The 140,472-nt window shown below is 46.1% G+C and overlaps 4 protein-coding genes, 2 long non-coding RNA genes and 1 pseudogene across 7 annotated transcripts in view; 6 read left to right on the top strand and 1 right to left on the bottom strand.

The window, feature by feature from the left end:
• The window catches only part of LOC128816765 (uncharacterized), a 6,572-nt gene extending 5,490 nt beyond the window's left edge, over nt 1-1,082 (top strand). Inside the window, exon 4 of the long non-coding RNA XR_008440006.1 lies at nt 1,004-1,082. This is a non-coding gene — a long non-coding RNA (uncharacterized LOC128816765). The remainder of the gene's footprint in view (nt 1-1,003) is intronic.
• Nucleotides 1,083-4,778: 3,696 nt separating this feature from the next.
• On the top strand, nt 4,779-41,151 carry ABCA5 (ATP binding cassette subfamily A member 5). The gene is made up of 37 exons (XM_053994663.1): nt 4,779-4,828; nt 7,907-8,065; nt 9,199-9,296; nt 11,482-11,711; nt 12,816-12,957; nt 13,638-13,826; nt 14,210-14,357; nt 15,730-15,898; nt 16,939-16,997; nt 17,480-17,590; nt 18,670-18,845; nt 19,208-19,327; nt 20,096-20,234; nt 20,346-20,436; nt 21,093-21,232; nt 22,708-22,827; nt 24,981-25,182; nt 25,433-25,602; nt 26,603-26,736; nt 27,624-27,761; nt 28,420-28,533; nt 29,321-29,491; nt 30,927-31,040; nt 31,286-31,423; nt 32,187-32,261; nt 32,745-32,836; nt 33,255-33,381; nt 33,476-33,593; nt 33,697-33,788; nt 33,946-34,121; nt 34,679-34,754; nt 34,833-34,927; nt 35,710-35,829; nt 36,004-36,153; nt 37,068-37,147; nt 37,358-37,413; nt 38,183-41,151. The coding sequence occupies exons 1-37, from the start codon at nt 4,795-4,797 to the stop codon at nt 38,288-38,290; spliced, it is 4,671 nt and encodes a 1,556-aa protein (XP_053850638.1). The 5' UTR covers nt 4,779-4,794; the 3' UTR covers nt 38,291-41,151.
• Nucleotides 41,152-43,295: 2,144 nt separating this feature from the next.
• LOC128816764 (ATP-binding cassette sub-family A member 9-like) lies at nt 43,296-74,109 on the top strand. Its single transcript, XM_053994671.1, has 39 exons — nt 43,296-43,359; nt 46,418-46,530; nt 47,416-47,626; nt 47,842-48,000; nt 48,531-48,631; nt 49,180-49,403; nt 50,858-50,996; nt 51,455-51,640; nt 52,175-52,307; nt 52,709-52,874; nt 53,550-53,608; nt 54,568-54,678; nt 55,093-55,268; nt 55,582-55,701; nt 56,368-56,506; nt 57,069-57,159; nt 57,707-57,846; nt 58,292-58,411; nt 58,986-59,145; nt 59,386-59,552; nt 59,977-60,104; nt 60,870-61,007; nt 61,869-61,982; nt 62,484-62,654; nt 63,051-63,164; nt 63,358-63,465; nt 64,036-64,104; nt 64,657-64,748; nt 67,122-67,242; nt 67,949-68,063; nt 68,324-68,415; nt 69,189-69,352; nt 70,403-70,478; nt 70,978-71,072; nt 72,430-72,549; nt 73,176-73,316; nt 73,484-73,563; nt 73,656-73,711; nt 73,837-74,109. The coding sequence occupies exons 1-39, from the start codon at nt 43,341-43,343 to the stop codon at nt 73,924-73,926; spliced, it is 4,818 nt and encodes a 1,605-aa protein (XP_053850646.1). The 5' UTR covers nt 43,296-43,340; the 3' UTR covers nt 73,927-74,109.
• A 2,071-nt stretch (nt 74,110-76,180) lies between these two features.
• LOC128816819 (ATP-binding cassette sub-family A member 10-like) lies at nt 76,181-101,877 on the top strand. Of its 2 annotated transcripts, XM_053994745.1 has the most exons (39): nt 76,181-76,253; nt 78,342-78,451; nt 78,859-79,075; nt 79,506-79,664; nt 79,879-79,979; nt 80,199-80,425; nt 80,889-81,027; nt 81,387-81,572; nt 82,506-82,653; nt 83,110-83,281; nt 83,808-83,866; nt 84,272-84,382; nt 85,216-85,391; nt 85,674-85,793; nt 86,648-86,786; nt 86,913-87,003; nt 87,305-87,444; nt 88,028-88,147; nt 88,281-88,476; nt 89,977-90,143; nt 90,844-90,971; nt 91,337-91,474; nt 91,967-92,080; nt 92,423-92,593; nt 92,943-93,053; nt 93,683-93,802; nt 95,090-95,158; nt 95,541-95,632; nt 96,093-96,213; nt 96,526-96,643; nt 97,115-97,206; nt 98,093-98,265; nt 98,791-98,866; nt 99,110-99,204; nt 99,921-100,040; nt 100,203-100,343; nt 100,589-100,668; nt 100,749-100,804; nt 101,365-101,877. In XM_053994745.1, exons 2-39 carry the CDS (start codon nt 78,350-78,352, stop codon nt 101,461-101,463), a joined length of 4,884 nt encoding a protein of 1,627 aa, XP_053850720.1. In that variant the 5' UTR covers nt 76,181-76,253; nt 78,342-78,349; the 3' UTR covers nt 101,464-101,877. The 2 variants fall into 2 exon arrangements, with proteins under 2 accessions (XP_053850720.1, XP_053850721.1); XM_053994746.1 differs by lacking the exon at nt 93,683-93,802.
• A 1,995-nt stretch (nt 101,878-103,872) lies between these two features.
• On the top strand, nt 103,873-109,565 carry LOC128816842 (resuscitation-promoting factor RpfA-like). Its single transcript, XM_053994784.1, is given in 8 exon segments — nt 103,873-103,958; nt 104,308-104,429; nt 107,499-108,422; nt 108,425-108,661; nt 108,664-108,705; nt 108,708-108,838; nt 108,841-109,066; nt 109,195-109,565. Coding segments are annotated over 6 exon segments (1,065 nt in total). The 5' UTR covers nt 103,873-103,958; nt 104,308-104,429; nt 107,499-108,364.
• A 28,046-nt stretch (nt 109,566-137,611) lies between these two features.
• LOC128817024 (uncharacterized) lies at nt 137,612-138,331 on the top strand (annotated as a pseudogene).
• A 1,282-nt stretch (nt 138,332-139,613) lies between these two features.
• The window catches only part of LOC128816874 (uncharacterized), a 1,073-nt gene continuing 214 nt past the window's right edge, over nt 139,614-140,472 (bottom strand). Inside the window, exons 1-2 of the long non-coding RNA XR_008440040.1 lie at nt 140,298-140,472; nt 139,614-139,867 (exon numbers count right to left, since the gene is read on the bottom strand). The exon at nt 140,298-140,472 is cut by the window's right edge and continues 214 nt beyond it. This is a non-coding gene — a long non-coding RNA (uncharacterized LOC128816874). The remainder of the gene's footprint in view (nt 139,868-140,297) is intronic.

The raw sequence follows: 140,472 nt of genomic DNA, 5'->3' as shown, positions 1-140,472 counted from the left end.
TATATATAATAACATATTATAGTTCTATATTATATAATTATATTTATATATTATCATAATATATAATTATAATATATAAGTATATATTTATATATTATATCACTTTATTTATATATAATCATATAATATTTTTGTTATAATTTATAATAATATACATAACATTATTATTTTATATTAATTTACGTTAATAATATAAGTATTATTTATAATTTATACTATAATAATATAATATACAATTATATAATAATATAATTATATATTTTATAATTCTATATATATTGTCATATAATTATTTCATTATAATTCTATATTATAATTCTATATTATAACTATATTACTATATATAGTGATATATATCTATATATTTATAGATATATTTATAGATATATTTATATATATAGATATATATAGTATCTATATATAGTGATGTTTATATATATCTATAAATATATATTTATATCTACATGTTATAAATATATCTATCATTATATATATTTATAAATATATATTATGTTATATAGTCTATAATATTATAGTGTATATAATATATAAATATTACAATAATATACATTATATAATAATAATACATATAAAATATTTATAAATGTATTGTGTTATATATATTCTATCTATATTCTATATATGATTATATTATTATATTTATATATATTTTTGATGCTTTTCCCACTGTTTCTCCCATTCTGGCTGATCCTGATGAGTAAATAATGAATTATCTTGACCCTTTGAGTTACTGAATTATAAAATATTTCATTTTTTCCCCATCCAGGAGATGCTTTCCCTATTGATGGCTGTTCCCAATGAGTATATAATGAAATTTTTTGATCCTTTTACATACTGAATTTTGAAATATTTACCTTTTTTTCAACCAGGAGGAGCTTTCCCTGTAGTTTCTCCCATTCTGGCTGATCCCGATGAGTATCGAATGAATTTTTTTGACTCTTTAAAATACTGAATTTTGAAATATTCCTTTTTTTTCCTGCAGGAGGTGCTTTTCCCACTGTTTTTCCTCTTCTGGCTGATCCTGATGAGCATGATGCACCCTCACAGGAAATATGACGAGGTTTTTTAAAATACTCCCATTTTTTTGATATAGGAGGAGTTTTTCCCACTGTTTTTCCTCTTCTGGCTAATCCTGATGAGTATATAATGAAATTTTTTGATCCTTTTACATACTGAATTTTGAAATATTTACCTTTTTTTCAACCAGGAGGAGCTTTCCCTGTAGTTTCTCCCATTCTGGCTGATCCCAATGAGTATCGAATGAATTTTTTTGACCCTTTAAAACACTGAATTTCGAAATATTCCATTTTTTTTCCTGCAGGCGGTGCTTTTCCCACTGTTTTTCCCATTCTGGCTGATCCTGATGAGTATAGAATGAAATTTTTTGATCCTTTGACATACTGAATTTTGAAATATTATATTTTTTCGGTACTGAAGGTGCTTCTCCCTCTGTTTCTCCCATTCTGGCTGATCCTGATGAGTAAATAATGAATTATTTTGAACCTCTGAAATACTGAATTATAAAATATTTCATTTTTTTTCCATCCAGGAGATGCTTTCCCTGTTGATGGCTGATCCCGATGAGTATCGAATGAAATTTTTTTCACCCTTTAAAATACTGAATTTTGAAATATTCCATTTTTTTCCTGCAGGAGGTGCTTTTCCCACTGTTTTTCCTCTTCTGGCTGATCCAAATGAGTATATAATGACTTTTTTTGATCCTTTAAAATACTGAATTTTGAAATATTTCATTTTTTTTCCATCCAGGAGATGCTTTCCCTGTTGATGGCTGATCCCGATGAGCATCGAATGAAATTTTTTGACCCTTTAAAATACTGAATTTTGAAATATTCCATTTTTTTTCCTGCAGGAGGTGCTTTTCCCACTGTTTTTCCTCTTCTGGCTGATCCTGATGAGCATGATGCACCCTCACAGGAAATATGATTCTTTTTTTTTTATTTAATCCATTTTTTTGTGCAGGAAGTGCTTTTCCCGCTGTTTTTCCTGTTCTGGTTGATCCTAATGAGTATAGAATGAGGTTTTTTGACCCTCTGAAATATTGAAATATTCCATTGAAATATTCCATTTGGAATATTTTCTTTGACTTTCCTTTGAAATATTCCATCTTTTTCATGCAGAAGGTGCTTCTCCCTCTGTTTCTCCCATTCTGGCTGATCCCGATGAGTATCGAATGAATTTTTTTCACCCTTTAAAATTCTGAATTTCGAAATATTCCATTTTTTTTCCTGCAGGAGGTGCTTTTCCCACTGTTTTTCCCATTCTGGCTGATCCTGATGAGTATAGAATGAGGTTTTTTGACCCTTTAAAATATTTAATTTTGAAATATTCCTTTTTTTTTTCATGCAGAAGGTATTTTTCCCTATGTTTCTCCCATTCTGGCTGATCCTGATGAGTATAGAATGAAATTTTTTGATCCTTTGACATACTGAATTTTGAAATATTTCTCTTTTTTCCATCCAGGAGATGCTTTCCCTGTTGATGGCTGATCCCGATGAGCATATAATGAAATTTTTTGATCCTATAAAATACTGAATTTTGAAATATTCAATTTTTTTCCTGCAGGAGGTGCTTTTCCCACTGTTTTTCCTATTCTGGCTAATCCTGATGAGTATATAATGAAATTCTTTGATCCTTTAACATACTGAATTTTGAAATATTTACCTTTTTTTCAACCAGGAGGAGCTTTCCCTGTAGTTTCTCCCATTCTGGCTGATCCCGATGAGTATCGAATGAATTTTTTTGACTCTTTAAAATACTGAATTTCGAAATATTCCATTTTTTTTTCCTGCAGGAGGTGCTTTTCCCACTGTTTTTTCCATTCTGGCTGATCCAAATGAGTATACAATGACTTTTTTTGATCCTTTAAAATACTGAATTTTGAAATATTTCATTTTTTTTCCATCCAGGAGATGCTTTCCCTGTTGAAGGCTGATCCCGATGAGTATCGAATGAAATTTTTTTCACCCTTTAAAATACTGAATTTTGAAATATTCCATTTTTTTCCTGCAGGAGGTGCTTTTCCCACTGTTTTTCCTCTTCTGGCTGATCCTAATGAGTATATAATGACTTTTTTTGATCCTTTGACATACTGAATTTTGAAATATTTCTCTTTTTTCCATCCAGGAGATGCTTTCCCTGTTGATGCCTGATCCCGATGAGTATTGAATGAAATTTTTTGACCCTTTAAAATACTGAATTTTGAAATATTCCATTTTTTTTTCCTGCAGGAGGTGCTTTTCCCACTGTTTTTCCCATTCTGGCTGATCCTGATGAGTATAGAATGAAATTTTTTGATCCTTTAAAATACTGAATTTTGAAATATTTCATTTTTTTTCCATCCAGGAGATGCTTTCCCTGTTGATGGCTGATCCCGATGAGTATATAATGAAATTTTTTCACTCTTTAAAATACTGAATTTTGAAATATTCCATTTTTTTTCCTGCAGGAGGTGCTTTTCCCACTGTTTTTCCTCTTCTGGCTGATCCTGATGAGCATGATGCACCCTCACAGGAAATATGACGAGGTTTTTTAAAATACTCCCATTTTTTTGATATAGGAGTTTTTCCCACTGTTTTTCCTATTCTGGCTAATCCTGATGAGTATATAATGAAATTCTTTGATCCTTTAACATACTGAATTTTGAAATATTTACCTTTTTTTCAACCAGGAGGAGCTTTCCCTGTAGTTTCTCCCATTCTGGCTGATCCCGATGAGTATCGAATGAATTTTTTTGACTCTTTAAAATACTGAATTTTGAAATATTCCATTTTTTTTTCCTGCAGGAGGTGCTTTTCCCACTGTTTTTCCCATTCTGGCTGATCCAAATGAGTATACAATGACTTTTTTTGATCCTTTGACATACTGAATTTTGAAATATTTCTCTTTTTTCCATCCAGGAGATGCTTTCCCTGTTGATGCCTGATCCCGATGAGCATATAATGAAATTTTTTTCACCCTTTAAAATACTGAATTTCGAAATATTCCATTTTTTTTCCTGCAGGAGGTGCTTTTCCCACTGTTTTTCCTCTTCTGGCTGATCCTGATGAGCATGATGCACCCTCACAGGAAATACGACGAGGTGCCCAACGTGGACCTGGGCCCCCTGGACCCCTCGGTGCTGCTGAACGTTGTCATCGGCTACACCCCCCCCACAGCCCTGGCTCGGGAAATCATGAAGAAAGTGGCTTTTGATAACTTTGAGGATGGTATTCAGACCCTAAATCCTTTTGTTTCAGACCCTAAATCCTTTTTTTTTCACACCCTAAATCCCTTTTTTTTCCCCTCCTATCTCATGCTGTGACTTGTGTTGTGTTGTGGTGCTGTAACAGGAAAAATCTGTATTTTACAGAAAGGGAATGTGAAGGGGTTGGGCGTTTTTTGTTGATTTTTAGGGGTTTTTTTGGTTGGTTTTAGGGATTTTTTTTTGTTATAGGGGTTATTTTTTATTGGGTTGGGTTTTTTTTTTGCTGGTTTTAGGGTTTTTGTTGATTTTTTAGTTTTTTTTCCTGTTTTAGGGAATTTTTTTTTTGCTGGTTTTGTCTTTTTTTTGCTGGTTTTGGGGTATTTTCCCTTTTTATTAGGTTTTTTTTTCCTGGGTTTTGGGGTTTTTTGCTGGTCTTAGTTTTTTCTTTGGTTTGGGGTTTTTTTTTGTTGGTTTTAGGGTCTTTTTTTCCAATTTCAGGGGTTTATTTTTACTGGTTTGGGGTTTTTTTTGCTGGTTTTTGGCCACCCACAGCCCTGGCTCAGGAAATCATGAAGAAAGTGGCTTTTGATAACTTTGAGGATGGTATTCAGACCCTAAATCCTTTTTTTTTCACACCCTAAATCCCTTTTTTTTCCCCTCCTATCTCATGCTGTGACTTGTGTTGTGTTGTGGTGCTGTAACAGGAAAAATCTGTATTTTACAGAAAGGGAATGTGAGGATGTTGGGCGTTTTTATTGATTTTAGGGTTTTTTTGGTTGGTTTTAGGGATTTTTTTTTGTTATAGGGGTTATTTTTTATTGGGTTGGGGTTTTTTTGCTGGTTTTACGTTTTTTTGTTGATATTTTAAGGTTTTTTCCTGGTTCAGGGGATTTTTTTGCCAGTTTTGGCTTTTTTTTGCTGGTTTTGGGGTATTTTCCCTTTTTATTAGGGTTTTTTTCCTTGGTTTTGGGTTTTTTTTGCTGGTCTTAGTTTTTTCAATAGTTTGGGATTTTTTTGTTGGTTTTAGGGTCTTTTTTCTGATTTCAGGGGTTTTTTTGCTGTTTTTTTCTGGTTGTAGTTTTTTAGGGGGGGTTGAGGTTATTTTTTTCTGGTTTTAGGGGTTTTTTTGCTGGTTTTTTTTTGGTTGTAGGGGTTTTTTTGGGGGGTTGAGTTTTTTTTCTGCTTTTAAGTGTTTTTGGTGGTTTTTTTAGGTTTTTTTTGCCAGTTTTAGCATTTTTTCTTGGAATTAGGATGTTTTTTTCTGGTTTTAGGGTTTTTTTCTGCTGGAGTTAGGACTTTTTTGTTGGTTTGGTTTTTTTTTTTTGTTGCTTTTGGTGTTTTTTTGTTGCTTTTTAGGGTTTTTTTACTAGTTTTGTAGTTTTTTAGTGGTTATACAGAGTTTTGTTGCTTTGGGGTTCTTTTTGCTGGTTTGGCATTTATTGTTGGTTTTGAGGGTTTTTTTTTTACTGGTTTTGGGTTTTTTTTAGTGGTTCGGGGTTTTTTGTTGGTTTTAGTGGTTTTTTTGGTGGTTTTGGGCAGGTTTTTTTGTTGGTTTTAGTGGGTTTTTTGCTGGTTTGGGTTTTTTTTGTGTTAGTTTTGGTTTTTTTTTTACTGTTTGGGGATTTTTTTATGACATAAAATATTCTGGCACTGCCATTTCCAAGTGATTCCCATTCCTGGGGCAGCCCCAAGGAAAAAAAAGCAGCTCTGGGGCTGATTGTGCCTCTCCTGTGCCAAAAAACACCAAAATTTTAAATTATTTCAGTTGCTGATTCTCATTAATTCTTTGTCACCTCTTCTTTTGAAAGCAACTTTCCTTTTCCTTCTTCCTGTTTTTGTTTTTTTTAATGTTTGGTTTGGTTTTGGGCTTTTTTTTCCTGGTTTTTTTTTTCTTCTTATTTTGTTTTCTGCATATTTGTTTGGTTTTTCCCACTCTTTGGGTTTTTTTTCTCCACTTGTTTGGGTTTTATCCTTGTTTGTTTTTCCTGTTCCTCTGTTTATTTATATTTTTTGCTTGTTTTTTCTTCTTTGTTTGGGTTTCTTTCTCCTTTGTTTGGGTTTTTTTCTCATTTGTTTGATTTTTTTTTTGCTTGTATGTTTTTATTCTCATTTGTTTGGGGTTTTCCACTTTCTTTTTCCCATCTGTGTAGGTTTTTCCTGGTTTCTTTCTTTTTTTTTTTTTAATTTTTTTTCCCTTTTTTTCCCCCAGTGCTTTCCTGCACCTCACACACAACAAACACTTATTTCTCCAAACTTACTCTGGAACAGTTTGGGTGGGAAGGGTCTCCAAACCCAAATAAATCATTAATAATTTTTATGCCATTTCTTTAAAGTGCTGCACATTTTTATTCCAAGCAGTGGCAGGGAATTAATAAAAAACGAACAAATATATTATATTATATTATATTATATTATATTATATTATATTATATTATATTATATTATATTATATTATATTATATTATATTATATTATATTACATTACATTATATTACATTATATCCTATTATATCCTATTATATTATCCTATTATATTATATTATATTATATTATATTATATTATATTATATTATATTATATCCTATAATATTATATTACATTATATGCATTATATATTTATTATATTATATTTATTATTTCTATTCTATTTCATTAATCATATCATATTATATAGTATAATATTCTATCATATTATATTACTTTACATTATATTATATTACACTCTATTGCATATTATATTATATTATATTATATTATATTATATTATATTATATTATTATATCCTATTATATTATAACCTATCATATTATATTACATTATATGCATTATATATTTATTATATTATATTTATTATTTCTATTCTATTTCATTAATCCTATAATATTATATAGTATAATATTCTATCATATTATATTACTTTACATTATATTATATTACAGTCTATTGCATATTATATTATATTATATTATATTATATTATATTATATTATATTATCCTATAATATTATATTACATTATATGCATTATATATTCATTATATTATATTTATTATTTCTATTCTATTTCATTAATCATATAATATTATATAGTATAATATTCTATCATATTATATTACTTTACATTATATTATATTACACTCTATTGCATATTATATTATATTATATTATATTATATTATATTATATTATATTATATTATTATATCCTATCATATTATATTACATTATATGCATTATATATTTATTATATTATATTTATTATTTCTATTCTATTTCATTAATCATATAATATATAGTATAATATTCTATCATATTATATTACTTTACATTATATTATATTACAGTCTATTGCATATTATATTATATTATATTATATTATATTATATTATATCATATCATATTATATCATTATATCGTATTATATCATATTATATCATATTATATAGTAACATATTGTATTATATTATATTATATTATATTATATTATATTATCATATTCTTTTTCTATATTGTATTATCACAATATTTCTATATAATATTATTATGATATCATTTTTACATTATGTTACATCATCTTACACTAATTTTATATTCTATTTCTATAATTTTTTATATATATATATTTCAATACAATTTTATTTTCTATTTCTATTCTCTTTTCCTATTTCCATTTGAACGCTGCCAGGCCTCATCACCGAGGAGTATTTGAGTGAGGAGGAGCTGGAGGAGGCGAGTTTTCTCAAGCCCTCCAACTTCGTGGGGGTGGTGTTCAAGGGCCCCATGTCCTACCAGCTGCGCTTCCGCGACGCCGGCGCCGCGTCCTCCGTCCACACCGAGTCCCGAGGTGAGGCTGGGGGCAGGAACCTGCCAGATCACCCCATACTTTCATTTTTTTGGGGTTTTTTTTGTTGTTGTGTCTATTGGTTTGTGGGGTTGGTGGTGGTGTTATCAGGGAGTGGAGCAGCTGTAATCCTATTTTCTGGGATTTTGACATGGCATGGCCTGGCTTGGAAAGGATCCTGAAGATGATTATTCCCTATTTAATCATAAATCCAGTTATTAATACGAATCCAGAGGTAAACCTGCACGGGAATAAGATGGAAAATCATCCCATATTTTCATTTTTTGGGTTTTTTTTTTTTGTTGTGTGTATTGGTTTGTGGGGTTGGTGGTGGTATTATCAGGGAGTGGAACAGCTCTAACTCAGTTTTTTGGGATTTTGATGTGGCATGGCCTGGCTTGGAAGGGAAATTGAAGATGATTATTCCCTATTTAATCATAAATCCAGATAGTAATACGAATCCAGAGGTGAAGCTGCAGGGCAAGAACCTGCCAGATCACCCCCTATTTTCATTTTTGGGTTATTTTGTTGTGTGTATTGGTTTGTGGGGGTTGGTGGTGGTGTTATCAGGCAGTGGAGCAGCTGTAATCCTATTTTCTGGGATTTTGACATGGCATGGCCTGGCTTGGAAAGGATCCTGAAGATGATTATTCCCTATTTAATCTTAAATCCAGATAGCAATAGGAATCCAGAGGTGAAACTGCAGGGCAGGAACCTGGAAAATCACCCCATATTTTCATTTTTTTGGGTTTTTTTTTTTGTTGTGTATATTGGTTTGTGGGGGTTGGTGGTGTTATCAGGGAGTGGAGCAGCTCTAATTCTGTTTTTTGGGATTTTGACATGGCATGGCCTGGCTTGGAAAGGATCCTGAAGATGATTATTCCCTATTTAATTGTAAATCCAGATAGTCCTAATAATCCAGAGGTAAACTTGCACGGGAATAAGCTGGAAAATCACCCCATATTTTCATTTTTGGGGTTTTTTTTTGTTGTGTGTATTGGTTTGTGGGGGTTGGTGGTGGTGTTATCAGGGGGTGGGCCAGCTGTCACTGGGATTTTTTGGGATTTTGATGTGTAATTATGGCCTGGCCTGGCTTGGGTGGGCTCCTGGAGGTGACAATTCCCTGTTTTCCCCAGCCACGTGCTCCAGCCTGCGGAAGGGCTGCGAGTCCCTGACCTACTGGAGCTCGGGGTTCACAGCGCTGCAGGCCTGCATCGACGCGGCCATCATCCAGGTGAGAAACCACCCCAGAGCATCCTGCAGCATCCCAAAATATCCCACAGCATCCCAAAACATCCCACAGCATCCCACAGCATCCCAAAACATCCCAAAACATGCCAGAGCATCCCAAAATATCCCAGAGCATCCCACGGCATCCCAGAGCATCCCAGAGCATCCCAAAATATCCCACAGCATCCCAAAACATGCCAGAGCATCCCACAGCATCTCAAAATATCCCAAAACATCCCACAGCATCCCACAGCATCCCAAAACATGCCAGAGCATCCCACAGCATCCCAAAACATCCCACAGCATCCCAAAACATCCCAAAACATGCCAGAGCATCCCAAAATATCCCACAGCATCCCACAACATCCCAAAACATGCCAGAGCATCCCAAAACATCCCACAGCATCCCAGAGCATCCCAAAGCATTCCACAGCATCCCAAAACATCCCACAGCATCCCACAGCATCCCAAAACATCCCACAGCATCCCAAAATATCCCACAGCATCCCACAGCATCCCAAAACATCCCAAAACATGCCAGAGCATCCCAAAATATCCCACAGCATCCCAGAGCATCCCAGAGCATCCCAAAGCATCCCACAACATCCCAGAGCATCCCACAGCATCCCAAAACATCCCATAAAATCCCATAAAATCAGGCTTGCAACAGAAGCTGGGGGTGCTCAGCCTGGAGAAAAGGAGACTCAGGGGTGAACTTATCATCCTCCACATCTCCTGAAAGGTGGCTGTGGCCAGCTGGGGTCGGGCTCTTTCTCCAGGAACTGACAGAACCAGAGGACACAGCCTCAAGCTGCACCAAGGGAAATACATTTGGATATTTGGATATTGAAATAAATTTGGATATCAGGAGAAAGTGTTTTACAGAAAGGAGATAAAGTTCTGGAGTGGCTGCCCGGGGAGGTGGTGCAGTCCCCATCCCTGGGTGTGTTTAACAAAGCCTGGATGTGGCACTGGGTGCCAGGGTTGAGTTGAGGTGTTGGGGCTGGGCTGGACTCGATGGTCTTGGAGGTCTCTTCCAACCTGGTGATTCTGTGAATTCTGTGAAAATCCCACAATATCCCATAAAATCCCATTCTCACCCTAAGGAAGGGCAGATCCAGGGGCTGCTTGATCTGCCTGCTAATCCTGGGAGATGCTGTGTCAGATCTCAGCTGGATCTGATGAGAAGGCAGAAGTTTCCTGGTGGGTTTGGCCATGTTTTGTCCAGGGAAAACATGGGAAAATCCCATAAAATCCCACAAAATCCCATCCTCGTCCCAGAAAAGGGCAAATCCAGGGGCTGCCCAGGCTCCTTAATCTGCCTGGAGATGCTGTGTCAGATCTCAGCTGGATCTGATGAGAAGGCAGAAGTTTCCTGGTGGGTTTGGCTGTGTTTTGTCCAGGTACCACTGGGAAAATCCCATAAAATCCCACAAAATCCCATCCTCGTCCCAAGAAAGGACACATCCAGGGCTGCCTGCTAATCCTTAATCTCTCTGTTAATCCTGGGAAATGCTGTGTCAGATCCCAGCTGGGATCTGATGAGAAGGCAGAAGTTTTGGGGTGGCTTTGGCCATGTTTTTTCCAAGTACCACTGGGAAAATCCCATAAAATCCCATTCTCACCCCAAAAAAGGGCAGACCCAGGGGCTGCCCAGGCTCATTAATCTGCCTGGAGATGCTGTGTCAGATCTCAGCTGGATCTCATGAGAAGGCAGAAGTTTTGGGGCAGGTTTGGCCATGTTCTGTCCAGGACTGTTTATCCAGGATTTCCCCAATCCTGTTGGGCTGGATTATGAGGATTTTTGCCTCCATTTGCATCCCAGAGATGCTGAACATGCAGCACAACCCTCCTCAAATGCTCACCCCAAAATGCCATTCCAAGCAGGGGCTGCAGAATTTACCTTATTTTGGTGTCACTATTGCTCAGCAATTTTCCCCTATTTCCCTCCCCTCACCCTGCTCATGGTGGCAGCAAATTCCATCTTTTTAAGTGACAGAAATTCCACTTTTCCTCATTTTATCCCCAGGCATTCAGGTGTTTCCCAGTCCTGCTTTTGGCCTGGAATTTGGGGTCAGGAAGGTTTTGGGCTTTCCAAATCTCCCCCTGACAGCAAGGGTGGAGTGGTTGGGATGGGGCTGAAAAATCAGGGAAAATGTCAAAATAACTCTTCCTCCTCTTCCTTCCAGCTGAAGACAAATCATTCTGTTTGGGAACAGCTGGATCTGACCAGAGCCATGGTTATGGGAGAGGCTGCAGTGGTGGAAATTGATAATTTCCCTCGTGCAATCATTTTAATTTACCTGGTGATTGCATTCTCCCCCTTTGGGTATTATTTGGCAATTCACATCGTGGCAGAAAAGGAGAGGAAGCTGAAGGAGTTCTTGAAAATTTTGGGACTCCATGACACTGCCTTCTGGTATGTGAGTGGTTGGTGTAACCTGCTCCTCAGAAAAGGAGAAAAAATTTAAATATATGTAAAGAAAAATTATTATATTAAAAAAATATTATATTAAAAAAAATTCTATTTAACCTCTTCCATCCCACCCTCCAGTTCTTAAATTGTTTTAAGTGAAAACAACCAAAAACTGAGATATTCTCTACAATCAAGCAGAGAGTCACTTGCAGTAGCATGAAAATATGAATATTTTAATAAGTAATCTTGCTGCATTTATTCATGTAAAGCTCCACCAGATTAGAGGGATTAAACCTCATCATGTGTGATGTTTTATGGAGGTTTTTAAGCATTTTTGGCTTGCTACCTCCTTTCCTAGAAGCTCAACAGGTAACCTGCAGCCAGGCACGTAATTAAATTAATCCAACTCTAGAATGTGAACGTGCCAGAGCAGTCTCAGCAACAGGTCTTCAATTGTTTCCTCACCCTGACAAAAATTGGCCTGGGCAAGAGAATATTTCATTTTTCTCCCAAATGATGTGTTAATTTGAAATCCTTGATAGCTGAGGGGATAAAACCAGGTTTTGCTTTGCCCTTTCTGGCAGGGTTTTCACATCTGCACTGAAACAGCCACCTGGGGTGGTTGGAATTATTTTCTTTTTTTAGTTGTTTAGAGAAAATGTGTCATTTTTTTTGCTACCTGGACACAAACCACCCCTGTTTGCTGAGGTCAGAGCTGCTCTCAGACTCACAGCTCTGTTTTTCAACAGAGTAGAATTTTATTACCCTGCCCAGCGGCCTGTATTAAATTTTAAACAGAATTTCTTGAATTATTGAAACCTACGACTCTGTTACCCTCTTTTGCCTATACCAGGGAATTAATTATGCAAAAAAAATAAAGGTGAATCACCTGACTGTGCATCTCCAGCTGCCCTGGGTCTCGCTGTGTGCCAAGAACAGCCCCAGGATGTTTTATTTAGGTTTTGTTAATGCTTGGCCTTCGGTGCAGTGAGACATAGAGTTAGAAATTAATTTGAGGTAGAAGTCTGTCTGGAATATTCAAGAGTGCTGGGTTTTGCTGTTTGTGTGGCTGGGGATTCATTCATTTTTCTGCTTTTTTCTCCCTAGGCTGTCCTGGGTGCTGCTCTACGTCAGCCTGATTTTTGTCATGTCCATCCTCATGGCCGTGATCGCCACGGCCTCGTCCCTCTTCCCCCAGAGCAGTGTCTTTGTCATATTCCTCCTCTTTTTCCTCTATGGAGTCTCCTCTGTGAGTATTCCTGGCCCTGAGCAACTCAGCCATCCCATCCCTGGGGGTTTCTTGGTTTTATTCCCTTCCCACCTGATCCTGTTACCCTCTGCCAAAATATTTGTTGTTTCTGGAGGGTTGAGCAGTGCTGGCAATCTGAGCTGTCCCATCCCTTCCTTGGCTTTTCTCCTGTTTTTAGGATGTTGTACAGGTGTCACCCATCACCATGAAAAATGCTTTTTCCCTCCTGGAATATCTGAGTTTATAATCATCAAGTTTTGAATCTTCAACCCTCCACAGAACCATTCTGCAGCCCGGGTCCTCTTCAAAACATTTCCTGTTACTACAGCGTTTAAGAACCTAATAAATTGTCAGAGAATGATAAAAACCACATCATAAATGTATTTATGGATCCAATTGCTTGTCTAAGTTGATAAGAGGAGCAGTTGGACTCGATCTTGAAAGTCTTTTCCAACTGAAAATGATTCCATGAATCTGTGCTGTGGTGACTATACCAGGAAAATTATATTATATTATAAATTCTGCGACTGTCAGAGGCAGCTATGGTATTTTCCCTTAGTTTTTCTACACAATTTCTATATTATTATCATTATAATTACCTTTTTTTAAATATATCATTATTATTACTACTATTATTATTATGACAGTACTTTCCTGTCTGTTTTTCCCTCTGCCCTCAGGTTTTCTTTGCCCTGATGCTGACCCCTCTGTTTAAGAAGTCCAAGCACGTGGGGATAGTGGAGTTCCTGGCAACTCTGGTTTTTGGCTTTGTGGGCCTCAACATCGTCCTGCTGGAGGATTTCCCCAAATCCTTCGTGTGGATCCTCAGCCCTTTGTGTCAGTGCAGCTTCTTGATTGGTGTTGCACAGGTAAATCCCTGCCTGCCCCTGCAGCAGCAGCCATGCATCATTTATCAACAGCCCTTGATGGGGGTTTGAAATAGATATTTTATTTTATTCAAAAAAAGCATTTTATTCAAAGAAAAGCATTTTCCCCACCAGCAGATATTTCATTTTATTCAAAATAAAATATCTGCTGGTGGGGAAAATGCTTTTTTTTTTTAATAGCAGTTTAATATCCAGCACCGTAAAGTAGCTGTTATTCTTTGTGTCCATTTGGATCATTTCTCATTATTTTGGGGGTTTTTGCCAAGTTTTTGGCTAAGTTTTGGGGTTTGGTGTTTTTTTTTTTTTTTTTTTTTTTTTGCGCTGTGCCATTTTGCCTTTTTGGTGTGTGAGGTCTCTCCCTGCAGGTCATGCATCTGGAGGATTATGAGGATGGGGCAACATTTGCAAACATCAATGCTGGTCCTTACCCACTGTGTATCTCTCTGGTTCTCCTGGTGCTGGACAGCATCTTTTACCTGCTTGTAGCTGTCTACCTTGACCAGGTGATCCCAGGTGAGTTCCTGACAGAAACTGGGCTCTGGGAGCTCATCCTGAAATCCTGAGCCCCCCAGGTTGCTGGCATCTCCTCCCTAAATTCTCTGCAGAAAGGAGGTGATGCTGTTCTCACTCTGAATTTCACACTTCTGGCTGAAATAATTTATATTCTGTCAAAACTGTGAGGTGTGAGGAGGGGTTTTGGCCTGGCCTTAAAAAGCTTAATTTTCCCTCTTTGTGGGGGAAAAACTTCCTTTCTGAGTTAACTACAACCTCAGCCTTTCCAATTTCCTCTTGGAGGGCTGGAAATCAAAGCCTGCTCTTCCTCCTCCAGATCTCTCCCTGTGGCAGAAGAAGTTGAGCCTAAAACACAGAATAAAGTTGTTAATCTGGGGATGAAAGCCTGGTTAAGCCCCTCAGCTCTGCTCACCTCCAAGCCCTCTCTTCTCTCTCTGCCACGTTTAAGTCACTGCTCATTCAGCACTGGGGATTTCTCTGGGAGAGAAGGAGATTTGCACATTTATTTAAATGCTCAGCAAAAGTGGAGCCTGCCAGCAGAGGGGATGGGGAATTGTGGCTTAAATGGAAATTTGGCTGATGGAATTCCTCAGGAGCAGGTGTGGGCTGGCTGGGGGAGGAGCTGAAAGCCCAGAGCTGTGGTCTATATAATATTATAATATAATGTATAGTATTTCTGGTTGCTGCTGAAAGCCCAAAGCTGAGATTTGTAATATAATATGGTATGATTATGATACGATATAATTATGATATATAATATAATATAATATAATATAATATAATATAATAGTCATAATATAACAAATATAATATTATATTTTCTATGATATTTCATATGATACATCATATATATTATATGCCGTATAATACATAATATATTACATAATATGTAATATATAATATATAATATACTATATATTATATACATTAACATATATAGTATAGTATAATATACAATGCTATATAATATATATTATATAGCATATATGATATTATATATGCTATATAATATATAGTAATATAATATATATATTACAATATAGTATATAATATAGTATGTAATATAAAATATAACATAATACAACATACCATAACATATTATTATATTATATTATATTATATTATAGCATAGTATATTATAGCATAGTATATTATAGCATAGTATATTGTAGTATATTGTAGTATATTATAGTATATTGTAGTATATTATAGTATAGTATATTATAGTATAGCATAGTATAGTATATTATTATGTAATAATATAGACTATTATAGTATATTACAGAATATTATAGAATATTATCGAATATAGAATATAATACAGAATATTTGTGGCTGCTGCTCAGGAGTTGCCTTCTGTCCTGTCCCCCAGGGGAGTTTGGCCTGCGCCGCTCGCCCTTCTTCTTCATGAAACCCTCCTTTTGGTCCAAGCACAGGAAAAACTACAGCGAGCTCTACGAGAGCAGCATCAACGGCAGCTTGAGCTTCAGCGAGATTGTGGAGCCTGTGCCTTCAGAATTCCAGGGCAAGGAAGCCATCAGGTACAGCCCCTGCCCTGCCTGGGGAATTCCAATGCTTGAGAACCCCTCGTGGCTCTCCACTGCTGGGGCTCAAACAGCACATGGATTGCAGAGCCCTCCACACAGCAAATCCCCATCCTCAGGGCTGTGGAGCCAGGGAGAAATCACCTAAGGAGAGAGGCTTGGTTGTTGTAATCTTCTGCTAGGGATGGACGAGATGCACAATTATTTTTTAAGCCGTGGAAGGTGTTTTTATTATCTACAGGTTCAGTTTTATTATCTACAGGAGTCCAGTTTTAATCCTCATGTTCCCCTGAGAACATGGTGGCTGTTGTTGCATTATTCATCCACCCAGGACTCTGTCCACACCATCCCTCCACCAGGTCCAGCAGTTTCACACAGCCTTGTCATCTTTCCACGTGCAAGTTTCATTTGCTTTCATACTCATTCTCCTCCCCATTACTCACCCTCCATAATCCACTCACCGTCCTCGTTTTCAGGGTGATGAGGCTTCCAAAATCCATCCTTGATTTGGTGCCTCCAGATAAACTGGCTGTTCTTTTCATTTGGAAAAACAGCAGGTCTGGAATGAGGGTTTTTACCTCTCTTGAAAAGAAAAATACCTGCTTTCTTTTACCTGATTTTGATCAAGAGCTGTCAGGAATCACATCTTTGGAGTCCATTCTGCTATCACCTCTTTTCCATGTCACGTCTCTGGAGTCTCCTGTTGTGTTGTGCAGCTGCTGGGGAGTAGCTGTTCCCTTTGCTAGCTTGGGAAGCCTCTAGAGCATTGTTCCACCATGTGAAAGAGACTCAGATTTGAAATAATTCAGTTTACCATCACAGGAAATACCTTAGAAGGTGACCAGGAAAAGCCTTCTGATGCCAGGGTGGAGACAGGCAAAGTTCTGGGAGAACCTGTCCTGTCTCTTGACTTGTCTCCGTGGGCTTTAAACACATCTGGTGCCACTTCAGTCTGGTTGGCTTGTTGTGATTGTTGATGACTGAAAATGCCTTCAAAGGTGCTGAAATAGTTAATGCCATGACGTGTCTTCTTTCAGAATCAGCTGCGTTCAGAAAACATTCAGGAAAAAGGGGGAAACCGTGGAGGCTCTCAGAAGTAAGAACCTTTCAGCTTTTTAGCTGCTGCTGGGATGCAGAGGAGCAGTAGCTGAGTTGCTGAGTGATCTTCTGGGTTTCAGTTCAGCCTGGTTTTGGTTTTTTTTGGAGGGGTGGGGCCCTGGAGCATGAATGCCAGATGTGCTTGTGTGTGTCCTCTCTCACACAGTGGTGTCTAAAGCAGCGCCCCAAAAATGAGCCCTCCATCCCTAAGGAAAGCCTGCTGGCATCACCCCCAATTCCCAGTGCCCATCTAGTGATGTAACCTCCCCTGCCCCACCTCCCTGATGTTGTCACCTCCTTTCCCTGGGTGGCTTTGAGACGTGGCCACCCCAAAGTGGCTGTGGGACCATGCCAGGCCGGCCATGGGGTGTCCCCCAGGCAGAGTGGGAATGTGAGCATCGGGATCGAGCCTGGGGCAGGAGCTGGCTCTGGGGGCCAGGATCCCAGCCTGACACCTCCTCTCGCTGTGCCCCGGAGCAGATTTGTCCTTTGACATCTACGAGGGGCAGATCACGGCGCTGCTGGGCCACAGTGGCACCGGGAAGACGACGCTGATGAACATCCTCTGCGGGCTGTGCCCTCCCACTGACGGTGAGTGCAGGCCTGGGGCTGCCCTGCTTCAGAACCTAGCCTGAGAACCTTGGTGGTTGTTCCAGGATGCACCAAATTCCTTTGGATAAGATCTGAAAGAGCAATTCCTGTCCATGCAGGGCTGTAAAACCCTCTCTGCTGATTGCCCCTTCCAGTGGAGAGTTTCCAGCTGTCTTGGTTTGAACAGACAGGTGTCTGCTAAGGAAGGCAAGAGCCTTCCCTGAAATGGAAAATGGAAACCCGCTCCCTCTGAATTGTTATAGTTTTGAAATTAAGGGGCTCATGGGATTAGGAGTAACAGTTCTTTACTAGGAAAATTAAAATACAAATGCAATAGTACAAAAGAAAGAAAAACAAACCAGTGCCAGAGTCAGAGCAGGCCCTGGCAGGCTGTGGGTCAGGGTGGTGGCAGCAGTGCCATTCCATGGGGGCTCAGCCCTCCTGCAGTGCCAGCTCTGCTTCTGCTGGAGCAGGATCCTGGACAAGGCTGGAGTTTTCCTCTGAAGCTCCAGGGCTGCTGGAGATGGGCCTGGGCTTCCTCTGGGAATGCAGTGGGGCAGAAAGCTGCTCCTCTGGGAATGCAGTGGGCAAAGGCTGCTGTAGTGCTCCAAGCCTCAGATTGTATCCAGGTAGGAATGCTTGGCTCCTCCCCCTGGGCGGAGCATCTCCCCATGGGATGATGGAATTTCATCAGCCATGCAGGGACACTCACTGGCCCATTAACAGGAGATAATTAATAGCCCATTAACAGAAGATATCTCCTGGAGGGAGGATTATATGTGGAAGATATAAGGAAAACTGCCCAATGAACAGAAGATACCTGCCCCATGTCTGACAGATGGCAATTGAATATTTTATATTATATATAAATATATTATATTATATTATATTATATTATATTATATTATATTATATTATATTATATTATATTATATTATATTATATTATATTATATTATACTATTACAGAATATTATAGAATATTAGTGTAGCCAGCCCATGGCAGGGCTTGGAATGAGATGAGCTTTAAGGCCCACTCCAGCCCAAACCATTGCATGATTTTATGTTCATTTCTTTTAGGGTTTGTCTCAGTCTATGGGCACAGAGTGTCTGAGATCGACGAGATGCTGGAGGTGCGGCAGATCGCGGGGGTGTGCCCCCAGGCCGACATCCACTTTGACATTTTGACTGTGGAGGAGAACCTCTCCATCTTTGCTGCCATCAAGGGCATCCCTCAGAACGATTTGATACAAGAGGTAACTCACCTGGGCACAGGTGTTGTCTCACATGTACGTTTTTAACCTGTTAATCCTTGAGGGGTTTTTCCTTTTGCAGGGAAATATTCCTTCGTGGTACAGTGGACAAAGAGGTACAGGCAGATCTTTAGATAAGGATAAACATTTAATTTTTCCCAGGATTAAATGCCCATGAAATATTTTAAATCCAGGTCTAGTTATAGCCACCATTAAACTTTGTGTGTAGGTTGGGCAGTTCAGATACAGAACACACTGGGAGCCAGCAGCAGTTAATTTGAATGTTAATTGTTAACAATCTGGTTTAAAAATTTTATAGGGTTTTTTTTTTTTTTAAAGAAAAATGTGTTTCTTGTGTTTTCAAGGTGCAGAAGGTGTTGCTGGATTTGGAGATGCAGCCCATCAGGGACAATCAAGCCAAAAAATTAAGTGGGGGGCAGAAGAGGAGGCTGTCAGTGGGAGTTGCTGTTCTTGGCAACCCCAAGGTGAGAGGGGTGGAATTATTCTCAGCTTGGTGTTGCTGATCCATGGAAGGCTTCGTCTCTCTTGTCAAAACCAACTAATGTGCAAAAAATGCAGAAATTGTTCATTTGAGCACCTTTTTTTCTTCGTTTATGGTTTAATTGCAATCATTTCAATCTCTCAGCCTTTGTGCCTGAGGCTCAGGTAATGGCAGCAGCCTTGGATTTGATCTCTTTGGCAAATAAATAGTGTGGCAAGTTTTGTGTGTCATTTCTGGCAGGTAACATTTATCCCCCCAGCAGTGAAATTGTTGGATGCTTTCCTTCCAAAGCCATCCAGGAGCTGGCAGCAGGAGCAGAACCGGAGAGATCTTTTGTGTTGCAGCTCTGTAATTTCTGGCCTGTGAGGACAGGGACTGCTTTGAGATCTGTGGTTAAAAATGATGTGTGTGACACGTCCTGGGGGTTTTAAAAGCAGGTGTGTGCATTTAACCACCCCTCAGGAGAAAGAGTGAATCCATGGCTAAGTTGTGCCTCTACTACAGAATTCTGTTGGAAGCAGAATAAAGCAGGCTGTGGCATTAATTTCTTACAGGATTTTTCCACTTGTCACAAGGGGAGCTGGATGTATTCAAAGCACAGGGACAAAAGCTGCCTCGTTAGTCTGGGTTGTTTCCTATTTTGCAGGAATTAACTGGCAGGTTTCAAACAAACCCTTCTGGGTGTGCTGGGGAGGGATTGCTGAGCTCAGGGGCCGTGGCTTTGAGAAGCCCTGGTGGTTTTTGCCCCCAGGTTTTGCTGCTGGACGAGCCTACGGCGGGGATGGATCCCTGCTCCCGCCACATCGTCTGGAACCTGCTGAGGAGCAGGAAGGCCAACCGTGTGACTGTGTTCAGCACCCACTTCATGGACGAGGCTGACATCCTGGCTGGTGAGCCCTGCCCCAGCCCAGCTTCAGCCCCCAGCCCTGGACACCACTGGTGTGCATCCCAGAGCAGGGTCTGGGAGGAAATGGTCCATTTTCTGCTTCCTGACTTTCCAGATCGTAAAGCTGTGATTTCCCAAGGGATGCTGAAATGCCTCGGCTCTTCTCTTTTCCTCAAGAGCAAGTGGGGCATTGGCTACCGCCTGAGGTAATTCTGTGCCCACTTTTGTACCTCTTAGGTGCCATTATACATCCCTTTATTACTGTTTTTTGTTGGAATCTCTGAGAAAGCTCCCCCCAGAAAGTTCCTTTTATCCTTGAATTGATTCCTTGATGAAGGCTGACCTAGAGCAGAGAGTAGACAGTGCTAAAGGATAAAGCAGGGATTTATTCAAAGGATCTCCTCCATGGATCCACCTTGGGCAGCACCAGAGCCCAGCCAGGGCTGCACCCAAGATGAACCAAAATGGTCCCAAAATGCACGAGCGCTCCCGGGGGCTCTCACTGGGATCAGCTCTGCTCCATTTGCACCTTGCAGTTCATTGTCCCATTCCAGCTCCAGCCCATGCACTCCCATCCTGCTTGTTTTTCTCTCTCCAGCCCACACTGTTTGTGCTCTTGGGCCTGAGGTTTGGATCATTTGTCCTTGGTGCCCAGCTGGAGAAGGAATTGTTTTGTCTCCCTGCTCTGTGCACAGAGCTCAGCATCCCCTCGTGTGAAGCCCAGACCCACACACTGAAGCAGCACAGAATGTGAAAAATAGAAAAGCTGAAACCTGAGGCATCAGAGCAGTACAACTGAATGTTTGGTGCATGTCAGGAGCAAGCCAAGCTCTAAACCCCAGTTCCTGATGTGTTTTTCCAGCATGCACATCGATGCCTACTGCAACACAGAGGCCACCACGTCTCTGATCGGGCAGCACATCCCTGCAGCCAGCCTGATCCAGCAGGACGACGAGCAGCTCGTGTACAGCCTCCCTCTCAAGGACATGGACAAGTTTGCAGGTATTTGTGGGGCTTTGTGTTGCAGGGATCAGTGATTGCAACAGGGGATGTTTATTAAGCGTGGCTTTAGGCTGATGTTCTTGATAAAGTGTCAGTTGTGCCTTTGTGGTTTTTTATATTTATTATTATTTGGTTGGTGGGGAGTCAGGGAGGGTTTTGTCAGGTGAGTGAGGGTTTTGTCACCTCTTCCAGTGGGGTGTGAGAGTTGTGGGTGCCCAACAGCAAGGGGAGATGCCTCTGTGGTGAGGAGTCCCTTCCACCTGAGCATCCCCTGGTCCTGCAGAATCACCATCCTCTTGCAGAGGGTTCCAAAGAGCAGGGCTGGCCTGCAGCAGGAAGCAGGAAAGCCCCAAATCCCACAAAAATCCTACAAAAACCCTACAAACTCTTGTGAACTGCAAAGAGCATCGTGTGACTGCCTTGAAATTCCATGGAGAGAGGGAGCAGGGAGCAGAGGGGAGGATTTCACTAGATGGCAGCAATTACCTGAGCAGTCCTGGGCAGGGCTCCTTGCTTTCCTCCCAGAAATAACTGGAATAAATCCTGTGTCCTTTGCACCATGTGGGGAGCTAATGGAGCATTAATATTGATGCAGCTGATATTCCATAAATGTTATTTTTTTTTCCCCTATTGCATTGGAGTTAATGATTTATGAGCTTTGCAAAAAGGCTGAGATTGAATCAATTCCCCCAAACAGTTTCAGGGAGAAGCTGAGGTTGGGAACACACCTTGTCAGCTGGGACAGGAGAAATTGTGGAGGGGTGAGGAGTATTGTCAGATATCCAAGTGCTCCTCCCATTTTATACATCTGAATTTCCCTTCAGCCTCACCTTGGCTCTGAAGCTTCTTTTCTTTAAGTCCTTATTTATAGGATTGACAAAAACCCAGTAACATTTTCCACCCCAAGGTGCTGTGAAGTTCTCCCACTCTGAACCTCACGTTGGGCTTCAAGCTCTGTGCCCTGTCCAGCATCTCCTGCCTGCTTAACCTGGCCTTAAACACCTGGGAATTCTTTTTAATAGATATAGATATAGATATAGATATAGATATAGATATAGATATAGATATAGATATATGTGTATTTTTATAGACACAAAATGACTCAGTGGTTTCATTTGTAAGATCCTGTATGCCTGGGCTGGGATTTAGGTAGGATGAGCTGTCCTGGGTATGATTTTTCCAGGAGAGGTCACCTTGGACCTGCCCTGAGGAAACTTTGAGCCCAGCAGCTTCGGGATGCTGAGACAGTTTTTAGAAGCACCACAACTTCAGCAAAATCACATTTCCTGACCACAATTTCTTGCTAAAAGGAGCCTGTCCCACCTTGCTTCTCAAACCACGACCTTCTGGTTTATTTGCTATTCCCACATGGCTGATTTTCCCTCCAAGCAGGAGGGTTTGGGGGTGGGTGTGATGTGCCTGAAGTGCTCTTGGCAGGTGCTGGAGCCGAGTTTCAGAGCTGCCTCTGTCCCTAGGTTTGTTCTCTGACCTGGACACCCATTCCCACCTGGGGGTCATCACCTACGGCGTGTCCATGACCACGCTGGAGGACGTTTACCTGAAGCTGGAAGTGGAGGCAGAGATTGATCAAGCAGGTGGGAAGGAGCAGGGCTGTTCCTTGGCTCCCCTCAGCTTTGGTTTGCTCTCAGTTCCCGTGGGATTGTCACTGCCAGAAGGAGGGAGCAAGGAAAACGTCCCTCACAGGGTGCTGCTCCAGCATCTGGGCATACTTTGGTTCTCACAACCTTCCAGGCTGTTGAATTATTCAAATACAATATTCAATATTATATATTGAATATTATATATATATTATATTATATTATTATATATCATATATATTGTATATATAATATATATTATATTATATATTTAATATATTCTATATATTATATTATTTTATTTGATATACTATATATTATATATTGAATATTATATATAATATTATTATATATTCAATATTATATATTATTATATATTCAATATTATATATTCAATATACAACATTCAGTATTCAATTGCAAAATACTACTTAACTCATGAAGAAAAAGGTAAAGAAGAAGGAATAGCTTCTGCTTTAAAACTTTTATTTTGTTTTATGTATATATTACTATTTTTTAATATATATTACTATTTTTTAATATATATTACTATTTTTTATATATATTACTATATTTTTCTATTTTATATTTTATTTACTATATTTATGTTTTAAAACCACAAACTCTTAAGTTTTTTACTCTGTAATATCACATGCTTCTAATTAAACTACACACTCCTAATCTTAGTGCTATTAATTAATTTTGGAAGCCTTCTCCACGGCTTCAGGTCAAATGCAGTGTTCTCCTGGGGGTCAGAGTCTGCCAGCAGAGAAAGTCTAAAATTCTCAGCATCCAGAGCTCCAACACATGGAGACCAGGAAAAGGCAGAGAATTGTGTGGGCATTGATTCTGGAAGCATCCAGGGGAAAAGCTTTTTAGTTATTAATTTTTCATCCAGCCAGCTCACATCTGACTGCTTGGCTTTACAGTTTACTTTGCCTTTTGAAATGCCCTTTATTTTCCTAATGGAGTTTGCTTTCAAGAAATTATAAATGTGCAGGGTAAAATTAATTTTCAGCCTTTTGTGTGAAGAGTAGCTGCACTCAGGGCTGAAACAGCTCAGCTTGTCTCACTCTAAATTAACTTTCAGTCCAAAAGAAAAGATGGGACTGCTTTATATTACTCCAGAATGAGTCAGTTTTGTTGTTTTTTTTTTTTTCTTTTTGACATCAGTTTTGAATGGTTTGAGCTGTTGAAATTATTCTAGAGCTTTCTGTGTGATCCAGAATTATTACTCTGTAACTGGTATGGAAATGACTCCCTAATTAGACTGACTCACAGAGTTTCTGGGTGGGTTTAAGAGGATTTGACAGCTGAATCTGCAGGTGCTGGGTAATACAGGTGCACCCACAGGCCCAGGGTATGAAACTGGGGCAAACCTGCACCTTTTGGTGGCAGAAGTTTGAATCATCAAGTCCCAAGGGTGATTGGGACTGGGGGGGGCTGCCCAGGGAGGTGCTGGACTCTGTCCCTGGAGGTGTTGATGGAGGGGATGTGGCCCTTGGTGCCACGGTCTGCTTGGTCACAGGCTGGACTCCAGGATCTCAGAGGTCTTTCCCAGCCTTGTTGGTTCTGGGATTTAAAACACCAGGGTTTTCCAAGGAAATGCTCCTTTATTTCTGCTGTGTCAGCTTCAAATACCTGCCTTGGGTGTGGTTGGGCTGGGTCAGGGTCACTGACCTTGGGGTTAAATGGAGGGGTGGGGATGGGGATGGGATTGGGATGGGATGGGACTGGGATGGGGATGGGGATGGGGATGGGGATGGGGATGGGAATGGGAATGGGAATGGGATTGGGAGGGGGATGGGGATGGGATTGGGAGGGGGATGGGGATGGGGTTGGGTTGGGATGGGATTGGGATGGGATTGAGATGGGGATAGGATTGGGATGGAATGGGATAGGACTGGGATGGGATCTGATTGAGGTTGGGATGGGATGGGATAGGACTGGGATGGGATATGATTGAGGTTGGGATGGGATGGGATGGGATGGGATGGGATGGGATGGGATGGGATGGGATGGGATGGGTGAGGTGACTTCTACAACAGGAAGAGCACGGGGTCTCTGGCCCCTGGCTCCCCCTCCTGTCCCATTTGCACCCCCAGCTCTGTCAGAGCACCAATGCCCTGCGTTTCCCTGCCCTGTTTCAGATTACAGCGTGTTCCACTCGCAGCAAGCCCAGGAGGAGGTGGACACAAAATCCCTGGATGACATGGAGCAGAGCCTGCTGATGCTCTCCGAGGCCAAGGCACCAGCCATGAGCAACTCAGCCCTGTGGAAGAAGCAGGTTTCCACCATAGCCAAAGTGCACTTCCTCAGCCTGAAACGGGAGAGCAAATGTGTCAGAGTTATGTGAGTACTGGGGCTCCTGCTTTGTGTGGGAGTCCCAAAACCTGGCTGAATGGCACCAAGAGAAAGCACATCCTCTCCTTCATTTTTCCTCATTTAAAAAAAAGCAAGTGTGGAGCTGTAATTTCTCTTAATAAATGTTTTTTTTGGGGGGGTGAGGGAGATGTTTTGTTTTTTTTTTTAATAGCATGCACATAAAACTGGGTTGGCTTTCACTGAATTGTAACAAACCCCAACCTTTTATTTCTTTCAGGTTGTTGCTTTTCCTCATTTTCCTTGTAGTTCAGATTTTGTTGTTTTTCATACACCACATCATCAAAAATGCTGTAGCTGCTATCAAACTCTCCCCAGATTTGTACTTGCTGAAGCCTGGAGAGAACTATCACAAGTACAGGAGTCGGCTCCTGCTGCAGAACTCCACAGGTAGGGCAGCAGCTCCTGTCTCCACCTCTCTCCTTCTCCCGAGTTTTGGGGTTGGGAATGAACTTTTCCCTTGCAATTAACCCAGATGAAGAGTTTCCAAGTGCCCAGGGGTGGTAAAGTGCCAGTTTGTGCCATGGGGTTTGGTTTGGAGATCCTCCTCCCATCTCCAGGACCTTGTTCTTGCTGTGTCAGAAGATGATTGAGGTGAAAGAAGTGGCCAGAAACATTGAGACAAGTTAAAATCCTGCTGGAACACATCTGGGAAAATCCCTTTTTGTTTCAACTGAGGATGTTTTAAAAGTGCCCAGCAGGAACCCAGGCAGTAGAAACCAGCACCTGTTTGAGCTGTGCATTGATAATTCTGTGTAAAATACTCCAGGCTGCTGATGAGGAGGGATTTAAAAGACAGGGAGATGTGGCACTCAGGGACGTGGCTGGATTTCAGAATTCAGAGAATCACCAGGTTGGAAGAGACCTCCAAGACCATCGAGTCCAGCCCAGCCCCAACACCTCAACTCAACCCTGGCACCCAGTGCCACATCCAGGCTTTGTTAAACACACCCAGGGATGGGGACTGCACCACCTCCCCGGGCAGCCACTCCAGAACTTTATCTCCTTTCTGTAAAACACTTTTTCCTGATATCCAACCCTTGGTGCAGCTTGAGGCTGTGTCCTCTGGTTCTGTCAGTTCCTGGAGAAAGAGCCCGACCCCAGCTGGCCACAGCCACCTTTCAGGGACCTTCAAGGTCACCCCTGAGTCTCCTTTTCTCCAGGCTGAGCCCCCCCAGCTCCCTCAGTTGTTCCTCACAGGGTTTGTGTTCCCAGCCCCTCTCCAGCCTCGTTGCCTCCTCTGGATGTGCTCCAGCCCCTCCATGTCCTTCCCAAACTGAGGGTCCAGGTGTGCCCTCAGCAGTGCTGGGCACAGGGGAAAGATTGATTTGTTGATTATCCTGACGGTCTCTTCCAGTTTAAATGATTCCATGTTGTTTTCTCTCCGCAGAGTCGGATATCAGTGACATTGTGCACTCCCTGGGGAGCATGAACATCCTCTGGGAGATGTTCAATGACAGTGATTATGTCTCAGTGGCACCTCACAGTGCAGCTCTGAACGTGTTTGCCCTGCAGTCCAGGCAGGTAAGGCACTCACTGGCTGGGCTGTGCCCAAAGAGCAGCTGCTGGGGCTGGTTTGTGAAATTCTCACCTGAAAAGCAGCTCTGGAGTCATGGAATCAAATAATATCATATAATATTGCTTACACAAGAGGCTGCAAAGAGGAAAGAGTGGGAATATTAGCAAAATAAATCTTCTTCCATAATTATATAATTATATAATTACAATTACAGGAAGCCAATCAAACTTCCATCCCCTTTTCTTCCCCACAAGGACACAGAGAGTCAGGAGAAATATTCTGCTTCACAGGACGCCTGGCAGAGGAATTTTTTATGATTTTTTATTTATTTATGCTAACTAAATTACGGTTTGACAGAAATATAATTCCATGGGGCTCTCGTGTGTAAAGAAAAATCAGTTTGTTGGGCTGTATGTGTTCACAGTAACAGGAAGATCTGAACTTTGGGATCACATTTAATCCCCAGCAAGGGAACTGCTTTACAACGTGCCAGCTCTGGCTCTTGTCCCCGTTTTTATTCCCTGACACTGCTGCCAGCAGTGTGACAGTGCAGCTCCTGCACATCTTTGCCTGTCTGGTTTTAAACCCATTAGCAGGATCATCCCAGAGCAGCTCCTCGTGTGTTTTGTTTCCTGGGCTGTAATTGTCTGGAGTGCCATTTGCCAGAGCCTCACTGCTCCATGAAACATGCTGGGAATTTATTCCCAGGAGTTTCTTCTCTGAGAGCAGGACTGATTTCCTGAATTAGGCTGTGTGTGACAAGCACCCTGAGCAGCCCAGAGCTTCCTGCAAAGCACTTGATTATGCAAAGATTTATCCCAATGCTCAGGTTTAATTAAGGAGAGGCCTCTCAGGGCAGAGGGATTAACGCAGCACATATTTTTCTTCCTAGAATTACGTTTTCAACATCATATTCAACAGCACCATGGTGCATTCCCTGCCAGTTCTGATGAATATTGTCAGCAACCTCCTCCTGCGCAGTTTGAACGTGACTGAGAGCATCCAGATCTGGAGCAACCCCTTGATTCAGGTGAGCAGCTCCCACAAAAATCACCCTGGAACACTGGGGAGAGGGCAAAGCATCCCTGAGGTGGGAGGGGGAGGGCAGGAACACCCCACAAACCCAGGGAAAAGCTGGCTGGGGCTGTCTGCAGGGTTTAGGAGGATGTGAAAGGTGCTGGCATTTTGCTCTGCAGGTTGTGGAAGGGGAGGAAAAAGGGGCTGGGAAAGAGGATGTTGTGTCAGGAATGAAAGGTTCAGTGGGGCTTGGAGCAGCCCAGTCTGGTGGAAGGAGCTGGGGGTTGGGATGAGATGATCCCTACAGTTCTTTCCAACCCAAACCATTCCATTGTCCTGAGGATTAATTAATTAATTATGGGTTCATTCATTAATTATGGGTTTGTTGGAGGTTGCCTGCAGTTCTTGGTCTGTGCAGAGCTGGAGGGGCCTTTGGGAGAGGAGAGGACCTGCTGCAGGAGATAAATGCTCTGAAAAGTTCTTTAGTTATTATATATTCCTCATCTAAATTCTCCCAAAACTTCCACAGGTGTTTTTCTTCCTGCTGCAGCTCAGGTCATCTGGACATCCACACACTTTTCATTTTAGCATTCACAGCCGTGTTCCAGCTCCTAACATAGCTTTTTTTTTGGTCACATTCTGGCATTGAATAAATCTGATTTTTGCCCCAGGACCTTCCAGACACGATTTTCAGGCTGGAGGTCTATTTTGAAGCCGTGTTACTGGGGATCATCATCACTGGGATGCCACCCTACTTCGCCATGGACAACGCAGAAAACCACAAGGTAACACCCAGGTGTCCCTGCAGAGAGGCACAGGGAGTTAAAAACCCTGGGATTTGGGGAGAGATCCAAAGAGGGGTTTAAAACACTGCCCGGGGTGGCACTGGGGTGGAGCAGATTTGGGAGAAGCTTTTCTGTGCCAGGCCAAGCTTGGCAATAACGGCGTAACACAGGAGGGGATTCACAAAACATTGATTTTAATTAACACAGAGACTGCATTTTTAAGAAAATGCAATTACTTAAGCCAAAAAAGTGCAAGAGTAAGAGTGATCTGCTTCAACAACTAAAAGTAACAAAAGTAGAGTGAACAGAAAAAAGTTAAAGAAAGTGTAGTAGTACCCTCTGTCTTCAAGAAGAAAAAAATCTCTGTTCTGGAGACCCTCAGCCCCAGGGGAGAAGAAAATAAAGAAGACTCTTATCCCAAAAATAAAAAACTGTTAGACTCTCAGCCCCAAGAAAAGAGAAAATAAAAGAAACTGTTGTTGCAAAAATGAGAAACTGTTGTACCCTCAGCCCCAAGAGAAAAAAAAAAGATTATAGTCCCAAAATAAAAAGCTGTTGTTCTTTTAGTCCTTAGCAAAACATCCTTAAAAGAACCCTATAAACAGTTTCAGTCCATACACGGGAGTGAAAACACTATAACATTAAAAAAAAAAAAGTGTCACAATAGCAGATTTTCTCCGAGCAGTTCCCATATGTAACATAAAACCACAAAAAGTTACAACTGGTGTTTCCTGGAAGTCTATGGCACAAAAATAAACTTCCTCTGTGCTCTGTTCCCCTGCTGCAGATCAAGGCTTACACCCAGCTGAAGATTGCAGGGCTCTATCCCTCGGCTTACTGGACTGGCCAGGCTGTGGTGGACCTTCCTCTGTTCTTCTTCATCCTCATCCTGATGATTGGCAGCCTCTTCGCCTTCCACTACGGCGTTTATTTCTACGCGGGCAAGTTCCTCGCTGTGGTGAGGCTGGGCCGGGCTGAGAGCAGGGTTACCTTGTTTTCTGCAAGTCTTTTATTGATGAAGGTTCATACAGATGAAGGTTCATCCACACAAAATTCAGCTGGGATTTTTTCCCTTACCTGATTCAGCTGAATTTCCCCTCCCACACACATTTTATTTCCCTTACCCATTCAGCTGAATTTTCCCACGCAGGGAAAACGCTGCTGCAACAAAGACAGAACGTTTTTCATGGGGAAAATGGCTCCAAGCTGGGAGTTTCACTCAGGACTGGAATAAAATCAAGCAGTGCCAGGGTTGGACACAGGAGGAATGTCCCCTGGAAGGGGCTGCCTGTGGATGTGACAGCCTGGTCAGAGAGAAAGAAAGCTAAATAAGTTTTCCCAAAATTGACCTGAGATGCTTTAAAGAGCTAAAAATAAACAGTGATAACCAAATATTAAAAACAACCTACAAGAAGTGTTTTTCTAATAATCTCTTTTTCTCATAAGATTGTTTACAAATGGGTGCCTTGTTAATTAACTAGTCAAGTGAAATGTATTAATTAAAAATCAAGTCCACCTGTAGCGAACTAAGCTATAAAAGAAGAGAGAGGATGAAATAAAGTTTTTACCACTTTACCTCCTGATCCAGTCTGTCATCTCTGACCCAGCAGTAAGAGCTGCTCAGGGAGATGCTGGAGTCTCTGTCCCTGTTTAAGGAATGGCTCTTGGTGCCATGGCTGGCATGGCCACAGGCTGCACTCACATCTCAAAGCTCTTTTCCAGCCTTGTTGATCCTTAAACCAGCAGGATTTTCCAAGGGAATGCTCCTTTCTTCCTGCTGCCTCAGCCTGCTCTGTGCTGTGATTTGCTGCTGATCACAAGGGCACAGTGACACTGAGCAGAGCCCATCTCTGCAGAGAGCTGCAGATGGGATTAAGTGCAGGGCAGCACAAGACTTCATGTCTTTGATATTCAGAGCAGGCTTCCCTGTGATACTGGCTGGAACTGAGAGGAATCAGCTTTTCCCAGCTGCTTTTCCAGAGTCAATCACGTTTGGGATGTGGCTGCAGGGCTGCTTTTCTACCCTTGTTTGAATCCCTACAAAAATGCAAAATGCCATGGTGGAATTCTTCCTGTTTGCCAGAATCTTGAGGTCAGCATTTATGTGAGCCTCTGTAACAAAAAAAAAAAAAAAAAAAAAAAAAAAAAAAAAGGGAAAGAGTTTAAAGGAAGCTGAAGGAGAGGGGAATTTTTGCCTCTCCACACATTCTTTAATCTGTGTCTTTAATAATACATTCTCTATGCACCAAGGCAGCAAAACACATCAAATAAAGAGACAGAGATGAATCCAGAGTTCTGTATCACACTGAGGTAATTCCAGTTGATCCTTATGCAAAAAAAAAAAAAAAAATTCCTGCTGCACATTCCCTGAGAATCCTTTCCTGTCTCTGCAGATTTTTTGCCTGATTGGTTATGTCCCCTCAGTCGTGCTCTTCACCTACGTGGTCTCCTTCACCTTCAAAAAAGTCCAGAACACGAAGGAATTTTGGTCATTTATATTTTCAGTGGTGAGTGACTTGGCCTGGAGCTGGGATAAGTGGGAAGACTGGTGATTTCCAAAGGCACAGCAAAAAATCCCAGCTGTTTTGTTGAGCTGTGTGTCCCTAGTGCCCAGGAAATGGGAAATTTTTACTCACTGCCATATCCTGAGTGATAACAGCTTTAAGAAAAAGTGCCTTAAAATGATTAACTTATGCTTGGAGAGTCTGAAGTGGATGAAAATGGACATTTTTCCCCCTTTTCTTTGGTACAGACAGCCTTGCTCTGCACAGTAGTCACTGAAGTGTCCTTTTTCCTGGACCATTACCTGGTGACCACCATCCTGCACTATGTCTTCTCCATCTTCATTCCTATTTATCCCCTTATTGGCTGCCTGATTTGCTTTATAAAGGTAAGGGCACTCCAGGGATCCTTTCCAGAGCCCTTGGAGGTGGCTGGGCTTGGGTGGGTGTCTTTAGTGTGTCCTCTGCAGTCACTTTGCACGTGAAGATGGAGAAACATCACCTTTTTCCTGTTAAGTGAAGTAGTTTGGTTTTAAAAGGGGGAAAGCAGCAAGTTTTCCATGAAATGTCCTTTCTCTGAGAGGAGGGAGCCTACAAGAAAGATGGAGAAGGACTTTTTACAAGTGATGGAGGGACAGGACAAGGGGGAATGGCTCCAAGCTGACAGAGAGTAGGGTTAGGTTGGATTTTGGGGAATAATTCCTCCCTGTCAGGATGGGCAGGCGCTGCCCAGAGCAGCTGTGGCTGCCCCTGCATCCCTGGAAGAGTCCAAGGCCAGGCTGGACAGGGCTTGGAGCAACAGGGGGTGGAATGAGAGGGGCTTTGAGGTCCCAAACCACTCCATGATTCTGGGATATTCCAAGGAAAACCACGTGTTCCTCAGTGAGCAAAGCCAGGGCTGGGACAAGGGTACATTGGGAGTGGTGGCTTGAAAGCAGGGGCAGCTCCAGTGTTTGGATGGAGCTGATTTGGTTTTTGATTTTTTGATTTTGATTTTTTTTATTTGTTTTTTTTTTATTTTTTTTGGAGAGTCTCTGCAGAGCTCAGGAAGTGCTGGAGCACCACAGCCTGAAGGAGATGAAAGCACAGTGTAGGAAATGGGGTCTCTGCAGGTGCTGATTTACCTGACCATGCTTTTCCCTGAATTCCCAGGTCTCATGGAAAGGCAAGGGCGAGAGTCGGGGATACCACGACCCCTGGGACAGGCTGCTGGTGGCAGTTGTGGCTGTGAGCATGGCATTGCATTCTCTGTTTTTATAAATACACCTCCTGTGGCTCCTGCTGGGATGCCCTGCTGTCCCTCACCTTGATCAGGCAAGATTTGCTCTGATGCTGAGCCTGCAGCACAGGCAGAGTCAGGAAAGCTGCTGTGCCCACCAGCTCAACATCTCCTCCCCCTATGGCCTGATCAACACTGCCAGTGTTAATTCTGATTATTGTGGGGAATCCCTGCTGATGGAGCAAGAGCTCCAGAGCAGGCACAGCCCCTTCTCTGCACAAAAACCCCAAATAATTGCTTTTAAATCTAAACCCACTTTGGTTGTGCATCCTCAGAGCCGCTGAGCAGCACGTAATGATGCGTTCAATCTTCTTGGCAGCACCACCACTTGTGTGGTGGTGCAGGGCTGGAGCTTCTTGTCCCTCCTCACTGTGGTGGGGTCACCCCAGGGTCCCCAGGCTGGTGACCAGGGTGGTTTTTGTCTGCCTCAGCCCTACCTGCAGTGCGTGGTGTGGCTGTTCCTGCTGCGCTGCTTCGAGCTGAAGAACGGAGGGAGGACGGTGAGAGAAGATCCCTTCTTCAGGTGTGTCTCCTGAATGGTTTTTATCCATGGTGTTGTCCAAAAAAAAACTGGTTTTGGAGGTGACGGTGGTTAAACTGGGCTGTGAAGGGGGAGAAATAAAATATCTTTCATTATATCCCATCGGGAATTGTCACTGAAGTGCAGAAATGGGGGAGTTTATTTCCTCTCGACTTCCATCACTGCAAAATCAGGAATTTTGTAAGGGCGTTCCCTATGTAAAAATAAGGGAATTGCCATTCCCAGTGCACGGCCAGGGATGCTGCACCCCGCCAAGAGCTCAGCAGGGAGGTGACACAGTGGCAGTCCCTGAGCTCCTCCTGCTCTGGGATGAGCTGCAAATGCCTTTGAGCACCAAAGCCCTGAGCCAAGCTCAGCTGAGAGCTGAGCAGGGGCCTCGTGCTGTTTTCCTCCCTTTTAGGAAATGTTTTACCAAAGCCAAGCCCTGGAAGTTCCCAGATATGCCTCACGAGGAGAACGAGGACGAGGATGTGAAGGCAGAGAGGCTGCGAGTCAGAGAGATCCTGAGCAGCCCCAGGAGTGAGGAGGTAAAACCTTGCCTTGCCCAAATCCCCAAACTGGGAGTTTGGAGGCTCCCCCAGAGCTGCTGGGATCTGCAGCCACTTCCCTCTTCTCTGCCAGATGCCAGCCATCCTGGTCAGCAGCCTGCACAAAGAGTTTGATGAAAAGAAGGAATTTCTTCTGGGGAGAAAAATAAAGAAAGTGGCGACCAAACATGTTTCCCTCTGTGTGAAGAAAGGTTGGAGTTCAGTTGCTTGCTGTTGAGCTGGTTTTTTTATGAAAACAGCTCTTGGAAGCATTTATCTGATCTCGTGGGCAATGTTTGTGTTGTCCTTTATTAGGAGAAATCCTGGGTTTGTTGGGACCCAATGGAGCTGGGAAAAGCACATTAATTAATATGCTCGTTGGAGAGATTGAGCCAACCAGTGGGCAGGTATGTTCTGTGCCACAGTTACACAAAAAATCAACCCATATTTCAATTTTATTGTTATTACTGCAAGCACTCCTGAGGGCATTTTGCTAAAACCATGCAAAAAAGAGTTTGGGAATCTGTAATATTCTGGATTAAGGTCTGGGCACTTTCCTCGCAGGTTCTGATGGGAGATAATTCCTTTGGGCTGAGCAGTGAGGAGGATTCAGTGAAATTCGTGGGGTACTGTCCCCAGACAAATCCTCTCTGGCCAGATATCACAGTGCAGGAGCACTTTGAGATTTATGGTGCTATCAAAGGCATGAGCCAGTCTGATGTTAAAGAGGTCATCAAGCGGTGAGTAGTTCATTACAGAAATCTCTGGGGCTCAACTGAAGTTGCTTTAGCTTTTTTTATCTTCTGGCTTATTGCTGGAGGGATTTTGGCTTTTTTATTTTTTGTGGTTTTTTTTTTTTTCTCTTCTCACCTTTCCTAATGCAGTTTTTGTTTCCATTTAAGTTTGGTTTTAAGCTTGGTTGAAATTCCACGATTGTGAATTCGTAGATGAGGAGATGATGGTTAATCCACACAAAATTCAGCTGGGATTTTTCATTTTGATAGATGTTTTTTTGAAGTTATTTTTCTCAGGTTATAAAGTACTAACAGTGACCTTTGTAGAAGCTGCAGGCATGGGGAATCCTGGGCTTGGAGCTGTTTCTGTTCTCACCAAGGCTCCTCCAGGACAGGTGGCTTTGTATGGAAGCTCCAATTCTGCTTTTTGCTCTGCTTTTTTTTTTTTTTATACTTGATACACAAATATTTGTAACTGAGCTCTTCAAAAGGAGCTGGTTTTCATTCTCTGGTGAGGGGGAAGCCAAACCATCCCCCTCCCAACCTGGTCCTTCCCTCCCCAGCATCGCCAACGTGCTGGATTTAAAGGACCACCTGCAGAAGATGACAAAGAAGTTGGGAATGGGGCTGAAACGCAAGGTATGGGGGGCTCTGGGGTCACCTGGGGGGTCCCCAGCACCCTCCCTGTCCTCACCCTGCCCCTCTGCCTTCCCCCAGCTCTGCTTTGCCCTCAGCATGCTGGGCAACCCACGGGTCACGCTGCTGGACGAGCCCTCCACCGGGATGGACCCCAAAGCCAAGCAGCACATGTGGTGAGTGCTGGCCATGGCTCCAGGGGCCAGCCTGCTCTGGGGGGAGTTATCCCTGCTGAGGTATCCCTCCCTGTGAGCCACAGCCAGGGAAAAACACAGCGCCTTGGCTTGGGTTGGAAGGGACCATGAAGATCATCCAGTTCCACCCCGCTGCCGTGGGCAGGGATATCTTCCACTAAAGCAGAGTCATTCCTGCCCAATATCCCATCTAACCCTGCCCTTTGGCAGGGGGAAGCCATTCCCTGCGTCCTGTCCCTCCATCCCTGCCCCAAGTGCCTCTCCAGCTCTCCTGGAGTCCCTTTAGGCTCTGGGAGGGGCTCTGAGCTCTTCCCAGGGCTTCTCTTTGGATGAACACCCCCAACACTCAGCCTGTGTCCATAGCTGAAGGGCTCCAGCTCTTGGAGCATCTCCGTGGCCTCCTCTGGACTCGCTCCAGCAGCTCCTGCTGTGCTGGGAGCCCCAGGGCTGGACACAGGACTGCAGGTGGGGTCTCACAAGAAGGGGAGCATCAGCCCAACCTGTGTGCCAGGTGCAGCACAGCTGTGTCCTCTCCCAGGGCAGCTTGGGAATCACAGGCTTGAAGGCTGAAAGAAATCCTTAAAATAATACAAGGAATACAGATTTGATCTGTCTTTAGGAAATTCAGGTGTTAATTGTTGCCGTGGGAGCAGCATTAAACCATAAATAGAGGGCCCATGACAGCCCTCCTTTCCTACTGAGGCAGGATTTGCTGTTCCCTGCCAGATGCTTTTGTTCAGGGCTGGTCTGGTTGTGTTTTGCAGGCGGGCGATCCGAGCAGCCTTTAAGAACAAGGAGAGGGCAGCAATCCTGACCACGCACTACATGGAGGAGGCAGATGCTGTCTGTGACCGTGTGGCCATCCTGGTGTCAGGGCAGCTCAGGTACCCCCAGATCCCCCCTGGGGCAGGGGGCACAGGCAGCTGGCACCTGGGATCTATTTCTGTGAAAAAACAGACAAATTTGGTACCTTAAATTAATCCTTAGCAGCAAAAAGGATCTGTTTGAGGGTAGGCTGTTCTTGAGTACAACTTGTGTTTTCTGTCTGTAATTTATAGGTGTATAGGTACTGTCCAACACCTGAAGAGCAAGTTTGGCAGAGGATACTTTTTGGAAATGAAATTAAGGGAGGCAGCAGATGTGCAGCAGGTGGAGTATCTGCAGAGCCAGATTTTGCACATCTTCCCCAACGCCAGCCGCCAGGAAAGGTGAGGTTTGACAGATATCCAGAAAATACTGATGTGAATCAAACCCTCTGATTTCACAGCAGCTCCTTGGCACCGGGGAAGGAATGTAAATATTTACACACAGCTTTAAAAAAAATGAAGAATAAAAAAAGGAAGGGATCTGGAAGGCAGCAGAGCCCGGGCTGGCAGGGCGGGGGCCGGCAGCCCACGCAGATGTTTGGCACAGAGGAAGCAGAACTGGATTTCTGCATAGCTGTTGCCTGACAGCTTCCTCCTGGGTCAGGGCCCCCGGGAAAGGGCTGAAATCCGAGTCTCTGACTCACTGCCCTTACCTGGAAATGCCTGAGGTCTCTGGGGGTCTCAGCTCCAGGGTGGGCTGGCTGCTGTTCCACCAGCAGCTCTGAGCTTGTGCCAGAGGGTTTGGCTCGGTGGCTGGAGAGACTCCTCAAAGGGCACTGCAGGCATCCAGAGGAGTGTGATCCTTGAGGGATCATGAGTGTGATCCTTCCTCAAACGTGGGAGATGGGAAGGAGGGAGGGGAGTTCCCTGTGCAGGGCAGAGCAGCTCCCTGTGCTGCAGTCAGGGTTGCAGGAACGGCCGCGTGATGCAAACTTCCAGGACGTGCTGAGACCTCCCAGCTCAGCTGAAATCCAAAAGCTCAGGACTCTGGGAGCTCCAGGAAGCAAATCTGCCATGAGTAAGCAGAATAGAAATGATTGAATCTGAGTGGAGGAGCATGAACTTAGAGCAGTCTCGGGTGGTCTCAGCTGATGCACCTGGAGCTGCATCACTGCCCTTCTCCTGTGTGATGGTGACAGTCAGGATGCCTGCAGTAGCCTTCAGAAAAGGAGTTTAAATCCTTCCCACGGGGTATTAATATTTTTACTTGGAGTGATTTTGCTTGAAGCTAAATTTGTTTTGCTTCTTTGTTCCAGTTTTGCTTCTATCTTGGCGTATAAAATTCCTAAAGAAGACGTACAGTCACTTTCACATTCTTTTTCCAAGCTGGAGGAAGGTAATGAAGGACTTGCCATACATCACACACACAAATCCTTTTGTCTCCCATTTCTGACACTTCTGCCATGTGAATGTCACTCCTCTTTTTCTGTTCCAAATTTATTTAACTTAATTTTCTTTCATTGGTGTTTGTCCCCAACTCTGTTTCTTGGGAAATCAAGAGTAAGTGAAGTGTCCCTAAATCTGCTCTTACTGATTCTTTCACCAGTAAAACATGCCTTCAACATCGAGGACTACAGCTTTTCTCAAGCAACACTGGAACAGGTGTGTTAAATTCTGTTTTGTGAGTGTAAACCCTGCCAGGTGAAGGTGTCAGAGGGCAGGGGTAGATGGGATATTTGGAAGGAATTCCTCCTTGTGTGGGTGGGGAAAGGGCTGGGATAAAATTCCCAGAGAAGTTGTGGCTGCCCCATCCCTGGAAGTGTCCAAGGCCAGGTTGGCCAGGATGAGATCAGCTTTAAGGTCCCTTCCAACCCAGAGCATTCCATGATCCCAGAGCCCTGTGCAGGCAGCTCATCCCCCAAACTCTGCTCTCAGGCCTCTGGGGCTGCTTTGCTGATGCCTGTTGGGGCATTTTTGGGAAACTAAATTCCCTTTTTGCAAAGTGAATCACATCTGCCAGCTCTCCAGCTCCTTCTTATTCCCGTTTTTCCCTCTAAAAATAAGATACCGACTGCAGTGACTGGAAGAAAGCAAATGTGTGGTATTAGTGGAAAAGCTGCTCTGATTTATTCCAAGAACAGACATTTGCTGTTCGTAGCTGGAAGGAAGGTGAAGCTCAGACTTGTAATTGCTTATTGTGGATTAATTATTGCTGACAATTAATGTCCTTCAGTGTTGAATTTGTGCTCTTGGAAGAAAAGAGGTGGGAGGGTAGGAGTAGGAGAAAAACCTCAAAATACTAAAAATACGAAAAATGTCTTACTCAGAGATGAAGCAATACACTGAACACTCATGAGGATTTCAGCATGAGTTGTATTAGTGACCCAGGAAGCTCCTACAAGGAGGATGGTGTCTTCTCCATGTTTTCCAGGTGTTTGTGGAGCTGGCTAAAGAGCAGGAGGAGGAGGACAGCAGCTTTGGCACCCTGAACAGCAGCCTGTGGTGGGAGAGGACGCAGGAGGACCGAGTCATTTTCTGAGCTCCCCGTGCTCCTGTGGGTGCCAGCACCAATCCTCCCTCTGCTCCTGGAGCTGGGGTGGGCAAGGACAGCTGGGTTTGGCAGCCCTGAGCGTGTCCCACCGTCCTGGCCTTGGGAATAACGCCGCAGGAGCCGTGAGCATCCCCACTGCTCCTCTGGCTGACCCCAAATCCCCGCTCCCCTCGCTGCTCCCGGGCTGTGCTGGGCAGGAGGGCGCTGCCACGGCATCTCCTGGAGTTGGTGGCTGGTGCAGGAGCTCCCACCTGCCTTCCCCTGGCTCTGCTGGGCAGGAGGCTGGGCTGTCCTTCAGGAAAAGCCTGGTCTGAGCAGAGCCAGGCTCCGCTGGAGCGTCCTGCCCCGGGGCTTTGCAGGCTCTGGCCGTGCCCCTGGCTGGGCTGTGCCCGTCCTGCACACCCATCCCTGCTCCTCCAGCAGCTCAGCCATGCCTGCTTCTGCTTTGAAGATGCACCTGCTTAGAAGAGAGGGGGAAAAGCCACTGCAGAGTCCCCGTCCCACTGCAAGGAGGGTCCTGAACCGCACGGCCAGCTCGGCTTGGCGCCCCACCAGCCTGAAAATGTTCATTTGCAGATCACAAGTGGTGCTTGCTGGCACTGCCAGTCCTCTCCCCTGCAGGCTGCCAGCTGTGGGTGCCACTGGGGTTTGTCCTGCATGCTGGGGGGCATGGGGGGGTGGGCAGAGTGGATGTGGTTCTGCCCTGTCTCCATCCAGAGCAGCGTGATTCTTCCCCTGGCTGTGACAGCGTGTGTGCTGCCAGTTGCCCTCACACACAGTGCTTTGGAGTTGTTTGCATTTTCCTTGCCAGTGCATCCATGAGCTCCAGTGTTTCCCAATCCCTCGTTGTTGTGGTTGTCAGTAACACAGGGCCCATTTTGTCACCCCCTTTGTAAAACCCCAAATCAAACGGTCCCAGTTCAGAGCCTCACCCATAAGAAAGGTGCCTTTGGTTTGCATAGGAGCACTAAGAAGAGCAGAATATTTCGTCCTTTAGCCTGAAATATGACAGATGGATGTTGAAAATATATTTTTTTGTTGTTGTTTTTTCTACACAAAGCTATCATCACATTTTTTTTTTAGTTTTATAAGGGGAAATTAAAGATTGCTCCCAGTTCATTTTGCTCTGCAATGAACAGATACAGATGTGTTTCTATTGAGACACTGCCTTCATAAGTCGTATCATTTGTGTATCTTCACCTTAAAGTTAGAAAAGACCTTGGTTTTTCTTGAGAAAACTAAAAAAAAAATTGGTAAGTTTGGAGTTGTGTGTCCCAACTGTTTGTAATCATCAGGCAATAATGTGTGTGATATGTCTGATAATGGTTGATCAGTGTGTTCAGCCAAAATCTGTTTCCATCAGTTTCTTATATAGGGAAATGTGAACTCCTTATGCAGAATTGTACTTCCTCTTTTGTAACCATAGGTTTCATGGAAATGCACGACTTTGGTTTTGTAGTTAAAATTTGAGGCCAAGCCCTACAGAAAACCCTGGACATCCCAGGGAATCATAATCCTGGAAATGAGGGATTAAAAGGACAGGATTAAAGCAAACTGCAGCTCCAACACTTCCTGACAGGGGTGAAACTTCCCTGTCAGAAAAGGAAAAAAACCCCAAATTCAGATGTTATATTTATTTAGCCCCAGCCCTGCTGCTGGCTGGGAGCTCTGAGCTTTTGCCTTGGTTTGGAGCAGTTTGAGACTCAGAATTCTCTTGGCACTTTCCCTTGCAGTTGTGTACAAGTTGAGTGCATTTTTCCCAGACCCCACATTTCTTTGGTCTCTTTTTGCCAGTGGTGTTTCAGCCAAGTGTCACCTGCCCATCAATTGCACATTCTTGTCACGTGGATTTAGGGAATTAGTGTGACCTGTGAGCAGCCTTGGTGTCTGCCTTGAATTTATTCTTTCGCTTGGAGTTGATAGTCTGTAAAATAGTTCTGTGCTGTCTGTTTCAGGTATTTCCATATTTCCTCACATTTCAGATGGGAAAACTTTGGATTAGAAGCCAGATTAGCTGAGTTTGGTGCTGTTGTTTATCTTGGAGGAGCCCAGTGGATGGTGGCACTGGTTTTTGTGCAGCTACAGACAGGACAGGGAATTTGGCTCATTAAATTAATTCCCTGTTTGGGTGGGATCTTTTCGGCCTGGTGACATTATGTGTGAAAGTGGGGTAAAATTCCACCCCAAAACATCACTGTCCTCATATCAGAAGTGTTTCAAAGTGTCCTAAGACGTCTGTAACTGCCAGAATAGGAAAAAAAAAAAACAGGCAAAATTAAACCAGGAACCAGCAGATCTTTATTCCTGGCATTTGAAGCTCTTTGTTCGGCTGTTATCACCGACTTTCCAAATCCCATCCATCCAACACACACCCAGCCTGTGCTCCCAGAGATAAACTGGATTTGGGGGGATTTGGGGTAAATCCAGCCAGTTTGGCTCACCATTCCCAGGTGAGATGGTTGGAGCTGCCTTGCAGGGTTGTTGTGATGGATCCAAAGCCTGGAAAACGCCTTCACTTCGTGCTGTTGTTACAAGGTTGTGATTTTCTATGGAGAGTTTCATGTGTCTGGTTTTGTTTACATTCCCAAAAAAAAAAGTCCTTATTTAAAAGTATCTCTGTTCAGCAAGTGAGATTTATTGCACAGCCAGCATGCAGAGCTCTGGCAGCAGAAGCAGAGGGTGCCAGCCTGAAGGCGACACATTTGTGACACTCCTACTGCTGCTGGACCACATGCAGTTCCTTTTACACACTTGCCTTTCCTTCAGCACTTGGCTGTACTTGTAAAGGTGAGGATTTTCCTTTCCCAGCCGGAAGTACTCCCAAAATAAAGGTGGATTGGGTTGTTAAACTCTTGTCTTTCTGTCTGGTTTGCTGTGCTGGAAATGGAGATGGTTTTCAAAGCCTGGGCTGATTTTGGGGTGCACCAGAGTTTCAGGTGGCTGGGCTCAGGCAGAGCCCTGGCTGTTGGCATGGCCAGGCTCTGGGGCTGCAGTATTTACATATTTTAAAGCGAATTTGGGGGATTTTTGCAGTGTTGCAACACTGCGGATCCGACCGCCCGCAGTGGCGCTTTGCAGCCGGATCCGTTCAGCCCAGCTTCGGGCTCGCAGTGACCCCACGGCAGCTGCGTGCTCCTGGCATGGCACTTTGTCCATCTGCAGGGGTGAATCACCTCCAGCCACTGGAAAATTAACCCCAGTTCAAAAAAAACAATTCATTTCTGTGCTTGGAGCTGTGCCCAAGGTGAATTCGCCGGGTGGGTGCTGGCTCTGGGGTGAGGGGCAGTGGAATGGGGGAGGTTTGGCCGAAGGTGGGATGTGGAATGTGCTCTGCAGGGATGGAGGGCACTGTCTGCTCCTGGGCTGTCCTGTGGGACTGCCAGGTCCCTGGAGAGACCCTGCTGAGGAAGAGGAGGAGGTGCTCGCCTCCAGCCTCATGGGTCAGTGAAGGGTGCAGCAAAACAAAAGGGGTTTGTGCTCCCTGAGCTCCTCAGTGGAGAGGAAATAACCCCAAAGAAGTTGCATCTGAGCTGGGGGACAGTTCCCAGCAGTTCATACTCGTTTGTTTCTGATGGTGTGGAAGGGCAGTGTGCCATGGATTTTTTTTTTTTTTTTTCTTAAGCTGTAAAATTAATTCATTCCCTTATAATGCTTCTTTTAAGAGATGTCCAGAAAGTCCCTGATTTAACATGCTGAATTTCCCTTTGATAAGGGTTTCCTGGAGCTCTTGCTGTTCCTTTTTCCTCTGCTTGGCATGTCCCCCTGGAAGGGTCTGGCTCCCTTCCCAGCCCCTCTCTTCCTCCTGGCAGACACAAAGGCTGGTCCTGAGTCCCCTTCTCAGAAATCCTGTGGAGCATCTGCTTGGGGGGGATTTAATTAATGATATTTTAATATCTGCTGCTGCTCAGCGAAGCCCTGAGGGGTTGGGGTCCCACTTCAGCAGCAGGGCCAGGAGCAGGGTGGGGAACCCCAAGGGGTGCTTGGAGCAGGTGTCATTTTCCTGTGAAAAAGCCTTTTTCTGTAGCTAATGTGCAGTCAGGGCAGGGCTGGGTCCCACACTGAGTTTTGGTCAGAAAAGTGCTGTTTTTTGGTGAAGTGCACCTCAGATGGGCTTTCTGCAGTCACAAGGAGCCTTGCCCGTTGCTCCCCTGTTGCCCAACACGAAGGAATGCCAGAAAACGCTTCTGCTCCTCTCCTAAATGAGCTCATGCCTTGAAAATGAGAAAATCAGCAGCTGCAGCAGAGCCCCAGCCTTTTGTTAAGCAACAACCTTGTGGTTTGAGGCAGCTCTGCAAATCAGATGCACAATCCTCGAGCTGTGGAAGTTCCGGGACAGTCAAATTCATTTAACTCACTGAATTATCCCGTGGCCATGCACCCTCCCAGCTCGTTTGGATCCCCTGCCTTCTCTGATTTCCTCACCTCCCTGTTCTGAGTGCAGATCCACTGGAAAGATGTTTTGTTTTTAAACGCCCAACACGCTCCATCCTGCTTCCAGCTGTGCGGCAGCTGCTGGAAAAGCAATTAAAAGGAGTGGAAATTGGGAAAAAACCCCGCTCAAAACAACGGGGAAAGGAGAAAGAAGAACTAAAATCCCCTTGGAGCTGGGGTGCAGGATTTGCCTCAGCAGAGGAAGGAGCATTTGCTGAGTCAGGCTCTGGGCACGATGGGGACAAGGCAGCAGAGTTTTCCCTCTGGAGAAGCTGGGCCAGGGACAAAGTGGCTTTGCCACCTCTCGGGAGGGAAGGTTCACCCCATCCCAGGCCACCCCAACTCTGCTGCCTGCCGGGAACATCTGCAGGAGTGGAGTGAGCTCCTCCAAAGCGTGGTGTAAACATCCCCAGGCTCGGGGCCAGCTGGTTGTAGGTGCTGTTCCAAGGTTGGGTCATCGCTCCAGAAGTTTTGGGAGGGTTTGCCCGGGTGACGTCAGGCTGGAGAGGGGCATGGCCACCGGGCTGGGCCACCGAGCTGAGCCTCCCTGGGGCTGAAAAGGGACCAGGAGCCCGGACACCCCAGAGCTGGAGGAGACCTGGTCCCCATGGAAAACACACCACCAGGTAAGGAATCGCCGATTTCTCCTTTTTTCATTAATTAATTTAGAAGCAGAGTCGGAAAAAATAATTTAAAAGTGGAGATGGACAAATTCTCCATGCAGGGTTTGAGTTTTCATGAGGGGATGATGAGTTTTTCCTAATAAATGCTTTATGATGCTGAATGCATAAAAGTTGCACCTTCCAGCTCTGTTTTCTGGTGGACTATAAATTCACAACAAAATATTTTACAGGAAAAGGAGCAAAAATATTCAGCTTTTCTGGGGGTGTGTGTATTTTGGTTCTCCCCGTGGCTGCAGGTGAAGAGCTGCAGGTTGAGCACTGGGTGATGATCCCTCCCGTTGCTCTCCTCCTCCTGCCTTGCTGTCACTAAAGGCATCTAAAAATACAAAACCCCCAAATTTCACTTCTCTCTATGAGCTGAAGTGTTGAGCTTTGTTTAGGGACAGGCTTGGAGTTGTTATTTTCAAGTTGAGAGTAGGAAGAAACAACCTGTTCCAGTCTGAGCTGGAGTGGAGTCAGTGCAAATCTGTCTCAGATTTGTCAGATGCAAACAGAAAAAAACTGCAAGAACTGGCAAAGAGGAGGGGATGGAAAGAGCACCTCTGCACTCTCCACGTGCAGGGATTCATCCTTGGCTCTGGGAAAGCCAGTGGATCCTCTGGGAAGTGTGGGTTGCACCATGGATTTCTCCCTTTGAACTCAAAACTGAGAGGCTCCTGCCAGAGCTCCTGAAGAGCAGCTCAATTCTAGGAACTAAAAGCATAAACTCCAGGAATGCTTCAGGTTGGAAGGGACCTCTAAAAGTCACCCAGTCCAACCCCCTACAATGGGCAGGACACCTTCAAACAGACCTCAAAAAGTTACATTTATAGAGGAAAACAGTCTGAAGAGGTGCCAAGGAGGAATTCCCTGAGATAGTAAATAAAGGGATTATATGGGATGTGCCTTCCTGGGACGGCTTCTGGTAGAGCAGAGCTGCATGCAGGATCCAGGAAAAGTTATTGCAACACCTTGGCAGGGAGTTCCTGGAGAGCAGGAAGTTTGGATGCACTTAATGAACCCCAGGAGACATCCAGCTTTACAAGTGATGCTCTTAACTGGATTAAAGTTTCCCAAACATCATTGCCTCCAGTTTCTGATGTGTTTATTTTGCCTTCTGCATCTGAAGTTTTGAGCCTCAGGCCACACAGAGGATTCTCTCTTGGCTGTATTTTTTATCTTTTTCATTATTATCTAATAGATTAATTAGACACCTAATTTCAAGTTAATAATAGCTAATATTTATTAGGTATCTGACTGAAAGTTAAATTCCACAGCCTTTGTAGGCTGCATCACTTGTTTGAATTCCTGGCTTCATATTTGGCTCCCTGTGGTATTTGCTCCTTGCTCCACAGGCAAAAAGTAAATTAAAACTGGTAGAAACTTGGTTAAAATTTTCTAAAAAGTTTTAGATTTGCTCCATTATTTTGAAATTGTTTGTTGTGACTGTAGAGATTCCGTGCATCTTTTAAAGACCATCATGCTTTCCTTGTTATCCAAATACCACCACACTTTGTTTACTACCCAAACATCCTGGGCTGAGCTGCTGCTTTCAGTTCATGACCGAAATCCAGACCTGGGAAAAAAAAAAAAAAAAGGAAAAAAGTGACACTTCCTAGAAATCTCTTCCTATTTACCTTTAACCTTCAGTGCACGCAGCAGGGAGGAAGTGTGGGAGGAAGCTTGGGCAGGGAAAGAGAGATAAAATAAGATAAGGTAAGCCCTGTGATAACACAGAAGGTAAATTGGGATCCTGGATCCCTTGCCCCCGCAGTACACAAATATTTAATTATTCCAAAAAAACAAGCAGTGATGGGAACAGAGCAGTGGAACCCTTTATTAACTCCAGCTGCCCAATCCATGAAATCAGGAAGGCTGTCCAAGGGGAATGGAGCACTCTGCCTTTGAGGCTGCTTTGATTTCAGGCTTTTTTGAATTTGGGTTTCAGCCATTTGAAAGGATTAAAGCACAAAAACATGTTGGGAGGTTCCCTGCCCTGCTCCCCTGGGAAGGAGGTGAAACCCATCACTCTGAACTTGCTCCTGTTCTTGCTGCTGGGCCACAGGATTAAATCTGGAGCTGAAATAAAAATTCCAAAGAAATACTCCCTGCCAAGCATTTAGGAGGGTATTAAGGAGCACATGGGTGTTCTAATCCTGCCCTGCTCCAACTGCATTAAAGTTTCTTAATATTTGGGTGAAAACAGAACAAATTTGTCTCTTACCAGCCTGGTGAAGGCAGGCAGTGGCAGCCTCTATTTTAGGTTATTTTTAGCATCTGCCCAGTGTTTGTAACGTGATTCAGGGTCTGGTTCAGAACCCAGAGCACGTGAGCTGTGCTTTGCCAACAAACCACGTGTCTGAGGCCAGACACAAATTCACTTCCTGCAGTGGGACGTGGAAAGTGAGCGGTTGTCTCGTTCCACAAAGCCTCTTGGGGATGAGGAAGGATGAATCTGGGTGAGGAAGGGTGAAGTTGGATGAGGAAGGATGAATTTGGGTGAGGAAGGATGAGTCTGGATGAGGAAGGATGAATTTGGGTGAGGAAGGATGAGTCTGGGTGAGGAAGGATGAATTTGGTTGAAGAAGGATGAACCTGGATGAGAAAGGATGAACCTGGGTGAGGAAGGATGAACCTGGGTGAGGAAGGATAAATTTAAGTGAAGAAGAATTAATTTGGATGAGGAAGGATGAACCTGGGTGGAGAAGGATGAACCTGGATGAGGAAGGACGAATCTGGGTGAGAAAGGATGAATTTGGCTGAGGAAGGATGAACCTGGATGTGGAAGGATGAACCTGGATGAGGAAGGATGAATCTGTGGACGTGGAAGAGTCAGCTCAGAGTCCAGCCCAGCTCTCTGTTCCCTTGCATGATCTTGGTCTACTTCCTTTCAATCTGAGTTGTCCAAAGTTAAGGAGATAAGTTCTCCCCCTTTGACATGTTATTGGATTCCTCTGAAGTGGTATTTAACTGCCAGCGACCTGTTTTATTCTAAATTATATCATTTTCTTTCCCATCTTAGCCGGAAAAATGCAGGGGGCATCCAAGAAAGCCTCACAAATATTTCAGCAAACCTGTGCTCTCCTGTGGAAAAATATTCTTCTGGTGTGGAGGATGAAGTCAAAAAGTTTTCAGGCAAGTGTCGGTTCTTCCAAAGGGAAATCAGGATTTCTACTACAAAGTATTTTCACGTTGCATTGTTTTTGTGTGAGGGGATGTGAGAAGGCTCAGCTGTGGCTCCCTGGGAAATGTCAGCAGTTCCTTCTTCCTGTGACACTACAAATGTGCCTCGTGACAAAGCTGGCTGCTGGCTTTTGCTTGTTGATCCTGCCCTGTGCAGAGGAACACAATGTCCAATTCATGGCTCCAGTGTCAAATTATCCACAGACCTCGCTGGCTCCGGGACTAAGAAAACATGTTTTCCATCTGAAACCTTGCTGGGATTTGAAAGCCATCACACCTGTGGAACAGCTCTCCCTCGTGCACAGGGGAAAGGCCTGGAGCTGGACTGGGCAGTGGGGTCAGAGCTGGGTTGAAGGGTCCTGGAGGAGCCTCTCTGATACCTTGGAGTGGTTACCTAAAAGAGAGGCAAGATTCAGAGGATAAAAGTGGGTATTTATTGAAGGCCATCAGTAAATGCACCTTGGGCAGTCAGAAGCCTCTGAGGGGCTACACCCAAGATGAACGATGGTCACGAGTTTTTCAGACAATTATAAGCTTGATCCATTTACATATCAGGGGTTAATCCTCCAGTTACAGGTAATAAAGTCATTTACTCCAAGTTTTCCCCCACAATTCACTGTTGTTTGCATCTCCCCAGGCCTGAGGCAGTGAGGTGTCCTTGATTGCCAGGCCTGGAGAGGAATTTTTTGTCTGGATAAAACGGGAGCACAGCAGCTGTGGAGCTTTAGAGTGATACCCTAAAGCAGTGTATCTGAAAAATCTAAAAGCTAAATCCTGAGGCAGCAGCAGTTCCCTGGGGCCGCTCAGCTCTGCATTTCCCTCCTTCCTTCCCTCCAGGAATGGGCGGCCTCGGTGGTGTTCCTCTACATCCTGCACGACTCCGCAGCGCTGATCATGTACTACCCCACCCAGGAGTTCCTCTACAAACCCCTGGGGCGCCTGGACGACCCCGCCTTCAACGCCTCGGGGGTGACCCTCATGTTCACCCCTGCAACCAGCACCACCAGGAGAATAATGGCAAAAGTGGCTGCCAGCTCATCACTGAGGGGTAAAAGCTCTTAAACCCATCTTCCTGCAGTGTCTGAAGTGGATCTGACCCACCCTCATGGTAGGGAGGGGCAAGAGCATTTGTCCCACGTGATTTTTTGAGGGGAAAAAAATTGTGGTGATGCCCATTTTCATTGTTGTCTGAATAATCAGAGGTTCAGCTGTCTTTTTAATTTTTTTCCTTTTTTCGGTATTAATTATTTATTCCAATGGCAGGTGTAATAATAGAAGAGGTGGAAACTGAGGCAAAAATGGAGGAAAAAGGACTTTTGGAAGAGGAAACTATTGGTGTTATTTTTAAGGATGACTTCTCCTACACTCTCAGATTTCAAGTGGGCAGCGCAGTGTTTCCAAATGAAGCCTTTGAGCACATAGGTAACAAAATAAATGAAACCCCAGGCTTTGGTTTTGCATTAAAAACTGTTTAGCTGCATTTCTGTGCTGCTGTGCCACCCAGAGGGATGGAGGCTGCATGTGTCAAATGGCTCCAGAAAGACATGAGTTAAAATTTGAGGGTTTGTATCTGTAAAAGGAAAAAAAAAAATATCAGAGGAAAAAGCTGTAAGGACATAAATGTCACCCACAGTCAGAGAAGCCCAGAATGGTTTGGGGTGGAAGGCAGCTCAGAGATCGTCCAGTTCCTTTTTGCCCCTCTCCCTTTTGTGCCTTAACACATCAAATCATGCCTGGAAAATGAGAATTGTGTGTGCATTAATGTCCCTGGCCAGAGATTTAACACATTGAAAGATAAAAGGCTGAGTAAACCCCAATCTTGGTTTCCTCACACTGAGGTAAAACTCATTTTCAACCCCACATGTCACGCACAAGTATTGATATGCACGTGTATATGGAAATGTACTAATTAATATTGATTAATTATTTTTAAAACTTTGTTTCCCCAACAGAAACCTGCTGGGATTTTTCAGCAAAGCACTGCAAAGTTCCTCTGTACTGGTACGGGGGCTTCCTCTCTGTGCAGTCCAGCATTGATGCAGCAGTCATAGAGGTAAGTGTGCTCATGGTGGAATTTGCTGTTCTCCCCCCAGTTCTGTGTAAACTTAAAACCCAAACTGATTAAACCAAAAATAGAGAGGAAAAAAAAAAAAACCCAAACACCCAGAAAAGCACCAAGCCAGTTCATTTTTCCAGCCCTAAAAGAGTCCAAGGCCAAGCAGAACAGGGCTTGGAGCACCCTGGGATAGTGGGAGGGGTCCCTGCCCATGGCAGGGGTGGAACAAGGGCATCTTTAGGGTCCCTTCCATCCCAAACCATTCTGGGATTCTGATTTTCTGCAACTTCTTAAATAATTATATGTATATTGTGTAATTCCAAATGTAAAATCATCCTCATGGCTCGAGGCAGTGAATGGAACAAGGATTTAATAGCGTTTATTGCAAGTCAGCACAAAACAATACTAATTACTGGTTATTTGCTTGTAAACATAACCCTATTATTGACCATCGAATAATTTTAATGCTTGTAACCCCCTGCTTGTTCTGATGTCAGCTACTTCACTGCAAAAATGAAATTAACTTAATTTCTAATTTCCTTTAGATGAAAACCAACCACTCTGTGTGGAAAGAAATGAAGTCAATTACTGGAGTTCACCTGGAAACTGTGATGAAACCTCTGCTTAAACTGGATTACCTTTGGTTCATTATCTGTGCCATACTGAGCTACTCCCCATACATGCACTTTTTGTCAGTGAAAGTTCTCAAGGAGAAGAAGAAGCTGAAGATATTGATGAGAGCAATGGGCCTGCAAGATATTTCCTTCTGGTAAGGCTCAGAAATCAATGTGTAATCACAGGGATTATTTTATCAAGTGTATGGAGCAGCCTGGTCTGGTGGGAGGTAGCCCTGCCCATGGCAGGGGTGGAATTAGGGGATTTTTGAGGTGTCTAAACCATTCTGGGGTTGTCTTTGCTCTGTTTCCAAGCCTGTTGGTCTGAGGCAGGGTTTTTTTTTTGTAGTTGTTTTGTTGCTCTTCTCCTCCCCAAAGAAGAGGAGGAGGTCTCCTCGTGGAGCAGGGGTGTGTGCAGCAGGGTTTGGCTCCAGAAAATGGGTGGAACATGCAGAAAAAGCAAAGAAACAACAAATTCTGGAGAAACCCCTAAATGCTGAAGCAGAGGAGGGTTGCAGGGTCTTTCCTAACCCATCTGGGCATGAATATTTCACATCATTAGGAAAGCACATGGATAGAAGGTCCTGGCTGCAGATTCCCTGCGTCCCCTTGCTGCCATCACTGCGTCTGCAGAGATCTGGGCACGTGCCAGACCTGAATTTGTGGAAGAACTTTTTTCCTGAGCAGTAACCAAGCACTGAACAGGCTGCCTGTGGGAACCCAAGACATCCCTCTGGCTGCCCTGGCTGGCTCCAGACCCTGGCAGGGGGCTCAGGGACCTTGGCACGAAGTCAAAAACACCTGTGGCTTTGATTTTAGCCCGTGGAAAAAGCTGCCAACTCTGTGTGAGGAATTACAAACCACAAGGGTTTGAGCAGTGTGGTGGTTGAACTAACACAGGGTGAAAAAGTAGAATTTTGGGGTTTTTAGAATGGGGTTCAAGGGGACAAGGTGGAGGGATTTGGGCGTGTCCTGACCTTCTTCTCCTTCTCCTTGCCCTCCATGTCTCGCTGTGCTGGTGACACTTTTCTGTTGGTTTAAGGCACAGACACACTGTCCAACATCAATGACAGATATTGGCACGTTATTGTAACCACAGCACACGGAGTTTTTGGTATAAAATGTGAACACCGCCCTGAGGGCAGACAGAATGCCATGGCTGAGCTGCTGGACAGAGCTCAGCAGGGCAGAGAGAGAATGTTCTAGATCAGGGAAAATAAACAACCTTGTGAAGCTGACCCTGCGCATTCAGACTCCTCCTTTGGCTGCTCGGGCTGGGAAAAGAGGACTTTTACAATCTTGGGGTCACCTTGACACCCGGACCCCGAGAGCTGCCCAGAGAGGGTGCGGAGTGTCCCTCACTGGAGATACTCCAGACCCACCTCGACACATTTCTGTGCCGTGTGCTCTGGGTTGTCCCTTTTTGAGCAGAGACATCGCCCCTCCGTGTCCCTTCCACCCTGACCCTTCCTGAGCCTCTCTGATATTTGCACCTGTCCAGTCTGGAAATGGTTGAAAATCCAAAATATTTGAATTCATGCCACTTTGGCTATGTCATGGCAAGCGTTGTCATGCTCAGGGACAAAAGTAACCGTGCCTTCCCTTGTAGGTTGTCCTGGAGCTTGCTGTACACCGTGTACGTCTCCATCACAGCCGGCCTGCTGACCTGGGTCACCCTGAGTGAAGTTTTTAATCACAGGATCTTTTTGGAAGTGTATTTTTTTTATTTCTTTTACGGCATGGCATCTGTAAGTTTACATGTGTATCTTTCTATGATGCACCTTTCATTTTTTTTTTTTCCTAATTAAGATATCTGAAAGACTGCAGAGTTTTTTAGGGCTGGAATTATAGAATTATGGAATTATGAGAAATTAACAAAAATACCCTACTGTGATTTATTGTTATTTTTTACAGGCTAGATTTTAGGTTATTTTTTGTATATTTTTTTACCACTCCCATTATATTTTAGGAGATTCTGACTCAAAATCAGAGTAAAGAGAGGTGCTAAAATGAGGCTGGGAGTGATTTGTCTCTCCTTATAAACCTGCCCTAAATCTCAGAACTGTCTCCTAGACAAAGCCTTGTGCATCTGGAGGGAGCAACTGCAACCCAGCTGGGTCTCCAATTTTGCTCCTGTTTTCACGTTGTTTTATTTTTAATTGCAGCAGAAATGCATCCTGCTAACTACTGGTTTTCTCTGCTGCAGATTCACTTCACTTTCCTGCTCAGCTCGTTGCTAAAGCAGCCAAACATTTCCAGCTTTGTGGGATTTCTCCTTCACATCCTCTTTGGGGCACTGGGCTTTTTGACGTTGTTTGAAAAACTGCCACGGGCTTTGGAATGGATTTTAAACCTCTTCAGTCCTTTTGCCTTCACAGCTGGCCTTGCAACGGTATGTCCGTAATAAAACCAGTGCATCACAAAAGATCAGCCCCCAAAATTCTGCCAGAGAGCAGCAAAATCCACAATTTGCATCACCAGAACAACCCAGTCACCCCACTCGGCTCCAAAGAATCTTTAAAAAATCTAAAAAATTTGTGCTAAATCATGGCAGAGATGGTTGGACGCTCAACTGCATCACAAATTTTACTGCAACAGATTTAAATCTCTGTAAAATGAGCAGTGGGATGCGGCTGGTGGGTACCAGGGGCTGCAGGAACTGAGGGCTGGAAGTGCTGTCTTTGCAAACAGCACTCTGTAACTTCTGCATGGTCTGAAATTCAGCTTACTGAGGCATTTCTGGTGCTTGTGGTCAGAATAAACCCTGTGCCTCCTTGGAAACAGCGTCGTGGTCACGAGTGAATTGGTTTTCAGTGAAAATGGCTGTGATGACACAGCAGTAGCTCGCACAAAGTATTTCTGTCTGAAGGAAATGTTGCATCTGAATTTTGCTCTTTTTTTTTCTTTTTTTTTTTCCCTCCTCTAGATGGTAAAACTAGAAAAACATGGACCAGCATTTACCCCAGAGTTGTACCCTTTTTATAACCTGTACCTCATCCTGAGCCTCGACAGTGTCTTGTATTTCCTGCTGGCCATCTACTTCGATAAGGTTTTGCCTGGTGAGTGAAAATGTGAGGGGAAAAAAGCAAACTGCATTGCTTTTTCTTCTATAATTCCCTGCTTTGCAGAGAGAAAGTTACCAAAGGGGTGGTGGGAGGAGAGCAAACTGCAGCCCTGCAGTGGGATCCTGCTCTGACAGCCCTGACCACTGGGGTTGGGAGGTTGTTGTAGGATTTTTTTTGATGTTTTGGAACCAAAGAGGTTGTAAATGGCTGTGATTATTCCCCACCTGCATTTACAGGTATGGACAATTTAAATGGCAGAGTTTATCAATTCTTTCACTCTGCTGCAAGTTCACGTTCTGCACTACTGGGGGAGCGGTGGCTGGGCTGGGCATTTATTGGAGTTGACAGACGGAGGTTTTGGGGTTGACATTTCACCTTCTCTGCCTCTGATTCAGGCAAGTACGGGGTCCCACATCCTCCTGCCTTCTTCCTGAGACCCTCCTACTGGCTCAGGGGCAGCAGTGGGTACGTGGGGGTGAGAGCTGGCATCAGCCACGACCCCGTTCTCGGCGGTGACACCGAGCCGATGCCACCGGGCTTCGATGGCAAGGAAGCCATCAGGTAAGGAGCTCCTTTTGGTGAGAAAATTCCAGCTCTGCGTGGGTCGTTTGGCTCTGGAGAGCACAGCCACGCTGCACTGGTGAGTGTGAGGCTGGCAGATGGCACTGCGGATGAGATTAATGCAAATGTGTGAAAGGCAGGGGTTGTTCAGTGTTTCCTCCTGCTCCAGAGCTGGATTTGAACATTTATTGGATGTGGGGCATCCTCCAACTCCCTCTCCTGCATTTCCCTCTCAGCAGTTCTCCTTCCCCTGCATCTTCAAGCACAGAGTGTGCTGCAGAAAATGCTGCACTCTGCATCCTTGCAGGGCTGGGTGGGCTCGTGGCTGGTGCTGCCTTCTGGTTGTTACCAGAAAGCCAACAGAGATCTGCCATTATAACAGCTAGGTCATCACTCCTAATTAAATATCCACATTTATATCCTCCTCCTTCACTCACTAAAAGTTCCTCGAGTTTGGCATTGAAACCTTTTAAACAGCTTTTAGAAAAGCACAGGTCCCAATCCTGCTTTAAAGGCACCAGACATGAATTACATCAAGTGATTCCTTCTGCAGGACCAGTTGGAGGAGGAGGTTGGGAAATACTCCCCCAAAAGTTTACAAAGTTTAATTTGAGGCAGGGGAAACAGCCCCAAATTGTGATTCAATAAGTAAATATCTTGCTTACTTTTCTTTAGACTGAACAATATTAAAAAAATATACAAGAAGAACAACAAGAGCACCGAAGCTTTAAAGGGTAAGGAGAGGCTTTGTCATTTTTTTATTCGTTTTTCACTAGATAAGAACCCAAAATGTTTGGAAATGTACTGGCTGTACTGAATTCTGCCTCTGGGCCTGTTAAATTATATTGTGCAATGGTTATTTCTGCTGGGGTAAATTACTGGCAAATTTCTACCAGGCCATTATCTCCCTGTTCCCTCCAGGAAAATCACTGTTTATTATTTTTTACAACAGCAGAAATCTCCTTAAAAGCTCTGTTTTTGCAGTTATGAACCACTCTAGAAATCCCCTCTCAAACTTCCCTTTCAAAATGTAGACTATTTTGGGCAAACTTGGGATTTTATGGCCAAATCTGCTGTCCCTGCCTGAGCCGTGTTCTCCAAGCACTTGCCAATGCAAATATTTGACACAGCCATAGTAAAGTCATGGGGTATTTGTTAAATGCCTTTGTTTAACAAGAACTCCAAGTGAAAATATCAAAAATTAAAAATACAAAAATATTAAAAATATCAGTATGGCCTCAAAGGTCTATGTTGAGTGGAAAAAACCAAACAAACACAACCTGAACAACCCACAGAAAGACAAAGTATTTTTTTAAAAAGAGAATGAGGGGACAAAGTCTGGCTACTTTGAAATAAGTCTTGAAGTCTCACATCTTGGAAAAGCTCTGGGCTCTTCTCTTCCTGAGGGCTCTTTTTGAGCCACACTAAAATAAAATGTTATGAACCTCACAGAAAACTGAAGTCAAAATCCTTTAAATATTGAAGATAATGCATTTATTCCCTCAATTTGATCAAGACATAATTCCTTACTAAGCTTAGGCCTAAGTCCTGAAGAACCAACCTGTGCTTTTCAATCTGGTTTTGCGTCTCAGCTTCTGAAGAAATGTCACTTCTGTCACCTGTGGCAATGGCTACAGGTCCAAGTCCACTTCTCACACACTTCCCTCCTACTGTTGTCCTGTTTTTATTCCAGGTTTGTCCTTGAATATATATGAAGGCCAGATCACTGCCCTGCTGGGTCACAGTGGATCTGGGAAAACTGCTCTGTTAAATGTGCTCAGTGGATTTTCCAAGCCTTCAGCAGGTGAGATGATGGGCCTGGATGCTGAAGAGGAGGAGCTGTTGTTTTTTTCAAGTGTAAGGGGGAAATATGCAAAAAATTTCCAAGTTTTCCCTCAGTCATTTGTGCTGGGTCGTTGTCAGTGCAGATTTCTCCTTCAGCATGAGCTCCAGGGATAGTGGATCCCTCATGTGTGCACCATGGTCATTTCTCCATCTGGATGACCTGGTGCTTTCCATGAGCTGCACACCTTTAGGAAATACGGTTTTATTTGTAAGGGAGGGTTTTGCTGCTTTGAAATGTTTTTGAAAGGTATTAAATCTTTGGGCTATCCAGTTATTTTGCTTTTTTTGTTCTTTTGAATTTTTAATTTAACACTTGGGAAACATCCATGGTGCTGGAATTAATGTCAAGTGGTTCATTCACCCCTCTGTGCAGGTTCTGCAATGATCTACAACTACAATGCTTCTGAAATGTGGAATATGGAAGGAATGCAGGAAAGGGTTGGGATTTGCCCCCAGATTAATTTGCATTTTGGAGCTTTAACAGTGAAGGAAAACCTGAGAATTTTTGCTCACATCAAGGGGATTCAGTGGAAAGAAGTAGATGAAGAGGTTGGTATGTCCTTCTCAGCCACTGACTTCTCTTTTATGGCATCTTGGGCACTTTGTGCTTTATTGATAAAAGATGATCACCTGCGTCTTGTTCTGTGGAAATGAGAACAAACCTGATTTAGTGGCAAAGTGGTTTTCCAATTCTTTCTTATCCTCATGTCATGAGTTAAAACTCAGACTTGTCTTATTTATCTCCAAGCAAAGCCACTATGGGTAGGTAAGTTTGAAATCTTGAAGTTGTAATGTTTGTAGCCATTTAGGAATTCAGACCAGTGCTTTGGAAATGTGACTCTTGTCTTCTTGTGTTCCCAAGGTGCAGAAAGTTCTCGTCATGATGGACCTCACCGACGTTCAGAACGTTTGTGCTGAAGCCCTGAGTGGGGGACAAAAACGAAAATTGTCTCTTGGAATTGCAATTTTAGGGAATCCCCAGGTAGGGGCTGGTTGTGTTTATGCGCGCACAGCATGTGTTGTTTTGGGACATAGCTTTGCATTTTGACTTGGCACAGAGACTTTGCTGTGCTTTTCCCCTGCCATTCCAGGCTAAAAACTCACTTACTGGAAGGATTGGGGAATCTGGTTCCATCAGAGCCACACTTTTAATTAGAAGGGTGGTAATAGTGCAACAGGAGAAGGAGCAATAAAAACGAGCCATACTTGAGGGTGCATTCTCTTCTCTGAGCAGGACCGTCAAAAGCATGAAAACAAGAGATGCAAGTGTGGGGCTGAGCTACGTGAACACAGCTGGTGTTGTAGTTGAGACAGTCACAATACAAAGCAGCGCACTCCACTTTCAGAAGGCTTCAAACCTGTTTTTATTCCAGCATGCATGCTTTTTATACATTCTTACACAACTCATGAGTTTACATTTATTGGTCATGAGAGACAAACAAAATGCTCATTGGAACAGACAGCTGCAGGTTTCTCTTATTTATCCTTCTTTCTTTCTTGGTTTCTGTGTCAACGACCTTGATAGGAAATTCTTCCAGGGGTAAACGTGGATCCGCTTATCAAACTCCTCTCTGGCTCGCAGAAGTGGCTGTAAAACCTCTCCCACAGGCTGGGGCGTGGGGAGCTCTGACCTCGTTGTCCTTTGCAGGTGCTGCTCCTGGACGAGCCCACGGCGGGGCTGGATCCCTGCTCCAGGCACCACGTCTGGAGCCTGCTGCGGGAGCGCCGCGCCGGGCGCGTGACGCTCGTCGCCACCCAGTCTATGGAGGAGGCGGACGCTCAGGCTGGTGAGCCCAGACTGGCACCTTGGGGGTGCACACCAGGGGTTCCCAGGGCACAGCCCACGTGTGGGTCCCGCTGTGGCACGGCTGGTGCTCGCTGGACATGTTTTGTCTGACAGTGACCACCCAAGCCGAGCTGGGCAAAGGTTAAAACTGGGCTGATGCGTCCCTCCAAGGCTTTGCTCATGCTCCTCTCCAGGATAAAGCAGTCTTCTTCTGGATAAAGCACTTCCACTTTATCTGGGTTTGTCTCTGTGTCAGTAAAACTTGGTTTATTTTCCTGGATTTCACTTGCCGCTATTCCCATTTCCATATTATTCTTGTGCTGCGTGGGAAATTCTCCACAAGCCCACAAGAATGCAGAACTGAAAGAATTAACCATGATGTTAAGGAGAAAGGCATTGGTTTAAAAATGAAAAAAAAAAAAAGAAGACCTTCAGGGCTGGCCTGGCTTTAGTCCTCTCAATTTATTATTAAAAAGTCTGCTGAGTTCAGAAGGAGCAGAGTGAGGTCAGTCTGCTGCACTCTTGTAAATCCCCCTAAATCCTTTGCATTCCCTCCTCCTTAGATCGGAAAGCTTTCCTCTCCTGTGGGAGATTACAGAGTGTTGGCTCATCTCTCTACTTGAAGAGAAAGTGGGGAATTGGCTATCACTTAAGGTAAAACCTTTTGTTTTGGTCATCACTCTTCTTGTGAAAAGCTTCTCATTCTCATATTTTCTTGTAGAATCTGTGTTTTTGTAGAGTTTATCTAGACAGTAATAGAAATACTGACAATTCATTTTAGAAGACCTTTGAGGCTGCCAAAATTTCCCTGCTTTGGACAGCAAGCTGCCTTTCTTTGGAACCCAACCCTGAAAGCTCTGAGCACGCAGCTAAAATGACTTTGCAGCTGAAAGGGGACCAGAGTGAGGTGATCCGTGGTGCCAGAGTGACGTACGATGGCTTTGATGCAAAGTTCTTTTCCTTAGGAGTTTGATTCCCGAGTTCTTGGTTTAGCAGCATTGTCCAGGATCATAATTCTTAACCTCAACCATTTTGTGCATGCATGGCAGAAACAGGGGCACTGCAGAGGGCTGTAAGAATTCCCACTGAAGTTCTGCCCAGTTTTGGAGGTTTCCCTATGGAAGACTCATCACCGGCTCCGTACATGAGGCACAAATGTTTTATTTCTTATTTAACATAATAGCAATGTTTTTTTTAACAGGATGCACATAAATGACCTGTGTGACCCAGAGCTTGTGTCATCCATGGTCAGACAGTACGTCCCTGATGCTGTGCTCAAGGGGCAGAAGAGGGATGAGCTGTGTTTTAGGCTGCCTCTGGAAAACACTGACAGCTTCCCAGGTAAGAAACCGGTCCCCGTGCCTGGGTTTTAAAGGGAAACCCACTGGTGGGAAAAGCAGAAATCAAAGTTACTGTGAAGGGAATAATTATATTCCTTGGTCCATAATGTGTGGTATTAGGAAGCTGCACAAATATCAGCTTTACAGAAAGCCTCAGTGCACATACTAATATTAATAATGAAGATGAAAAAAAGAAAATCCACCAACTAATCTACAAACTAAAATCCACTGACCCTCTTCTGTTTTCAGAAACCACTAGAATTTTCCACTAGCTGCCTCTAAAGAACACAATAAATTTGTGATGACTTTCAGGTCACGGGGATTAATGACGTGAATGCTGGAACACCCAGCGTTAATTGGCTGAGTTTGTTCATTAACGCTGGCTGAGTTTGTGCTCAGCACTGGCCGTGGTGCCTGGGCTGAGTCTGGCTGTTTCTCCCGTGCAGATCTGTTCAGCCACCTCGAGAGCAGGCTCTTGCAGGGCGTTGTTAATTACGAGGTGACCAGGACAACCCTGGAGGATGTTTTCCTGAAGCTGCAGGGTGAGGAAGCCATCGATCCTGAAGGTAAAGCCTTGACTCCCTTTTGCAAGCGTGGCATCCTCAAAGTTCCATCTAAACGTGTGTTTCAACTGAGTATCTAATAAATTTCTGCTAAATGTGAATACTGATAGGCCTAGAGTGGCAGTTGTATCCCACTTGCCTTCAGTGAGGAATATCATCTTGGAGAAGCCCAAATTATTCTGTCTTGGCTTCCCAAAGGGTTTCAAGCATGAGAATTAAGGCTTGTGTTGAAAGGGTATTTATTTGTCTTTGAAGAGTTGTCCAGCCCAGACCAGGAGGTGGGAAGGGATAAAGTTTGCAGAAGGCACTTCCCAAGGCCAGTGAAGGTCTTGGATGAGCCAGTCTGAATTCACCAATATAAATTATATTCTGGATGAATGATGGCCCTTCTTCTCTGCCCTTCTAACTCTTCTCTCTCTAAAAAAAAAAAAAAAAAAAAAAAAAAGAAAGATAATTAAAAAAAAAAAATCAAAGTGTCCCTCAGTTCAGAGCAGAAGATCCTTGATGATGGTTTGGGATTAGAAGGCATCCTTGGAAGGCTCTTTGTGGGTAATGGCATTTCATGGTGAACACACAGGAGAGGGAGACTTCGAGGAGAGGGACCAGAACCTCCCGTGGTTCTCCAAGCAGGGGATCCTGGCCATGAGTGGGATGATGCTCTGGAGGCAGCAGGTGTGTGCTGTGCTGAGAATGCGCCTGCTCAGACTGAAGCATGAAGGAAAATTCTTCAGGGGCATGTAAGTACAGAAGCTCCTACCTGCCCTGCAGCCCTGGAGCAGCTCAGGGAAGGTTTAAATACTGCTGGAGATGTTTGGAAGCAGAGAATTAGGTGGGAAATGTTTCAAAGCTGCAAAAATAGAGTCTGGACTTAGCAGGAGAACTCTGGCTTGCTTAAGTTCTAAATTTCCCCATAAATCACACAATTACTTACTGGTGGATTTCCCCTGGCCTCACTTGTGGTCTGTTTTCCCATCTAGATTGCTGTTATTTGGAATATTTATCCTTCCACCACTGATGGTTTTAATGATGTTTCATATGTGGCACAACTCCAGCAGATGGGAAATCACATCTAGCCCGTATTTTCTTCCCACAAAAGAGAAAATTCAAAATAGGTCTACAAACCTCCTCATCTTCAATGACACAGGTGAGGAACAACATGTGATGCTGACTCGCTTTCTGCATCAATGTGAATTTTATTATACTTGACAGAGCAACCTTGAAAATGGCACAAATATATAAAGGAATTGTGCATTGAGAGGTGTTTTCTTTTGAGCAAAAGCAAATGCAGTTCTAGTGATGATATAGATGATATGTAAAAGAGTAATGAACCAGGCAAGTTTAAAAAAAAAAAAAGCAGTAAATAAACTAAGTTTGAAACATATATTTTGTTTAACCAGTTTAAATAAATAGAAAAGATATAGGAAGTATGTGTTTGCTTAGAATCTCAATATTTGGGGTTTTAACATAATTCTACTTTGCAAGTAGGAACTTGTTTATATGAAACTGTTTCTATTTAAAGAAAAAAATCCCTTTAATTACTCTAATTTCTGTCCTTGACTTGATTTCAGGATCAGAAATCGAGGATTTCATTGCTGCTTTGAAGACTCAAAACATAACCCCAGAAATAACACCGAAGAAAAACATCACAAGCCTTCCAGATTATAATGGAGCTATAAAAATATCCCTGGAAGGCAAGGTGAGGGATATTTTTTTTTTTCCTTCTTTCATCCTGAAGATCAACAGGACTTCCTGAGAAGTATTTAAATGAGAGAAATAAACACACCAGAAAAGGGAGAATGTTTTTTTTGGCATAACAAAGAGTTTCAGTAGTGCTGTTCACACCTGTCAGGGACATGAAGGCCTTTTGTTTCGACATTTGCCTGCATTAGGAATTGTGTGGCCAGCAGGAGCAGGGAGGTCATTCTCCCCCTGTACTCGGTGCTGGTGAGGCCACACCTCGAGGGCTGTGTCCAGCTCTGGCCCCTCAGTTTGGGAAGGACATTGAGACGCTGAGTGTGTCCAGACGAGGCAACGAGGCTGGAGAGGGGCTGGGAACACAAACCCTGTGAGGAATGTTTGAAGGAACTGGGGTTGTTTAGCCTGGAGAAGAGGAGGCTCAGAGGTGACCTCATTGCTCTCCACAACTCCCTGAAGGGAGGTGCAGACAGGTGGGGTTGGTCTCTTCCACCAGGCAGCACTGACAGAACAAGAGGTCACAGCCTCGAGCTGCATCAGGGGAGGTACAGGTTGGATATTAGGAAAAAAACAAATCACCAAAAGGATAATAAAGTACTGGAATTGCCTTCCCAGGGAGGTGGTGGAATCACCATCTCTGGATGTGTTTAAGAAAAGACTGGACATGGCACTTAGTGCTATAGTCTGGTTGAGGTGTGAGGGCACAGGTTGGACTTGGTGATCTTGGAGGTCTTCTTCCAACCTCATTATTCTGTGACATCTTCAGAGCCGCCAGTTCACGGTCATGTGCAGCCCAGAACCCGTCAACTGCTTCCCTGTGCTCGTGAACATCCTCAGCAACACCTTCCTGAGGCTCTTCAATTCCACCGCGCGCTTCCGCGTCTGGAGCGAGCTCTTCTACACGGTGAGGGCCCTGCCCTGCTGGGCCAGAATCAGCTGGGACAGCTGAAGGGATGAGGACTGCACAGCTTGGGGGGCTGGGGGAGCAGGTTCCAAGGGCTGAGGGCAGTGGTCCCACTGCTGGTGGTTCCTGGGGGTGTTTAATGATGATTTTCTCCTGCGGCGTCCAAGGGTTCTGTGGGGTTTTGGTACCGTAAGAAATTTGTGCTGTTTGGAGGGAATTGGGATTGTTCTTGGAGAAGTTTCAGGGTGGTCTAATTGTGCCCTTCCAGTCCCTGATGGAAAGATGGAGAGAGACTGTTTACAAGGGCCTGGAGTGACAGGCCAAAGGGGAATGCCTTCCCACTGAGCCAGACTGGTTTAGATTGGATGTTAGGAGGAAATTGTTCCCTGGGAGGGTGGGCAGGCCCTGGCACAGCTGCCCAGGGAAGCTGTGGCTGCCCCTGAATCCCTGGAAGTGTCCAGGGCCAGGTTGGATGGGGCTTGGAGCCACCTGGAATAGTGGAAGGTGTCCTTGTCCATGGCAGGGGTGGAATGAGATGATCTAAAAGGTCCTTTCCAGCCAGGCCATGCTGATGAGCATGGTGGGAATGCAACAGTGATCTTTGCAAACCCCACCTTTCCTCAGCAATAAAAAGTTGGTCTCCATCCTCAACAATTTACAATAATCCAAATTATTTCTGCAAATTCTAGGACACTAAATGTCATTATTATGTTCTTTTTGCCTTGTTTTCTGTTCTTAAACACCACTGACTTACCATTTGTGCTCTTGCTCACCGGTGTGTTCAACCATCTCATGAGCATCGAGCCAGCCAGATTTTCCCTGCGCAGCATCACTCATGGATGGCTGAATTTCTCCCCACAGGGAGAAAACCCAGATGTGAAGAACTACATTTTTTTCGGTTTATTCACCTACCTGCTGGTTTTGGCTGCTGGTTTGCCTCCTCTCTTTGCAATGAGCAGCGTGGAGGATTACAAGGTAAAGAACCTAAGGAGTGAATGCAATGCAAAATTGTCTGGAGAGTGCCAGTGGGGAGGCACAGGGTGCCCAGAGAAGCTGTGGCTGCCCCTGGATCCCTGGAAGTGCCCAAGGCCAGGCTGGACAGGGCTTGGAACAGCCTGGGATAGTGGAAGGTGTCCCTGCCCATGGCAGAGATGATCTTTAAGGTCCCTTCCAACCCAAATCATTCCATGATTCTGTGGTTTCTAGGTAGGATGATAGAGGAAAATCAGTCAGATTAGCACCCAAGTGCACTTCTCTGCATCCCAGGGAACCAGCTGGGGCTCACAATAATGTGGATGTTAATAAAGCTTTTGAGATCTGAATAATTTAATTCTTCTTCCTCTTAGGAATGACGTGGTTTTAAAAAGTGGTTGAATTAAGAATTGGAAAGGAGAGGGAGGGAGGAGCAAGGGAATAGAGAAGGAGCAGGAATGATGTTTTAGACTCTCCCTTTTCTCATTTTTGTCATTTTTGCAGCTCCAGGCTCGTTCCCAGCTGCGGCTTGCAGGGCTCTTCCCCTCGGCCTACTGGTGTGGGCAGGCTCTGGTGGACATCCCCTTCTTCTGGAGCCTGATATGCCTCATGTTCGGGCTCCTGGTGCTCTTCACCCGCATCTGCCCCTTGGACACCCGCGCTGTGCTGACCCTGGTGAGCTCTGGGCAAGATGGGTGAATGGGAATAACTCCCTTCCCTCATGGCACAACAGGATTTGGCTTCAGGGAAGGTACAAGTTGGATATTAGGGAAAAAAATTCACCAAAAGGATACTAAAGTACTGGAATTGTCTTCCCAGGGAGGTGGTGGAGTCACCATCTCTGGATGTGTTTAAAAAAAGACTGGACATGGCACTTGGTGCTATAGTCTGGTTGAGGTGTGAGGGCACAGGTTGGACTTGATGATCTTGGAGGTCTCTTCCAACCTCATTATTCTGTGATTCTGTGATTCTGTGATTCTGTGATTCTGTGATTTGCAATGGGCTTCTCTGGGCAGGTTGTCATATATCCACAGGCACCTCCTTGTCACTGATGTCTCTCTCTCTCCCCAGCTCATTTGCATCTTTGGTTATGGAATATCTCTTGTCCTCTTCGTTTATTTAATGGCCTTCAAATTTCGCATGGGGCGAAGCAATCGTTTCATTTGGTCTTTAACCTTCATTTTGGTAAGTGAGGAGCACCTTCACTCTGAAATATTTGATTTACACACCTTGCCACTTGGGGTTTTATTTCAAATTTGCATCAATAAATTTCAATTTATATCAATATTCAGCAGAACAACCTGAATCACCGACAAATATCCTGGTGTTTTAGCACCAATACATCAATATTGGAAATAGTTTTTCTGCTTTATTCCAGGTGAATTATGCTGCTTTTATGAACAGTGACCATCATGAAGTACTTTACTACATCTGTATGCTGATTCCTGTGTTTCCACCTGTGGGCTGGATCATGTTCTCTGGACTAGTAAGCAAAACACATCCTACTAAACTCAATAATTATCTAATGGTGCAAACTGGCAAAGCAAGAGGCACTTCCCAAATTCCCAGTCAAAAGGAGAGTGTGGGAAAAGAAAACAGAAGAGAAGTTCCAGGCTGTTAAGTGAGAGAAGAGGCCAAGATTTGACCTGTTAATATTTGGTTTGATGTTTGGGATGTTTTTGGTTTGTTTAGTCACTGAGAGCTGCTACAGTGGCTGTATTTTGGCAGCAAGGGTGGCATGGGAGGGGAAAGTGGTGGAGTGGGAAAACCAGGCAGGAGGAAGAGAGCTGGGAGAAGGCCAAAGACTTGGGAAGAGAGAAGCAGTGATCAAAAAGGTCAACTTAACCTGACTGATTTGAGGCCTCTGAATTTCTGTAGCCAAGGAAGCCACAATCCATCGAGGCAATAAGAACCAAAAACAAAAGACAAATCAAAGCTCCTTTATCCCATCCTGAAGAAAAGATAAACATCCTTACCTGCCACACTCGCTCTGACCCTGCCCTGAGACACACGGTGCTGAGGAGTTTTCTAATTGACTGATCTCCTTTTCTTCCAGAATTTCCTCGTGTACCATGATTACACCATTTTTGAGACATGGAATTACGTCTACCTGCCTGTCTTTGCAGTAAGGAGGGACTTGGAGATGGTTGCTTGGGCAGGGATGACTGTCACTGATGCAGTGGGCTTGCACTGGGCTTGTAAACTCTCCCCATAAAAAAAGGATGGGTTTTGTAGTCAAAATTTCCCATTAAGTGTTGGCAAGGGAAGCAAATTCCAAGAAATCCTGGGCTTGTGCCTGATGTGGCCCTTGGATGCTGCAAAAATGGGGCAGGGGTTTAAGTGGAGCTCACGTCGAAGGCAGAGATATTATTAATAAGCTGATCATGCCAGTGCTGCTTCTACAAAAGGATGAGAGGATCTCCCATCCCACGGGATGTCTGTTGGGGTGCAGGTGGATTATCTGGGCTAGAGCTTCTGTGAGAAATCAAGGCTTTTGCAAATAATCTGCATATCAGAGAGGAATGTCTGCAAAGCATCAGTTTAGCTCCTTGCCCCTGCAGACCTTTTCAACAGCTGAAATTAATGAGATAGGTTACTGCATCCCTTTATCATTAAAATTAACGGGGTGTGTTGTTACCTCGTCTCCACACAAACCTGATGTGTGTCTGGTTTTCAGCCGTACATCCACTGTGTGATTTTCGCTTTCCTCCTGCGCTGTTTGGAGATGAGATATGGAGAAGCAGTCCCAGGATTTGATCCCATCTTCAGGTGTGTCCCAGGGATTCCTGGTGAGCCACAGCTATCCCAGGGTGGGCTCGGAGCTGCACGGCCTCCTGACATCAGGAGGGAAAAACGTGTTATGTGAAAAATGTTTGTCAGCATGTGGGTAAAACTAGTATTTTTAATTTTATTCTATGTTCTTGAGAGGCTAAAAATTGTGATTTCAGCTTTTTTTTTTTAAGGTTCATAGCTAAGATTTCAGGACATTTCTCTACAGGGGGTATATAATAGTTCCAAATTGAAATAGAAAAAATTTAGCTCTTTTTCAAAGGTGTCAGTGATTTATTAGAGAAATATGGATATTGATCTAGTACCGATATCCAACTGTGACGGACAAAAACTCTCTAACAGTTTAAAGTTAGAAAGTGTATGTTTATTGCGGTGCCGGGCAGCGTGCAGGATAGCTTCCAAATACACACTGCACCTTTCAAATGATTACAGAGTCCTTTTATCCACACAAGGATTGAATACCCAAAATACAAATACATATTCATAATTTAGTACATCCCATTCCTCGCTTCCTATGCTAATCATTCCAAAAGCTATTAAGCATGTGTAGTTGGTTCCTTGAAATGGGTCGGTGGTCCCTTTCATGGGGAGGGGTCCCAAAATGAGGAAGTAAATGAAGTCTTCCTCATTCTGACCTTTCTACCTTTTCAATGCAAATATGAGAAATGAACCTTGGTAGAACTCCCATTCCCTGTCTTCAATCGGTTTCAGAACAGAGGAGGCCCACAACTGTCTTATGTTCCTAAAAGCTGTTTGTCAGTTTCTATATTCCTCATTATAAACCCAGCTAACTAACATTGTATTGACAAGCAATCAATTCTTAGTTAACTACTAACTTCATCAAGGCCTACTCATTTATTTTAATCAACTCTAGTAAGGCTTATCTCTAACTAAAATCTTAGCTCCTCTAAAATCCTTAAATTCCTTAAAGTTTATGTTTCATCAGTATTGCTCCAAATAGGATGGAGACTTTCCCTAAATCTTCATCAGGTTGAGGTTGTCTAAGTGCTCCCTGCTTAACTGTCACCAACAACAAGGGACCTGAGTCACATGGGAGAAGATTTATAAGAAGTATTTAATTACCAAACATTACCAAGTGTGGGGCTTAAATGCCCAAATTGGTTTGCAAACCTGCTGTGTGTATTTTAATTCTCCTTGACCAGATGATTGGCATGGCTGGAGCAGGGAACCAGTCAATAATTAAAGATGAAGGAAAAGCTAAAGCTGGCCTTTATTTTCTCAGCCGTGCCAGTGAATTTTAGCTTTTCCTCCCCAGGAATGAATACTTGAGCAAAGACCACCGGGGGAACAGCTCAGTGATCCTTGTGTGTCCCTTCCAACTCCAAGCCTCTGAGCTCCCCGAGGGCAAATAAATTTTGGGTTTCATTGGCGCTGCCAACAAAATAAATTTAAGGGATCACACTTTGCACTGCAATAAATTTAAAACGTGGCAGCACTAAAAGTGTGACCCTCAGTTAACACATTTTACTGCCCCAGAGGTTTGGGGCTTATCAAAAACACTTATCTGGCAAAATATGAGCCTGGAAGGTGCCATTTCACAGGTTTTTCTAATGTTTGTATCACCAGCTTCAACCTCAGCTGGCAAAAAAAGTATTAAATTAAAAAAAAAAATAGGGGATTTGATGCTTTGAGGCAATTTTATTTATTTCCTTCCTGCCACTGTGGTGGGTAGTTCAGGCCCCAGTCTGTGCACTGGGAGATAAATTTGAGAACTATTATACTTATTTCTAGATATAAACATGCATTTATGTCCTCTCTAATTATACTGGGAAAAAAACTTATAAATGCAAACCTTTTTTTGGAAGTGATTCTGAGTGAAAGCATCTCTCCTCCTCTGTGGGAAAAGGATTTGTAGAAAATTTAGAAAATTTTACAGAAGGCTCACATAGGCTCATATCTGTGTTTAAACTTTGAGATAAGAAATATTGACTTTGAAATGTTATAGAATAGGATAGATGTTGTTGAGAAAGAAACTGAAGTGGAAATGTGTTTTAAAAGATGGTTTTGCAAACAAGACTAGAGACTTTAGAGAAATAGAATTATGAAAGATGCATTGTAGTAGGATTCACGAGGGGTAATTTTAGATGATTAGACATGATGTTAAGACATTTATAATACAGTGTGGTCAAAGTTGATAGGTTAAGAAATGCTTATAGTGTATTGTAATTAGGAAATAGTTGGCTTCTGATTGTGATGTTGTGAATTATAACATCTGTATTGTCTCACCCTTCTCATGAGACTGAAAATGGAATAAAAGTTTTTTAAAAGGCCTCTCAGTTACCCCATCTCTGGGTCAGAAAAGGGCTTAGTCTGACACTCCTGCACTTGTAGGATCCAGCAGAGGAGAGAGGACCCCCGGCAGAACAAGGAGCAGGCTGGAGAGGAGCCCCCCGAGGTGCAGGCGGAGCGGGACAGGGTGCGGAGCGCGCTGGCCTCGCTGCAGCAGGAGGAGGTGAAGCCAAACCCAGCCCTCTGCACTGCTTTGCTTTCCATTCTCCATCTGTCCCCGCAGGCCCCCAGACGGGTAATAATTAGCATTGACTCCATGATTGCAGAAGGCTGATCAATTGCTTTATTATATCATCCTATACTATATTATACTAATTAACAAACTCACTAACCCTTCCAGCCAGTCCAATACAGCTTTGACCGAATTGGTCAATCCATCCAAACACCATCCAGTGTCCACTTAAGAAATCACCCTTTGGTAAACAAATCTCCACAACACGTTCCACATGTGCACAACAGCAGGTGCAACAAGTGGAGATAAGAATTTTTTCTTATTCTTTCTCTGATCTTCTCACAGCCTTCCCTGGGAAAATGCCTGGGACAGTCTGTGCCAGAGAGCTGCTGCCACATCCATCGTTTTCATTCTCTCATCTGCCTCTGCTTTCTTAGCTCATGCACTCAGATCTTCTGATGTGATCTCACCATCCAGCCCACGGTCACCCTGGCACCACAAGGACTTTAGCTGGCCCCATTATTTTTATTCCCATCCTGCATATTTTCCTGTTTTGGGTTTTTTTTTTTTCCCTCTGTTTCATGGCTTTTTAATGTAGAAATTTTCTCTTTTTCAAATTCTGCTTAATGGTAAGAACAGATCAGCTGTCTCATGGGGTGGGAGGAGAATTTTTATTTCCCTCTCTGTCTCTTCACAGGACTTGGTTGTTGTCAACTGTTTGCGCAAGGAATACGAAGTCAGGACTGACACTTCCATCTTTAAGAAGAAGAGGAAACTTGCTGTCAAAAATCTCTCTTTTGGTGTTAAAAAAGGTTCAAGTACTTTTCTGCACTCCCCATAATATAACTGACTAAAATCTAAAGGGAAGGCCTCATTTGGAGGCAGTATTTTTGTTAGAATTTTCTTGTGGGCATTGAGACCTGACATGCATGAGACTCCTGCATGCAAAGTTTTTATTTATGGGGATAAAACAACCCTTTCTCCTACTGTACTTTTAAATATTACATAGAATACAGGGGAGAAGTCATATTACCAAAACATATTATTAACAGTTGTTGTATATTTTTTCCAGGAGAAGTCTTAGGTCTGTTAGGACCCAACGGAGCTGGGAAAAGCACAACTCTGAACATGATTTCTGGAGGTGTAGCAGTGACTGCTGGGGAGGTAGGTGGCTTCTTGGAGCAGCTGCAGAGATGACCTTGATGCCTTTGAAAATTAAGGATGTGATAAGGCAAGCCAGCAAAATCTTCCTACAATCAGGGGATTTATGGATGTTTATGTAAAATTTATGTGTCCTGGATATTTACAGAGCTGAGAAAGTGTTGATTTATGCCAAGCATAAGTTCTAGCGTTCATCAAAGTCAGTGTTACAGATTTAAGAGTTTGAGCAACAGGAAATCTTCAGCTGGCATTGGAAACCCATTGTGAAATGTCTAAAGCCCTGTAAGAATTGTTGACATCTAAAAAAACCCAAAAATAACACTCTCCATAAACAGCCTTGCAAAACCAGGAAATTGAAAACGCATGTGAGCAGCGTTGGGCCAGTAACAATCCATCATTAATTACATGCAGAATGATTAATGGCATGTGCTGGGGGAGGGGAAATGCCATTGCTCTTACAGATTTGGGACTGAAGGTTGGAAATAGGAAAGTATTACTAGGAAAAGACTGGCTGGTGTCGGTAATATGACCCAAAATGAAAAGGCAGATGGAGCAGGATCACCCTGCTCATGGAGCCACACAGTGACCACTCACAAGTGGCTACTGACCACACAACTGCTTGCCTTGGCCAGCTGGATGGGGCTTGGGGCAACCTGGGCTGGTGGAAGATGTCCCTGCCCGTTGTAGGGGTGGGAGGGGATGAGCTCTAAGGTACCTCCCAGCCAAAGCACCCTGTGACTGTGTGACCCCACAACTGCAGAGCTGTGTCTGTGCAGGTGCTGCTCAGGGGCCGGGATGAAGCCCCCCCGTGCCCGGGGGCCCTGGGCTGGTGCCCACAGCAGGACCCGCTCTGGCCACACCTGACGGTGCTGCAGCACCTGGAGGCCTTCACTGCCATCAGGGGAATGAGGGAAGAAGATGCTGCTCTTGCCATCAGCTGGTAGGAAGCCAAAATATCTCATCTGTTGGTTCTCCCTCCCTCCAGAGGTAGGGAGCCTTCCAGCCTATCACTGTCGCCACTAGAAATGAAGGGATGGGACTATTTTCAAGCTAAGAACAATTTATTGGTCAGATAAAGATCAGTCTCAGAGGCTGTGAGATTTTACAGGAGCAAGCAGTTGGCCATAGCTCAAGAGCAGTCACAAGTTCTTCGTTACAAGGCAATATAGAACTTTTCTAACCCAATAGACAGTTGCCACAGGGTTTATTTTGCTTTTCTAACCTACCACCCTTACTTACTTCCGCTGCACTGCAGATACATTTGTCCAATGGCTTCTGTCTCACTTGCACACATCTGCTTGTGTTGCAACTTCTAAACTCCTAGCTACTCTGTTCAACCACACCCTTACATTATAAACCCTTCACCTTCTTACTAATAAAGTTTCTCACTTACTTAAGGCAAATTCTCATCTACAACTATAGAAATACAAGTTTATGATTTTTCTGCTTAATATCTGTGTATTGTATTTTTACATCAATCTAACTTTCTTCTAAGGCTGTAGATCAAATCCTTCAGTGTCTGTGGAAGTTTCTGTTTTTCTGATTCCTACACCAGCCCGATCACTCTGTGATTTTATAGGGTGGGGAACTGGCTCGTGTGGTTAAGAGACAACAACTTCAATGCCTCTCACCTTAGAGAGGTGGCTTCTCCTGATGAGCTCTGCTATTTTATACTGTTCTCAGTCCCTTGCCTATGAAGACTGTAGCCCAAGTTTACCTGGGAAAATTCAGAAAAAAAAAAATCAAACTTGTCTCAGTTCATGGCTAGTTCCATGAGTAACTCACTTCTCCCATTAGCTACACTTCCTGCCTTGAATTTCTGCAAAAATTCCTCCATTTAACATCCAAGTTAGGAGCAGAATCCCCAAGTAACCCAAGGTGATGGATATCAACCCAAACATGCCAGTGTCTGGTTCCTCAGCCCCCCCTGACCGCAGAGGTTGCACACCAAGATGGTCATTTGGGGCTTTTCCCTTTCCATTGCCCACAGCATAGGAAGGACCTTGGATCTCCTGAAGCATTTCAAGACCCCAGCAAGAAGTTTATCTGCTGGAGAAGCCAGAAAGGTACATGTTGGATTTGTCCTCCCTACTTAACCAAACCCTTCTCGCTCCTTCTTGGACGTGGTGCAGAGGAAACCTTCAGCTGAGTGGTTTCCTAGCATCATTCATTTTCATCGATACTTTTTGAATCCATCCTGACAGGATTCCCTCCCTCCTCCTCACCCTCTTTTCCCATTCCTCTGCACTGTGTGTTTAATAAGTGCTAACCACAAATTGGATTTACCATCACCTCTTCACGCCCCACCACCTACATCTGCCAGTAAATGGGATGGAAAACCACTTTCACATCTTGGGCAGGCTCAGGAGGTCTGGGGAAATCTTATTTTGAGAGATTAAAACGTTAACTGAGAACACCTGAAGTGGGATTTTTTTTTTTTTTAATCCCTGTTCCTTTTGTACTTTGCAATCAAGAGCTTCAGCTTTGAAAAATTCACAGATATTAAGGTGCACCAGTTTTGCAGGTAAATAAAGGAGCCCTGACCTGATGTTGTTCCCATTCCAGCTGTCATTCGCTCTGAGCATCCTGGGAGGCCCAGCAGTGATGCTTTGGGATGAGCCCTCCGTGAGCGTGGACCCCAAAGGACAGCGCCGCATGTGGTGAGCAGCCCTGGCCTGGCAGAAATGGGAATGTGGGACGGGTTTAACAGGATGGGCCTCACCCTCCCCATTGCAGGAACTCTTGGGCAGGCAGAGGTGACAGTGTAGATCTGTCTTTTCCCTTTTTCCTAATGCCCAGGGGATGGGGAGAGCTTGCTGAGCTCCTCACTCAGCTGGCAGCAAGCCCTGTAACATAATGGTCATTAATACACCCAAAAAATGTCCCCATAAAGGTCATTAATACACCCCAAAAAATGACCCCATAAAGGTCATTAATATACCCCAAAAAATGTCCCCATAAAGGTCATTAATACACCCCAAAGAATGACCCCATAAAGGTCATTAATACACCCAAAAAATGACCCCATAAAGGTCATTAATACACCCCAAAGAATGACCCCATAAAGGTCATTAATACACCCAAAAAAATCTCAGTAGGCACCAGCTGAATCCATGCATTTGGTACAAAAGACACAAATTCCTGTTTTCTTCAGAGCAAGAGAAAAAATTGTAGGAAGTCTTCCCTTTAATCATTCAGGGCTGGTGTTTGCTTTAGCTTTTTATTACCAGTGCAAAATTTGGAGGGATGCTGACATGACAAATTACAGCACAGCAGTGGCATCCAGGTCATCTTTAAACAAGAAAACTGAAATCTTTTAAATAGTTCTCTGCTTTTTAATAACTTCAAAAAGTTGTTTCTAGGGAGGGAGACATAGACCAGTGTTGGAGTCCTGGATGCTGAGAATTTTAAACTTTCTGTGCTGAAGGGCACAGACCCACAAGAAAATACTATATTTGACCTGAGGCCATGGAGAAGGCTTCCAAAATTGATTGATAGCAGTGGGATTATGGGTGTGTGGTTTGATTAGAAGTGTGTGATATCACAGGGTGGAAAACTTGGAGTTTAAGGTTTTAGAATATAGTAATAAATATAGAGCAAGATGGAGGTTTTAGGGTGAAGGCTGCTCCTTCTTCTTCACCTTCTTCTTCCTCCTTCTCCATGGGTTTGGGTGGTGCTTTGTAGTTGGACAGAAAAGTCCACTTTGCAGACTTCGAGTGATCAGTTATTGGGTTAAAAGTGAAAATAATTTAGGTGTCATTTCTTAATTGGACAGTTTGGCCTTAAAAGACCTTGTATAGAAAGATAGTTAGCCACTTTGTAGCTTGTTAGTAGAACAAGCTGTAGAACTTGTAATATAGATAAGAAATAATAAACATCCAGGCCTGAACACAAAATACCGTCTCTAGTGCTTCAATCCCGACCTTGGCGGAGGTAGAAAAAGAAACTGGGAACTGGCAGACCAGGAGATTTTCTGCGGCTGTTCCCAGGAAGTGACTGTGATCCCTCTGTTCCCAGGAAGATGATTGAGGCCTCCATGAAGAGCAAGGAGAGGGCAGCCATCCTCTGCACACAGTCCCTGGAGGAGGCGGCGGCGATGTGTGACCGCGTGGCCATCCTGGTGTCCGGCCGGCTCCGGTGGGCACCGCGAGCTGGGGGCTTAGTCTGGGGGTTGGGGTTAGTTTGGGGTTAGTTGCGGTTAGTTTGGGGTTAGTTTGGGTTAGTTTGGGGGTAGTTTGGGTTAGTTGGGGTTATTTGGGGTTAGTTGGGGTTAGTTTGGGGTTAGTTGCAGTTAGTTTGGGGTTAGTTTGGGGTTAGTTGCAGTTAGTTTGGGGTTAGTTTGGGTTAGTTGGGGTTAGTTGTGGTTAGTTGGGGTTAATTTGGGGTTAGCTTGGGTTAGTTGGGGTTAGTTGTGGTTAGTTGGGGTTAGTTTGGGGTTAGTTTGGGTTAGTTTGGGGTTAGTTTGGGTTAGTTGGGGTTAGTTTGGGGTTAGTTTGGGTTAGTTTGGGTTAGTTTGGGTTAGTTTGGGTTAGTTTTGGATTAGTTTGGGGTTAGTTTGGGGTTAGTTTGTTTTTTTCCAATTCTTAATCTAATGGCAAATACTGGTTTGGATGCTCCCACGTGTGTAACAATCAGTTTTGTGAGGTAGCACGGTATGAAGAGCTGATGAATAAGAGGCCGTACAGCTACTCCTCAGCTCCCCTCAAGCCATTGATTTATTTGCTGGTTATGGTGGTTTCAGCAATGTTTTCCCCGCTCTGCAGGTACATCGGTTCCCTTGAAGATCTCAAAAGTAAGTTTGGCACAAGTTACCACCTAGAACTCAAAATGACAGACGCGGGGCAAAGCGATGCTCTCCACACCGAAATCCTGAAACTCTTCCCCCACGCAGCTCGGCAGGAAAGGTCAGTGTCCATGGGCTGCCCACAGCCTGGATTTGGCTTGGGATGCTCTCTTCCTCCTACTGACCTTGCTCAGTGATTTACCTGGAGCACAGTTATCCTACAAACCCTCCCCAAACTGCAATGCTGACTCACAAATGAAAAAATCTTCTTTTTTATTACTTTTTCAGGACTTCTTCCATGCTCACCTACAAGATTCCAGCGGCAGATGCACTACCTCTGTCCAGGTCTTTCTCGCAGCTAGAAGCAGGTAAAAGGAAGCCATCAGTTAAATAAGGAAATCACTTTCAAATGGTTTATGTGGATTTGGTTTTTAAGGATGCTTTGTCCATCCCTCCGCAGCTAAACGGAATTTCAAGCTTGAGGAATACAGCTTGTCACTGAACACTTTGCACCAGGTAGGCTGATGCAGGAGCTCCAGGCTGGGAACTGCCTGTGAAAAAGGAAGAAATAACCTGTGACCAGCACAAATACAGCCAGTCCATGGCAATGATGGGGTGCTCTCCACCGTGTCCTGTTGCAGGTGTTTGTAGACCTCACCAGGGATGCAGAGGAACACGACCTGGAGGTGGCATCCAACGGGGCTGTGGAGCAGAGACCCCTTCACCCCTGAGTCTTGGAGCCACAGTGGGAAATATTCCATGTATTTCATCAGTGTCACTGGGAGCTGGGATCAGCTGCAGCCCCAGCACTCAGTGACCCACGTCACAGCACGCACAACCCTGCAGGTGTTCTGCCTCACAGAGAAAAAAAAGAGTTATTATTTTAATAAATAAAGCCTTTAACCTTTGACACATGGATGGCTGACGCTCGCCTGTGCCCAGACTGTCTCATGGAGATTTGAATTCCTGAGCCCGAGGCTGTGAGGGAGACTGTGGCTGGGAAAGGGGGCTCAGTCCTGGGGAGAACCAGGAGCAAACCCCAGGAAGGCTCTGACACCTCGCTCACCCACAGCAGGAGGACACCAGGTCTCTGCCTTGTCAGCCCTGAGAATCACCCTCTGGCTGGTGGGATGTGGCCAGCAGAGCTGCTGATTCCTGGGAGAGAGGGGCACATTTTGGCTGTATTTTGAGCCAAAAAGCTGCTCTTGCTGTGAGTTCCAGCTCAGGCCAACGTGGCCCATCTCATCCCCTCCACTGGGGCCAGGGACAGAGGAAAGGACTCAGCAGTGGCTGGATAAATGTAGTGAAAACTGGCAGCTCTGATATTGTCATCTATAAAACACAGTTATTAATTAGAGTCAAAATAAAGTGTGCTTTGACCCAAAATAGTGCTGAAGAGGGACAGCAGGCTGAGCCTTGCTTTGGGAAGAGAGGGGGGCTCCTCACCAGCACCCACCCCTCTGTGGGTCCCTGGGGGGGAATGAGGCAACTGATGGGGAGCTGGGGGCAAGCACCAGCACCCTGACCCTGTCTGAGCAGATCAGCCTCTCCTCTTGGATTACCTGCCTGCCAGGGCTAGAGTTAAAAAAGTAAATTTTAAAAAAATTAAACTAAATAAAACAGGAACTTCCTTCATTCAGGTGTTTCCCCCTGTGCCCTGTTCCTCTGTCCCCCAGCACCCTCTGGCGAAGGCTGGGGACCCACTGGAGGCCAGGGGCAGTGCCATCCCATGGGATGGACACAGCAGCACGACCCTCACCATGCCCTGAGCTGCCCTGGTTGCTGTGGATGATGCTGGGGGTGTGGGCAGGGGTGGTGCTGGGCTGGGACGCAGGCAGGGAGAATTCTGCAGGTGCTTTAGGCAGGCAGGGATGCGTGTCTGGGCACTGCAGGCAGGGATGTGGGCAAGCAGGTACCAGCAGGTGGCTGCCGTGGCTCACGGATGGGCTGCTCCTGCCAGGAGAAGTGCCCAGAGCAGCCACCCACACCCCAGAGTTCTGCTTTCCACATGGATCTCCCGACATCAGGGCTCTGCCAAGGAGGTGGGCAGGGAAGAGACTGAGATTTCACTGGCTGGCACCTGGCATCTCCCTCTCTTCATGTTAGGCTTGTTGTTTTTCCTTTTGCAAGGAGGGGAGGAGAAGATTTGGGCACCCAGGAGATGTTCTCCTGGGTTTAACTTTTTAAAGATGTTTAACTCCATCCCATGCCTTGACTTACTGCACCTCTGCTGTCTGCCTCTCTCTGACACGTCTGAATGGGATTTAAATCTTAGGATTTTTTTTTTTCCCACTCCTAAGGAAGGAAGCAAATCCAGCTGCTACACTTTTCCAAGCCCAGCCTCTGTCCCAGCTGCTCAGGCTCCCTCCCAGCCCTGGTCCCTCAGCCAGGATGAGCCTGGGGATGCTGCTGTGGGCGACCAAGGGGCAGCCACGCTCCAGAGCCTGGGCTGGAACCAAACCCATCCCCTTTAGAAGTGCAGAGTTACTCAGGAGACGTTTATTTCAGCGTTTCCAAGATGTTTTTTAGCTGGAAGAGCTGTTGCTCTCCAGGAGGCAGCACTTCTCTGCTGTTCCTGCTCTGTGGCTGATGCCATGGGAAGAGTTTGCCACCTTTTGTCCTCCCCTGCCTGAGTTGTGACATCGCTGTTGACTTCAGCCCCTCTTGCTGCACTGAGGAACACAGCAGAGTTTGTCAGAGAAAGGATTTTTGTGTGGTTTGTTGTGGGGCTTGGTTTTCTTCTCTTGGCCACCACTCAGGAATGTCCCGAGTTAAATTTTCGGACAGCGCGCTCCAGCGCCTCAACAGCGATGTGCTCTGTTTGCGTTTTCTGACACAAATAAGGCTGGAGCCCTGCCAGGGAGGAAAGGGAAGGAAGCCAGGGGGAAAAAAGAAGCCATGGTGTGAGGAATATCTTTTGCAGAAGTGCCTGAGGGGAAAAAAACGACGAAGGAGAGCTGTGAGTCTCTGGGACAGTCAGCAAGTCCAGCCCAGGGAGGTTCAGCACCTCTGCTCCTCCAGGACAAGCTCTGGGTTCCTCTCAGACCTTCCTGTTGAGGTAAGGCTGAAGCATTCTTCCTAAGCCTAAATAACAAATGTTATTTTGAAGGTATGAAAACCCCCAGTAAATTATAATGTTGTTTAAATTATAATGCTATAATGTAAATTATAATGCTCTTAATGACACTGGGTGAGGGTACAAATGCGTGGGTGGGGCATGGGGCATCTTTCTAATAGGTTGAGTCAAGCTTAGGGGTGTTTAAAGGCAATAGAGTCTTTAAAGCTTACTTTGAGATGAAATAACACACAAATGGAGCTCAGCTTATGGCAGAGGTTTATTTCCAGTGTTTCTCAGCACTACAGGGAAGCAGTAGCTTCAGCTCAGTATTTTAAATGATACAGGACGTACGAGGAGTAGATTTCTTTCCCTACCTCCAGTGTACACTAAAGTTTGAATTTAAAAGTTCTTTCCATCTTAATGCTCTAAAAAATTCCACCTGAAATACCACAGGAGCAAAGAAATCAGCTGTGCCACATTTCCCCCAGCTGCCCAAACTCTGCAGCAGCACAGGGTCAGCGGGCACTGAGGGGTGACCACACGAGGGACATGTGGGATGTCCAGGATGAGCTCCTGGTGTGCCACCTCTCCACCCCAGCTGGGATCTCCTGGAAGTGTCAGCCTGCTGAGTCTCCTCCATGGGACTCTTAGAAGAGCCTGGCACAGCTTTAGCTGTTACACAAACCCCATGGCAGAGGTGGAGATGTGCTCAGGTGACACACAACGTCCTAACCCTCACTTCTGTGGGGTGAAAAAGCAACCAAATAATAGCAAGTTTAAACCCCACAGTTTATTCAAGGAAGTCTGGAGGTTACTACACAGGCTAAACTCAAATTTTTATACACCTGGGTTTAGTGAGGCCATCAATGGGGGAAAAATCTGTTTAGAGATGATGGCAAAATCCAGGGCAAGTGTTTGCAGCCCATTTGTTGCAACTGCTTTTCCAGCATTCCAGTGCCTGCTGCCTCACCACCACTGAGATTCAGCCCCTGAGGGCTGAATAGAAATATTTGGAGGAAGATAAAGTCTGTCTTGCCTGTCAGCACCATGAGGCATTGTCCCCCAGGGGAACAGGACAATGTAAATCTTCCTTCCTTATGACAGGAAGGCTTGAAGGGATTAGGTTTGTAACAGCTCCGATTTTTCTACCTGAGAATCACTTAGAGAAGATCAGGATTTTGTTGAAAAGCAGTTTTTAGCTCCAGATGTGACAGCAGAGCAGTTTGGCCATGTGAGCACAGCTCTTTTACACTGAGGTACTGACTCTTTTTGCTCATTGGAGGTCCTCATGGATGTTTTATGGATGGTTAATAAGCACACGTCTCGTCTGCAAAAATCTGACAGGCAGCTTTATGCTTTGCTTCTTTCAGTTCCCACCACCAGCATTAACCAGGCAAAATAACCCTTGTTTTGCTTGGACCATGTCATTTTGAGGATTTTGCCCTTTCTGTTGGAGTAACACATCAGTGCATGCTCGTGGCCACTCAGTTTTCTCTCATTTTTCATTAATAACCTGCCAATGACATCTCTCCCACGCACTTCCAAGAATTTGTTCCCTCATGGCTCCGAGTTCCCTTCAGCAGATGCTGTTTTCCACAAGAGCTCAGCTTGCACCACAGCCAGAAGTTGCTCAACACTTCTTGGTGTTGAGCCTATAGCAGATTAAAATTGCAAGCAAAAGGATTTTAGGGATTTTAATTGACTATATTGTTGTTGTTTCTCGGATATGGAGCCCACCCAAGCCGATTAGGTCATGTAATGTGATAGTCCCTTTTTTATTTCATAAATAACTCCTCCCAAACTCCCCATGGTGAAGCGTGGAAGCCTGAAATTCTGATTTTTATCAGTGTTTGCTGCTGAGCTGCGATGATTGGAGTGTGTTGAGGGTGATGAGGGCTCTTGGACCCTGTGCTACGGGGGTGGTTGTGCTCAGCACACAACATCTGAGTTTCTTCAGCTCATTCTTGCTGTTAAAAGGGAGAAAAAGTTTCACTGCTCATCTGCAAGAACTGTGCAAATAAAACCAGTTGCTGCTGGTTTGGCTTTTGTTGTATTTGAAAGCAATTTTCAAAAAGAGATTATCTCTAGGTTCGAAAATGAAGGCACTCCAGAGGAATATCAGTGTAATCCAGCAAACTAAAATTCTCTTGTGGAAAAATGTCCTGATCAAGTGGAGGATGAAGATGCAGAGCTTTCAGGTAAGAACAAATTAAAAATAAAACCAAAATAGTAGCTAACTACTGAGAGTGGCCAATCCCTGCCTGCCTCTAGACACCAACTTCTTTGGGTAAAATTAGAACTTAAAGCACTTTTGAGAAGGCTGACTGGTAATGAACACTTGGAGACTTGATGGTTTTTTTTTTTTAATGGTGATATTTATGTCTGGTTTGTGACAAATGAGGGCACAGGTGGGCTCTTGGAGCAGGTGATGGGCACAATGCAGAGAATCTCTTCATCCACACCTATGAATTGGGTGTGAGCGAGTCCCTCTTATTTATATTTTAACCCCACAAAGACTGAATTGCTCTCGTTTACATTTTTAATCCCACAAAGAACCTGGTTTTATACTGCCATGAAATTCTCCTCCCTGCTCTCCCTGGTGTAGGAGTGGATTCTGTCCCTGCTCTTCCTGCCCCTGGTGTTCGTCGTGTCCTCGTCCGTGTTCATGATGAAAACCCGCTACCCCGAGGTGCCCGCCACCCACCTGGGCTACCTGGATGACCCTGCCTTCAATGCCACCGGCGTCACCGTCGCTTTCACCCCCGCCACTGCCACCACGAGGCACATCATGAGCAAGGTGGCCTCCAGCTCTGTCATGACGGGTGGGTTTTGCTTTTTAAATACTGAATTTTGTCATTATTGAACCTGTTGCGCCGTGTGCTGTGTTGTAGAGGTTCTTCGGCATCTTTGATCAGGAGATGGTTTCAAAATTCATCCTAAATCCTCCATTTTCACAAATATTTCTTCTCTAGGATTTAAACCACCTGTGAGGCCAGTGTGCTCTTCTGAAGTGGAAAGCTCTGCCTTACCTAATATTCCCTAATACTTTTAAAACACATTAAAAAGCATTTTTTTGAGGTGCATTTCTTCTCAACTGGTAAAGTCTGAAGTATTTAGAGCTGCCTCCCTAGGCAGTGAGAACTGGAAAAGGAGGAGTTGTGGTGCTGAGAATGCAGAACATTCCCTCAATGCCTGTGGATGCATTTCCACACTCACAAAATCTCATGGCAATATTTTTCTGGCACTCCACAGGTATAAAACTAGAGGAACTGGATGATGAGAGAGCCGTGGAGAAAGCCTGGATTTCAAATAGGAAAATGATAGGAGTTGTATTTAAGGACAACTTCTCCTACCACCTCAGGTTTCCTACCACCCATGTGATTATTCCCAATGAAGTCATTGGATACGTAGGTAATGCAAAATGAGAATTTCAGGGTGGTTGCCTGGTGTGGACAGGGTGGGAATAATCCACATTTGTTAAGTGATGGAATAAATTGTGGGTTTGGGGTTTTTCTCTTGTCACTGTCCTTTTGAAGAGTTTCCCACCATGCCAGTGTGTTCTTGTCTTACATTTAATCATGAAAATTAATTACTTTTCATTAGTGTGATGCCCTTTGCCTTGTAGACACCTGCTACAACTTCTCCTGGAGTATCTGTGATAGCCCAAGGTACTGGTACAAAGGCTTCCTGTCCCTGCAGTCCAGCATTGATGCTGCCATTATAGAGGTAAATCCAATTTAGGAACTGATGGAGACATCCTTTTATTTTAAATACAATACAGGAAAGGCAAACTCTGCTGTGGGAATAGCAAGGGATGGCTTTGTCAGAAAAGAAAGCTGTTTTTAAAATTTATTCCAGGGAGGATGAAGAAGAATATTCCTTGCATAAATGCATCTCACTGCAGAAAATAAGCAAACCACTCCTGCTGACCTTGCATTCCTTTAGATGGTGTCAAATCATTCTGTTTGGGAAGAAATGGAAACCATTGCTGGTGCCAGAATGAAGTCCCGGAGCATCCTCTTCTACGTCAGCCTGGAGTACAGCTACTTCATGATGGTTACCGTGATGTGCTTCTTGCCCTTCATGTACTTCTTATCAAGGAGTGTCACACGAGAAAAGAAGCAGCTCAAAGAATTGATGAAGATCATGGGCCTGCAGGACATTGCATTCTGGTGAGCTCTTTTTGAAGTGGAATACATTTGCCAAAAATCAGTCTGTTCCTGGGCACTTGAGAAGCCAATTAATGAGTTAAATGGGCTTGTAACTTTTCTCCAGCACTCTGTCAGATTGATTCCTGCTAGAGACAAGGAAGCACCATTGTGCAAATATTTCAGTCAGTCAATGAAGAAACATACTTGCATTGCTTGAAAATTTATGTCAAATATTAATTGATGCAACTGATCCCTGCTTTTGTTCAGTTTCTCATCCAGAGGGTTGAGCATGGCAGTGGTGTCCTCTGCTCCCTGGGGTATCTCCTCCTAAGCTGGATCACCTGTCTGTTCTGAGGATGCGAAAGAGAAATGATTGCCACGGGAAATAATTAATATTTCAGTTTAGACACTTCTGATGTGCAGACAAATCTGTAAGCAGAGCTGCTAATTACCCACAGGGCTGATGACACCTTTCCCTCCCCAGGCTGTCCTGGAGTTTGCTGTACTCCCTTTATGTGCTGATCTTCTCCTGCCTGCTGACAGCCCTCGTGCTGCGGGAACGCTTCTACACCAGCAGCTTCCCTGCAGTCTCACTCCTGTTCTTCCTCTATGGCCTGGCGTGTGTAAGTCAGGCTTTAAAGCCAGATTTCCTCCCCACATGATTTATTACTGTGCTGATGAGCCTAAGCAGTGCTCCAGAGCCTTTGTGCTCAGGAGCTTTGTGGGCCACGCTGGCTGAAACATCTGAGTGGCTTTTCTAGGTCAGCAGCAGAGATTTGATTTGCAGCCTGAAGGGCTGACAGTCTCTTGTTTGCCTACAAAAGGCCCAGTCTGAAACTCAGATCAACCCACTAAGAAGGGCTTTAGTGGATTTTATTTTACAGACTCAGCTCAGCAGGGATCTGGTGCCTAGCAGATGGAAGTGCTGCTGTTAAGAATATTTATTTCTTTCAGTGGTTGAAGGAAAGTTCTGTCCTTACAGATCCACCTGGTTTTCATGCTCTGCTCCCTCTTAAGGACCTCCAAGCTGGTCAGCTCCACGAGCTTCCTCATCATCTTTGTCTTCGGGTTCCTGAGCCTGGCGGTGCTCATCGAGGATGTCCCCAAGCCACTGAAGTGGCTCCTTGGTCTCATGTGTCCTTTTGCTTTCAGCACTGGCATTGCCAAGGTACGGGGGCACCACCCCTGCAGCTGAACCTTCCTTCCCCTGCTGGCAGAAAAAGCCGCAGGAATTCCTGCCCTTAGCTCAAAAATCCAGCTGGAAAACACCCGGGCATTTTCCCTTCCTCTGCACAGCCTGTTTGAAACCCCCAGGTGAGCTGAGCTGTGCTGGGCAGCACAGAGTGGCTCCACCGCCTCTACCCCATTCCCCTGCTTCAAAAGCAGAGGAATGCAGAGACAAGCAGGGCCCTTGGCACAAAAAATCTGCTGTTGTGCACTTCTGCAGCTTCCACATGGCCCCATCGTGCACACAACAGCCCCATTATCCTCGGGAACATCAGGGACAGCATCCTTGGCTGCCCATCACTCCCCTCCTCCTGGCAGCAGGGACTGTGCAAATCCAGCTCTGGATTCCTGCTGCTGCTGCTGCCCTTCCTCCATCCCCACCCCGCAGAAATCCCTGCCGTTGTCCAGCTTTCCATTAGTCATATCTGCACAGCTCTTGCTAGCTCTGGTAATCTAATATTTGATTCCTTGTTATATATTTAAAAAAAAAAATCTGCCTGGGAAAGGAGATTTCTGCACCAGCAGAGAAAGGGATTGACTTTGTTAATTCGCCATATGGTTAAATCAATCATTATGTAAATTATAACATTTTTGTCGTGACTCTGTCACATCAAGAGTGCCCATATCAGGTTTTTTGGAATTGATCTCCTCTAAAACTCTGATCTTTTCTTCTGTTTCTGGATTGTTCTGGAAAATTCTGGATTAAAGCATGAAGATCTCTCTGCATGGAGTAAATTTATTCCCCTTCCTCTTTAGAAAGAAAATAAGAACAGTGGGTCAGTACTGCAGATGATTTCTGAGTTGCATCCATGATTTGCTGGCATCTGCATATTTTTCCAGCCTGAAATTTGTTCTTCATTCTCTTTTATTTCAGATTTTCGATTTAGAGAAATACAGGATAGGTTTCTCCTTTTCCAACCTTATGGGGGAAGCATACTTTTTATTTTCAACATACATACTGCTGGTGTTTGACTCAGTCTTGTACATGCTGCTGGCTCTGTATTTCAACAAAATTCTGCCAGGTGGGAATGATTTCTTTTTACTTGCATGGATTGCATGGGCTATATCAAGGAAATGATGGGCTGCTCCTTTCTTGGACTCAACCAAAATAAGGTTTGGACTAAAAGAAATTTATGATGTCATGGAGTGACTTTTCTGTTTCTGGCACATGTCAGATTCAGAGAATCAATGACAACAAAGCATTTAACATTTTTTAATTTAATATTTTTTCTTTCTAATTAGGAGATTATACATGTAGGACAATACTTCAATTCATTACAAAAAGCACTGAATTCATGACATAATTCCCTGAAGCCACCCTTCTTGTATCTTCTACTTCTGCCTCAAACCTGGCGGGGGGTTGACTGGAAAGAAGTTCCAATTTTGTACTTATTTGAAACTCCCAAAAGTTTAGTCTAGGATGGTGTCTTGGCTGTGCCTTTGGTTGATGTCAGGCCCTCTTTTTGCTTTCCTGGCAGGCAAATATGGGATCCCAGACCCTCCTTTGTTCTTCCTGAAGGCCTCGTACTGGATGAGGAGCAGGAGAGGCTCTGCCAGGGACGTGCCCAGAGCCACAGCAAACCCTGAGGAGCTCCTTGGGGATGATGTGGAGCCTGTGCCCCCCGAATTCCTGGGGAAAGAGGCCATCAGGTTCAGAGAGAAGGCATTGCTTGTGTCTGGTTTAGTGCTCCCCACTCCTTCCATCAGCTTGGGCTGGACTCTAGGCGGTTTTCATGTTCGTGAGGCTCTTGCAAAACATTTGTTTCACAGAGAAAAATAAGACATAAAAATGATAATTCAGACTGGTCACAAAAGGTGAAATTTAGGGAAAATTAGATTTAAAAATAACTTTTTTTTTTTTTTTTTTTGTGGACTTTCAATGTCCTTTAGGGACAAAAGGGAGAATGAAGAGGTTAACCCATTGTAAAAGTGTTGCAATGGGCTTGGCCTTGTCTTTACCAGTCTTGGTGCCCCATTTTTGGTGCCAGGTTGTGATGTTCACACCTGGGCACAGAGCCTGTCAAACCTGTAAATCTCAGCTTTGTTTCTTAGCACCTTTTGTTTTCTTCATGCCATTTCTGTCATTGTAACTTAAGGTCCATAAAAATGTAAAAGGGCAGCAGGGAAAAGCATTTACAGAAATCCTCAAATAATAACCTCCTTACCTTCTTTTTAGGCTCCACAATATTAAAAAAGCCTATAAGAAAAAGGACAAGAAGACAGAAGCTTTAAGAGGTATGAAAGACTGATTCCTGCTAAAGACAAGGAGACATCGTTGTGCAAACAGTCAGTCAATGAAAAAAAAAACACTTGCATTGCTTGAAAATTCATGTCAAACATTATTGATGTGACTGATCACTATTTCGTTCCGTTTTTACTGATTTGCTGGTTTTTATAAGACTAAAGAGAAGAAAGATTTTAGTTTTTTTAAAAGTGTTTTCTTTTTGTCTTTTCTGCTAAATACAGACCAACTCCTTATGCCTTTACTTAAAGGTTTGCAGATCTTTGCCCCACTCAGTGCTCTTTTGGCAAATTATTATCACTTAATTCTTGTACTTTTTGACTTCTCCTGCCTCTGACAGTGAAGGAGGGCAATTCAAACCTCATTTCTCCCCAGACTTGATGTTATTTTTGTTCTAGGTCTGTCTTTAAACATTTATGAGGGCCAGATCACTGCCTTGCTGGGCCACAGTGGGGCTGGAAAGACAACACTGCTGAACGTGCTCAGTGGGCTCAGCTTCCCTTTGGAAGGTAGGAGCAGGCTGGGATGGGGTGGCCTGGAGCCAAAAGCTCTAAAGATCAATTAATTCCCCCTCATCCCATTGTCTTGGTTTGAAAAGCCAGGTTTCTGCTAAGGAAGGCAGGAGCCTCCCTTGAAACGGAAAATGCAAACCCCCTCCCTCTGAATTGTTATAATTTTGAAATTAAGGGGCTCTCAGGCAAAGATATGGGAGCAGGAATAACAGTTCTTTACTAGGAAAAAATAAATAAAAATGCTGTAATACAAAACAACACTGACAGAGTCAGAAATGCCCTGGCAGGCTGTGGGTCAGGGTGGTGGCAGCAGTGCCATTCCATGGTGGCTCAGCCCTCCTGCAGTGCCAGCTGTGCTTCTGCTGGAGCAGGGATCCTGGACAAGGCTGGAGTTTTCCTCTGAAGCTCCAGGGCTGGTGTGGATGGGCCTGGGCTTCCTCTGGGAATGCAGTGGGGCAGAAAGCTGCTCCTCTGGGAACGCAGTGGGCAAAGGCTGCTGTGGTGTTCCCAAGGTCAGATTGTATCCAGGTAGGAATGCTTGGCTCCTCCCCTGGGCGGAGCCTCTCCCCATGGGATGATGGAATTTTCTCAGCCATGCAGGGACACTCACTGGCCCATTAACAGGAGATAATTAATAATTAATAGCCCATTAACAGGAGATATCTCCTGGAGGGAGGATTGGTTATGGAAGAGATGAAGAAAACTGCCCAATGAACAGAAGATACCTGCCCCAGCTCTGACAGATGGCAATAGAATATGGCCAGAATATTGCTGCCCCCAGCCACATCTTGCATTTCCAATCTAAGACACCCATTTATCCCCGTGAACAGGCTCTGCCACCATATACAACTACAAACTCTCTGAAATGGGAGACAGGGAGGAGATCAGGGGGATGATCGGGATTTGCCCGCAGTTCAACACGCAGTTTGAGGTCCTGACGGTGAAAGAAAACCTGAAAACTTTTGCGGAAATCAAGGGCATCAAGTCCAAAGAGGTGGAGCGAGAGGTGAGTGTGTGTTCCCCACCATTCCACAGAGTCTCCTTTTGCACTGGGAAGCTCAAAGAATCCACCTGGATCTTCTGAAAATTGAAGCTCCAAGCCCCGTCCAGCCTGGCCTTGGACACTTCCAGGGATCCAGGGGCAGCCACACCTTCTCTGGGCACCCTGTGCCTCACCTCCCTCACAGGGAATAATTTCCTTCTGATGGCTAATTTAAATCTAAATCTACCCTAATAAAGGATGGAAGGACAATGGCTGCTGAGAATGGACATCCTTGTGCTGTTCTAGGTGCAAAACATTCTGGAACTGCTGGATATCAGCAACATTCAAGACACTCAAGCTGAAAAACTGAGTGGTGGACAGAAAAGGAAGTTATCCATTGGAATAGCCTTGCTTGGAAATCCCCAGGTAAAGCAGCAGGCATGACTCTGTGATGTAGGAAAGACTCAGGTCCAGCATAATTAAAACCTTGGGCATGTATTTGGCTCTAGGATATCAGACTTCTTTAAAGTGCTTATAATTAGAATGAATAAATTTCATAATTTCGTTTGTTTTTTAAATTCATAACCCACCTTGCCAGCCAAGTTTTGAAGCAGGCAGAATTCCCTGAGCTCTCTCAGCTCCCAGAACAGCTGCCTTTGTCTGAAAGATGCCCTGGGTCTCTTGCCTTCAGAACACCAAACCCCAAAGACGCGCTCTGGCAGGGACATTCTTCTCACTTTCAGGATTTTTCATAGACGAGCACAGAGGAAAGAAAGAGAAAACAATTTCTGTTTCTGCTCCTTGTTTTTCTCATGTGGAATGTGTTTGGAGAATTGTTTACCTGGGGGGATTGCTTGGTTGGATTCTGGTGAGGATTGTTTGAGCTGATGGCCAATCCAACCCAATCCAATCCAATCCAATCCAATCCAATCCAATCCAATCCAATCCAGTCCAGTCCAATCCAATCCAATCCAATCCAATCCAGTCCAATCCAATCCAATCCAATCCAATCCAATCCAACCCACCTGTGGCTGGACTCTCAGAGAGGGTCACGAGTTGTGGGTGAGTTAGAGATGGGAGTTAGAACAAGTGGGTTTGTAGTTTAGTATCTCCTTTAAATAGTATATTAATGTATTCTAGCATAGTTCTAATAAAGAAATCATTCAGCCTTCTCAACTGGAGTCACACATCAGCATTTCTTCCCACCAGCTTCACCTGCATTTACAATAAAGTGCAACCGCTCCGGCAACGGGGAATGTCTGATCCCATCCTTCCTGCAGGTTTTGTTCCTGGACGAGCCCACGGCGGGGCTGGATCCTCTCTCCAGGCACCGGGTGTGGAGCCTCCTGCGGGAGCAGCAGGCGGGGAGGGTGATCCTGTTCAGCACCCAGCTCATGGAAGAGGCCGACATCCTGGCGGGTGAGTGGGGCCGACATCCTGGCTCTGGCTGGGGCATCCCCGCGGGAAAACCCCGTGGCATAAAGCCCCAGAAGATGGCAACGACTGCTCTGCACTGGCAATTCCTTTGGCTTTTCCTTTCTCCAGACCGCAAGGCTTTTATCTCGCACGGGAGGCTGAAGTGTGTGGGCTCTTCTCTGTTCCTGAAGAAAAAATGGGGGATTTGCTATCATTTAAGGTATCTCCTTAAGCCCCAACAACACCTGGCAACATGCAAGTACAAGGGACACCAGAATTAATGAAAGCCCAGAGCAGATGTCATCAAAACAAACAAATTACCTGCATTAAAAGCCAGCTCCATTAACTGAAAAAGCAGTAAGATTTAGGGTTAGGGTTAGTTAATCCAGAGCAGGGAATGAATAAAGAATATTGGAGTTTTCTTTTTATGCATCCATAAAATGGTGGATGTTGTTTTTCTGGGTGGGCTTGGGTTGTTTTTATTCCAAACCTAAGCATCTGTGTTTTTTCCCACACAACAGGATCCATGTCAGTGAGTCTTGTGACCTGGAGAATCTGACATCCCTGGTGAAAGGATACATCCCCAATGCCACGTTCTCAGGACACACCCAGTATGAACTGAGATATAAACTGCCTTTAGAAAACATGAATAAATTTCCAGGTAATGTATATGAAAATAATTGGGGATTATTCATAGGGACAAAAAAATAATGACAAATGTTTTGAAGGAGAAATGCAAAGGGAGATTTTTTACAGGAGTCACATCAGGACTTCAAAACCATTGCATTTTGGGTTTTCCCCACAATTTTATCATACATTTAAGATCAAACTGTGCAACAAATGCTTTTCTACTGTTTGCAGTGACAAACCCTGCAGGCTAAACTGGGCCATGTGTGTTACTGAGAGTTCAGTTCTCTTTCTGTTAAATGAAAAGGCAGAGATAAGAGAAAACCCCACACAACCTGCGCTGCTCCCTGCCCATTTCTCACCCACCGTGCCCATCACTTCAGCCTGACCATCCCACAGAGGGTGAAAACAGCCTGAAATGTCAGTGCTAAGCAGAAAAACACCTTCCATGAGGGATGGCTCTGGCAGTTTTGTGTTCCTCCACACCTTTGTGTCCTGGCAGTTCATTGCTTTGCTGCGTTCTCTGTCACTGGAGATGCTGCAGTCAGGTTGGCTCAGCTGAGCCAGAGTGGTCTGGGTATCTGTGCTTACGCCTTTATTTTACCTCTGTCCTCCAGATCTGTTCAGTGGCCTCGACAGCTGCTCTGAGCAGGGAATTATCAACTATGGAGTCAGCATGACAACCCTGGAGGACGTGTTCCTGCAGCTGGAGGGGGAAGCCACGGCTGATCAAGAAGGTACAATTTACAATCCACAGCCAAAGAGATCAGCTCCTCTGCAGTAACCTCCAAAGGTGCCTCTTAAACTTTCATGAATCCCCACCTAGAAGCCGGTCTGAGACATAAATGTGCACGTGGAAACTCTCTGCAGGTGAGCCCGTCCCTGGGGAGGAGTGGGGAGAAGCAGGACCAGGAAGCCCTGAGGAGGCAAGGCCAGGCTCCCTGCTGCTCTCAGACACCAGCACAGCGTCGGTGCAGGGCCTGGCCCTCTGGAGGCAGCAGGTCTCTGCCATGGCATGGCTGCACTTCTTGAAGCTCAAGAGCTCGGTGAAGAACCTGCGGTCCATGTAAGTGCCAACGGGGCTCCGTGGGCGAGCAGGACTCCTGGACAGCTAATCAATGTGATTAAGCAGAAGCCACTCTTTTGTTTACATCCTGCTCTGTTTATACACTCTAACACTACTGCACACGCCATCACGCATTTCTTGATTGGTGCCTCTGCCTTGTCCACAGGTTCTGCACGCACTTTTCAGGATATGTGATTGGTTACAGTCCAGTGCTTCACGGACTTTCACCTTTTTCACGGCCTTTATCTAGTTCTTGTGGTCTTGGCATTTTGATTCTCAGCCTCTTCTTTCTTTATTTAGCACAATTTTTGTCCCAGTAACCTTGACAAATTCCAGAGGGCTCCGACAAGAACAACCAAAAAATGGTTTGGCTGGAGCATGCCAGAGCCCAGGCTGTTCAAACCCATTGCTACAGGGTTATCTCCTGGAGGTCTGGAAGTGGACACGGTCACACCAGGGGGGACAATTTCCACACCTCTGTTTCAATGAGTTTGGATTAATTGATATGAGGTCTTGGCTAGGAATGATCTTGGTCATCTGGACTCAGAGGAGGGGAAAGTTTTCTGCTTTGCAGTGCCAGTAACACAAAATCTTTTGTGCATTTTCATTTCTGTGCTGAATAATTTATGCAAAAGAAATCCATTTTCTTTCCAAATAAAAGCATCATTTAGAAATACTTCCATGTCAATTGGAGGAAGCTTTAAAATAAGTCAGTGTGTACAGAGAGTACTTTCAGGCTTCCTCTGCTGTTTTCTTTTTTTTTATTCTCTCATGTTGCCAGTGTTTGAACTCATTTGGCCCCGCTGGTGTTCAAGCTGGAGTTCCTGGTGGGGCACAAGGAACTAAAAGAAGGTGTTGATTTATGAGTAACTTGTATCTAAAGGAAGTCTGAAAGGCATTTCATGGCCCTACAATGTTTAGAAGGTGCTGATTTATGAGAACCTTGTAACTAATGGAAGTCTGAAAGGCATTCAATGGCCCTAAAAAGTTGAGCAGTCGGGATCTGAGGTTCTCTCCCTGCTACATTTTGAGTCATTTGGTGAATGATCAAGGTTTGAGACTTCTGGAAATAAAATTCTCTCTGGTCATTGGTGACAAGGCCTGAGGGAATGGCTGGAGCTGTGTCAGGGGAGGTTTAGGTTGGATATCAGGAAAAAGCTCTTCTCCAAGAGGGTGCTGGGCACTGCCCAGGCTCTCCAGGGAATGGGCACAGCCCAGGAGCTGCCAGAGCTCCAGGAGCATTTGGACAGCACTGCCAGGGATGCCCAGGGTGGGATTGTTGGGTTGTCAGGGGCCATGAGTTGGTTCATTGTGGGTCCCTTCCAAGTCAGGGTATTCCATGAAATATTCAGGACATTCTATGAAAATTGCCAAAGGTTTTTAACAGAGCATTGGGTAATCTGAATATCATCCACCATTTCCAGCACACAAATGCATTCTGAACACACTTCTGCTGAATATCTCTTTTCAGAGTGTTTATTCATCTCTTTCTTAATGCAGTTTGCTGCTCTACATGGTTTTTCTGCTTCCTCTGGTGTTGCAACTGTGCGTGGTGGCTGGCTGGCAGAGCGTGAGTGCCTGGCAGCTCTCTCCTGCACGGTACTTCTTGCCCCTGGGGAAGACATCCTACCTGGACACCACCGCCCTCCTGGTCTACAACCACACAGGTGAGGGGAAGAAGCTTCTCCTCATCCTTCCCAGTTCTGGGTTCTTGCTGCTCCAAAGGAAATGCAGGAGAGAGCAGATGGGTGTAGATGTAGAGGATCCAAGGGGGATGAAGGCTTTAACAAGGGAGGAGGGATTGTCTTTAGAGGGTTGTGAACTGTGGTTTCAGCAGCTGGTGAGACCCTGATGAGAGATGTGCAAAAGGGTATCAGAGCAGGTGAGGTAAGGTGGGGACAGGGTTCTCTCCCTGCCACAAATCCAGGTCTCTATCCAAGCAATTTCAGATTTTCAAAGCAGGCACCACACTCCAGGCTCACTCATGCTGAGTCAAATTGATGAGCTGCTTGAGAGTTTCACCTTCAACATTCCCATGAGTGGATGATGTTTCATGTTATTCAGCCAGAGAATGACACTGGTATCTTCATCAGACAGTCCCAAAGGAAAATTTATTTTGTAGCACTTCGGAAGAGGCTAGGGGGGAAAAAAAGGACAATGCAAAAATTCAGTCTGAAATCCATTAACTTCCTGAAAACTAACATGCAGTGATCCAGCACACGTGTGCTGGCTGATCCCCATCGTTATTAGATTTCTTCTGTTTTTGCTTGGTGGTCATGGATTTAAAAATAAAAATAAAAATCAAATTGTCAAAGACTCTTTTGTTTTCCAGTGTTATAATTCCTCTGGTTTTGGTCCTCACACCAGGCACAGACATTGACGACTTCATCGATGTGGTCCAGAGCCAGGATATTCAAGTGGAAATAGCAAAGGAGGAAAATATCACAGAGGAACTAGAACACAACGGTGCTCTACGGTTGTTCCGCGAAGGTCAGGTGAGGATTTTTCTCCCCTCCCTCCAGTCTCCTCACAACAATTGAATAATTCAGCAAGGTACCTCCATCAGCTCTCCCCATGGGGTGGCCCTGTTGACTATTTGTAAGGTATAAAAATTAGAAAGTGTTTTGAGCAGTAAAGTCCATGCTAGAGGAGGCCTTATCTCCCTGACTTTACACCTAAAAATGTACATTTTTAGCACAGCAATACAGACCTCCAATACCTCGTCATTTGTTTTTTTTAGCAAACAAGGCATAAGTAAATCTATTTCAGGCCTGGATTTTCCTGGTGTGCTCCTTTTCTGCTGCTTCCCTGCAGATGAGAAAAGCCAGGAGTTCTCACCTTGTTTTCCTGCTCTTTGAAGAGCTACAGGTTCACCGTGCTGTGCCACTTGGAGGCTGTCAACTGCTTCCCAGTGCTGGTGAACATCATCAGCAACGCCCTGCTGAGATCCCTCAACTCCACCAGGCACATCCAGGTCTGGAGCCACCCCTTCTTCTCTGTAAGTGAAGCCAGAAGCTGTCAGAAAACCGTTCAAGGTCTCACTAATCCATAAGATTTTAGTGGGGAGCCTTGTAAATGAAAATGTAAATCCACCTTCCTTCACGGTGCCTCTGGAACCACCACGTTTGACTTCAGGAAAACCGGATTTTTCCCATGTGGGTCTCAAGGGCTGGTGGGTGGAGAGGGTGGATAGGAGGGTTTCTCCAGGAGGTTCCTTATTCTCTCCAGCACATTATTCAAGCTTTGGCCCATCAGTTGATGGAAGAGAGAGCTCCTCACAAATCTGGGATGGAGGAGTGGGACCTGCACCACCCATCTCTCCTCACCAGCAAGCACTTTGCATGGCTCTGCTTTGGGAAAACCTCCCCAGATTTGTGTCAAAGCTCTCTTTTTGCTCATACTGCCCTGTAATCCATAAGAGATGCAGTAAAATGAATGGTAAAATGAATTGTAGGCATTTTCCACAAATGCTCTGTTCTTCTGTTTTCAGCTGCTCAATCCAGGATACTGGGATTATATTATGTCCATTTACCTCATTTATATGCTGCTGTTATTCCCTGGTTTTCCTCCTCACTTTGCGATGGGCTACACGCAGGATTGCCAGGTAAATTCCTTGGAATGGAGCAGGTTTGGGGTGGGCAGAAGGGATCACAACTGCACTGCCAGAAGGATGTTTGAGTAGAGAATCATGGATTCATTTAGGTTGGAAAACACCTCTGAGGTAACTGAGCCCAGCCCTATGATTGGCAGCTTGGGGTGTTTCGACCCATGAGAAATTTTGCAGCCAGCACAAAATATTGAAAGGCAAATGGAGGTCAAATTTTACCCCAGAATCACAACGGTGACTGATTTTATTCCCTTTTCATTCCCTGGGGCCATTCCCATGGGTGCAGTTGGCCAACCAGGCAGGGGCAATAAACCACCCTTTAAAATTGTGCCTTCCTAGGCAGGAGCTCGTGCCCAGCTGCGGATCTCGGGGCTCTTTCCCTCGGCCTACTGGTGTGGCCAGGCACTGGTGGACATCCCACTCTGCTGGATCCTGCTCTTCTCCATGCTTGGGCTCCAGTTTGTCATGAGCAACAAGATTTCTGGCAACGCCAGCATCACCCTCTTGCTGGTACATCCCATTCTGGTCCTTGCTGGTTTGCTTGGAAGGGATTGAGGGAAAATATTTTGTGTGGGGGCAGCTGAGACACTGTGGGTGCAGATGGTGCTGAAACACTCTTGGTCCTCTTACTGACCTTCTTGTTTCACCTCCTGTCCTTTGGGTTTCTCCATCTGGAAATAAAAGGCAATAAATCTTGCCTTAATGTATTCCTTTACACCTCAGAGTAAAATTGTGGTAATTTCTAAATGCCCTGATCTTACTCTGTGATCATTTCCACTGCTCCCCGTTGCTATAGATGGGTTTCTGGTGGTTTACCTCACTCCATTTCCTCCAACAAAAGCCTTTTTTTCCCCTGTAGGTCACGGGGATGTTGGGTTATGGAATCTCCCTCGTTCTCTTAATCTACCTGATCTCCTTCAACTCTCGCAAAGGATGGAACTGTGATCTTTGGTCTTTTATCCTGATAGTGGTGAGCACGTGGTTGGATAATGCACTGCAGGGATTGCAGACATTCTGAGATCTTGTGGAGGAGCTAGATGTCTAAAACACCAAGCAGAGATGTGGAGCATAAATCTGGGTGTGATTCATAGCAGCCAGTTCTGTATTAAATTTGTGTCACTGTGTTCTCTTGCCACAATCCTGCTGTGACATGGGGGAATACCTGGATCCAACCTGAACTGGTACAGGAATGGAGACTAAAAATGAATTTATCCCTCTGCTTACACCCCACATCCAAGCGATGTAAAGTGCTGGGACAGGAGCCATCAGGCTAGACACTGATCATCCAAGCCTGACCTGGAAGGAGGTGGATTATTGGCATGGACTGGGATGGGAATGAACAGGATGGGATCCCATGTTTGACTTTTCTGCCTGAAGCAGCCCTGTCCCTGGGAAGAGGTCTCCCCAGCTGGCCCAAAGCAGCAGCCAACCCTCAGACAGAGACAGCTGAGGATCTCCTGAGCCCTGTCTCTCATCTTTCTCAATTTTTGTCCATTTTTATAAATTCAACAAGGAATTGCAGAGCTAGACCCACACAATTGTAAGGAGCAGTGAGTAACCCTTCCCATCAGCTGAGTTACCCTCTTGTTTTATTTTCAGGTGTGCTTTATTTCTCTTTTCATCGGCAGAATCATCAAAAACCTGGACAGGCTCGCCTCCCTCTACACTTTGTCCCTCTTGGTTCCTGTGTGCCCCCTGATGGGTTTTGCGATCAATTTTGTGAGTGCTGCTTCTGGGCAAGGAGAGGCCTAAAACACAACCCCTGGTCCTCGTGACTGAAGTCTGGTGCTAACTGCCCCAAAGTCTGGCGGTAACTGCACCAAAATCTTGGGGTAACTGCACCAAAGTCTGATGGTAACGGTCCCAAAGTCGGGTGGTAACTGCCCCGAAGTCTGGGGAGAACTGCCTCAAAGTCTGGGAATAACTGCAGCAAAATCTGGGGGTAACTGCACCCAAAATCTGGGGGTAACTGCAGCAAAATCTGGTGGTAAATGCAGCAAAATCTGGGGCAACTGCCCCAAAGTCTGGCGGTAACTTTCCCAAAGTCTTGGTGGTAACTGTCCAAAATTCTGGGGATAACTGCCCCAAATTCTGGGGATAACTGCCCCAAAATCTGGGGATAACTGTCCCAAAGTCTGGGGGTAACTGCCCCAAAGTCTGGTAGTAAATGCACGCTGCAGTCTGGGAAGGTTTATCCTGCAAGGGATTTTCCAGAGTGGGTCGTTAAGTGACTCTTTCAGCTCAGATCTCATTTTCCCAGCTGTTCATTAGGGCTGGGGGTGACTTCTTGTGCAGCTGTGACTGCGGATTAGGTAAAAACTCTCAATTCTTTCCATGCAGAGTCATAGAATGGAATCGTGGAATGGTTTGGTTTGGAAGGGACCTTAAAGCTCATCTCGTCCCACCCCCCACCATGTGAGGGGACACCTTCCACTAGACCAGGTTGCTGCAAGCCACATCCAAGCTGGCCTTGCCCAATGCCAAGGATGGAGCAGCCACAAAGCCAATCAACTTGACCAATCCTAAGAGAAAATCTGAAGCCATGGATCTATCTTTGCATGGAAAGAAACCTGAGTTAAAATTTAGAATACTCACAAGAGGCTTCACTCCATTTCAGTTGCCAGGGGTGGTAGAAAGTCAGCTGAGAATTTAACAAAACCCCCCAGCTATGTGCAACACTGTTGATAAATGATAAATTACTGAGGGGTGAAGTCTCCTCTGTCCTGTCCCACTCACCTCTTCTCCACTGGGACCCAAAGCAGAGAGGTTTTCCTGGGACAGGACATCTGGAAGGAGAGTCTGTACTGAGAGCTGTGACATGTTCTGGTGTAGGACGAGGGTTCCCAAAGCCAAACATCTGTATCTGTTCATCTGTATGCTGAGTGTCTGGGGAAAATCAGAAGTTTTGCAGATTTTCAAAGCAGTTTTGAACATTACTGCATTAACCAGAATGATACTAAAGAATTACATGAATTACTCACTGAGTATTTTCTTTTATTCTTACAGATTTTAGTACAGGACACTGAGCCATTTGATGCGGCTTCAGGCAATCATGTACTGATTGCTGTCTTCGCAGTAAGAAAGCATTTAACATTGCTTTTATTTAGGAGTGTGGGTCCCCTAAAGCCCCTCCTCGGGTATGAGGAAGCAGGAGGAGGATCTGGGTGGGTCTGGATGACATTTTACCCACTGTGCTAAAATAATTTCAAGCCTTTGAAATAGGAAAAGCAAAATGAAGTAAGCCCAGACCACCTCATGCTGTCCTGTTATTTCATGAACCGGGTTTTTTCTGCCCTTAGTGCTTTCTGCAGCGTTGATTACCCTGAGTTTCAGTGTTAATGGGCCGTTTTCACATGTTCTGTTCCCCCCACGTATTTTATAGCACTGCCACCACCTCAGTGCCAGCTGTGGTGGGAGGCAAGGCAAGGCTGTTAATGTGGCAACCTCTGGCTTTCAGCCTTACATCCATTCTGTGGTGTTCATCCTTCTTCTTCGCTTTCTGGAGTTAAAATACGGAAAAGCAGTGCTGAGACAGGACCCCATCTTTAGGTTTGTATAAACACACATGCACATATGAGATCTAAACTCCTGCCCCACTGCTTCTTCTGGAAGACATTGCATTTGTGTTCTTATTTTTAATTTTTTTTTTTTTTTAATACTGGTGATCTTTTAATGACTTAAATAGCCCCTTAAATACTGCAGTGGTGTGATAATATAAAACAGCTTTTAAGTTATGTAGTGCCTCCATAGGATGCTGCCTGTGCTGTGGGATGTACCAGCTTCTTTTTTGGTACAAAACAAAGATTATAGATGTCTTATAAATGATGATTATAAATCATTATCATCATCATCCCCAACAATAACAATAATGATGACGATTTTTATAGTAATCATTATAATACTGTATAAATTCAACCCCAGGGAAATTCCCTCTTGGTTTATCCAAAATGCATTGGTGGCGAACAGAGGTAAAGAACAAAATCCTAAGCTAAACCTGGTGGGTTTTCAGGATTTCCCCAAGAAAAGAAAGCAGCCAGCAGCACCGCAAGGAGCTGGAGGAGGAAGATGAAGATGTCAGAGCTGAAAGGGAAGCAGTGAGAAATGCTGTGGTGGCTCCCAGTCAGGAGGAGGTACCCCTGAGTGTTGTCCTTCTTGTTTTGTTTGATTTTCTACCTGGTAAAACACAAACCAGTGCAGGTCGGTGTTGTTCTCACTGGGAAAATCAAAATTACAAAAGTCTTTGTCTGAGGGTTCCCTCAGGAAAAGAAAGCTCTTAGGAAGAACCCGGACAATAAAGGGTCCTGTCACACCTCATATTCGTGGTGAACTATAAAACAAAGATCTTCAGAAGGTTTTCTGCCTTTTTAATGGAAAAAAGTAACTGAAGGATGGATGCTAGCCAAGATAATAAATTAATCTTGCTCCTTCCTCCTCACTTTCAGAAATCAGTCATTATAGTCAGCAATCTGTGCAAGGAATATAAAATAAAGCAAGCTGGCTCACTTTTTAAGAAGAAGAAGAAAACAGCCACCAAAAACCTTTCCTTCTGTGTTAAAAAAGGTGAGAACTGGGATTGTGCTCCCCAACCCATGTTGAACCCCAAGTTAATTCTAAGTTACCTGAGCCAGGACAGAAAGGTCAAATCTCTTTGTTCTGTTGTTAAATCACCTTCAGTCTGGGCTTGATGTGTTAATGGTGCATCTTATTAATGGTCTGTGACTGTCCACTATCTAAAATAAAGATAAAATAAAGATCCTGGGGAGAGGGGACCACTTTAGCAGTGGCTCCTGGGAGCAATTCACAGCATCAGTTTAAGTTGAAATCTTATGAGCTCCCTGAGGGTGTATTTTATACAATAAACCCATTTATTTTATATGATCTTTGATATTAGTATGCTGCCTTTTCTATTTTTTCTTTTGTGGGACTGTATATATTGATATATTTCTTGTATATTGATGATTATTCTTGTATATGTATGATACATTTCTTGAATGGGGAATAGTCCTAAGAAATTCTGTGTATTGGTTGCAGGAGAAGTGTTAGGACTTCTGGGGCCCAACGGAGCTGGGAAAAGCACAACTATCAAAATGATCACTGGAGAGACAACCCTGACTGCTGGGCAGGTAGGAGACACCTGGAGACAAGGGATGGACCCATGACAAAAATCCAAACCTTGCACCCAGGCTAAGCTATCATTTTTATCAAGGCTGCAATTTTTGTCAGAGCATTATCAGTGATCAGGGTTTTAATCAAGTTCATCGTGCTATTATTAAATAATGTATTAATAAGGTGATGGTGAGCTACTTCTAATTTTGATAAGCTGGTGCATCTGCCCTAATTGCCATGTTTATATTTAAGAACAGTGTGAAATCACTCTCTCCCTGTGAATTTCCTCACCTAGACCCCATAATCTTCCCTTAAACCACCCATTGGGTGGGAAAAAAATAGTAAAATTAAGAAGACTTTCAGAAAGCTGTGACAGCAGGCTCAGAAACAGAAAGAGCAAAAGAACTCAGAGCTAGCTGCAGCTGCAGAGTCTGAAAGTAGTAAAGTTACAATAGTACAGCAAGCAAGGGCGTGAAACAATAGTTTGAGTTTTAGGCTTGGCTGAGATAGACCTTAAGACTGCAGAAAAATACGCCTAGCAAGAGAGTAGAAGGTTTTAAGTTTAATAAGGAAGTGTTGTGTGTTGTTAATAGAGAGAAGGCAAGCCAGCATTGTGTGCAGCAGGGCTAGGTGTGCTTTTAGTGATTGGCTGAACAATTGTCTGTAAGCTTCAGCAACATGCTATGGGCTAGGAAGTTTTTTAAATGCCCTGTAACAAAGAAATCTTTGGCTGCTGCTGGCTGTACGTGAGCTTTGCCATCTTCCAGTTGTCTCAACCATGTAATGAGGCTGATGCTGCCATAAAAGCTCAAGGAACTTATCCCAGAATCCCATCCTGTTCCTGCAAAACCCCGACACACCCTTGTACTGTGTGGGAGGACAATGCCCAGCCTGGTTGTGCAGGTGCTGATGAAGAGGGGAGATGGAGGAAGCCCCCTGGAGCAGCCTCCTGCATTCCTGGGATACTGCCCCCAGGACAACCCCCTCTGGCTGGACCTCACCCCGCAGCAGCACCTGAGGGTCTACGCGGCCGTGAAGGGGCTGCACCAGGAGGACACGGCTGCTGCTGTCCACAGGTACAGATGGAGGGTTGGGATGGCCCATGTTCCACCCCTCAGGCATGGGGAGGGGGCCAGAGAGCCAAAATTCACAGAGGAAACCTGGAAGGAAACGCAGGAAACTCAGCTGCAATATGCTTTTGTGCTGTGGTTTAGTGAGTGGGTGAAGAAAACCTCCAATTTTCCTAAGTGTGTTTGGTGGGAATAAATTTACCATAATGCCCTTTTAATGTTATCTTTAGGCAGCTTTTCTGAAATCTCTTTGGCACCACAAGAAAGGGTGCTGAGCTGACACTGGCAAGGGGGAATGGATTCGTAATGCTGTTGACACTGGTGATGGGTTTAGAAAAGAGCTTGTGGCTTCTTCAGTGCACTCTGCTTCAAATAGTCACTGCCTTTTAGTGACACAATAAATGTTCAATGAGAACAAGCAGGAGTCAAGAGCAAGGGGAGAAATGTTCCTTTTTCTTGTCATTTTGGGAACACTTGATGAGAGTATTGATTTGGAGTAATAAAGATGTTCTTTCTTCATTTTCCCCACAGAATTGTGAACGCTCTGCAGCTTCAAGACTACTTAAACAAAAAAGTCAGAAAATTACCTGCTGGGATAACCAGAAAGGTGTGTTTTGGGTCACCTACAATGAGCTCAAGCACTAATTAAAACTCCCCTTTCTGAGTGGAGGGACCCAGCCGTGCCCTGAGTGATGCGGGAGAGCCTCGTGTTGGGCGGGGTGGTGGAAATGAGCCTTTCCCAAACCCTCATTTCATAAATCACAACTGCCATAAATGAGGAGGTGCTGTCCACAGCTCTGTGTGGGCACAGTGCCAGGAGGCTTGGCTGAGTCCCTTCTCCATGTCACAGCTGTGTGTGGCACTGTCCTTGCTGGGCAATCCCTCCGTGCTGCTCCTGGACGAGCCCTCCACCGGCATGGATCCCAACGGGCAGCGCTGTGTCTGGTGAGCAGCAACAATTACAGAGAGAAAAGAAGTGTTCTCAAAGTTTTATTCTGATTCTTATTCCTCTTCCTTTTAGTTACTGCTAATACATTTTTCTTTGCACCCTTTTAAAGTTTTGAGGCTACTTTGCCTTTCTCCTAATCCTACCTCACGGCAGGAAGTGAGTGCATTAGGAATTAACCGGCACTGAACCCACCACACTCATCAGTACATTAGCCAGAAAATCTCAAAATTGGAGAAATCTCCAATCAGCAAACCAAAACCACTACATGAAATTGGTGGGCACGGGGCCACCCCCATGGGAAAGGGATGGGAAGCCAAAAGGAGATGCTTGAAGTTACATGAAAAGGGTTTTCCCCCATCCACAGATGGTGCTGTCCCTCACGTTGCAATGGTTCTGTTGGAAAATACGTTTCTTGTCTCTGTCTATCTCAGGGATGAGCAAGGAGAGAGAAAAACTATTTTACCTTCATCCTTTTTGCAAGATTTAGGACAGTCCTAAATGGGATTTGGGAGAATTCATAAAGAAACTCAAAAGTATTTTTTGTCACTATTTCAAAGCATTACCATGTGCTCATTAATCTAAATTTGCTGGACATGAAAATTTTCTTCTCATTTTAGGGGAAAGGCATTTGGATGGACAAAGAACAATGATATTTCTGGGGAGTGTTAGATTTTATTTTAGATTTTTTTTTTTTTTTCACTCTGATGCCCAGGAAAACAATCCAGGATGCCCTGAAAAGCAAGGAGTCAGGAGCCATCCTGAGCACGCAGTACATGGAGGAGGCAGAGGCCGTGTGTGACCGCGTGGCCATCCTGGTGTCCGGGCAGCTGCGGTGGGTGACAGCGCCTGGCTGAGCTGGAACTCACCCCAGCTGCTCCTCCAGCCTCGCCTGCCACGGCTTTTATGAAGTGTGCCATGGTCTCCTTCTCAGGAAGGAGCAGGAGCTGAGGTGACAATGATTTCACTGTCATCGCCTTTCCTCCCTGCCCTGCAGGTGCATTGGCTCCATCCAGTACCTGAAGAACAAGTTTGGCAAAGGATATCTCCTGGAAATCAAGGTCAAGGATCCAGAGAGCACTGATGCTCTGCACGCTGAGATTCTGAAGATATTCCCGGGTGCAGCCCGCCAGGAGAGGTAACTGTAAAACACGGGATGAGGAGTGGTTTCAACACTGCCTCATCCCTGAAAACATCCCTGGTGGGCTGGCCAGACACAGGATCTCAGCTAAAGAGGCATGAACAGCTCCCTGCAGGGGGATCTGATTTCATAATGTCACCACATCCAGCCCTCCTGTGATCCCAGCAGCAGGACATCCATAAAGGTTTGACCCCAGAACCTCAATGCAGAGCAAGAATCACCTTTTCTTCTGTTTCCTCAAGGTTCCCCTCTTTGCTTGTCTACAAGGTCCCAATGAAAGATGCCCTGCCCCTGTCCCAGTCCTTCTCCAAGCTGGAGGAAGGTAAGAGCAAAACCAGGTGACTTTTTCAAAAGGCAGAACAGCAACTGCTCGTTTTCAACCCTCTTCCCATTTCTCCACAGCCAAACGAAGCTGCAGCCTCGAGGAGTACAGCTTCTCCTTGAATACTCTGACTCAGGCAGGTGACTTTTATTTGTGCTGTAAAGGCAGGAGCAGGGCCAAAAGCTGCAGCCAAACCCAGGCTGGTGCAGAGGCAAAAGGCAGCTCCACCAAAAAACTGCCTGAGGGTGGTGGGTGAGGGGTTCTCTACTGGCAAAGTGGTGGAAAATGGTTTGGCTTTTTTTACTGCTGGGACTTTTCATGGTGGGAACAAGTCTGGCTGAAGTCTCAGACCCCACTTGGCCAAGAAGGGCACACAGCACACCCAAGGATGGAGCTGCCCATGGCCAGCCCCTCTGGGTGTCCTGGAAACAGCAGATTATTTATTACTGCTTGTACACGGCTGGTGGCAAAGACGAGGAATGTTTAAGTCAGTCCTTTGGTGGGGAAAACCTGTATGGAAATACCTACAGGCAGGGGATGCCTGTGTGGTTACTCCAGAGAGCACAGGAGGCTCAGCTCCCGCTCCCCTGCTCCCCCCAGAAAGCCTCTCCACACCTCTCCCAGGGCTGCAGAGCTGTGCCTCCTGCAAAGGAGCGTCACAGAGAAATAACCCAAGCATTACCTTGCTCATTCCAGGTGTTTCTGGAGCTCTGCCGAGAGCAGGAAAAGGAAAATTTTGATCTGACTTTGGATGGGACTTTTGACTGGAAACAGCTGCAGCAGGAGGACTGTTAAACACTCATTTATGCATTGCTCAGTATTAACCAAACTGCACATATTTACTGCCACTCTCAGTGTCCCACGGAGAGGGGAACAGGCTCCTCTCTGATGCAGAAGATGTTTCACCTGCACTCTGCAGAGCTCTCAGCCCTGCTCCAGGCTGCACTTCCAAAGGCTGCCTGACCAAACAGTGCCTGCTCTTGCCAAGCCAGGCAGGGTGAAGCAGAAGGACTGAAAGCTTTGCAGAAAGAAGGGTCCTAATCCATCTCTGGGGGTGAAATCTCTCTGGATCTGGGTGCATCAGGGAATCTGGACATGCACTGCCCTCCTGGGTTCCTCTCCCACCAGTCTGGGACTGCCTGCCTACGACGTGTTCTTACTGGAATTTGCACTCCATCTTTATACCCTTCCAATAAATGTCTCTATAGAAACTGCAGTTCCATCCTCATCTGTCATCATTGCTGGGGACCCCGAGGAACAGCTCCAGCCCCCTCCCCTGGGGATGGGGATGCTGCAGAGGGCAGGGAGATGTTTTTACCTGGCTCAGCAAATGTTCTGCCCTGCCCTCCCTCCGCTCTGGGGCCAGTAATTGTTGGTCCTTTCCCTGGAAACCACCCATGTGGAGAAGAGAAGGTTCCAGGGATTCCTAAGAGCCCTTCCAGTAGCTGAAGAGAGCTGGAGAGGGACTTTTCACAAGGGTGTGGAGTGATAGCACAAGGGCAGATGGTTTCAAGCAGACAGAGAGCAGGTTTAGATTGAATATTGGGAAAAAATTCTTCCCTGAGAGGGAGGCGAGACCCTGGCACAGGGTGCCCAGAGGAGCTGTGGCTGCCCCATCCCTGGAAACATTCAAAGCCAGATTGGATTTGGTTTGGAATAACCTGCTCTAGTTAAAAGTGACCCTGCTCGCTGCAGAGGGGTTGGATTGGGAGACCTTTAATGGTCCCTTCCAACCCAAATTATTCAATGACTTCCCTCCTTTTATCCCTGTGCCCAGCTCGTTTGCAAAGGTTAAAACTCTCCCAGGAAATACTCAGTTCTCTCCACGCAGTCCCAGTGGTGGCTGTGTTGCAATCACTGCTTGTGCACGTCCCACACCCAGCTCCAAAACACATTTTGGCAGTTGGAGGACACATCTTCAGGGACACTCTGGTTGTTTCCCTCCTGCTTGCACAACAGCTCTCCCTTCCTACTCTGCACCCTGAGAAATGGGTAAGTGAAGTCACCAAACATTTGTGTCACCCTTGAGTGAGCCTTTGTTCACACACTCCGCCCCGGGAAATGGAGATTCTCTGACAGGGAAGAGTTTAATTTGCTGCTCTGGGGGCATCAGTAGCAGTGGAGAAATCAAGCCACGAGCCTCCAGAGATAAATACCATTTATGTGATCCGTTGCTGTTGGATCTTTTATTTTCCTCAGCATTTTGTGGTTTGTGCCTCTGCAGATGCTGCTGCTGGTGGGGCTTTGAGTGGGTTTGTGAAATCCACCGGCTCCCCTCTGCTCTGCCCTCTGTGCCCGGCTGTGACACACAGAAATCTGGGAAATCTTCCTTTGGCCACCCAGCGTGATGGGACCTGCTCCCTTTGCAGACCTTTGTGTGGTGTAAAGACTCAAACAGCACCAAAATCCCCAGCAAACAAGTCCTGTCCCAGAGAGAGCATCTCTGGAGCTGGAGAGGGAAAGAGGAATTCCTTCTGACACCGCTTGTGCTGCTGCTTCTTCTAGGAACCACCACCCTTCCCTCCCACAGGTCTGACTGATTATTCCCCCTGATATTTGACATTTTCCATTGCAGAGGAAGGTGAAGCAAGCAGAGCTCACTCCATCACCTCATGCAGAAGGAGGAGAAGGGAAAAGGCCTCCAGAGAGTCCCCAAAGAGGAGCTGGCTGGAGCTGGGGCTTTGCCTCAGCCTGTAGGGAAGGGGGACAGGGCTGGTGGCATTGCCAGCACACAGGGGACAGTTCTAGGCAGCCAGCACTGGGAGAAAAGGGTTCTGTCACCAGCACAGAGCAGAGTTTAGCTGGCAAGAGGGAACAAACAAAAGTTCTCAAAAAGTTCACAAGGACTTGACTTTTCCATTGGGAAAAAAAAAAAAAAAAAAAGGAAGAAAGAACAAGAGAAGGATTTCCTGGAAATTAACTGATTCCTTAAATATTCCCTTTGAAATTTGCCTCAGCTAAAGGGCTGAGGGAGGAGAAACATCCCCAGGAGCTCTACATGTGAGAGGAGGGGCTGGCAGATCCTGCTGGGATGTTCCCTGCTCCAGCAGAAAACCAGCCCCAGAACTGCCCTAACTCGCATTATTCTCCCCATTTCCCAGCCCAGCAGGAGCCTCCTTTGCTGATAAGGCTGGAGCAGAGCCCGCTGGCCGTGCCTGGGGGTGAATCCATCCTCCCTGATCACTCTACAGCTCCTGAAAGGTGGCTGTGGCCAGCTGGGGTCGGGCTCTTTCTCCAGGAACTGACAGAACCAGAGGACACAGCTTCAAGCTGCACCAAGGGAAATACAGGTTGGATATCAGGAAAAAGTGTTTTACAGAAAGGAGATAAAGTTCTGGAGTGGCTGCCCGGGGAGGTGGTGCAGTCCCCATCCCTGGCTGTGTTTAACAAAGCCTGGATGTGGCACTGGGTGCCAGGGTTGAGTTGAGGGGTTGGGGCTGGGTTGGACTCGATGACCTTGGAGGTCTCTTCCAACCTGGTCATTCTGTGATCCTGTGATTCTGTGATCCTGTGATCCTGTGATTCCCAGCACAGCACGGGGAGGCAGCTCCTGCTGCTCCCCGCAGGGACCCGGCAAGAACTCGGGCTGACCACCAGGGAGATTCTCATTTCTCATTTAATAATGCCCTCTTTATCCAGCAAGGGGACAAAGCACACAAAGGACCATTCAGCAGCTGCCTCCAATGCCCATCCCCAGGCGCCGTGTCCCAAATTGTGCCCCTGGAGTGACAGCGAGGAGCAGCCCAAGCCTTCCAGGCTAGGTGAGAAAAATTCACCCTGTTGGTGTTTTCTTGAGCATTGAGGACCAAGAGAGACAGGCCTGTGTGTGCTCAAGGTTTGGGAGCTTGGGGACAGTGTTTGACCCTGTGAGATTTGGGGAGCAAAGGGGTGTTTGATGTCTGGACAGGAATATTGGGGTTTTCCAGGTCTCCTCAAAGCTGTGAAGGAAATCAGCATTAAATGCTAATTAAGCAACACCCCTGAAGTGCAAGGAAGCAAACCCAGCAAAAAGTGGTGCTTCTGAGAAGTCCAAGGAGCTTCCCAAAAAGCAGTGATGTAAGTTCCAAAGCAGCTGAGGCAGAATCCTGAGGCGTGGGAGGAGGGGGAGGTTTGGGAAGCCAAGCCCAGGGCTGGTGTCCTGCAGAGGAATCCCGTGGTGGGGCTGTGACTTTGTGTCCTGTGCAGGTGCCTGTCACATCCCCCAGCCCTGTGCAGCTCCTCTCAGACCCCCCTGCATCCCCCTGCAGGCACCTCCAGATCTTGGAGCTCAGCTGGACAAAACCACCCTTTGTTCAAAGCAACCCAGGGGAAAAATAAATCCAAAATGACAGGAGACAGGAGTGACACCAAGGAGAAAGCTCCCTGTGTGTGTCCTGGCAGGAAAAGCACCCTCAGCCTGAGCAGGGGGTGTCACCTGCTCTGGGCACCTCCAGCCCCTTCAGCACACAGCTCCTGTCCCTGCAGCACCTCTGCTCTGTCCCAGAGCAGAGCCAGATGTTCTCCTGATGCCTTCAGAAGGCTGAGCTGGAACAGAGACTAGACAGACCTTAAGAATAAAGTAGGGATTTATTAGGAGGCCTCAATGGATCTACCTTGGGCAGCACAACCCAAAATGGTCCCAAAATGCACGAGCGCTCCCGGGGGCTCTCACTGGGATCAGCTCTGCTCCATTTGCACCTTGCAGTTCATTGTCCCATTCCAGCTCCAGCCCATGCACTCCCATCCTGCTTGTTTTTCTCTCTCCAGCCCACGCTGTTTGTGCTCCTGGGCCTGAGCTTTGGATCATTTGTCCTTGGTGCCCAGCTGGAGAAGGAATTGTTTTGTCTCCCTGCTCTGTGCACAGAGCTCAGCACCCCCTCATGTGAAGCCCAGACCCCCACACTAAAGCAGCACAGAAAATATAAAAGCTAAACCTGAGGCATCACTCCAAGCAGCAGAAATGAGGCAAGGCAGATGCTGGCAACCTCCACAGCTCAGAGGCCAATTCTCTTTTTCCATCCACTTGAGGCAAAAGAGGGAATGGGGGTTGGATTCCGTGTCCACATGTGGAGGGGAGCAGGGTGGATCAGCTCCTCAGCCTGGGAGTACCAGCTGTTGGAAAAGCATCTCTCAGCTTTTATTTTTTAAAGCATTTCAGTTTGAATTACTCTGCAGGTGAAGCTGAGAAGGATTTTCCTCCTGCTCTGCTGCGTCCTGATTCATCTCAGCACCTCAAACCCCTTTGGAGACTTCCAGCCCCAGATATTCTCTTTAGCAGCAGATGGCTCAAGTATCAGGCAGAAGACAATGTGTGGCTGTGGTAGCAGCCAAACCCAACAAAATATTTGCTTCAAAGCAGGAGGAAGGACAGCATGTCCAGCTGGGAAAAGCAGGAAATGGTTTCTGAAAGAGTGAAAGGGGATAGAGAAGGGGATGATTGTGTAAGACATGATGTTTCAATTAGAACAGTCCTGAATGATAGCAGCAGTTCATGAACTCGTGTTCTAGGCAGAGTGGAGATGTTTGATTTGTTCCTGTGCATCTCCATCCTGGCACAGACATCAGATGGTTTTATGGACAGGTGAGGGAGGACGTGGGCTGTGCATCAGCTGAGCCAGGAACGCCCCTGAGTGTCCATGGTCCCAGTGGAGAGCACTGGCAGGAGGATGGATCCACCCCTCGTGCAGGGCCTTGTGCTTTTCAGGATGAGTTTTGCCTGTTTGAAAATGCCAGAAACCATCTGGGCCAGTGTGGCAGCAACTCTCTGGCCACAGAGAGAAACACAGCTTTCCCAGGCATCATCCTGGGAAAGGCTGTGAGAAGATCAGAGAAAAGAATGAGAAGCAATTCCCATCTAAACCTGCTGCACCTGGTATTGTGAACATGAGGAATGTGTTATGGAGGTTTGTTTACCAAAGGGTGGTTTCTTAATCAGCCAGTGGTGATGGTGCTTGGATTGGAGCACCAATTAGGTCAACCTGTCTCATAACTGTCTATAAAAGCAATGGGTTTCTTAATAAAGATTATTATTGATCAGCCTTCTGTAACACACAGAATCAATGCTAATTTTTACCTGGCTGGGGGATGCCTTACCACAACAGGCCATCATTTCCCTGGAGAGCTGCTGGCTCGGCTCAGAGGTGGTGGATGGATGTCAGCAGCACACTGGGTGCCAAAGGCAAACTGTTCCCATGGGTTTGGGCCCTTGCTGGAAACAGCTTCCCCTGGGTTACTGTGCCTGTGAAATATCACAGGCTTGCTGCAAGAGTTGTCACTGCTGTCACGTCCCTGTCTCTGCCAGGTAAATGGATGTAGCTTTAGGAAATTAAAATGCCTGTAAATAATCTGCTCTTGCAGGTGGCCACAGCAGCTTGGCCCTTGCTTTGAAACTAACTTTATTCCTTTCCTTTCCTTTCCTTTCCTTTCCTTTCCTTTCCTTTCCTTTCCTTTCCTTTCCTTTCCTTTCCTTTCCTTTCCTTTCCTTTCCTTTCCTTTCCTTTCCTTTCCTTTCCTTTCCTTTCCTTTCCTTTCCTTTCCTTTCCTTTCCTTTCCTTTCCTTTCCTTTCTTTCCTTTCCTTTCCTTTTTCCTTTCCTTTCCTTTCCTTTCCTTTCCTTCTGGTGCAGCCACAGCTTCCTCCACCCACAGACCTTGGTTTTCTTTGGTCTCATTGTGAGAAATTCATTTTATGTTCCAGATGTAAATCCCTCAAGGGTGCTCAGGATGCTAAGGAGAAATTCAGAAAGAATAACAAAAAGAAGCAAAGTGTGTGTGTGGGGGGGGTGTTTAATTATTTTTTTTGTTTAATTTGGGGAATAACTGGCTTTGAACCTGCCATGTGTTTCCTTCTCAGGAGAGGACAGAAGCCTCCTGCCAACGTCATGTCAAGGCCTCCACCCCATTTCACACAAGGATTTGTGGTTGCCTCTCACAAAGGACTGAGGAGCAAGAAATGAGCTCTGACAAGGAAATGATTGCACAACACCTCCTCCATCTGATTCCTTGTGTTTGCAGAACATCCGTCCCCTGTCCTGGGGCTGTCCTGGAAGCTGAGGCAGAGCACTTACAGGGCAAACAGATGGGAATTAACAGATTTTGGTTAACTTTGGATGTGGAAACCCAAGAAGGGAAAACTGGGAGTGAAGGAACTCTTTTTTTGGGGGGGGAAGAAATCACCTTTATTTTATTAAAAACTGGGCACGGGCACAAAGTAGCACAGTGTGTGATGGCCAAGTGACCAAGGCCAGGCTGGATGTGGCTCTGAGCACCCTGCGATAGTGGGAGGTGTCCCTGCCCCTGGCAGGGGGTGGACTGAGAGGAATTTTAAGGTCCTTTCCAACCCAAACCATTCTGGGATTCTGTGTTTTACCAGCAATAGCAATGCACTTCAAAATCATCCCTTCAAGTGAAACAATGATTTTCTTGAGCTGCAGCCTTTCCAGCTGTGGGGGCTGCAGGTCAGCGCTTCCTCCCAAGCAAACATTTGCTCTGTCATCATAAGGTTGGAAAAAACCTCTAAGATCAAGCCCAGCCATTACTGGCTGATCTTTTGCAGCCTCTCTTCCTTGTTAGAAAGGCAAAATTGCCATTTTTGAGGCAAAAAAAAAAAAAAAAAAAAAAAGGACTTGATCTGCCATTTGCAGCTGTCTCACCTCAGCCACAGCTGCCTGTGGAGCTCTCCCACAAGGGCAGGTGGGCTGAACGTGTCCCGTGGGGAAAATGCACCTGATCCCACCTGGGAAGAGATGGAGACTGCGGGTGGGATGCTCAGGGCCACCTCGTCCTTGCTCTGCCACGGATCCCTGCTGCTTTTTGTGCTGCTGGATCTGCTCCTGCAGGGAAAACCTCTGCGAGCTGCTGCTGCTGACACGAGCCGTGGGTGCAGCTTCCGCACGGAAAATCCACACAGCTGGGATGTGGGAGCAGGGAATGAGGGCAGCGGGGAGGGAACAGGAGCCAGCAGAGGCTCTGGCTCTGGGGGGACACAGACAGAGGGTGTCCCGACAGCTGCGGGCTCGTTTTTTCCCTTCTCTCCAATCAAAACAGAGTTTGTGCCTTTTTATTTGTCCGTTTGTTTTCCTCGCGAAAGTAATTCCGCACGAAGGCTTTCCCAGAAAAATGATGCGAGACTTCTCCTTGGCATTCCTGGAAGCGATGAATCACCTCGCTCCTTTTTTGGGGGGTCCCGGCGGCGGAGAGGCGCGACCCGGTGCGACATCCGCGCTCGGGCTGTGCCACCTCCTGGTGACAGCGGGCGGTGCATCCCTGCATCCCTGCGTCCCCGCGTCCCTGCATCACTGCATCACTGCAACCCTGCATCCCTGTGTCCCTGCATCACTGCATCACTGCAACCCTGCATCCCTGTGTCCCCGCATCCCCGTGTCCCCGCATCCTCGCATCCCTATGTCCCTGCATCACTGCATCACTGCAACCCTGCATCCCTGTGTCCCCACATCCTCGCATCCCTGTGTCTCTGCATCCCCACATCCCTGCATCGGTGCATCCCTGTATCCCTATGTCCCTGTATCACTGCAGCTCCACATCCCCACATCCCTGCCTCCCCTCATCCCTGCAACCCTGCATCCCCTCATCCCCATATCCCTGCATCCCTGCAACCCTGCATCCCCACATCCCAGCATCCCCTCATCCCTACATCCCTGCCTCCCCGCATCCCTACATCCCCATATCCCCACATCACCTCATCCCTGCATTCCTACATCTCCTTATCCCCACATCCCTGCATCCCTGCAATCCTACATCCCCTCATCCCTGCATTCCCTGCATCTCCTCATCCTTGCATCCCCACATCCCTTCATTCCTTGCATCCCCTGCATTCCCTCATCCCTGCATCCCTGCCCAAAACCCAGCCCCCCCCCCCGGTCTGCATCGCCAGGACTTTCTGGTTTTGTTACCCAGCTGAGCCAGCCCAACTTTTATTCCCAGGCCTTTTCGGCAGCTCGGTGCCGCCGCTGGGGGGCTTTGGGTCCAGGCCGAGGGAAGGGGGAGGTCTGAAGCTGCCCCACAGGTGCTGTGGATGCGGCTGGCGGCCACGGGAGTGCAGCAGCCACCGGCAGCAGCAGGGATGTTCACTTCTTCAGCCTGTGGAGCTCTGACCTCACTAGTGGCATCAGAGTTTTGGAGGCAGACATCAGAGTTTTGGGAGCAGGGTCCTGGGATTCCCTTTGCCCAATATATATATCAGATATATCCCCTTGATGCTGAAGGAAGAGAGGGGAAAATAAACGGGTGTTATTCCAATATATCCCTGTCTCTCCTCCAGTGACAGCTTCCCTGAAATGCTGCTATGCCCATGGCCAGGGTGTTTGGAATTAGGTGATTTTCATCCAAACCCAAGCCACTCTTTGATTCGGGATCATGGGAAGGTATCCCAGCCCTTCCTGCTGCAGTTTGGGATTATTGCTATGTGCAACCTTTAATCCCTGCTCAGCTGAGAAGTTCTGGTCAGTCGTGCCTCCGTGCTGCCAAATCAGACTCTCGTTTCTTTGCAGTCATAACTCTCCTTCCAGTCCCACACCGAGTTCCATAAACCTGTGTCTCCTTTGCCCCTGGAGGGGCTGAGGATGCTCCCAGTTCAGGGCAAGAGGCAGCAGTTAATTGGTATGGAAAGAATAACAAAGTGTGGGCACAGATCCAAAACCAGGATTTATTTAGGAAGATTTTCTGGTTATTATCTACTTAGGAACAGCGGATTTGTCAGAACAGATCAGAGCATTTTCATCAAATCTGGCATCCTGCATGGAGTGGTGATAGTGAGAGGATGTTCCTGGGGAAAAACTCTCTGGATTCTCTCAGAAGTGCAGGTGCTTGATGCTGTTGGAAGGGGGGCTGAGGCAACGCTGAGGTAAAACCAGAACCAGCAGCTAAGTCTGGTCCCTGTCACACTGGGACCAGCTCCAGCCTGAGCTGACCCAGCAGAAGTGGAGGGGATGCTCCCCTGCTGCAGGGTGGTGAGAGCTGGCCTTGGGTTATTGTGTTAAAATAAACACAAATCCTTCCCCGAGTCCAGCCACATCCCCCTGGCTCAGCCACAAGGACCCACTGCTCCTCTGTGTCACATCTGGAGACACAGAGCACAAAACCCCCCAGGCTCCACCAAGAAACACATTTTGGGTATTCAGCACTGGCATTCCAGCAGCAACAACGTCATCCTGATCCATGGACTGCTTGGGCAATGTTTGGTTTATGAGGTGGGGCTGGAGCTGCTGCAAAAACAATCCCTGTTCTTAAAAAGAAAATGTTCTCTTGTAAACAAGTGGAAAAAAACCCCACGTGCGTGTATCCAATGGAAAGAGTACTGGGAAATGTGCAGGATGAGGCTCTGGAAGGGCAGTGGAGATGAAGAGTTCTGTGGCAGAGGGAGAGAGGCTGGGAGAGGCTGGGCTGGGCTGGGCTGGGCTGGGTTGGGCTGGGTTGGGCTGGGCTGGGCTGGGCTGGGCTGGGAGCACTGGGAGCTCCTCAGTGCTGCTCTGGTTTATAAATAGAAACAGTGAGTGATAATTCGAGTTCATCGAGTGGGGCTGGAGGAATGGCAGGGAACCTCTCCAGAAGAGCTGTCTCCAGTTCAAGCACGGCTCCTGGGCTCGTGTCTGCAGGAGAACATCCCCAGAAGCTCCTCAGCTCGTGGAGACAGCTCTGGGAATGAGGGCTTCACCCCTGCCCCAGCTCCGTGGCTGGGGCACCCCAAGGATGCTCTGTTCTCACCCCAATGCGTTTCCTGCTCAGGCCATCAGCAGAGCAGCTTGCCTTGGGTGTTCTATGCCCTGGACACAGCCAGCTCCTGTCACCCTGCACACGAGGAAGCTGCTTCCCACACCAGGTGCAGGGAGATTTTCCATCACCTCTTCAAGCTGCCCTGAGACCTCTGGCTGGGCACAGACAGAGGAGGATGCACTGGAATCCTCCCTGGCCTGAAAGCCACCCTGGAAAGCCCCGAAGGTGGGTCAGGTTTCCTGGCTCCAGCAGAAGGAGCACACCACGTGTGTCAGGGTGGCTGTTGTCTGTGTGTCCTGCATTGTCCCCATGTCCCTGCCACCCTCCAAGCCTCTCCCAGAGAGCAGCACTCAGGATGTGCCTTTTCTCCTAAAGCCATGGATTTGGGGCTGTTTCTCCTAAAACAATGGAGGACAAGCCCTTCCAATGGCATCAACTCCTGCAAGATGCACCTGAGCACATCAAGGGTTACCTTACCCTCCCTAAGCTCCTCTGAACTGCCTGATTTTACAGCTCCTGCTTTTAAATATTACTTTTCTTACCTGCCTTTCTGTTGGAAGACACTTTTTTTTTTTTTAATCATCTCTGCATTACACCTCCTAAAATGCATCCCTTAATCCACAAAGCTGCACCCAGCAATGCCCAGAGATCCACGACTGGAAGCATTTCCCTGGGGAAAGTCCTTTACAGAGCCAGCAGGGTCAGAGGGAAAGGAAAAACAACATACACACATGACCAGTATTTTTTAAAATAGGATTTGAAAGCAAAGCATGAGAAGCCTCTGTCTGGTTTGAATTTCAAACGGGGAAAAAAAAATATGGCTACTAATACATGGTAATGTTACCCCACTGGAAGAACAAAGTGTAGATAAAACCTGCAGGCTTAATAAGGCTCAGGAAAAATCAAATTGAAAGCAAATCTTTGAAAATCTCTGGGTAATCTGTGTTCCATTTATCATGCTTTGGCAATCAGAAAGTAAAACCTAGCTTAACATAATGAGGAAAATCAAACAGGTTTTGGGTTTTTTTTTCCCCCTGCTGCTCTAAAATCCCAGAATATCATCATCAAAGAAAAGGGAAAAAAAAAAAAAAGGAGGAACTTCTGCCCTCCTGCTGGAGCACAGGGAATTTAATTGCAAAGGTTTCTTCCTGTGTGTCTGAGAAGATGATGCAAGGCTGGAATTTTTTTAATGACAATATTTAAGCTCTCCTTGGCGACACTGAGCTACAGCAGCGCTCCTGTCCTGAGCTGGCAGAAGGGAAGGCAACAACGGTTTGTAACAAGCTGAAAATGGGAAAAAGCCAAAAAAAAAAAAAAAAAAGACTTCTCTTGACATCTCCACCTGGCCAGGTCAGCAGCACAGAAGTGGCCCCAGCCAGGCTGGGGGGATGCTGAGGACAGAGCTGAGGAAAAAGCCGTGGGTTTGGTGATTCCAAGCCCTGAATCGTCCAGCCATGGAAGGGGATTGTGCCAGGCATTTTTGGGGTACACAGGGGTGGAGCCCAAGGCACCAGAGCCAGACCTCATCCCCAGCACTGGCCATGGCTGGGTCCTGGCTGTGAGCACAGAGGGGGAGCTGATATTTGGGAATCAGGCCTCCAAAAGGCGCAAATGGAACCACTGCACTCTGAGGTGGATTCTCCCCATCCTGACAATGCTGCTCCTACAGAGCTGGACGTGGCCAGCTCTCAGATCCAGACAAAATGCCTTTTAGGTACCCCTTTTCCCTCACAGATTTTCCCACTGGAGCTCTGTTGGAACCCTGGATAATGCTGAGAATTTGAGGCACTGACACCCAGGAGAACACTGCATTGACCTGAGGTCATGGAGAAGCTTCCAAAATGGAATGAGAGAACTGGGATTGTGGGGGTGGAGTTTGGATAGAAGTGTGTGATATCACAGCGGGGAAAACTCAGAGTTTGGGGTTTAGAATACAGGAATAGATATAAGCAAGATGGAGGTTTTAGGGTGGAGGCTGCTCCTTCTCCTTCACCTCCTTCTCCATGGGTTTGGGTGGTTTTGTGTAATTGAATAAAAAAGTCCCCATTGTGGGCCATGGGTGGTTGGTTATTGGGTTAAAAGTGAAAAAAATTTAGGTGTCATTTCTTAATTGGACAGTTTATCCTTAAAAGGCCTTTAGAGAGAGAGACAGGGCTCCATTTTTAGTTTGTCAGAGTGAAGCGCTACAGAACTCGGGGTTTGTGAGACTGTGACAGAGATCAGAACTAACAAACATCTGAGTTCCAACAAGAAATACCCTCTGGCACATTTAATCCTGACCTTGGCAAAAAGAAGCAAAGAATCCATCAGACCTCGAGGATCTGAACACCTGTGGATGCTAAACAGACCCATAGCAACATCCTCTCCATCTGCCTCCACTTCCCACTGCTTTGTCCCCTCTTTTAATCCCCACAGGATGCAGAGGGTCCCGCAGGCACCGTGAAACCCTTGGGTGTGGGGACACCAATGCATCTGTCACAGCTCCTCCTTCCACTCTGAGGAGGGGGTATTGAAGCAGGACATGATGCCATCCGTGCCTTTTCCATGGTCACAATGCCATGGGTCAGGCAGGTCCCTGTAAAGCTGGACACAAATCACTGGGTGACCTCGCCAGCTGCTGCTCCAGCCTTTTCCTCCCCAGTTCCCTGCTGCTTTCCTGGGAGAATCCTCATTATTTATCCCACTCAGCTCCTGCCCACTTGTTTTGGTTTGAGCACACAGGTGTCTGCTAAGGAAGGCAGGAGCCTTCCTTGAAATGGAAAATGCAAACCCCCTCCCTCCAAATTATTCTTATTTTGAAATTAAGGGGCTCCCAGGCAAAGATATGGGAGCAGGAATAACAGTTCTTTACTAGGAAAATTAAAATACAAATGCAATAGTACAAAAGAAAGAAAAACAAACCATTGCCAGAGTCAGAGCAGGCCGTGGCAGGCTGTGGGTCAGGGAGGTGGCAGCAGTGCCATTCCATGGGGGCTCAGCCCTCCTGCAGTGCCAGCTGTGCTTCTGCTGGAGCAGGATCCTGGACAAGGCTGGAGTTTTCCTCTGGAGCTCCAGGGCTGCTGGAGATGGGCCTGGGCTCCCTCTGGGAATGCAGTGGGGCAGAAAGGTGCTCCTCTGGGAATGCAGTGGGGCAGAAAGCTGCTCCTCTGGGAATGCAGTGGGGAAGAAAGCTGCTGTGCTATTCCAAGGTCAGAATGTATCCAGGTAGGAATGCTTGGCTCCTCCCCCTGGGCAGAGCCTCTCCCCATGGGATGATGGAATTTTCACTGGCCCATGAACAGAAGATAATTAACAATTAATAGCCCATTAACAGGAGATATCTCCTGGAGGGAGGATTGGCTGTGGAAGAGATGAAGAAAACTGCCCAATGAACAGAAGATACCTGCCCCAGCTCTGACAGATTCCATTTCCAAGCTAAGACACAAATCCACCCGACAGCCCAGGCTGAACCTGCAGTGCTGTGATCTCTGCAAGTACCACCTGATTAAAACACATAAAAAAATAAAACTGGGATAAAAAATTGCCAGTTGCCCACAGAATCAAATGGAATTAGTTCAGCTCAGCCTCCTCCATTTTATCTTGGCAATAAAACCACTCACTCTGCAAAGATGGGATTTTTTGTGGGAAAGCAAGTCCTGGAGCTCCTGTGGGGCAGTGGGAGAGCTCAGCCCAGTGAGGGATGTCCTGGGCTCTCTCTTATCACTAACTGCTGTTTATATGACCCAAAAATAAAACAGCATCTCTCCACAGAGGGACAGGCAACAGGTGTGGATCACAACCATTCCTGGAGCTGTGGTGGCCTCACACAACAGCCAAAATCTTCCCCTTCCCATCCAGAGGGAGGTTCCTCCTCTGCCCATGCACATCATCCTCACCTTCCTCCCCTTGCACCTTGCAGGGCTGGGGATGGTCCAGAGCAGCCGCCAGGGGTTAATGAGCAAAATATCCTGAGTGAACCTGGTTAATGAGCATCTCTTCTGCAGGTGAAGGGCTGAGGTGAGAATATTCCCTGCTCTAGCAGTGCTGGGATGTGCCAGCCCACCAGGGAGCTGGGGGAGACACACCTCACCTCAGCTGGATCGCAGTCCCAGCCAAGCTCATCTGCATTAATCTTGCACTCATTAAAATCAGTTGTTCTGTTTCTAATTCAACCAGCACTGCCAAGATCAAGAATTAAAAATTTATGAGCCAGTGTCCCTGGGAAAAAAAAAAAAAAAAAAAAAAAAAAAAAAAAAAAAAAAAAAAAAAAAAAAAAAGTAAGTTCATCATCCAGAGCAGCACAGATTTTAAAAATAATCATAAAAAATGTCTGGCTGCTCCTTTGGGCTTGACACTTCCATGAAGGGTGGAGAAATGTACAAAAACAGAGAATGTTATGCAATCATGGGATTCCAGAGGCTGGAGCTTCCTGGGGGCAGCCCCAAAAGTGGCCTCACTTATGGGGAAAACCCCAATTCTGAGCCCCAAAAATGGCCTCACTTATGGGGAAAACCCCAATTCTGAGCCACAGGGGAGGGACGAGCTCGTTTGGCTCCTCTAATCCTGCCTCAGGACAAGTGTCACTGCTGAGGTGACAGCAGCCCGACACTCTCGTGGGGACAGAGCAGCACCCAGGAGGAACGAGTGAGTTAACAGCAGAAGTAAATAATGACTTTTTAAATTCTACATGAGTGACAAACTCAACATTATTTTTAATATGACCTAATTAAGGTCACTGATGACAATGGCTGGAGACAAAGATGATAAACACCATTGATTTGAAGCAGATGAGAACTTGGAAAAGGCTTTCCAGGAGCCGAAACGAAATAATATTTCAGAGAGAGCCAGCCCATAAAAACAGCCAAAATCTCCAGTGGCTTTTGCTGACCCAGGCTGGAGTGATCCTGCTGAGCTGTCTGGGTTTCTCTCCACAAAATCTGCTCTTTTCCCTCATTAAAAGGCACCATGTTTGCACAGCAAAGCTCAAGCAGGAAAACACGGAGCCAGGCCAATCCCAAACTAAGCCTGGGAGAAGTTTGGGATTAACTCCTTTAGAGCCAAGCAGAGGTGGCTTCCTGAAGGAGAATCAATAAAGATGGGCTGTCAGTGATGGGGGGATTTATTTATAGCAGGCATTCATTGCCTTCAGGATCTGGATTAGCTTTCAACGTGATGAATCAAGTATTAATTAACCTGCTGGGGAAAAAAAAATAATAGGGATATTAATGTTTTAAAGGGAAGCTTCCAGCCAAGGGAAACAAAGGGAGAGAGCAAAACTGAACTTTCCAAATAAAACCTTTCAGTGCTGGAAAGGAGCAATGGGCACAGATTAAGTCAGGTGGATACTCTGGCTGGTGAGTGGGAAAATATAAAACAAAAAAAAAAGCTTCCTTGGCACGTCTCCAGAGCTTCAGGGTGGAGAAGGGCTTGGAATGAAAATTTAATGGGCACTGGTGCCCGAGCCAACCCCTGCCAGCACAGAGCCATGTCCCCAGGAGCCACTCACACCCTGCAGAGTGGGAAGTGGCATTTATCACCTCCAGACAAGGATGCAACGTCTGGTTTTCTGTTCTAATTTCCCTCCACAGGTCCCTCCTGGACCCTCTTGCAGTGCAAGCAATGAAAATCCAGAGCAGGAGAGCAGCAGAATGGGCAGGACGTGCTCTGGCTGTTGCACACGGCGATGGGAGCAGCCCTTGGCCCTCAGATCCCACTTTCCCTCTGTCCCACTCGGGAACAGAATTTCCCATTTTTTGGAGTTCCTGCAAAACAGCCCCATCCCAAGGAGATCAGCAGGGCTCAGCTCAGCACATGCATGAGCACCACAGAGAAAAGAGAAATATTTCTGGAGGATCAGACTGTTTTCGGAGCAAAAACGCCCAACTGAGATGTGACACCAAAAGCTGGACAGCAAAAAAAGAACCAATTTCCTGGCGGCAGCAGTACAAGAGCTGCAGGCCCACACACACCATCCAGCTCCCCGGGATGGCTTGGCTGCATCCCCTCTCCTCTCTGCAGCTTCCAAGGGATGTAAATCAGAAGTTTGGAGAGGTCATTCTGCAAACTGAGACACAACTCTCCTGCAGTCAAGGAGGGATGCAAAAAAAAAAATCCTGTGTTATTCGTGGTCTTCAGGATCAGCTTCATCTGCCTGTGCTCCACCCCTACAAACCCAAATCTTTAGCAATTTCAAGCTCTTTTTATTTTTTTTTTAATATATAAGGAGAAAAAAGCATATGCAGTCCTCCTTTTCCTGCCCATTTTTAGCTTTTTTTTCCCTCTGCATATTTCCAGTTTTCTACCCACACACAGCCACACTGCAGACAAACTATCCTAAAAAAAAAAAAAAAAAAAAAAAAAATTAAGAGGTCTAAAAAAACAACAGTAATCCAGGGGGTCATCAACTTCCAGAAATGCAAACTGGCTTAGGAAACCACAAGCTCTTTCTTTTGTTGTTATTTTTACATGGGATTTTTTACAGTCTTGTTTTAAAGATTGGCAAGGGAGGAATTCTCTATTTCCTCACCCTCCTCTGCTCCCCTGCTGTACGCAGACATTTCTCGCCAGCCTTGCTCATCTCACATTTCAGGGCAGAGCAAATGTTTGTGCACGGAGGGGGGGCAGGGATGATGAGTCAATTAGACACCTCATAAAAATCTGATTTAGAAAATTCCCTCCCCGGCTGCGAGAGCAGCCACCACAAACCAGCTCAGCCCAGCGCCCCCCTGGCAGACAGAGCCTTTTTCCTGCAGTGAAACCTCTCTCACCCTGCTTAAATGTCACGTACCGTGAGGCATCTGCCACTGGAAGTGAGAGACACCCTCACTGTGCCATAAATCACATTGCCACGAGGATTTCTGTGCTGTCCCTGCTGCTCTTTTAGCTCCATGGCCTCGCTGTGCTCCTTCTCATCCCCGAGCCCTGCAGCCCTGTGTTCCAGCTGGTTAACTCAGCCCTGGAGGCAGCTCAGCCCTCTGAACCCTCCTGCTCTTGTTCCATCACTCCAGCCACAAGCTCCTGAGCAGCAAAGGGAATCCCAAGGGATGAGCCATTTGTCATCCTGATCCCGTTTTATACCCACAGCACCTTCCAGGTCCAGAAGCTGGAGGGTGGATTGGGGGATGGCACCTCCTCCTCCCCCCTGCAGATGGTCAGAGGCACCTGCTTCCTTCACACTGCTCGTCTGGGACCTGACCCACACCACCCACCCATGGAGTGTGTTGGGCTGCACAGCCTCCCACAGTGCCAAACCTTCCTCGTGCAGAACCTTCTCCACACTGTGCAAAACCTTCTCCCCATTGTGCAGAACCTTCTCCACAGAGCAAACCCTTCTCCACAGAGCAAACCCTTCTCCACAGAGCAAACCCTTCTCCACACTGAGCAAAACCTTCTCCCCATAGTGCAAATCCTTCTCCACAGAGCAAACCCTTCTCCACAGAGCAAACCCTTCTCCACACTGAGCAAAACCTTCTCCCCATAATGCAAACCCTTCTCCACAGAGCAAACCCTTCTCCACACTGAGCAAAACCTTCTCCACAGAGCAAAACCTTCTCCACACAGAGCAAACCCTTCTCCCCATTGTGCAGAATCTTCTCCACACTGTGCAAAACCTTCTCCACAGAGCAAACCCTTCTCCACATGGAGCAAAACCTTCTCCACACTGTGCAGAACCTTCTTCACAGAACAAACCTTTCTCCACACTGAGAAAAACCTTTTCCCCATAGTGCAAAACCTTCTCCCACAGAGCAAAACCTTCTCCACACCGAGCAAAACTTTCTCTCCTCATGCAAAACCTTCTCCCACCATGCAAAACCTTTCCTCAGGCAAAACCTTCTTCCACAGGGCAAAACTATCTTTCTTCATGTAAAATCTTCTCCCAGAATGCAAAACTTTTTCTCCATAGTGCAAAACCTTCCCCACACAGAGAAAACCTTCTCCCAAAATGCAAAACCTGCTCTCCTCACAGAAAACCTTCTCCACATTGAGCAAAACCTTCTCTCCTCATGCAAAACCTTCTCTACACTGAGCAAAACCTCCTCTCCTCATGCAAAACCTTCTCTTCCAGTGCAGCCATCCTGGCAGCATCATCGAAATGTGTCCATTCCCCATGCACGAAGGGTAATCTGAGAAACTGCACTATTTTAGGACAGGTTTTGATTTGATGGGACTGGTCAGGTTCAGACAGGAAAATGAACAAGCAGTGCTGAGCTCTGGCGTGCTGGAGCAGCATCATTTCGAGCAGAACACAGCACTGCAATATTCATACCAGGAGACACCAATTCCATATTAAAAAGAGCTGAATTTTTAAATTGCCCTGTAGTTTCATAACCAATAACCCTGCAGGATGCAGCCAAGCTGCACAGAGCAGCACAAAGACATTTCTGGGACTGTAAAAACTCCCTTTGAAGCCACGAGGCACAGCAGCCACAGCTACTGGGGCCAGTGGCCAGCTGGACTGGGATGAGGCCTGGTCTGGCTGTGCTGATCACAGTCTGGAGAAACCAAAATCACAGAGCACTGCAAGGCCACAGGATCATGGCATGATCATTTCCATCAACAGCTTTACACCCCTCCCACAAGGAGCTGGTGGTTTCCTTTTGTCTTGGTTTGGAAAGACAGGTGTCTGCTAAGGAAGAAAGGAGCCTCCTCTGAAATGAAAAAAAAAAAAAAAAAGTAGACTCCCTCTCTCTGAATTGTTATAAATTTGAAATTAAGGGGGACTCTCAGGTAAAAATATGGGAGCAGGAATAACAGTTTTTTATTAGGGAAGAAAATAAAAATATAAAATAAACAATGCAGTGAACCAAAACAACCCTGACAGAGTCAGAACACAACCTGACACCCTGTTGGACAGTCCAATTGGGAATTATGGCTGCAGTCCTCCTGGAGTGTCAGGTGTGGTTCTGTTGGAGCAGTGGTCCTGTAGAAGAGGGTGTGGTCTTCCTGCAGTGGAAGAGGCAGCTGCTCCTCTGGGAAATCCAGCGCAGGAAAAGCCGTGCTGGTGTGCCAGAAACCCAGATTATATCCAGGTAGGAATGCTTGGCTCCTCTCTCTGGGCGGAGCATCTCCCAATGGGATGTTACAGTTCCTATCAGTCACGCAGTGACATTCAATAGCCCATTAACAGCAGATGTCTCCCTGGAGGGAGAACTGATTGTGGAAGAGATAAGGAACAACTGCTCACTTAACAGAAGACAACTGCCATACAGGTGGAATACATCTTGCCTTGCAATCGGGGACACCTTTGTAGGACAGATGATTCTGTTGGGGCTCTGTTTCATTTCCTTCTCAGTGAATATCCCCTGTTTTGTGGCTGGGCAAAGTAAATAAACTCATTATTCAATCAAACTTGCCTGGATTTTTATTTTCCTTTTCTCCAGTGAGCCCTGGGGGCACTGGGAGGAGTCCAGGCAGGAGAGGCCCAGTAGGCTCCAGACCCCAGGCGGGATGATGTCCATGGGTCAGTGCCAAAGCCCACAAAACAGAGCAGGGAGAACATCAGCCAGGTGAGGATTTATCAGCCATCCAAGGCTAGTGCAGGCATTTTCCACTGGGCAAGTCTCTCCCTCTGTCCCCAGAGCAGTCCAGCCATGAGTCCTGGTCCTGATATAAACCCCGGGTTCCTGGCTGCTTGCTGGAGGTAGCACATCCCAGAGTAACCAAATGCAGGGCAAGCAAGGATATTGCCCTTGGAGCTCTCCTTTTCAGACAAGAAAACAAGTCCACGGTGACGTAACAAGAGGGTGACCGTAATTTGCCATTGAGCTCTATAAAAATGTGAGGAGAGATGCCTGCATTTTAATTAAGTCCTGGGAGCAGAAAGAATTGTACCTGGCTAGACTGCAGAGAGATGAACTCATTACTTCATCCACATCTCAGGCTTCTGCCTGTTCTCCTCTGCAACAGAACCATCAGCTTGGGCGGCAGACAAGGGCTTTAAAAAGCAAATAATCCTTCCAAAAGAGCCAGGCCAGCACAATTCCCACATGGCTGGACTGGGAGCCCTCAAGCAGCCACGTTTCTAGGGAGACTGATGGGCAAACACTCCGAAATCCAAAAGGGCAGAGCTCCCCAGACAAGGGTGTCAAGAGGGAGCTCACTCCAGATTTTTCCAGACAGCTCCAGCAGCTGCCAGACTTTTCTGTGGATTGCCCAGGTCGGGTTTTCTGATGAGAGACATCCCGGGCCTGAGCTGCCCTTTTCATCTCAGGAATGCACAGCTGTGAAAGTGAGGCCAGGCTTCCTCCTGTAGGACGTGGCTCCAGAAGTGGGGATTTGTGCCCAAGCCATGGAGGCCACGCTGGGATCACATTTTGGGGTCACATTTTGGGGTCACATTTTGGGGTCACGTTTTGGGGTCACATTTGGATTCAGGTTGCACAGGATGAGAGGGATGGGCAGGTGGGAGGTGCAGACACCCAGTTCCCTGTGTGGGAAAAAAAAAAAAAAACCTAGCAAAACCCATCTGGTGTTTGAACAGTGAAGTAAAAACAACCTAAAGCCTCATTCCAGAAAGTTTTTAGGACCTAAAAAAAGAAAGAGCAGTCACCATCAGCCTCCTCTCCCCCAGAAGCAGCTGAGCAGCCTTCCACAGGGGCAAACACTGTCAGACCCTCATTCAGACCCCCTGTGAACGTCACTGTCCCTCTCACAGTCAGATTCGGTGACTCTGGGCTTGACAAAGACTCAAAAATCCATGTGCTGCCACTGCACCTTGTATGATGAGGTTGAAGCAGGCAGATCTCATGCCTTGAGGTGCCAGTTGATAATCCCAGGTGCTGGGAGAAAATTCCACATGCCTCTTGCTGGCATCACACAGCCAGATCCACCAAGGCTGCTCCCCAGCCAAGTGTGTTTAATCCGCAGTGAAACATATCGAAATCCTTAAAGTTAAGCATTTACTCAATGTTTTTTTTTTCAGTATTTTTATTTTTAACTTAATAGCTAATTACTTGAATTCAGCAATGTGGACGTTTTTGTCTAATTACAAAATATTACTTAAACTTATGAAGAAGAAGGAAGAAGAAGGTGAAGAAGAAGGAAGAAGAAGGTAAAGAAGAAGGATTAGTTTTTGTTTTAAAACTTTTATTTTGTTTTATATACATTATTATATTTTAAAACTTTAAACTCTAGGTTTCCTACTTTGTGGTATTATACACTTTAATTACCTACACACTTGTAATTTTAGTATTATTAATCAATTTTGGAAGTTTTTTTATGGTTTTAGGTTAAATGTAGTGTTCTTTTGGGAGTTAGAGTCTGTCAGCACAGAAAGTTTAAAATTCTCAGCATCTAAAACTCAAACATTTTGTCAGAATTTTGTGGAGCAGGGCACAAAGGTGGCCTAGGATGGCCCAGCCTGGGGCAAAACACATTTCACAACCAGCTGACAAATTTGGGCAGTGACGTGGTCCTTGCAGGGTAAACAGTCCCTGGGAGGGGAATGGCCATGAGCACAGCTCTGGGAGCCACAGGGGCTCGGCCTCACCCAGCCCTGCCAGGGCTCCCTGCCTTCCCCATCCTGCTGGGAAGAGTTTGGCTCCAGCCCCGTGGGCTGACCACAAACCCTGTCTGCAGGAAGAGATTTGTTCACAGAGTCACAGAATGACCAGGTTGGAAGAGACCTCCAAGACCATCGAGTCCAGCCCAGCCCCAACACCTCAACTCAACCCTGGCACCCAGTGCCACATCCAGGCTTTGTTAAACACACCCAGGGATGGGGACTGCACCACCTCCCCAGGCAGCCACTCCAGAACTTTATCTCCTTTTTGTAAAACACTTTTTCCTGGTATCCAACCCTTGGTGCAGCTTGAGGCTGTGTCCTCTGGTTCTGTCAGTTCCTGGAGAAAGAGCCCGACCCCAGCTGGCCACAGCCACCTTTCAGGAGATGTGAAGAATGATAAGCTCACCCCTGAGTCTCCTTTTCCCCAGGCTGAACCCCCCCCAGCTCCCTCAGTCGTTCCCCACAGGATTTGTGTTCCCAGCCCCTCTCCAGCCTCGTTGCCTCCTCTGTTCAAACCCTCATTCACACTGCAGCCACAGCACACAGATCAGGCTTTTTGTCAAACAAATCCCATTCCAAGTGGCTGGCAGCACAGGGAAATCTGCCGTGCTGCTGCTTTGAAGGGTTTACAGTTCACTGCAACACTTTATAGCTGCAGTTGTTTCCATGAGCGAGTCCAAGAGAGGCTGTGAACAGGAAGGAATTAGGCACTCATGCAAAGACCATTAAAGTCAAGGGGAATCTTTCCATTGACTCGAGAGGGTTTGGCTCCTAGCCCTGGATATCAGGCTCTGTTGTGGGGGATTTGGAGCAGGAAATGGGAGCAGGACTTTCCAGGTTTTCTCAGCATTTGTTATGGAGTTTACACAGAAGGTCTCTGTGCTCATTTTCCTGCATGTAAATGAAGAAGTGACTGTTCCTCCAAGGTGCACTGACCACCCTGGGCACCTCCTCTGCCATTCCTGGGATGGCAGACCTAATGCCAGATGGATGGGAGGAGCACATTCCCATGGGAATTAAGATTTCTTTATGGGTCAGCCCCTGATGCATAACCCACACATGGTGTGTCAGTCCAAGAGGCAAAAATACCATGAACTCAAAGCTTCGGCAGATCTGAAAATCTTGTTAATCCCAAACTCAAATTCCCACTGGGGATGAAGCCTCCACTGACATCCAGAGTCACTGATTCCAACCCTCCCTGCTCACTGGCAACCAAAGCTGTGCACAGGTGGGTTCCCTCTTTTCATGTAGGCCAGGAACCTGCACCAAAAGGACAGAAGATCTGAGCTGCCTCCACTATGGGCATGATGCCTCAGGTTTGAGCTTTTCTATTTTTCACATCCTGTGCTGCTTCAGTGTGTGGGTCTGGGCTTCACATGAGGGGATGCTGAGCTCTGTGCACAGAGCAGGGAGACAAAACAATTCCTGCTCCAGCTGGGCACCAAGGACAAATGATCCAAAGCTCAGGCCCAGGAGCACAAACAGCGTGGGCTGGAGAGAGAAAAACAAGCAGGATGGGAGTGCATGGGCTGGAGCTGGAATGGGACAATGAACTGCAAGGTGCAAATGGAGCAGAGCTGATCCCAGTGAGAGCCCCCAGGAGCGCTCGTGCATTTTGGGACCATTTTGGTTCATCTTGGGTGCAGCCCTGGCTGGGCTCTGGTGCTGCCCAAGGTGGATCCATGGAGGAGATCCTTTTAATAAATCCCTGCTTTATCCTTTAGCTCTGTCCAGCCTCTGTTCCCGCTCAGCCTTCTCAAGGCATCAGGCAGAGAAACAGGGATCTGACCTGCACCTCTGGAAAATGATGCTTTCCAAGGAGTGTCTTCCCAGGCACCCAAAACTGCCAGCACAGGAGCCACAATACCCTCCAGGACACTTCAGACTCTTTCAAAATACACATGAGACCCACATTTCCTGCTCTGTGGAGCAGTGGTGCTTCTGTGCGCTGGCAGGAGGAGACCTGGTCAGGTGAGCTCAGCGCTGTGCCAGGTGCAGGTGTCTGCAAGCCAGGGAGGGGGGAATTGGCACTTGGGAGGTGCTGGGTCATTTTCTGCCTCAGCCACTCCCTCATTCCAGCACTGGTAAAAGCAGGGAGGACATTTCTGCCATGGGAAAGGTCAGAGCACAGCTCCAGGAAGAGTGAAACGAGGAGGGTTTGAAGCTGGCCAGCTCAGCTTTCCCATCAGCCTGGGCTGTGGGTGCACAGGAGAACACATCCAGGGCTTGGAATTGTGCTTCCCTCTCCTCCTGGCCTGGGAGCGTGCCTGGGAGCAGAGCAAGGCTGCAGAGGAGGAGTTATTCCAGCCAAGGCTTCGGAAAACCTCTGCTCCGGGCAGAAGCTCCTTGCTCAGGCTGGGTTTAGGAAAACAGAGGTGCCCAAGTATCGGTGTTACGATGTCTGACCAGTGGGAAGAGTGATGTGTAGAGCTCTATGGTATCAGAAGGTTCATTAATTACTTGACTATACTATATTAAACTATATTAAAATATAAACTATATTACAGTATATTAACAAGAACTATCACTAACTAATTAAAAAACTGTGACTCTCTGTTGAGAGTCCCGACACAGCTGTGACCTAATTGGTCAATCAATTTAAAACGCTGTCACCGGTATTTAATTAAGAAATCACCTTGGGTAAACAATCTCTACAACACATTCTACATGTGCACAAACACAGGAGTAGCAAATGAGATAAGAATTTTGTTGATTCTCTTTTCTCTGCTTCTCTCACAGCTTCTCTCAGGAGAAATCCTGTCTCTCTGTTCAGAGGACATGTGAGTACCACAACCAAGCCCTGCTGCAGCCTTCAGTGGGAAATGGAGGGACAAGGGTGTGCTTGGCTGCAGGAAACTTGATCCCAGAAAGGGGAGAAGGGAGGGTGGAGGAGGAAATTCATCCTAAACCCAAACCAACTTGGTGACCCAAACCAGCTCTGCAGACTCCTGGAGCCAGAGAGGACAGGAGCATCCGAAAAACTGATTTTGGTGGCTGAAAACTGATTTTGAGAAAAGCCAGAGCTTTTCTCCCTCCTGGAGCCGGAGAGGAACATCCGAAAAACTGATTTTGGTGGCTGAAAACTGATTTTGGTGCTGTCAGTGCCACATCCAATGGGCTTTGGCAGGGAGTGTCACCTGTCTGAGATGACTTGGCAGTGATGGACTCAAGAGCAATGTGCTGACCCAAATCCCCTCTGTGGAGTGGTGCTCTGAGTGTTCCCTGTGGGAGCATCCATCCCCATCCCAGGAGTCCCCACCAGCCTGGAGGGAGAGGCCAGGGGAATCCAGGAGGGGCCTTTTGCTTCCAGAGGGATGTGGGTTTAGGAAATGAGCTTTTCTCCCACCTGCTGCAAGTTCACCAGTTTAGAGGGGCTGAGCTGCCAAATCTGACAGGAACTGGGGCTCAGTACCACGACTGAGGCTTTGGCACCGGGAGGTTTCTCCAGTTCCATTTGCAGGATGCTGAGAGGCTGTGGCAGGAGTTCAAGGAGGGGGTTTTGCACCACTGCATGTGAGTTAGCTGGCCCCAAGTTGGGCAACTCCCTGGGGGCTCCCCTGGCAGGGGAGACCCTCCTGGAGCAGTTCTGTGTCAGGAACCAGAGAGGAGTTGGACTTTTTTGGTCTTCAGCTTCTGTTTATTGTTATCTTATCAAAACTTCAGCACTGTCTGCACCAGACTCTGTGTGCAGGAAAAACAGCACAAAAATGGCCAAAAATCTCTTGTTGCAAGGCCTTCTAAGTCTAATCAAAAACTAAGCTACCCAATTAAGAAGTGACACCTAAATTATTTTCCTTTCTAACCCAATAAATGACCCCTAAAGACCTGCAAAATTTTTCTACCCAATTACAAGATATCACCTAAACCCAAGAAGAAAGAGGAAGAAGAAGAAAGAAGAAAGGAACTCAAGACAACACCCTATATCCTCCATCTTGAACACATCTATAACAGCCTAAGAATCCTAAAACCTAAATTTCTCACCCATGTGACACACTCCACTACTCTCTACAACCTCTGCAATCTATTTCACACTTTTGTGGTTTCTGGTTTACCTTGAGGCTTTGGAAGTTTTCTCCATGAATGAGGGTCAGAGTCAGTGCTCCCCTGGGGGTCAGGACACCCCAGAGCAGAGAGAGAAATATTCCTGGTGCCCTGGGTTTCCACCACTGCATTACCAAGTCTAGACAGTGCTGGAGCCCTGGAGAATCCCTTTTCCCTGCTCTCCAACACCCAGCAGCATTCCAGAAGCTGGGAGATATTTCATATTTCATTCTCTCATTCAGACAGACCCTTTTGCACCATTGTGTCCCTCCAAAAGCTCCAAAGCTGTGCCTGGAAAACAGAAGCTGCCAGCCCTGCTGACCACATGCCAGCATCGACTCTTGTTGGAACAAACCCTGCCAGGCTGCTTAGAGGAAAGAAGAGGAAGGAAGAAATTTATTTTTTTAAACTGCCTAAATCCTATCTTTTCATTCCTACCTGGAATGAAAGCAGCAGCTTTGGAGAAAATCTTGAAATATTTGCTTTTAGCTGGTTTTATTCCTCTCTTTTCCTCACTCTGAGCTGACCAGCGAAACCCACCAGGCAGGAATCCCTTCTCCATTAAATGATGCCATCAATATCTGCCACCACCCCCAAAGGCAGCAGGAGACCTTCTGACCCTAAACCAAAAATTAGAAGCTATTCTAATCTATTCAAAGATTTCTTTTGGATAGAAAGAAATAGAAATTCAGGGCTGTGAATTCAATTTGCAGAGGGCACCTGTGAGAGAGTGGGATGGGTTTTTTTCCCAGTAATTAATATTGCTTCTTTGGAACATCTTTAACTGTTCAATGTACTTCCATGAGTTGAGGGGCAGCTTGTGCTGGGATAACATTCCAGCAGCTCCCAAAATACAGCCTGGGGGCAAGGCTGGGGGAACTGGGACAGTGTTTTTTGGAAATGGGGGTGAAATCTGGGCAATGCCTCCCCACCTTGAACTGGCCAGCCTGCAGGAGGTGCAGTGGTGAGGCCTCAGTCATTCAGGGAAGAAAAATAGCATCAAACGATGCTTTAGAATTCCCAGGCTGCCTGTGGCAGTGCAGGGAGCACGGACTTTTAGGACTCCCTAAAAGTGCCCAGGATCAGTGTGAGCACCTGCCAGCTGCTGGGGAACCATCTCCCACTTCCAGCAGTTACCAGGGTGTCCCAGAATCCAATAAAGCAGCTGAGGAGAGGAGCATCTGCTGGTGCTTGTCAGGCACAGGGAGAAGAATCTGGGTAATAAAGGAGTGTGGTTTTTATCCCTTGAGTCATCATACCCCGTTTGGCACTGGATGTGTGTGATTCCTCCTCCCTTGGTGGGAGGAGACGAGCTGAGCATCCTTCCCCCAGCAGGGATGAGGAGCTGCTCCCTGCCCCTGCTCTGTGCTGATGCAGATCCCAGGTGCTGATCCCCCAATGCCATCAGCACCCCCAGACACAGATCAACGCTTCACACCCCCCCAGCAGCACCTCCAGCCTGAGAAATCACCAGGTGAGCCCTTCCCCCATCTCTGAGCTCGTCCCCTCCACGCTCCCAGCCCTGGGAAAAGCTCCACAGCTCCAGGTAAGAGAATAGAAGAGTCATGGAAGGGTTTGGGTTGGAAGAGACCTCAAAGATCACCTCAAAGATCACCCCTGCCATGGCAGGGACACCTCCCACTGTCCCAGGCTGCTCCAAGCCCTTCTAACCTGGCCTTGGGCACTGCCAGGGGCAGCCACAGCTGCTCTGGGAATTCAATACCAGCCCCTCACCACCCTCACGGGGAGAATTTATTCCTAATATCCCATCTAAGCCTGATCTCTTTTAATTTGGGCCCATTCCCCCTTGTCCTGTCCCCACAATTCCTGAAGAAGAGTCCCTGCAGTCTCCACACCACCATCTCCTCTCCAAAAAATCCACCCCAATTTCAGATTTAAAAGACAAGCAAAGTGGTGAAGCAGGGAAGGCTCCTTCCCACATAAAGCAGCCAAAAAATAATCACAGTGCAGAGGGAGCACTGTGGATTACACAACACAGATCCCATCTAGCACAAACACACGGCTGAACAGCTCCTTAAAAACACTCCATGGATGATTCCTGGAAGTAATCACCAGCAAATTTTATTCGTGGGAAAGCACAGCAGAGCTGAGCTATATTTAATAGTGGAAAGAAGATAAAAGTAATCTCCAAAGGTCTGAAAATGCAGGCTCTGTGCTTGGATAAACTTCAGTACATCCTCATGCAGTAAATGTCAGCACAGCTCAGGGATGTTTTCCTCGGTGTGGGCAGCAATTCAGGGAATATTTGGTTTTCAGATCAGAAGCAGCCATTAAAGCATCTTTCCTGAGCTCCTTTTCACCACAAGGTGAAAGATTTCACCCAACAACTGGAGAGGGCTGGAGGTTTGATAATTCAGAGCTTTGCAATGAGTGACGCTCCCAGGCCAGGGCCAGCTGAGCTGCAGCCGTTCCCCCTGCCAGGGCCCTTTCCCACAAATTCACAAACGAGTTCTGCTCCCATTTCCCTTCTCAGAGGTTTCTCAGACAACTCTGGGAACGTGAGCTGAGCGAGAGCAGCGTGAAGAAAAGTCACTGAGCAAACACTGGGGACCTCAGTGCCACCAGATGTCACTCACTGGGACCACGTGCCCTGGCAGCTCCAGCAGCCACAGGAGCATCCCAAACCTCTCACCCCCCTCAAATCCCCCTGCCAGGAAGATTTCCAGAACTCTCCTTGGAGAATCTGCTCCTTCTTTCCATTCCACTTGCCTCTGGGGTTTTTCCTAAAGCAGAGCTTTTTCTCCCCAAGTGATTTTTTCCTACAGAGCTCTGAAAAGAACCACGGCTGGCATCTCTCGTGGCAGCAGCATCCACTTAGAGAGCTCTGGGTGGCCCCAAAGCCACCCCCAAACACTCAGAGTGTCACGATGTTAGCACTGAAATCATTTCACACGTCGATTTTTATGTAAATTGGTGCTCACTGTTTACTTCTGGTAAGATTAAAATGCTTGGCATCAGCTCTGGGTTTTCAGGGCTGTGAATTCAATTTGCAGAGGGCACCTGTGAGAGAGGGGGATGTTTGTTTTTTTTTCCCCAGGAATTAATATTGTTTGTTTGGAATATCTTAGAGGCTGGGAAGCCATCATTCTGGATCATAGCTTGTGTGAAAGACAAAGGTTATTTTAAATAAATTACATTTGGAGTCAAACTCACCTTATTCCTTTCAAGAAGCTGCTGCTTTTCTTCTTAAACCTTTAACTTCGACCCTTTCTGGGTTTAAAATCTGCCTGTTTGTGTCCCCAGCTCCTGGCCTGAGTCCCCCTGCTAGTTCTTGTAGCACGGAGCTGCAAGTCTGTCAACTCCACAAAATGTGCTTTTAATGTTCCCACAGGGGCACATTAAAAATGGGCTTTAAAGTATGAATTTAATGACTTGGGGTAAAATTGAGCTTGTGCGCAATATCTGACTCTAAAAGTGTGTAAATATTTAATTAATTCATGCAGGGAGAGAGGTAAGAGATTTTGGGGGAGGGGAAGGGAAGGGAAGGGAAGGGAAGGGAAGGGAAGGGAAGGGAAGGGAAGGGAAGGGAAGGGAAGGGAAGGGAAGGGAAGGGAAGGGAAGGGAAGGGAAGGGAAGGGAAGGGAAGGGAAGGGAAGGGAAGGGAAGGGAAGGGAAGGGAAGGGAAGGGAAGGGAAGGGAAGGGAAGGGAAGGGAAGGGAAGGGAAGGAGCACTGAGTGCCACGTCCAGGCCTTCCTTGGGCACCCCCAGAGACTGGACTCCACCTCCTCCCTGGGCAGCCCCTTCCAATGCCTGACCAGCCATTCCATGGAGAAATTCCTCCTGACGTCCAACCTGAACCTCTCCTGGTGCAGCCCGAGGCCATTCCCTCTTGTCCTGTCCTTCTGAGGTCCCCTCCTGCACTGTAACCTTTCTGTCACTGCTAACATGAGAAGCTGCTGCTGGGAGATCCCACCAAGAGCAGAAAGGAAGGAATTCCCAGCCTCCCCCTCTGGCCATGTCCAGCCCTTCCTCTCCACCATCACCCACGTCCCAGCAGGCTCCTGAACAACAGCAGGGCTGTGGCCAAGCCCAGAGCTATTTTTGCTCTGTTGATGCCCCTCGGAGCCTGTGCCAGCTCCCACAGGAACATCCCGAATATAATGGGACAAGCTCAGGCCAGGCAAAGAAAGAGCTCAGTTGTCACCTTGTTTTCAAGGACATTTTGCAGCTTTCCCCTACTTAACTGTGTCTCCAGCTAAAGCCAAACGTTGCCACATGAGCAAAAAATTCCAGCCCTCAGGAGACGTGGATCCTCAGGGATCCGGCAGAATGACAGCAACCTCAGCTGTAATTATTGCCCTGCAATCTGCATGTCATGAATAAATTGGGAACTCAGCAATAGCTGCAATCACCACTCACAGTTTGATGGGGAAGATGGGCAGCAATTGAGTGCTGGGTAAATATTCATTTTTGATCTTTCCCTGACAACAGAGAATATTGTCCTGTGGGGGGCCCACACAACAAAAAGAGGGATGGAGTGCAGGGCCTGTCCTCTGCAGCCCCCAAAACTTCTGCACCCATCAGCTGGGCTGGGAAGAAAGGTGGGTAATTTACAAAATGACAAAAAACTTTAACCATGACTACAATTGAGGTTTTTCTCCTCCTGTTCTTTGAGCTATTTGGTTCACAGATGTTTTTAAGAGCTCTCAGAGTGTGGCAGTCAGAGCCAACAGGGCTCCCACACCATGGCCAGGGGGAAAACTTGCTGTTCTGAGCTCAATTTGGGTGCATGGCCTGAATGTTCATGTTTTGTGCACTGAAAAACACCAAAAATGGTGATTTGGAAACATCCAACCCACACAGCGCAGTGCCAGGCTGGAGGAGGAGCACAAACACCCCTGGTACCCCCAGATCTGATGGAGAAGCTGATCACTTCCAGCTATCCAACAGATTTCTGCTCATCAGCTGCTTCCCTCTGTAATTTATTTTTGATTCTGGAAGTGCCTGAGCCAGCTGGTGCCTTCCCTGAGCTTGATGCCTTGAGAAGGCTGAGCTGGAGCAGAGGCTGGACAGAGCTAAAGGACAAAGCAGGGATTTATTCAAAGGATCTCCTCCATGGATCCACCTTGGGCAGCACCAGAGCCCAGCCAGGGCTGCACCCAAGAGGAACCAAAATGGTCCCAAAATGCACGAGCGCTCCCGGGGGCTCTCACTGGGATCAGCTCTGCTCCATTTGCACCTTGCAGTTCATTGTCCCATTCCAGCTCCAGCCCATGCACTCCCATCCTGCTTGTTTTTCTCTCTCCAGCCCACGCTGTTTGTGCTCCTGGGCCTGAGCTTTGGATCATTTGTCCTTGGTGCCCAGCTGGAGCAGGAATTGTTTTGTCTCCCTGCTCTGTGCACAGAGCTCAGCATCCCATAATATGAAGCCCAGACATCTGAGAGGCTGGGAAGCCATCATTCTGGATCATAGCTTATGTGAAAGACAAAGGTGTTTTTAAAACTAATTATATTTGTAGTCAAACTCACCTTAGTTCTTTCAAGAAGCTGCTGCTTTTCTTCTTAAACCTTTAAAGCACACTAAAGCAGCACAGAATCTGAAAAATATAAAAATATAGAAGCTAAACCTGAGCCATGAAGCTGAGGCAGCTGCAGATCCCATGAGGGAGGTGCAGACCAGCCTGTGAACCCCCAAAGAGCCACTTGCCATGCCAGAGGCAGGATCCCACTTTGCTGAGCAGACTTGGAGCACGGGAGAGAGCGAGGGGAGGTGAGCCCAGCACCCCTGCCAAGGGCAGGTCCCTCAGCCCTGTGAGCCCAAGCTGTCCCTCTCCCATCCCTCTGTGACCTTCAGGGATGGCTCAGGGTGACCCAGGGGAACGCCTGGAGCAGAAGAGAGCCAAGAGACAATTCCAGCAGTTTGCAGGAGCAGCTGGGCCTTCTCTCACTGCCAATTAAAGGGTTTCCCTGACAGTTTCTTATATAAATATTAGACATCCCCACACTTCAACAGCTCCACCAGGCAGGACACAAATGGCAAGGGCTCCTCAGCTCTGTGCTTCCCACCATCACAGAAGCCCAGCTACCAAGGGCAGCCTGAAAAAATCCTTCTCTGTGGTTTTTGCATGCAGCAAATGAGCAAAGGCCCCTCACTGGCATTTGCCTCTGGATGAGCAGCAAGGGCAGGGGGATGAAAAACACAAGGACAAGCACAAAGCCCCCCCACGAGCCCTTGTAGCTCACTGCAGAAATGGGATTCTCTGGAAATGGCTTGAGCTCCAGTGGAATCCATGTGTGAACAGGAGCTGAGTGGAATAATTCACTGTGCACCGACTTTCGCCACGGGCCCCGGGATTCAAATCCATGTTCTTTCCAAATGACTGTAATTTCCAGCCCATCTCCTGTGATGAGGAACACAGCCAGCCTGAAATTCCCCCACGGCACTTGAATAAATACATTAACCTGAGATATAATTTACTAAGATTTAAATGTGAGCTCAGGAAGATCTATTTCTGCCGCAGGAACTTGTGCTAAAATTGGCACCAGCTCTCTCCAGGGCTTTCTCCATCCAGCACGTTGGGCTTGGGGGGAGAAGTCTACCTGTGTCCTTCTCCGTGGACTGCAGAGGTTTGAAAATGTGGAGAGAAGCAAGGTCAGAGATGTTTTCCACTCCTGGAGGTGCCAGGAGAGGAGAACAGGATTAAAGACCTGCAGGACCTGCAGCCCGGGTTCCCCCTGGTCTCACTCGTTGGTGGTGAAGGGTCAATAAGGAAGTCAAGGAAGGACAGAGCTGAAAAACAGCTGAATTTTCTGCTGGTAAGAGACCCCTCCTTCTGAGCCTCATTAAAACTATCCTGACTATTTTCTTGCTTCAAAAAATATCTCCAGCAGGACAGGGAGTTCCCTGGTGTGCAATGAGATGAACCAAGCAGAACTGACCCCTACAGCAGCACTGGAGAGCAGCTTCAGCCCAAGATCATTGCTCTGGCACAGGAATTCATGTTTAAAATGCTGGGGGGAATTTTACACAGAGATATTTGAACCTACACGGGGTCACAGCGCCACAATTCCATTTAAATTTGATCTGAACACAGGATTGTGCTGAAAAGAGGAATTCAGGCTCAGCAGGAATTCTGTTACTGCAGGGGATTCACAGGTTCATCCTTGGTTTATGTTCTACTGGTGATAAAATCCTCAGCACTGGTGCTGCTTTCCAATGAAGTGAGAAAACAGGCAGCAAAGTTGGTGAGGAGTTAAGGCCTAAATGGTTTGGTGGTCAGAAAGGCAGAGGAGGTGGCAGGTGATCAGTCTGGGTGTGATCACCCCCATCCTGCAGCCACATCCAGCCTGGCACCCTCAGGACTGGAGCTGTTGCTCTCTTGATGTCCTTCCCAGCTCTTCCTTTTTTTGTTGTTGTTGTTTTCTTTCTCAGTTAATGCCACATTTATTGCAGAATAAGCTGTTGGACAAACCCCTACATGAGCACTGTGTTCCAAAATCGTTACTTTTATTACCCAATCCCGTGTGCACAGAGACACCCCCCCAGAAGAGTTATTGCCACCACTTCTGTGGCCAGCACAGAGCCAAGGCTAAGGTGACCCTGGTGACAGCAGAGATTAACAGGGGTAGGAAAGGGAAAAACAAACACACACACTAAAAAAAAAAAACCTCTGGAAAAGCTGAGCAGGGCAGTGGTATCCCAAAAGCTGCCTGGGAACTGGAAGGATCTTCCCCTCTGGCTGACATTGTGCTCTCACACACCTGACAACTCTCCAGTTTGCTTTTGATCATCCCAATTTATGGTAATTAACAATTTCCACTCTGGACTGAGGATGAAAGGGCTTTCCCCCCTCCCCTCAGTACAGCAAACACTGAAAAACAGTTTGGGATTGACACGTTCGCTCCCTTTCCTCTTCTTTCCCCGGCGGTTCTGATACATGAGGGCATTTCCCAAAAATCAAGGTGTACAGAGGTGCTGGAATAAAACAGCAGAGGAGGAGGAGGAGGAGGAGGAGGAGGAGGAGGAGTGAGAGGGGGAGGAGGAAGGGGAAGAGGTAGAGAAAAGGGGAAAGGGGAAAGGAACTAGAAGGGGAAGGTGAAGGGGAAGAGGAGGAAGAGGAAAATGTTTTTTTCTCCTTCATCCCATAACTGACCCCTTGGCACTTGCAGTGACATCCAAGGTCCTTCCCACACCCTGATCTCACCCACAACGTGCCCCCAGGATACACAACATCCATCCCTACCTTCTTTAGCAGCTCCACTTTATCTTCCCACCCTCATTTCCCAGCCTGGCTGTGCCTGTGCTTTTCCTTGGGATGAGATGTGCCTTTGTAAGAGCAAACAGCACCCAGGATTGTAGAATTTCCTCTAAATTTGAAATCAATATTCCTGCAGACACAGAGGAGTCCAGCAGCCTCCTCCATGGAGGGACACAATGTTCAATTAACTCCTGAGGCTACTCATTAGCTACTGGAAATTAATGCTGCTCTTTTCTTTAGAGGATTTGCTTTTGAGGACAAAGGTGTCCCAACATCCATCACAGCCTACCATGCCCCAAAACTGGAGACTGGCTGTTTTCTTTTGTGGTCTGGATGAACTGGTGCTGGGCTGAGAGCTGGAAATTTGGGATCCATCTATGATTTTCCCATCACTAGAAGGAAGCACAAAGCCCTTCATTTTCTCTGGTTTGTACACAATCCTTGTCTCATCCGCTGTCAAGATTTTAAATTATTATACAGGGAGTCCCACCCCAGCCCTCAGTGGTTTTACTGAGAAATTGGTGGGCAGAGGAGCCGTTTCAGGATTTGGAAAATGTTACAGCAGCTTCGGAGAGAGGTTCAAACCCTCTGCCCTGGGTTTGGGGCCTGGCCCAGCCAACAGCAAAGGGAACATCTGTGCCTCTTCCCAGCCCTTCTGCCTGCTAACAATAGACAAATAAAATAATAAGAGCTCATCTCTCCAAAAGCCATTAAAACAAAATAAAAACCCTCTGCAAACAATCTGCGTTTTATCTTCTTAATGGCCCCAAAGCCTCCACTTGTCTACAAAAACAATTTCACTCAGCAAGGGCTGAGGAGTATTCCTTTCAAATGGTGCCCCAGATGTCCCACGGAGACCACTACACAGTTAACTACCAATAAAAGCAATTCCACAAACTAAATACTCATTAAACAAGGCGTGCGCACCGCCCGGCGCAGTTTGCCGACGAGGAAAGGGATTTGCTGCAATTTAACCTTCAACGGCACCGGCGGGCTGGTCCCGTCTCCATGGCAGGGGAGGCTCCAGCGAGTCCATTGGAGAGGGATTGTTTTGTTTTTGCTATCTTGGAAATCAGATGCTATAAACTCAGCACAGGCTGAGCCCTTGCCTGGCCGGCCAAAAACCCCTGGTGTTGCTCAAGAGGTCGGCGCCGTTTCCTGGTCAATCCCAGCGTTTCCAAGACAAACAGCCCTGTGACATCTGGGCTCCATGTCATCCCAGCTCTTCGTGCAGGGCTGCGTGCAGGTCACCCTTCTCCGCCAGCTCTGCCTGCACAGAGCTTCTCCAGGCTCCCAGGGCTGGTGTCCACCCGCTGGATTTCGGACAGGAGTGCTGGGAGCGTGGCGGAGCCTTCTCAGCCCCCACACCCCACACAAGGGTTCATGACTCGTCCCACCCTCCTGGAAGAGGATGGTTTGGTGTTGGGATTGACCGTGGAAAGCTGCCACAGCTCCCCAGGATTTTGCTCTAAGCCAGCTCTAGGGATGCTCAGAGAGAGAGAGAGAGGGAGGGGGGGAGCAAAGCCGTGCTAGAGGCCCCAGCACACAAGAGCAGCTCGCTTGGACCATGAAGGTGCTTTCCTCTGGTTTGTGCTTAGCTGTGCGAGTTCATTGCCAAGAGGGAGAGGATCCACCCAGATTCCCAAGCCCTGAGCAGCTGGGAGCTCGCTGAGGCCAAGGGATGAGCCTGGAACAGCAGCCAGGAGGAGAGGTAGATGGGAGGAGGGAAATGAAACCACTGATGGGAGCTGCTGCCAGGGATGGGGAGGTGTTAGAGGTGTCATGCCTGGGGCACCTCTTCCCTTCTGCTTTCCCTGTCCTGCGGTGAAGGAGGCTCCTGACTCATTCCCACTTTGCATGTTTCTAAGCATCTCCTTTTATACCCTATAATTGCATTTTTGTACCAAAAAACCCTCTGGAGTGAACACACTTCTTCTCTCAAGACTCCACTCCTGTGAGAGTGGAGAGGCACTAATTGCCCTGTCAGGGTCTCCAGGGCTCTCCTTGGTGTTGTTAGCTATCAAAAATGTGTTCTCAATTTAAGCACTTGGCCCAAATATTTCATTTTTAATTACAAGCTGAAACAGAGTGTGAGAGCCCAGAGCACAGCGAGAGCTCCTCCCACCAGACCAGCAGAGACCGGGAAGGGCTCTCACACCATCCTCGGGGGGAAGCCCCAGCCCCGGGGGGTTCAGGCAGAGGGGACCCCCTGTGAGAGACGCCACCCTCCCGGGAAACAAAAAACCCTGCCCTGGTATGAGGCTGTGCCCAGGGTGGGAGGCGTTCTTTGGGGACCATGAGGACAACCAACATCTTAGAGGTCTCTTCCAACCTCATTATTCTGTGCAAAACAACCACCGATGTCATCAGCACCATCACCACCATCAACACCACCATCATCATCATTGCCATCACCACCACCACCATCACCATCACCATCATCACCACCATCACCATCACCACCACCACCATCATCATCATCACCATCACCACCACCACCATCATCATCACCACCACCACCATCATCATCATCACCATCACCACCATCACCATCATCACCATCACCATCATCACCATCATCACCACCATCACCATCACCACCATCACCATCATCATCATTGCCATCACCACCACCACCATCACCATCACCACCATCACCATCATCACCATCACCACCATCACCATCATCACCATCACCACCATCAACACCACCACCATGATCATCACCACCATCATCACCATCACCATCACCACCATCATCACTGATATCACCAACATCACCATTACCATCACCACCATCATCACCATCACCACCATCACCATCACCACCATCAACACCACCACCATGATCATCACCACCATCACCACCATCACCACCATCACCATCACCACCATCATCATCATCATTATTGCCATCACCATCACCACCATCAACACCACCACCATCATCATCATCACCATCACCAACATCACCATCATCACCATCACCACCATCATCACCACCATCACCACCATCACCATCACCACCATCACCATCACCACCACCACCATCACCATCATCACCATCACCACCATCCACACCACCACCATGATCATCGCCACCATCACCACCATCACCATCATCACAATCATCACTGATATCACCAACATCACCATCACCACCATCACCACCACCACCACCACGCAGGGAGAACGTGGCCCTGCTGCTCTGAGTCCCAGCTGGACCAGGAAGAGGAGCAGAGCTGCAGGATGTGCTCCTGGCACGTCTGTGCTCTTGTCAGTGAAGCAGCAACTGCAGAACTTGGCACCTCCAGCTGATGTTTTTCTTTCCTTTGTGATGCTGTGTCGCTGCCTTGGTGTTTCATCCTCGAAATTAACGGCAGTGAGAAAGGGATAATTCTCATCTCCTCCCTTTTGCAAACATTACAATCTGCAGGGTGGGACTGGGCAGCTCTGCAGCATTTCAAGTTAAAAAGACAAAAAGCAGCAGACAGAGGCATTTACCTTTTGGCAAGTCAAAGACGTCCCTAAGGAAGATGGGTTTTAAATCCATACAGTGTGAAAGAATTTAAATTGCATACTTAAAACTCCAAATATTGTAAGTTGCGTGTCTGGAAAAACAAGAGGAATACCCTTTGTTTATTAAAAAATGACTTTGAAAAGGACCTGGCTGGCTCCTATCTGAAATACAAAGGAAGTATTTCTTACTCTGAGATGTCATCATACATTTATTTAAAGCTTTAATGATATGTTTTGGGACATCATCTATGCCTGAACATTTCTCCACTGCAGTTGTCTGGAAGAAGGAGCTTTTTTTTCTCCCATCTTTAAATAGTAAATGAGGCAAATTATCTCATGGTAATTCCAAATGGTAATTTGGTTCTGCTGGAGCTGTCAGTGCCCTATCAAAATAGCATTTCCAGGTTAATTTTAGGTACACATCCACCCCTTCCAGCAGGCTGGGACGAGTTCTGCTGAGCCCTGGGGTGGGAAGTGATGCTCACCTGCAGCCCAGGGACCCCAGCTGGGCAGGAAGAGCCACGAACCAAGAAAGCAGAACACGAGGAGATGTGTGTGGGAGAGGAGATGTGTGTGGGACAGGCTTCAGTGGGATCCCCCTGCTCCAAGGCACTCCAAGCCATGGGCGAGCAGGGAAGCATCACTGTGGCATTATGGAAGCATCACTGTGGCATTATGGAAGCATCACTGTGGCATTATGGAAGCATCACTGTGGCATTATGGAGCACCACTGAGTTGTTCCAAATAATAACAACAGTGATTTTGCACTGCAGCCAGTTGGGAGCTGGCAGTCCCAACTGCTTTGGGGAGGATTGTAGCACTTCAATTTATTACAGATTAATGGGATTGATTTTTTTTGTTTGTTTGTTTCTTTTTAATTAGCCTCATTAAAAGCCAAACAATCTTCCTGCAGAGCATGCAAACAACAGGGGCACGGGCCCAGGCACTGCTGGTTCCTGGTGCCTTTGTCCAGAATTAACGTTGCAAACCAGGGAAGATTTATTAATGGTTCCTGGGAGAGATTAGCAACAGGGAAACAGCTTAGGGAGGATTGGGAGCCAAGCAAGTATCAGCCAGTTTTTGGTGGAGCGTTTGTTAAAAGTTGTTCTTTGAGTTTGAAGTGAGTCTGTGGGTGTCCTTCAATGGGCTGGTAGCCATGGAGCAGGGTTTGCTCCTGGGGATTCATCCTGGTTTGCTGAATCCTGGGGTTTAACTTCATCTGGGCAATCCTTTTAAAAATAAGTTTAAAAAATAGAAGAAGAAGAATCCTATTGTTAGTGCCAGGCTGTTGGTTCATCTCGGGTTTATGATGTCACCGTTTGGGGAAGCTGCCAGGTCACCTGGCCTTGGAGGACCAGGGTGTCCCCAGGCAGAGCGTGCAGCTGCAGCTCACCCCCTTTGCTCTCCCCTAGGCCACCTGACCAGCGAGCTGGCACTCATTTCCCTCTGTTTACATCCAACTTCATGTCCTGAAAGCTCCCTCTCCCCTCCTGAGAAGGATCAGCTCTGTGGCTTCCCATCCTGCAGGCCCCAACCCAGCACCTCTGAGCAGAGCCCCTGCCTGCCCCACACCTTTCCAGTACAGCACCCTAAAATTTCCCCTCTCCACACCTCATGCCTGGTCTAGAGCCTGAAGGGATCCAAGTGCAATCATTTTACCAATTTTGTCCCCAAAGGGCACAGAAGGGGGGCACAGCTGGTGTCCCCAAAAGCCAAGCAGTGTGAGGAACACATCCTTTCCTCCCACTGATCCTTGCTGGCCACAGCAGCACCAGCTGCACTTTGTGCTTCTAAATCTTCTGTGGAAGACACATAAAATTTGGCATTATGAAAA

This window comes from Vidua macroura, chromosome 19, assembly GCF_024509145.1.
Source record: "Vidua macroura isolate BioBank_ID:100142 chromosome 19, ASM2450914v1, whole genome shotgun sequence".
Taxonomy (NCBI): domain Eukaryota; kingdom Metazoa; phylum Chordata; class Aves; order Passeriformes; family Viduidae; genus Vidua; species Vidua macroura.
This window is presented reverse-complemented; position numbering and strand designations above follow the sequence as displayed.

Excerpts from the sequence above, each read along its gene's own strand:
- LOC128816764 (XM_053994671.1), top strand. Across the intron at positions 48,001-48,530 it reads TGAAGCCTTTGAGCACATAG|AAACCTGCTGGGATTTTTCA; the intron begins GTAACAAAATAA and ends TTTCCCCAACAG. Across the intron at positions 73,712-73,836 it reads CACTGAACACTTTGCACCAG|GTGTTTGTAGACCTCACCAG; the intron begins GTAGGCTGATGC and ends GTCCTGTTGCAG.
- ABCA5 (XM_053994663.1), top strand. The coding sequence starts at position 4,795 with ATGAAGAAAGTGGCTTTTGATAACTTTGAGGATG. Across the intron at positions 15,899-16,938 it reads CAGGGCAAGGAAGCCATCAG|AATCAGCTGCGTTCAGAAAA; the intron begins GTACAGCCCCTG and ends GTCTTCTTTCAG. Across the intron at positions 34,928-35,709 it reads AAAGCCAAGCAGCACATGTG|GCGGGCGATCCGAGCAGCCT; the intron begins GTGAGTGCTGGC and ends TGTGTTTTGCAG.
- LOC128816819 (XM_053994745.1), top strand. The coding sequence starts at position 78,350 with ATGAAGGCACTCCAGAGGAATATCAGTGTAATCCAGCAAACTAAAATT. Across the intron at positions 86,787-86,912 it reads AGAGGCCGACATCCTGGCGG|ACCGCAAGGCTTTTATCTCG; the intron begins GTGAGTGGGGCC and ends TCCTTTCTCCAG. Across the intron at positions 96,214-96,525 it reads TGGCTCCCAGTCAGGAGGAG|AAATCAGTCATTATAGTCAG; the intron begins GTACCCCTGAGT and ends CCTCACTTTCAG.